At 41.5% G+C, this 110000-nt stretch overlaps 6 protein-coding genes across 8 annotated transcripts; 2 read left to right on the forward strand and 4 right to left on the reverse strand.

The window, feature by feature from the left end:
* Window positions 1-13445: 13445 nt before the first annotated feature.
* Window positions 13446-22884, reverse strand: LOC128517078 (NEDD4 family-interacting protein 1-like). Its single transcript, XM_053490848.1, has 8 exons — window positions 22709-22884; window positions 20410-20497; window positions 19651-19781; window positions 16176-16263; window positions 15094-15218; window positions 14931-14997; window positions 14371-14496; window positions 13446-14279 (listed from the first exon to the last, which is right to left on the reverse strand). Exons 1-7 carry the CDS (start codon window positions 22736-22738, stop codon window positions 14393-14395), a joined length of 633 nt encoding a protein of 210 aa, XP_053346823.1. The 5' UTR covers window positions 22739-22884; the 3' UTR covers window positions 13446-14279; window positions 14371-14392.
* A 4293-nt stretch (window positions 22885-27177) lies between these two features.
* endou2 (endonuclease, polyU-specific 2) lies at window positions 27178-31728 on the reverse strand. Its single transcript, XM_053490846.1, has 6 exons — window positions 31552-31728; window positions 29402-29507; window positions 29174-29295; window positions 28647-28759; window positions 28116-28269; window positions 27178-27432 (listed from the first exon to the last, which is right to left on the reverse strand). The coding sequence occupies exons 1-6, from the start codon at window positions 31651-31653 to the stop codon at window positions 27178-27180; spliced, it is 852 nt and encodes a 283-aa protein (XP_053346821.1). The 5' UTR covers window positions 31654-31728.
* A 1408-nt stretch (window positions 31729-33136) lies between these two features.
* Window positions 33137-46214, reverse strand: rnf14 (ring finger protein 14). The gene is made up of 8 exons (XM_053490852.1): window positions 46128-46214; window positions 43783-43943; window positions 43567-43697; window positions 42913-43428; window positions 42471-42699; window positions 41096-41268; window positions 40554-40684; window positions 33137-33735 (listed from the first exon to the last, which is right to left on the reverse strand). The coding sequence occupies exons 2-8, from the start codon at window positions 43931-43933 to the stop codon at window positions 33684-33686; spliced, it is 1383 nt and encodes a 460-aa protein (XP_053346827.1). The 5' UTR covers window positions 43934-43943; window positions 46128-46214; the 3' UTR covers window positions 33137-33683.
* A 4938-nt stretch (window positions 46215-51152) lies between these two features.
* Window positions 51153-64413, reverse strand: hspa4a (heat shock protein 4a). Its single transcript, XM_053490811.1, has 19 exons — window positions 64107-64413; window positions 61046-61103; window positions 60767-60907; window positions 60549-60671; window positions 59409-59508; window positions 58788-58921; window positions 58031-58275; window positions 57774-57850; window positions 57535-57686; window positions 56328-56434; window positions 56048-56181; window positions 55631-55812; window positions 55305-55394; window positions 54049-54198; window positions 53683-53808; window positions 53486-53593; window positions 53258-53377; window positions 52973-53134; window positions 51153-52222 (listed from the first exon to the last, which is right to left on the reverse strand). The coding sequence occupies exons 1-19, from the start codon at window positions 64211-64213 to the stop codon at window positions 52025-52027; spliced, it is 2514 nt and encodes an 837-aa protein (XP_053346786.1). The 5' UTR covers window positions 64214-64413; the 3' UTR covers window positions 51153-52024.
* A 1710-nt stretch (window positions 64414-66123) lies between these two features.
* zcchc10 (zinc finger, CCHC domain containing 10) lies at window positions 66124-68917 on the forward strand. 2 transcript variants are annotated; one of them, XM_053490812.1, is made up of 4 exons: window positions 66124-66182; window positions 66567-66728; window positions 67838-67882; window positions 68090-68916. In XM_053490812.1, exons 1-4 carry the CDS (start codon window positions 66142-66144, stop codon window positions 68355-68357), a joined length of 516 nt encoding a protein of 171 aa, XP_053346787.1. In that variant the 5' UTR covers window positions 66124-66141; the 3' UTR covers window positions 68358-68916. The 2 variants fall into 2 exon arrangements, with proteins under 2 accessions (XP_053346787.1, XP_053346788.1); XM_053490813.1 differs by having other exon boundaries at window positions 66163-66278; window positions 68090-68917.
* An 11405-nt stretch (window positions 68918-80322) lies between these two features.
* On the forward strand, window positions 80323-109805 carry aff4 (AF4/FMR2 family, member 4). 2 transcript variants are annotated; one of them, XM_053490820.1, is made up of 20 exons: window positions 80323-80605; window positions 90803-90929; window positions 94363-95133; window positions 95744-95788; window positions 95887-95973; window positions 96427-96457; window positions 96639-96702; window positions 96797-96880; window positions 97443-97584; window positions 97925-98719; window positions 98934-99007; window positions 99403-99622; window positions 101236-101324; window positions 101803-101866; window positions 102554-102690; window positions 102898-102969; window positions 104120-104213; window positions 104333-104376; window positions 105965-106185; window positions 106499-109805. In XM_053490820.1, exons 2-20 carry the CDS (start codon window positions 90807-90809, stop codon window positions 106624-106626), a joined length of 3285 nt encoding a protein of 1094 aa, XP_053346795.1. In that variant the 5' UTR covers window positions 80323-80605; window positions 90803-90806; the 3' UTR covers window positions 106627-109805. The 2 variants fall into 2 exon arrangements, with proteins under 2 accessions (XP_053346795.1, XP_053346794.1); XM_053490819.1 differs by lacking the exon at window positions 80323-80605 and adding an exon at window positions 86914-87050.
* The last annotated feature ends 195 nt before the right edge of the window (window positions 109806-110000 follow it).

A 110000-nucleotide genomic window follows, 5' to 3' on the forward strand; every position in this document is an offset into this window, starting at 1 on the left:
GCCACACAACTATAAAATGTGAGTGCAAAAGTATTGGAACAGATAGACAGGTCTTGGGTGTGTGACGGCTCGAGTGCACACTCTAACTTGAGGACACACTTAGATACTTAGAAATTCAGTAATTCATGTAAATATTCCTAAGATTCTCCTTTTCACTCAACATGTTGCTGTGATGAGAGTGTTTGTAATGAAAACCTTGTGTTAGAGGAATGCCAAAGAGAACATTTCCCCTCCTGCTCTCAGACTTATGGAGCCCACTGTATGAGTTAAGTACATTACTGGAGTTCAAGCATGAGCTAGTTAGTTAAATTCAGCATGTTGTTGCCCCTTTTCTCTAAATTCCACACGCAGGCCCTCCTGCCTCCAGGGTTTCTCTCCTTAAAGGACACGCTTACATGGACTATATCCATACAGTCATTCTCGGGCCTCTAATCACTTAAACTTTGATGGAATGCAGAATTAAGTGCAGGATTATTGTGGTAAATAGCCGTGCGTCGGTCCGGCGCTCTCCCAGTCAGTGATGTTAATTAGCTTCTGCCTCTGAAATAAACGCAGGGGGAAATGAACCACGCTACTTTGGAGATATTCCAATTTCATAATTATAGGTTCCATATTTTACCATTTAGGTTAACACAGATCTCCGAAAGTGTGTGTGTGTGTGTGTGTGTGTGTGTGTTAATACTCCAGCTGAAATACACCCCAGAAATCGCCCTTTTCATCCCTCGATCTCTCTTTCTTCCTCTAAATGGTCCATTTCATTGCAGTGTCTATGCAAATGAGCTACTGGCCGAGCAACAAGCTGGGGGAGGGGCTTTTCTTATATGAGGTCACTTTAGGAGGAAAATGTAATTGGCTTGTTTAAGTCTCAGCAATGCAAAACTCAAAAAAAGGACAAAAAAAGTTTTTTCTTTTTTTTGTACTCCATCTAAAAATCTAAACAAGACTTAGAATGTGAAGTTTCGTAGTAGGTCTCCTTTAGGAATAAGAAAATATAAATTCAAATGAAATTAGTTAGTTAGCAGAGTTGCTATCTTAGAGATGGGCTGCGACTTTCTTGGACACTAAGCCAGTCAATTTATGGAATCAAATCCCATCTAAGGAGCATTTCAGGCTTTGACGTCTTTCTTACTTTATATATTCCTCCTGTCTCTGCTGTTTGGTCTGCAGCACAGATGGTAACATCTTCACCAAGTATTTATTCCATCTGCGTAGCATGGACGCATGCCGGTCTTTGCTGAAACATCCTCTCTGAGATTTATTGACCCGGAGTCCCTGTGTGGAGCTCCACAGAAGGTGGAAGGATTCTGAACCATGAAAAGGTTATGAAGACGCAGAATACACAGATGCCACTGTACTAAAAGCAGAGCACATGATATATAGACGGCACCCTATAAGTCAGCGCTCTGTGCGTGCAACCTGTAAGTGTGCTGTATTACTGCACTGATGATGGAACATCGATCTGATTTATACCTAGTGAGTGATTGGGATGATGACAAAAGCATCGGCCACTGACTTTTGGTGTAACGTCCATATTTAGGGTCATGGATCAGAAGGCCTGTAGAAAGAGGACTGTCACTCTGACTTTGACCTCCAAAATTGAAGAATTAAAGTTTATTAGAGGACAGACGCAGAAATACGACAGGAGTGTGACCCACTGGAATGATGTCAGTGTTAGCAATCAGTCACCAGCTCGCGCTCCAGCCGTGTCAGTTTAGGGAAAATAGAGAGAGGAAGTTTACGCAGCCAACTTTGAAGCACTGCTGCAGGAGCATGACTATTTATAAAACTAGCAATCCCTGGCTAAAATTAATAAATATGCACAATTGAAGGCATCCTGTTATTTTGTGGCCAGGACTGAGGAAGTTATTTTGTGGTACACTGATCATTTTGGTTAGAACACCAAGCTATAAATACTGTCAGCACTGCTCCCTCCCAAGTACCAAATGAAAATCCGGTGTTTGGCAAAACAACAGCGGGGTGGGGGGGTTGGGGGGGGGGATGGGTGGAGGGCGAGGGGCAGGGGGGGTTACAGCCGGAATTTTTTCACTTCAGCAAGATTGTGCGCTGTTCAGTCAGAGCCATTGTCACAAACTGTGAGTAGAGCCACGAGTAAAGAAAAAAACACTGTGGTCACTCAGCGAATACTGCCAGGAAATAGTTTCAAAAGAGCATTAATATTCCAGATGCTTCCACATATAAACAACTCGGGAACAGCTCTGTGGAAATTCGATTTGCTGTGTGGCGCAACAACCTAGTGCATCTATTGCTTAAACATATCTGTGCCTGAACTCCGAACTGCAGTGTCCTGGAGGAGCGAGGCCGGGGAGAGCTAGGGGTAGTTAGTGCTAGTCACGCCAACGTGCTACGTGAATTTCATCACCTGCTGTTGTCTGTCTGGTGGTTGTAATGACGTGCACATTACACACACACACACACACACACACACACACACACACACACACAGATCTTTAATCAGAGTCAGGAGCAGCAGCCCGAAACCTAATGTATTCTTCAAATAAACTTGAAAGCTCTCGATCATTTGACTTCCTATTTTTATACTGGTTATTATTATTACTATTATTATTGCATTTACATTTTGCCCCTACACAAACAGCTGGATGGATCTTCTGCACGTGATAAACGAGGAATCTAATGTTTCTCAGCGCTGCTCTTCACTGCAGGTCACAGAGCAGCTCACACCACATGGTTCATCTCAGCGATTGCTCTCAGACTGAAAAGATGGTGTTCACACTGGATAAGGTTAAAGTGGGAGAAACTCCAGATCAAACTATAATCGTCTGCCCCCCCCCTCCCGCCTTTCCAGCCTTCCTCCACCGGCCGTCTGTCTCCACGCAGCCAAGAAAGCACGTTGCTGCCCTTCTCAGAGTTCACGTGTTCCCGAGGGAGACTCAAGTGGCATTTCCTACTGAGGGCAGAACCATGACACTCAGGCAAAGGCTAGAAAGCAAGAAATGGCTTTTATGGCTTAATGGAAATTGTTTTACAATCACCTCCGCCAAAGCCTGTAAGTCTCGTGATGAGATCCTCATCGTAACAGTAGCACATCTGTGCACATCGTTATTGTTATTACCATCTGTATTGTTGTTTCAATAAAATGCATAAAATGTTTCACATTCACACTACTCACAGATGAAAAGGAAGAAAGAATAACAACATCGCAGTCGTTTCCTCACATGACACTTTGCACACGATTTCTCATTCTAAAATTAATCAATTAAATGAAATCAAAAAGCAAACCACAACACCCTGAACCCGTTTGCATCCGAGTTCTTGCGGCGAATCCTTGGCATTCCATTTCATGGCTAAACATAAACAGTCCCTCTAATTCATTCCGGTGGGTTCTTCCATGTCGTCACCGTGTCCAGGCCTCCAGCGGAGCTAGCCGGCAGCAGAGGCCACCGTGACCCTGGTCTGTTGCCGTGGGATATGAGCTGGAGCCAGCTTGGCTTGTTTAAGTCTTGTTTATGGCCTCTGAAATGCAGGAAGTGCCGCTAGGGATTCCTGTTGGACCTGTCTTGTAGTTAATTTTACAGCCACATTTTATTTACTGATGGTTATGTCGGGGCTCTTGTCATTCACAAGCAAACAAGCGGGGTCTGACCTCGTTATAGCCCCCCCTGCATTCCTTCAGAGCCCTTGTCCTCTAGTTTTCTGTCGACAACAAGAGCCGAGACCCCCGTTCCTATACGATGTTATCACTGCACTCAGGCCGAAGGAGCATTTTGTTTATTCCTGCCATATGTGCTTCTGCCGGGGTCTGGATTTGATTGCAGTTTGGAAAAGAGAGGATGTAAGCTGCGCTGAAATCCTTAGCAAGTTGTGTGGTACGTGCTCGTTCCATAATCAGTGATATATTTATTTCATTAGCCTGTGAGGGTGTAGCAGACTGTTAGATAGACATCAGGCAGAATGGATCAGAACATGATAAAAAAAATTAAAGTCCTGGATTCACATTCAACAAATATAAACTTTAACTTTACATGACATATTATGGAGTTGTTTTTTCAGTTGGGGGACAATACAGCTCCATTCATGTGGCAGCTGGCTCTATCCCAGGGCGATGTTTATGTGGCTGCGCAGCCCTCATGTGACAGATAAAGGCAGGCAGAGCAAACAGGAGCTGAGATAGCACACTGATAGAGTGTTCCTGGGCTTCCGGTACTGCATATTTGCCATCTGAACAAGTGGGTTATAAGTGGTGTGGGTAGCTGACGGGGGGGGGGGGGGGGGGGGGGGGGGGGGCTGCGGGGTGTGTGTGTGTGTGCACAAGTCCCAAGAAACTTTACAGACTGAGGCTGGGGCCTGCCCTAACCTGAAGGAAAAATATTGTTGAATACACATCAAAGAGTCAAACTGTGACATTCGTGCCCTCCCTTTTTCTACTTTTTCTACTTAAAACTTTACCTGAAAAGGAGACGTTCCACATCTAGTGTGACCATCAATCAGCATCGTGACCACCGATCCTGGATCTGCTGCCCCAAACATCACACTGGAAAAGTTAATTAAGTGTCTTGGCTTGAAATGTGGCCGAAAATGCTGGGCCTCCATTGAATAAGCATTAGGGGACACATCCCTAGAGGTAGACTTATAGTCGAGAGAGAGAGAGACAGAGAGAGAGAGACAGGGAGAAAGAGAGAGAAAGAGAGAGAGAGAGATTGGGAGAGTGAGAGAGACAGGGAGAGGGAGAGAGATGGACAGACACAGACAGAGGCCTCATTCAGGGATTGAGTTACTTCACTCAAGGGAGGAAGTCGTCCTCTATCTATCCAAAATTCCACATTACAGTCAGTCGCTTTACACCTTGTGGATTGTGGAAAAAGATGAGAATGACAGCCGTGTCTTCATTCCGTCCTGTCCCTTCCTTTAACATCTCCTCTAGACCTTTAGATTTTCCCCTGAATCCTCAGCAGAGCCAAAAGCTTGTCGGTCATCATTAATAAGAATTTCCATCTTCACAAAATAATCAAACTCTCAGTAACTAACGAGACTGAGACAACAGTAGACAGGAATATCTTTTTACACGCTGCTCTAAATGAAAAGAGACAGAGGGCTGTTCTTTACAAAGACCCACCAGCACCTCCATCACCATGGCCTTCCATTCTTCCACATTCCATCCGTCCTCACCGGAGCATGACAACCAAGGCATGAAGAAGCACAAAACATCAACAACACGGCTGGTTTCACAGCAGAGAGGAGCAGAGAGCAAGCCTTTGTCTCCCGCCGCACTCGCCGAAACCAATGGCAATGAGACTGCACTGTTCACCTCAACCCTTAGAGAATTCGATGAAACTTTGATGGACCAGGAAGATTTTGGACAGACTTTAGTAGCTTATTAGCAATCAAGAAAGGTTAAACTTGTTGGATAAGTTTATTGTGTCCAGCTGTTCAGCTTCAAGGAAATCTTCTTAATGTCTTATTCTAGAACTGATTTCTTTCTCTTCCTTAAAAGGCTTGGCAGACACATATCAATTTATTTCTATTTCCACCACACGTGTGTTTTTTAGTCTAAACACTAATACAGTGTGTCTGTGAAAGAGCCGTGAGATCTCGTCCGGAGCTGATACGAGTCCAACGGAAAGGTCTCATTTGAGTGTGGGAAATTGGGAATGTTCTGCATGCCAGATTAGAGGAGATCTCCTGCCCCTCCAATGAACTGTGTCATTTTTCCCAAGAACGAGCAAGCTGCAGAGAATTCCGAATAAAGTTTACACCAATATAAAACTCATCTGCCCTTTACATAGAAGGTCCTGCAGCCTGTGAGGAGGCTCGTTTTCATTTATCATCACCTCCTGTTGTTGCCTAATTGTATAACTGAATGCTAATCGGCCCTTGGTGATGTTTTGTTGAAATGCACTACGGGAATGATGTATTAATAATCCTCATCCTTTTTTCTTCAGTACAGTGACCTGAATGTCACAGAGTCAGCAGGGACGACTGACAACACTGCCCAGGCTGAAAGGGTTAAATCCATTATTTATTCTTTCATTCAAGAAGAAAGGCAGGGGAGACGGAAGAAGGGGGAGACAAAGAAGTAGGCACAGCTCAGCCACCTGCCACATTCTCCGACAAGGATCGAGTCAGCGGAAGAAGCCATTTCTGCAGGAAGCCACGCCGGCTCAGGAGACTCGCTTAGTCCTTGTTGTTTCTGCTCCTCTGTCTCGTAAACCCATTACAGGCGTGAGAGCCGGCACGCTTGACTAGAGCGTTTCAAAGCAGGAAGGAGATTCAGGCTTGCCCATTCAGGAGAGAGAGAGAGAGAGAGAGAGATGAATGGATTAAATAACAGGCAATACCACCAGCAGTATGTTTCCTTACACCTGACAGTCAGAGCTTAGAATATTAGAATATTAAAACAAGTGCAGGAACCGAGAATGGCTATCGTAATGGAAACGACTCCAGCGTTCTGTATTAAACACATTCTGCACCGTTTCAGGTGTGCGCTGTGCATGTGGAGGAATTACATACATTAAGCCACACTGAAAGGGAGCAACTACTTAAAGCTGTGTATCCAGCTGAGGCCCACACACTCAGACTTGTCAAGGACGTCAATCTCCAGGACACATCTCAGGGCCCCACTCACCGTGCGGCCCAAAACTCAACACGTGCACAGGGGAAGTGGCTGACCTGTCCAAAAGTGCTATAAAAACACACACACAGCTCTGCTGAGGTCAACACTCTCTCTCCCTCCTCGTCAGTTCTCTCATTACCCGTCATTACAGCTGAGTGTACACTACACCACCTCAGAGTCACAGGCGTACTCGCACTGCAGCGCATCTGAAACGAACTCATATCGCTCACAGATTAACTTCACACACATGACACTAACTGTCAGCTGGAGAGAAGCGTGCCCCATCCCCAAATCTCATGAAAATAAACCCAAAAGCTGTGTTTCATATCATTTTCTGTTTGTGGCGATGTGTACGACGAGGTCCGTCTGTTCTGCAAAGAGAACTGGAGGTACTGGAGGGGAGTGAAGACGAACATCACTGCCATTATATTTCTTTCTCACCCACCAAAAACTGGATTCGGGGATCTGCTGCACGTGACACAACATGAATTCAATTTCCTCTCGCTCTCCTCACGGCTGTTTCTCAGCAACGATCCTAGTGACAGAGGAGTTCACACTCCATGATTTATCACTGAGAAAAGCAAACATGCTTAAAAATATGGGCACCTCTGTGACCTTAAAAATCAGGTTCCTGCAGGAGCACACGCTGTGGGAGCGCACGGTCGGCTGGTGACTGAGGAATCAGAACTAAAATCATGGAGGGTGAAATCGGCTCAAAGGTCACTTCAAAAACTTTCCTTTACATTCCTACATTTGTTGTCCATCAGGAGGGGACGTGCTGTCCTCCCCCCCTCCCTCCCTCCCTCCTAACAATTCTTTTCCACAGCACAAGGGAACAACATTAATCCCTTTGCCTCATACTGAGGGCATTGCCAATTAAAGCCCAGCCTTTAGTCGGTGTGCAACCACAATTCGCTTAAAGCTCGAAGAATGTCAAAGGAAACAAAAGCCCTCCTCCTGCTCAAACTCTGACCCAGGTGTTTCTGCACCCGTTCAGACAGAGCTGAAAACCTCGAACTCGTTTCTCTTCTCCTCTACTTCATTCTCCGCCTCCAGCACCTGCATCCCTCCGGAGGGGGACGTTCCGGAGAGGAAGCCCTGCAGGCATCTCACAGATGGTTCGCAAATTGCACCTTCACTGCAATTGCAGCTTCCTCCACAGGATGCCACACCTTATGCTGATGGAAGGAACCGGCGCTGCCTCGCTTTACGCACTAGTCCACACTGACAGTCCTGAACGCAGCGCTGAAACAGTTGGTCCTGGTGTGTGTGTGTGTGTGTGTGTGTCAACCAATCACTTCTGGATCCTGGTGTGAAGAAAAGGACTGAGAAATTATAAAGTGTAAATAATGTGTCCATGTTACTCGGTTAAACCTGAATGTATTTTTTGTGTTTAAACTTTAATCATACTAAAGTACAGTTTGGGGTCGAACAGTATTTAAATTACTTGTTAAACTGTTGAAGATGATTTTCATGTTAATATATTGTACATTAATACACACACATATAAATAAATAAATAAATAAATATATATATAGACTTTGACCAGGCTACTGGTATTGATGCTATGCTAACCTGGCATTAGCAAAGAAATTATGCTTACTTAGTTAAATATTGCAAGCTAACATAGCATTAGTAGCTAGCATTAGCAAAACTAAAAATATCTTGCTTTGACATACTTTCTCATGCCTTCTATGGCGATAAGTAAAAGTTTTCAGGAAATTGTTTCAGTTCTACTACTAAAAATAAAACACCCCCCAAAAATGATAAAAGTAAAGTACAATAACAAATAGTTGTTACTCCAGTCTTAGCCACTCCAGTGTACTCATACTTGTGTGCGATTAAGATTAAAGAGGTCATAAGGTGGTCGTATTTCACAGAGTTTCGCCCTCCATATCCACCAGCCCAAAAGCACAAAACTGTAGCGCAGTCACTGAAAATCTGCGTCAAAGTGATTATGATTATTCATGCCAACGGACATAACTCATTAGCCAGCAGCTGACATCCTTGTGTAATTGTTCATATAATAGGGTTGTGCCTTTCAATGAGAATATTTTGCCCTTTGCCATGAGCTGTCACTGCGTATTAAACCAACTAGCAACTCTTTTTTAGAGCCGCTTTACAGAGAATCTGCTAGCGAGTGCTGGAAGAGGACAGAGTACAGGACGGGTCCTCGGGTCGAGACAGCGCGGGCCTGAAACATGCAAAGCAGGATGTCATTGATACACAGGATTCACACACACACACCCTTCTGGTATCAGGGCGTACTGTACTGCAGTAGCTAGCAATTTTGCACTTAGTGCTAGTTATAGCTAACACACAGTAGCAGTTAGCTCACCGCGTAAAGGTTTATCAGACTCAGATGAAGTCACTGAGATTAGACTTCTGCTCAACCATAACCCTAAAGTTTACAGCTAAACGTACCATGCAGAAACCTTCTCCTGGCCTGTTTAAGAGCCACAACCTTCTGCTTCTGCTGGAACGTCACATCCTGAACATGTCCTGCTTGATACACCGTGTATCTGAACGTATGGAATGTTTAACGCGAGCCATCGTCCCGTCCCTACAGTACAGACGCACGATGCACGGTGGGAAGAGGAGACGAGAGCGCATGACTGGAATTTCAAGAGCGATCCTGCAGCTGGTACAGACAGTCTGTAGAGGGAGGGGGGAGGGGGGATGAGTCACCAGCCGTTCCGGAGACGTCAGTGGCTCTGTACAACACCTGAGCCTGAAAACACACACACACACACACATCCCCGGAAATGTTGAGCTCGCATGTGATCCCAGCTGTAAGGCTGAATCTTATCTACACGCAGCAGATTTACAGATAACGCAGACAATCTGGGGTTCATTCACACAAAAACACTGAGACACAACGTTCTGTGAAGGTTCTCGTCCAGCACCAGGCCGCAGGTTCCACAGGAGAGACCCTCAGACGTGCACATCTACCGTGCATTAACAGCGCAGACAGCTAATTATAGGTCACACTATTGATGTGGCAGGATGTAGTGTGTGTGTGTGTGTGTATGAGAGAGAGAGAGAGAGAGATCATGCTTGTGAGAACATTTCGCAGGGCCAGGGAGAGAACCTTGGCTCCTCCCACCGAGTACTGCAGCACTGAGTCACTCAGGATCAAGGCAGAGCTCGCCAGGGTTTGCACACGCAAACACATTCCTCCAGCATAGCGCACACACACACACACACACACACACACACACTGTACATACAGACATGTAATACACACAAACACAAATCATTTAGGATGAAAAGTCTCACCTAGATGGATGTGCAAACAGAAAGCCGCACACACACACACACACACACACACACACACACACACTGTATGTTCACTGATTTCATTACTAAATTTAATATTCCACATGAGTTCATGTTTGTCTTCTGACACACACACACATGATGGTGGTATTAATCATTTTGACTCAGAATGCTGCGCTCTTCTCTGCCTTTCTCACAGCACTGCACTGACACACACATACACACACACACACACACACACACACAGCGTCTTATTCAGTTCCACTTGCTCATTCATGACTAAACCGGTTCACACACATTGTTATCCTTTGCAGCCCTTCTTCTCTAAAAGAAAGGAGTGACCAACCACACACACACACACACACACACACACACCTAAGTGATAAACAAACACTGCCTACATGTGTGACTTAGAGTGAGATCAGCTGCCAAGGGAGCAGAAGATGTAGCTCTCGCTTTTCCTCAATGAAGGAGTGACGTAGCTCTGACCCACACCAAGGAGAGACTCCTTCACTCCTTCACTCTCTCTCTCTCTCTCTCTCCTTCTCACCACTCCACCCCCCACCCCCACCCCTCCTTCTTTTCTATAGGGAACAGTGCAATCCATTCATAGGTTTATTCAGCCAATCAGATGGCAGTGGGAGCTCGGGGTGGGCTGTGACGAATAAGTTACCTGTATTACATCACTGAATTGGGGATTGGGGGGGGGTATGTAAGACCAGGGCCTCTTCTCTCCCCACTTCCCATCTCTCCTTCTCTCTCCTCCTCTCTCTCTCTCTCTCTTTGTCTAGTATGAGTCAGAGGCAGGCCGGTTCCCTTGATGCACTGCGGAAACGTAGCATGACGTCTCTCTGCTCTAGTCTGCGTGTGTGTGTGTGTGTGTGTGTGTGTGAGAGAGAGAGAGAGAGAGAGAGAGAGAGAGAGCCAATCCTGAACCAGACTAACCACCATTCATGATGCTCATCACCCATTCATGAAAAGATGAATGAGAACTGAGATGAGAATCTATTATTATTATTATTATTATTATTATTATAAATATACATTTTATTTCCTCTTTCTCCACTCTCATGGACGACACCAGCAGATCTGACTCACTCGATCTCGATCACACAGCCCCCTTAAAATGTCATGCAGCAGACAGATTAAACAGAACGAGGGCCAAAATAAAACAGAAGATGAAAGAAGAGTGCAAAAGCACTGGTTTCTGAGCATCCTCCGTCCTCCATCATCACCATCAGCCGCAGCATTCTGAGGATGAGTCACCGGCCGCTCGTCACTGGGTACGGCCCGCCCTCACCACGGTAACCATCCAGCCAGAATCCTCCCACCGTTCATCTGACCTTATCAGAGAAGAGTCAGCGTCAAACCCCCCTGAGAAGAGACACACGGAAACGTTCAAGGACAGGGGAAGGAAAAAGAGGAGCTGGATGAGTCATACAAGGGGAAGTGTCACCCAAACTCCCCCCTTCCTTCAGTCTGTCACTCTCTCTCACACACACACACACTTCTCACCTTAGCCATCCTCACTTCCTTCATCACACCCATTTTAATGCCAGAGGTTTCTTAATAGTGGCTCTCAGGAGTCTGGAGAATCCTTTGAGTTGGTGTGTGTGTGTGTGTGTGTGTGATTATTAAATGATAAATAAAGCATTTAGAAACAGAAAGGGACTCTGATAGCTTAAGGAGTCCAAGCGGGAACATTTATGACACTCTCCATAGTTCAGGCAGCTCCTCTGCCCAAAGCTCGGAGGTTCAGGCGGTGTTCCTGATTCCGATTCCGTTCCTTTAAGAACGGCTACTCCGAACCCTGCTGAGGAATCAGGTCAAACTTGTCCTTTTGCTTAAATGACACATAGAGTGACATGCTGAAAACAAGAGCTTGTTTTTCTCAGCTTTCGTTTTGCCACACTAGATCTCAAACAGCAGAATAAAGTGAAAGAGACACACAGTCCTGAATATGATCATAAATATGCTTTTAATTTTCGCTGTGTCTCCAGAGTCTCTGCACTTTAGACCAAAAGGCCAAGGAAAATCTAACTGGCACTAAATACAAATAGAGGGGTGACCTGACCTCAGCCCAATAGAACACCTTTGGGATGAATTAGGGGCGGAGACTGCGAGCCACGCCTTGTCGTCCAACATCACTCAACTCACAAATGCTCTTCTGGAAGAACGGTCAAAAAATTCCAATAAACACACTCCTAAACCTTGTGGAAAGCCTTCAAAGAAGACCTGAAGCTTTTATAGGAACCAACATATTAAAAATTGGAAGTTTTACAGTTGTATGTGAAGCGGCAGGCGAGTAACTAATTTTGCCAATCTAGTGTGTATCTACACACATCTTTGAGAGGTTAATCAGTTTTTTGGTTAATCAGTATTATTGCTGCAAACCAAGTAAAACTATACAGAATAATCATTAAATAAGAAAAATAAATACTATAGGGGAGGCCTTAACTAACCACTAATACTACTGTAATTCTAATTCTACATTGGGCCTCTTCTAAATGTCTCTAATAAAATAGTATTCCTTTAATGTAATTCAGTAATGTAATAATTGTTGATGCCTTGGTTAGATTATGAAGTATGTAAGTGTGTATTAATCCTCATTAAGCATTTTATTCTCTCATCTACAGTCAGGTCTAAATCCTGCTCAGAGTGAAAGTTTTTCTGGGATTGCAAAGAAGGGATACACCCTGGATAGGAAGGTGCTCACACACAGACACACATTTAGGGCAATTAAGAGCTGTCAGTCCATGGACCTGCAGGATTTTGGACAGTGTGAGTGAAGCAGAACCCTGAGACAGAACCCACAGGGGTAGCAGTAACAGGACCTGGGATTTGAGCTCAGGACACAGGAGGTTTTTAACCAGGGAAAAAAATTATATATATATATATATATATATATATTCCCCCCCCCCCCTACTTTATATAATGGCAGCTTGTTGCTGTTCACAGTGTGACTCTAATGCTAACATGGAAGACGTGTAGGTAAGAACCCCCAGGTGTTCTCCAGGTATTTTCCAGTAGCCCCGATGGCTCCATCCCAAATGCAGCTGTAAAACTGCACACACACACATACACACACTTTGTCTAGTGGCTTTAATAGCGATGTCTTATTTACAGGCGTATACACGTGCACATCCATCTGCATTCCAAGGCTGTCCGCAAAACTGGTTAGGAAAACAAAGAGTACAAAAGAGAGCCACTTCCTGCTCCATGGATGATACCCTCGGCAACAAGAGCAGACAAGTCACAGCAAAACAAAAAAAGGGAAGAGGGGGAAAAAAACATGCACAATTAAACCACAGGAGATGAAACAGACCCCTAGCATGGCTGCATCCTGAATGGGGGTGTATTCACCTAATCAAAGGAGGGCTCAATTACCCAGGAAAGAATAATCGCACGGAACCAGACGGCTCGGGCTGCTCCGATGGCGAAGTTGGGACGCTCGGGGTTTGCTTCAGTGCAGACGAAAAGGAACCAGCACCCAGTGACTTTAACACGCATTCCTTTATCATATAAGAAAAGAGCAGAAAACCAAAGGGGGGCCGTAAAACAGGGTCATTACTGAGTGTGAGCTTTTAAGAGAGAACTTTATTTATATAACGGGTGACAATATGGGCAAAATATAAAGGGATAAATATATATTATGAGTATTTTAATTCCACATAGCGTGATGTACAACACATGTACAAAACACTCCATTACTGCACTCCGACTTTTATTTTATGGGACTTCCCATGTTTAAAATAAATACACAGACAGTAAAAGCATGCTGCCTGACCACATCACATGTTAAGACTGTAATAAAAAAAAAAAAGAGAGAGAGACAAGTTTTAATTTCATGTCATATGGTCACATGTAGAGAAAGAGTGTGTTTGTGTGTGTGCAAGTGTGTAAGAGAGAGAGAGAGGTGCTGCTTTAAATTTAATTCATCCACCAGGGCCATTCACAGAAAGGAGAAGAGATTTGTGAATGGTGACCTGCAGTGACTGGCTGCTTTTACCTTCAACGTCATTACAAAGGAGATAAAAAAGGAAAACCTTGACTGCCCCCTATGGGCTACGAGGGCACACTGCATGCCGTTACTACATAGCAGATTATAACATGGCGTTCATTCACAAATCTAAGAATACAAAAAAAAAAAGAGCTTAATCGTAACTCACTGATGATTTCTGCACAAATACAGAGACGTCAGCATTCACAAGTTAGAAATACACCTAGAAATACAGAAAGTGTATGGCCCATCCGTCGAGTGGCGTTAAATTAAGCAGGAAGGGGGAAAATAAATCACATCCTTCTTTCGGTATTTTCTATGCATGGAGGGCGTTCAGTTTTCTTTAAATACATGGTGGTCCCTCAGCTCTGTGGACGCCGTACTGGTGTTGTACTGGTTTCCAACAAGCTGCTGCAGGAAGAGAAACGTCAGACATCATCAGAATTATAAATAAACATGCACTATTTACTGTTTAGAATAATTTAATCATGATTACACTTACAGAAGCTCAGGAACATGACGGGTTAATAGATGAAGAGGACCCTGGTTCTCGGGAGAGGTGAGAAAGAGTCGGCCATTTTGCGGATCTTGGCGTAGTTGATGAAGCCTCGGAGGAAAAGCAGAAATCCTGGAAGAGGTGAAAACTCATTATAGCATCTCATCACCTGAACCACGGCTACCCGACACTGATTATTTCACCGTTATAGCGTCCAACTGTTCTTATTTATTAAAGGTACAGCTTCAGATCAAGAAAACGCCACCCTTTTAATGTTTTCACTTGTTTTCAATGCATTTATTTGGCCATTTGATAGAGCTGTTACTATGGAAACGAGAGTGCACTAATGATTACGCTTACAGCAGGCACTACTGCCAAACAGAAACAGCAACACTTTCTGACCAATTAGATTTAAGCATTCATCAGCACTGTGGGATAAAAATGGCCCAAGGGCAGTATATAAATAAAGAATGTAAATGTGAAGGACACTTCTGATGTACTGTACAAGTACTTTCTAAAGTTTACTCTCTAGCTCAGCTGGAACAATAAACAATAAACGAACTCACCGAGCACCAAGAACACCCACCACAACCAGTACTGTCCGTCAAAGTAGCCGGGGAAATACGTTGAAAACTGAAAAAAACACGAAGCACAAAAGCACAAAGATCAGAGAGAATGCTTAAATCGCGGACACAATGATGTAGTGATACCCGAAACGGTGAAACGTACTCTGACGATCAGGATCCACTTAATGAGGGACAAGCCGAAGCCGGAGATGGCGCCGTAACGACCCGCTGCCGAGGTGGTCAGGCAGAATGACAGGAAGAACCCGATCCAGTTGAAGAGGAACGCCACTGAGGGGAGGAAAGAAAGTCAAAGCTAAAGAGACCGTACATCTTACAAGACATTCCAAAATAATAATAATTTTTTTTAAATACTAAAAAGTGAAATTAGTACACTTTATTTGGGTTTAAAATCATATTTACTAGAGAGCCGTGAGACATAAAAACTCCACAGCCTCGACCCGGGACGTTTTCCCGACAGATACCAAGTACCACAAAATACAGCTGAGTCGAGATCAGGTTTACATTCATTATCTAAAATGCCATTAGAACCACAGCTGCATTCCTACTTTATTTAATTTTTTTTGTTTAAAGACAACTAATTCACATCAGAGTCAAACTACACTTTACACAACTGTGATAACTTCACACAGCTCTTCTGTTCAGCTAGATTTTAATTAAATTATATCGATTCACCAGCAGGTCATACAGGAAGAAATGAGATGTGCCTTCAATGGAAAACAAAAACTTGGGATGGATTCTGAAGATAATTTTAATGTAAAATGTGAAAAAATTGCTATAGTTTTGGGGTATTTTTACAGTAGGTTATTAAACATTAGCTTTTCAGCTGGCCAGACTGTGGACTGCTGAGATAAATGCTTTATTCCTCTTATATTACATTATAGATGCTCTATTTATGGACAAACAGTACAGCACTGGTGGCTCAGTGCTAAGTTTATTGCCTGCCATGCAGAAGGACCGGGTTCGACTCCCACCCAGTGTTTAAACCCCAGCCACTGGATGCAGTGCCAGTACCAAGCCCCGATAAAATGAAAGGAAAAGCATCCAGGGCGAACAGTGCGTCAAGCACGTCTAAACAGTTTCTCTGTCTTTCATTCCTTTTCTATCCTGATCAGAGTCACACTAGATCCGCGATGTAATCCCAGGAGCACTGGGCGTGGCCTGATTCGATTCACCTGGACAGGACGTCGATGGGAAGAAGATCGTTGATGCTCATAGAACACTTACTGAAGAAAGTCAACATGAAAATGCCATCGTTGCCGATTCGCAGCTGATCTGCATCCTCAAAGTCATCTCTGGCCACGAAGTCGTCATCCTGTAACAAACAGCAGAAATTAGAGAGGAGAAAAATAAAAAGAAGAAGAAAAAAGAAATTTAACATGGTAGTAAAGCAGGTGCGTGTTAATGGCTTGTACACAGCGCAACACAAACACTGTGGGACCCACTGTATATACAGGCGCATCTCAATAAATTAGAATATCATTGGGTGTCAATCAGTCAATCTGGACAACTGTCAAGGCAGCAGTCTTCCACATGATTGTGTATCTACTGAACCAAACTGAGACCATTTAAAGCCTCAGGAAACCTCTACAGGTGTGAGTTAATTAACTGATCAGAATGCGACGCCATGGGTCTCCAATATTAAATTTTTCACAATATTCTAATCTTCTGAGATACTGAATACTGATGCTGAGCTGTAAGCCATAATCATAAAAATGAAAAGAAATAAACACTTGAAATATATCAGTCTTTGTGTAATGAATCTATACGAGTTTCACTTTTTGAATTGAATTACTGAAATAAATCAACTTTTTGATGATAATTTAATTGAGATCCACCAGTGTGTATAAATAACAAAAGAAAAACATCTGTATGATGCACATCATTTAAACCTAAGAGGACTTGCCTTAGATTAACTTCTAAATAAGTGCTTAAAAGATACTTAATGATCACATCGAACGTCAGACTGAGGAGAAGTCTCAGAGAGACTAAGAGAGTCACATGGCTGTTGGGTCGAGGATTTTAGAAACTGTAGATTTCAGAAACATTCACATGGACATTGCGTGACTGTGACCATACCCAACTATTATCTCTTCTGCTCTCTCTCTCTCTTTCCCTCCCCCTGTCTCTCTGTCGAGCTACATGTCTCTTCTGAGCTGCCAGTGATCCAGACCCCATCTGTCCTCTGGACCTGTCTGATTAGTCCTGGTGTCCCTCTTCTGGTTGGAGATCTGGTCACATGGATGTCCCGTGTGGTCTGTCTGGGATGCGTGTGGTGACTGGGGACGGTTCCACTTTACCATGAAGACGGTCCTGTCCTCGGCTGATGCAGACAGCTGTTCTCTGAGGACTCGTGACTTCAGTCGCTCAATAGTCCAGGACTGGAGTTTCCTACAGTCTACCTGAGCCTCCAATAATGAACTGGACTTCATATGAACTTCTCCACATCTCCTGTTATACTGAACTTCCAGCCTCCTAACACACAATATAAGTGCAGATCAATCCCTGCTATCCGTTATCACCCAGATGAGGATGGGTTCCCTGTTGAGTCTGGTTCCTCTCAAGGTTTCCTCCTATTACCATCTCAGGGAGTTTTTTCTTGTCACTGTCGCCCTCGGCTCGTTCATCAGGGACTATCTGATCTCATCTCATCTCATCTCGCACAACATGCTGCAGCTTAACACATATGGACCAGAACAGCAGAAGATCACGTCAGGTTCCTCTCCCGTCAGCCAGGAACAGGAACCTGACTTTACAGTAATGACAGATACATGTCACCTGGACAGACGAAGATTTGATAAAGACCAGGTGATAGGTATTTCGTCTGGTTTTGTTGAGATATATATAAGTTGTCTAGATTAACCGAGTGTGTCCAGGACATAAAAGATTGGATGACCAATAACTTTCTTTTACTAAACTCAGACAAGACAGAGATATTACTCATCGGCCCAAAAACCAGCACACAACAGCTTTCACAATTCAGCCTGCGTTTAGAAGGATGTACTGTTACTACCAGCTCAACAGTAAAAGACCTGGGCGTAATATTAGACAGTAACTTGTCCTTTGAAAATCATATTTCCAATATCACAAAAACAGCCTTTTTCCATCTTAGAAATATCGCCAAACTTAGGAGTATCCTATCCGTATCTGATGCAGAAAAGCTAGTTCATGCATTCATGACCTCCAGACTGGACTATTGTAATGCATTACTAGGTGGTTGTCCTGCATCCTCAATAAACAAGCTACAGTTAGTCCAAAATGCAGCCGCCAGGATTCTCACTAGATCCAGAAAATATAATCATATAACACCTATATTATCATCCCTGCACTGGCTACCTGTTCAGTTTAGAACTAATTACAAAATAGTATTACTTACATACAAGGCTTTAAATGGTTTAGCTCCCACATACCTAACCAGTCTTCTGATACGCTATAATCCACCACGCTCCTTAAGATCACAAAACTCCGGACTTCTTGTAATTCCCAGAATATCAAAATCTACAATAGGGGGCAGGGCCTTTTCATATTTAGCTCCAAAGCTTTGGAATAGCCTTCCAGTCAGTGTTCGGGGCTCAGACACAGTTTCCCAGTTTAAAAGTAGACTCAAGACGCATCTCTTCAATCTGGCATACGCGTAACTCATCCCATAACCTCATACTCCAGTACACCTATCCTGAATAGCAACTACGCTAATTCTCTCCATCTGTTCTGTATTTTAGTTCCTCTCAAGGTTTCTTCCTATTGCCATCTCAGGGAGTTTTTCCTTGCCACAGTCACCGTCACCCTTGGCTTGCTCATCAGAGACATTTCATTTATCATTTTTGTGAAGCTGCTCTGAGACAATGACCATTGTTAAAAGCGCTATATAAATAAAATTGAATTGAATTGAATTTATAATCTCCAGGACCGGAGTGGTGCTCAGACCCTGCAGGAGATCTGTGGATTTCTGAAACACTCAAACCAGCATCCATGTCACACTATAGTGAGCTCCACTGGGCGCAGAAGGACTACAGGTGTATTATTAAGTCCTAACATCTGGTTTAAAATCCCTTCTCTAAGGACCATTAAAGCTCTCGAGGATGGGCACCACCGGTACAGCTCGACATGCTAACACTGCTACTGTACCTCCAGTGCTCGAGTTACATCATCAAAAGTGTCCAGGCGTTCCCTGTGCTGTGGGCAAGCAGTGTGTGGCAAAAAAACAAAGAACTGTGAGCAATCGTGGGGAGAAGAAATAAAAAATAAAAAATAAAAAAAAGACAGTGAGACTGGTAAAGTTAGGCGTGGGCGATATGACAAAAATATCATCATCATCACGATAAGAAGAATATCACAATAATTGTGCTGAGAAATTTCAAACAAAACAGCCACGTCTGCCTCCAATCAGTTCCTTCATTTTCATTTATTACATTAGACAAACCTGATCCACAAAGTATACTTTAAACAGGAAAGAAGCTGAGAAAGGAATACTATTCCAGACATCTGACCTTGACCAGATCTTGATCTAAATCTACACATTTAGCTGCTTTCTCTTCAGATATCACACTAACGAGATGCTCAGACGAACACATAACACCCCCACCACCTGGCGCTGTGACAGAACGTATCGTGGTTTTGATGGGACCCTGTCATATCGCCCAGCCGTCGCCAGGGTTACAAGGAATTACGATGTGTCTTTAGAGGACAGATGTGCGATACTCACCCGTCCTGACACCAGAGGAACAAAGGTTTCCGCCTTGCTTCTCTCTGCCTCGTCATAGGACGGCAGCGACGTGGCGACGTTGTAAGATGGAGGTTTGGGGAAAGCAGCGTCTTCTTTATAATCAAAATACGCTTAAAGTAAAATAAGAAGAAAAAACAATATTAACACACTATAATTACTAACTGTGCTCTTAACTTCACCACTTTTAATCAGTAAGTGTTAAATTGCTAAGAAAAATATTGTTTAATATGTTTCTGTCATTAAACAGACCAGTGTTAAAACCATCTGATCATCAGGCAACAGTTACACCTGGTAGACAGATCTCTGACATCACACAGAAGGCCTGGGGTTTTGTTTTAATTAAAAAAATGGAAATAAAAATATTTTTTAAAAATTACAAATTTAAAACATTCAGTGTAGCAAAAGGGCAAAATACTTCTCCTTATTTGAGGATATGAGCATAATTTTCACTTAAGTTGTCATTACTGACACATGGGGGGTGTTCAAGTCAAACCGGGACTTCAAGAAGTCTTTTCAAACCTTTAAAAACTCCTTTTATTTCACTATATAATCCCCTGCTACAATAATGACTTGACCTGAACACCAATTGTATACATAATAGCATTATATAATAATTTTAACGAAAGAGAAATAAAAAAATAAATGCAAAAGAAAAAAATATTAAATATTAAACTGAAACGAATTACCTAATTAAGGTTTTAAACTATAACATTAAGAGAACTCCATGTGGTGTCGTACCTGCGCTGTCTGCTGCGATGCTGCTGTAAGGGGGCGGAGCATCAGGACTCACCTGAGGCCCCTCCTCTGCCTCTTCCTCACTGGGTAACTAACGAGAAAAAAAAAGGCTCATGTTGGTCCAGGTTTTATAAAATGAAATCTTTTGGATGAAGAGGAATTTATAAAATCTCTACCTTTGATTAGATCAGTACAATTAATCAAATAAAAATCTAAATCGTGATACGGACCTGTGCAATTATCCAACCACAAAAGCCTGCAGTTTAATACAGTAATATACACACAGTCAAGAGTTTATAATTTAGGCATTTGTACAAGTATTCTTTAAATAATTTTAAAGGTGAAAATTGAATATGACTAAATACAGATATAATCTGATCATTTGTGTCATTAGACAAGATAAACACATTTGAATATTGGGTGGTACATTTAATAATTACATCTCACACTTTAAATCACAATCCGTGTCTTAATAATCAGTGTAACATTTTTATCAAGTTGTACAGCCCTATTTTTATTTAATTTAGAGAAAAATTATTTGCTACAAAAAATTACTAGAACAGGAAGGTTGAGTGCTTAAAGTTTAAACACCCATGATGAAGAAGACAAATAACATTTATAATAAAACATTTACTGTTTTGGAGTTATAAGTGTTAATAGTTATTAGGGTATATAGTATTAATAACAAGTTAAAACTGTGTTTAAAATCAGATTTAAAAGATTAAGAGCCTCATGTTATTACTGACCGTCATAATTTATTCATGATTGTTGCTGCAAACTAATTTCCAATTTTGTTAACTGTGTGATTATTACACTTACAAACTGAAATAAAATAAATGGAAATTAAATAATAGAATATTACATGTTCATGCATTCTTTATTAATTGCTAAATATAAATATTTCTGTTTTCATTTTTACTGTAAACTTCCTTTACACAGAGTCTGAACCCAGTCAGCCATAACGTCTGGACTGAATATTACTAAGATTAACTTCGACACAAACCCGGGAAGAGAGAGTGTCTAGAAAAAACAGAGTTATTAAACCCGAATAAACGCTGAGATACAAAAGTGATGGAACAAACACCAGTCTAGTGTGACAGCTCTTCAGCACAGTGTCACAATCATGTGACTTCCTGCTGTTCCATCACACACACACACACACACACACACACACACACACACACACGATAACAATGTAAGTCAGAAGGGTTTTCCCAAACATGTAAATGTGAGGAATCAGCACAAAACAAACCACAATCCTAAAGTCTGCAAAAAATCTAAATTATTAAGGTTTAAAAAGTTTAAAAGAAAAACATTTAAGTTAATTCTTTAGGGGTAAAAGAACATGTATCTAAAAAATTTATTACTTTATTCATACATGAAAATTCTTAATAATCAAGCCTTTATTTTATTATTTTGTAAATTATATGTGTTGATTTAGCAATTATTTGTTCAATTTTTCACAATAATATTGTAATAATCATAATAATAATATTAATAATAATAATAAATGTTCAGCTTTGCTGATGAGGTTTGTTGCTCTTTATCGCCCCCTAATGGAATAACAGCATGTTTTCAGATCAGTTACGGTCAACAAGCTCATTTTAAATCAAAACCCGGATCTTAATTTCAAGACACTGGACCGGATCAGAACCTTCACCGAACCGGATTCTGCCCACAGAATTTGAGCTAAAGGAAGATAAATTAATGGGAATATTACAAATAATCAGCCCTGATTTCGGAGTGTGTTTGTGTAAACGATAAATAAAAGTTGATTGCGCCATCTGTAGGCAAGAGAAGAGAACTACAGGCGCGTTTAAGGTGGAGCAGAAAATCTGGGTAAGAAGAGGCCAACTTCAGCCGGATATGATTAATGTTATTGTTGTACTGCACACAGAATGTCTAGGAAGCAGGTTGACTTCATATATATCGTGATGTTTTTTTTTATGAGAGAAGCTAAATTCTGAGGTAAAGTGTGTTTTATGTCGGTTAGCATTAGCGCTGTGAGGATGTAAATATTGCCTCGGCACTATGAGGACCGCTGGGGTTTAAGGTGGAACGGAGCCTCAGCGGCGTCTCCTGTGAGGAACCAGCCTCAGTACCTCAGGGGAACCGACTTCACTGAACACACGTACAGAGCCGCACGCTGGAGTACTGAATTACCACGGAGTACTGAATACCACACAAATCACGACTGTCCCGTGGTGCTAAGACATTTCCACTGGACCCGTCAGGACACGGGTCAGCTCTTTCCGACAGTTAGCTTGCTAATCTATGAGGAGAGACAGTGAGGATTACTGACCTGCTGATATCTCCCACTCTGTTCCACCATCCTCAGAAACCTCGAGAAGATCCAGAGGAATGCTGTACACTAAACACTTTATCCCACCAGGCGCCCTGTGGAATTCTCCAAGTTTATGCCTTCTTGCCCACGGCTGCCTCTCGGCCTGTTTTCATTTCCGGTGATGTCAGAGGAACACTGTCGCCCCCCAGAGGCCATGAGAGTGCATTACAGGGTTTACAATATATATACTGTATGTATTATAAATTCAAATTCAAATTGTATTTGTCACACACACAGTCATACACAGTACAATATGCAGTGAAATGCTTTAGACCATGCCCGAGACCTTAAAATAAAAGACTATGAAATAGAAAAATAAATATGAAAAGGAAAACATAAAGTAAATTTAACTATGACAAAAATCTAACTAAAACAAAATATAGAATTAAAATAAAATAACATAACTGTACAGTACAAAATATGCAATAAAAGAGACATATATGAAAAATCTAGAAAAATAAGAGACAGTTGTACTGTACAGGACCAAATATATATATGTTAGTATTTTAAATAGCATGGAAGGAGAGCATCCTGAACTATAGATAACTATAACTATATATAAAAGCTCTTAGTGTAGCTAGATCAACATATCTCTTCACACTTTATAGAAAATAACAAAAATAATCCTAGATTTTTATTTAATGCTGTAGCCAAATTAACCAGAAATAAGACCACTGCAGAAATCTCCACAACAACATCATGGACATCATAGGACTTCATGAACTTTTTTAATAATAAAATTGTAAATATTAGGCATAAAATTGAGGTTTTGAAACCGAACAATGTAATTGATGCAGATGTTAATCTAGCCATGTCAGATCAGAACCTAGAATACTTTACTCCCCTTGAAGAGAATGAACTAATTTCACTCATCTCTTCTTCAAATTCATCAACCTGTATATTAGATCCTGTACCGACACATTTTCTTAAACAGATAGTACCAGCAATAATAGAACCCCTGTTGAGAATAATTAATTCTTCACTCAGCATTGGATATGTTCCAAAATCTTTTAAATTAGCAGTTATCAAACCAATAATTAAGAAACCTGACCTCGACCCCTGTCAGCTGTCCAGTTACAGACCAATATCAAACCTCCCCTTTATCTCTAAGATCCTGGAAAAGATAGTAGCGGAGCAGCTATGCTCATATCTACATAGAAATGGCATACATGAACTGTATCAGTCAGGATTTAGGCCTCATCACAGTACAGAGACAGCGCTCATTAAAGTAGTAAATGACCTCCTATTGGCCTCTGATCAGGGTTGTGTAACTATGCTTGTATTACTTGACCTCAGTGCAGCTTTTGACATCGTTGATCACGCTATTCTTCTTCACAGATTAGAAAATGTAGTAGGAATTAAGGGTACAGCCCTCTCCTGGCTCAGATCCTATCAGAACCATCGTTAACAGTATGTAGCCTTAAATGGTGATTATTCTGCATGTTCTCTAGTGGAGTTTGGCGTTCCGCAGGGTTCAGTTTTAGGTCCACTGCTTTTTTCCCTTTACATGATTCCTCTGGGCAACATAATCCGTAAGCATGGTATTAGTTTTAATTATTATGCTGACGATACACAGTTATATGTCTCAGCAAAACCTGATGAGAAAAAACAGCTTACTAAAGTTGAGCAATGTGTGCAGGACATAAGAAATTGGATGCTAATTAACTTCCTTCTGCTAAATCCGGATAAGACAGAAGTTCTAGTCATAGGACCGCATACAGCTAGGAGTAAAATTTCAGATCACACCGTAACTTTAGATGGCCTTTCTGTTCCATCAAATGCAACAGTGAAAGACCTTGGTGTGATTATAGACTCCAGCCTTTCATTTGAAGCTCATGTAGATAATATTACCAGGATAGCATTCTTTCACCTCAGAAATATTGCCAGGACAAGAAATTTATTGTCGCTAAACGATGCAGAAAAACTAGTTCATGCTTTTATCACCTCTAGGTTGGACTATTGTAATGCCTTACTGTCTGGTTGTTCAGCTAGGTACATAAACAAGCTTCAGCTAGTCCAGAATGCAGCAGCGAGAGTCCTCACTAGAACCAGAAGATATGAGCACATCACCCCTATCTTATCTTCACTCCATTGGCTCCCTGTGAAATTTCGCATTGATTTTAAAATACTACTCTTGACATATAAAGCATTAAATGGTCTCGCGCCGCAGTACCTGAGCGAACTGCTAGTGTCTTACGATCCGCCACGCCTACTTCGATCAAAGGATGCAGGCTGCTTATCAGTACCGCGTATTATAAAAACTACAGCTGGGGGCGGAGCTTTTTCTTACAAAGCCCCAAAGTTATGGAATAGTCTTCCAAATAGTGTTCGGGACTCAGACACAGTCTCAGTGTTTAAGTCCAGGCTAAAAACCTATTTATTTAGCCAAGCATTTTTATAAATAGATTAGCCTTAGGTAAAGGAGCAGATCTGGGGGACTCATGGACGTAGAGTATTATGGTGAACTGGTATGTTTGGATGCTGTCCTCCTCACTCTCATTGATCACTCAGGTTTGCTGACGGTGAGGTGATTGTTTGCTTTACATCTCAGTTTCCTCTCATGTTTGTGTTTCCTTCTGGCTCTCCCTTTTAGTTATGCTGTCATAGTTAGTCCTGACGGAGTCTCTGCTTGCACTCTACAGTTAATATACATTCACATTATACATTGTGTGACTGTGACCATACCTAACTGCCATCTCTCCTCTTCTTCTCTTTCCCCCCCTCTTTCTTTTTCCTCTCTCCTCCTGTCCCCCCCTTTCACTCTTTCTCTCTCTCTCTGTCGAGCTACACATGTCGTTCCTGAGCTGCCAGTGATCCAGACTCCCTCTGCCCTCCGGACCTGTCTGACCCATCCTGGTGCCCCGCTTCTGGCTGAAGATCTCGTCACATGGATGCCCCGTGTGTCTCTCTGGGATGCGTCTGGTGTCTGGGGATGATTCTCTCTACATAGAAGACGGTTCTTGCCTTGACTGGTGTTGGCAACTGTTTTTTCCCTGGGGACTTGACAGTTCGATAGTTCAGGACTGGAACTTCTTACAAGTCTACCTGGGTCTTCAATAACTACCTGGACTCCATATTAACATCAATTAACATCAGCTATTATAGCTGAACTGCCTCCCACCCTACACACTGTATAAATGCAGATCATTTACTGCTTTCTGTTATCACCCAAATGAGGATGGGTTCCCTGTTGAGTCTGGTTCCTCTCAAGGTTTCTTCCTATTACCATCTCAGGGAGTTTTTCCTTGCCACTGTCGCCCTCGGCTTGCTCACCAGGGACAAACTGACCATTTTGATTCATACAAATTCACATTTTATACAAACTTAAATAATTCTTTTGATTGTGTAAAGCTGCTTTGCGACAATGAAAACTGCTAAAAGCGCTATACAAATAAAATTGAATTGAATTGAATTGAATATATTGTTTAATAAAAATGTATTATACACAGTGTGAGCCAAAAAAATATATACACACTTCAGGAAAAAACTACTTGTATAAAGATTTCAATACTAAATGTATTGCTATATGTTATATATTGGTATATATGATATTATTAATATTATATCAATATAATATACATCATATTATTTTGGTGAAGTGTGTATAAATTATTTTGTCTGACTCTGTATACTGCATACTGCGAGTTAGGATATTAAAGCTAAAAATAATCTGATTAGCTTTAATGTAATCAGTGATGTTATTATTTCAGGTTAAAGCCCACGTACAAAGATGAACCCAATGATCTTTTTAAACTGTAATTTCATGAAATATTTGTTTGGGGTCACATTATATTGGTTTCCATTGGATTGGTGGATAAATATTAGGAAAGTGTACAAAATGTACCTCATTCACTGCAAGATTTTGAATCTACTGTCATTTCATTTTATTCCAATCTTATTGGGAAAGAGAGGATATAGAAAAGTTTGTGTTTTCGCCTTGTTTACACTAAGTTGTCCTTCTTTGGTGCTCAGACAAATACACTCCTTGTTCGGTAATCGGAGAGTGAATCACAGATGAGAAATGGAAAAAGTAGATGTTCAGCGCTGTTATTTCAGCCGAAGTGAAAATATGAACTAATCCCTGTCTGCCATCGTTCATATTCTACTAGTTCTAGTTACAGCAGACATTTATGGGTGTTTAATTCTGCAGTAGTATTTCAGCTCAGTCTAATTGTCCATGATTAATAGAAAATATGTGTGAGTACAGATCACTGTGATGTATAACCTACTGAAAAATCATTGTGTAATCTAATAAAGTGATTCTTGAACACTACAGCGCACACACTTTTGTCGCTGTTATCAATACCAAAAAAATCTGATAAAAACAGAAGAGAGTAAATAGAAATGATTCTGAAGTGTTTTATTTTCATTAGAGAGTAAAATATAAAGGCAGTAGTCATAACCCACAGCTGTAACCCCAGAGGAGCTCACTGCACATCCTGGTATCTGACGAGGACGGGGTAGGTAGTTGCGATGTGCTTCTGGTTGTAGTGATGGCACACGACCTCCACGTCATAAAGACTGAAAGACAGTCTGACACGCTCGTTAGGAGACGTGATGAAACACAGGGTGTACAGGGCGAACTCGAACTCCGGGCTCACACCAAGGAAGATGCTGCCTTTGGGCTTGATCCCGTTCTTCCAGCTGAACTGAAGAGCTAAGATGTGTTTGTTCTCGTCAGGCTGTAAACCACATTCGGTATAAAACATGAGCTCGTGTTAATTAACATTATAATTAAAAAACAATTAGCATAGTTTTTATTTATCAAACAAATATAACACATACAGTAAGACGTATGTGATTATAAGAAAATAATCCACAACACCTAACGCTAAGCCTGACCCAGAACCACTTATTCCACCACATTGCTCAATGTTCTACAACAATACTGGAGATTTCTGTATTATGAAATAACACATATGGAATTAGGAAATTATGTAATAACAACAGTTAAAACAGTCAGTTGTTATTTTAAGACATGAAGGTCGGCTGTTCTGGAACAGTTCCTATAAGAACAGTATTGTGTCGAGTGTGTTTGTAAAACCCATCAAGCTCCATGATGAAACTGTCTCTCATGAAGACCTTCCCAGGAGAACAAGACCAAAACTGAGCTCTGCTGCAGAGGAGAAGTTCATTTAGAGTCACCAGCCTCAGAAATCACCAATTAACAACCAGCACCTCAGATTAGAGCCGTTATGAAGCTTTACAGAGCAGAAGTAGCCAGGGGTAGCTCAGTGGTTAAGGCATTGGACTACGGTTCGGAAGATCCCAGGTTCAAACCCCATACAACCACATTGTTGTATGTTTTAACTCTTTCTAATGATTACAGTTTAAACACTCCCATGTTACAGTAACAGAAACATACTTTTGTGGCGTTCCCTTTCACGCTGTAGCCTCTGTAGTCGATGTGGCCGAGTTTCTCTTGTAAATACAACTGAATCCAGTTATGGAAACCAATAACAGTATGTCCTCCTCTAGTTTCACCTACAAAGACATGCTCGAACCCTGAAGAGTCTGGTCTTTTGGAGAGAGAGAGAGAGAGAGAGAGGGAGATTCCATATGAGAAATCATGCAAAATGAGATTTCATATGTTTATTGTCAGTAAAAGCAAAAAGTATTTAAAACCTGATAGAGAAAAACATTTTAGTTACATAATCATACATAATAAAACTTTAAAAGCAAAAGCTTCAGTTTAAGTCGTTGATGTCAGCTCCTCATTACAGAAGTCCATGACTGCTGGGGAAACTGAACCTGCTCTAACAAACTGTAATTTGCGTTGTGTATTGTGTTTTGCAGTCAAACCCCTTTCACTTTGAATACACTTCTGTGACTGGAGATCATAGTGCTGAAGTTCTCGACTGCAGAAGAACAGATCTACACAGTAGAGTATCTGTACCTGCTGGACCCTCTCCTGGCGTACAGTTTGAACCAGATGCAGTACAGCTGCTCGACAAACGCTGATGTGTCGAGCGGGGAGAGATTCTTCTCTACAAGATATTTATGGACAATCTGAGGAAAAATGACAAAACAAGAGAAAAAAAATACAATTTGTGGTTTTAAAGGTTTAAATCCAACGGCCCGGTGTGCTTTAATGTGGAGTTACACGGCTATGAAACTCAACAATGTGACAAAAATATTTATTTATGCTTCTTCTCTGCACTTTAAATTAGCAAATTTACAAAAATGTTTTTGTTGATCAGGAACAAAAATGGATCAAAAATCTAAATTTGAAAAAAAAAATCACAACTCAGGTTCTAACAGAAGGCTGAATCCCAAATCCCCCTCTACTCACTGAGTGTGACATTGCGTAAATGTTTGAACACAAAGGTGTTTCACAGCTTTAATTATTTCCTGTCTTCACACATTTCCTTCCCTGTAGTGCTTGACTTGTGCTTTTTCTTTAGTTTTCAGCTCAGGTGTTACCTTCATTACAGGAGTCTTTATTATGGAGTCCAAAAACCTGTGATTCTCTGCCTCCTCCTCCGGGGTCACGACCTCTGGTACACCAGTATCACTCTCATAATTGTCCAGAAGTGAAATGAAGGCTGAAAAACAGGAACAATATCTACATATTAATATGAGTAAAACTGTTACTATTATTAAACATTCCCTTTAGTCTTGGTGTAAATATTTACTTTTCCCGTTTCTTACCTGAAAACGTTTCCTTTTTAAAAATGTTCTCATCCACGAAGGTGAACAGAGGAGATCCAGCCGCATCGTCCTCATCACTGAGGTTTGAGAGAGTCGTTGCTTTACTCTGCAAAAGACAAAGTCATGAGGATGGAGTTTATATCTGTCCATATACAAAGTAGGAAGACACTTAGAGACAACACACCCCAGTCACGTTAATAAGCCACTCGACTTCTTTGAAGGAAAGCTCTAGATAAGTGACGAAGTAAGCCTGTTATAACAATTACACGTGTATTTGATCTGTTTTGAACTCGGTGTTATTTGATCTTATTGGTTTAGAAATTGATATTTTAATGAAAAGTAAACTTGGCTGATTTCGTTATCATTTTGTTGACAAGTGGGGCTTGAAAATTCGCCCACCGCCTTAAGTGGGGAACGACAGAAAATGTTTGAGAACCACTGGCTTAAACACATCTCCTGTTCTACTAAACTTCCAGCCTTCTAACACACAGTATGAGTGCAGATCAATCCCTGCTATCTGTTATCACCCAGATAAGGATGGGTTCCCTGTTGAGTCTGGTTCCTCTCAAGGGTTCTTCCTATTACCATCTCAGGGAGTTTTTCCCTCAGCACCGTCACCCTTGGCTCGTTCATCAGGGACGATCTGATCATTCTGATTCACACACATGTTTATGCATATTATTTTAATTCTGTAAAGCTGTTTTGTGACAATGACCATTGTTTAAATCCCTATACAAATAAAACTGTATTGAGTAGAATTTATTCTGTATTTATTTTAGCCATAATAAGATCAACAGGAGACGAGATGCTGAAGTTTCCGGCACACATCCTCCTCACAGCGTAGAACTTGGTTCCTTCCACAGATGTTCTCCTGTGTGATAAGGTTTATGTGTTTAATGGCTTCTGGTTGGATTAAATGTTCATAATGCTTTGATGAACTGGTCCACTTCTCTGGGTACTGATGCCGAAATGGTTCCCACAGCTTCCAGTAGATCACATCAGTCAGATTTCAGCAATGTGAAATTCTGTAAATTATGATATTAATACTGCAACAATGATAATTATTTATTGAAAAACATTTTTTAAAGTCATGCACATGCAATTAACCTGTTTATGTCATAGTGTACAGTATACTGTCATGTAAGAAAACACACTCTAGAGTATATAAATGGTGTGATGCGACACGCAGCTGACTTCCTGTTATCTCTCCAAAGCGCCTTATCTGTGTATAACAGCGCCATCTGCAGGGTTTTATTCCACTTATACACTTATATGAGGTGCACACACTTAATTTAGCACACTTAATTATTTATTTAACATTTAACACACTTTATAGTTTACAGCAGTGGGTCATCTAAAAGACAAATTAATGTCTGTTTTCATTTTATACATTATAACAGCTTTATACAGTCTCTCTCTCTCTCAATATATTTATTATATATTATATAATATATATCTATATTATATATTATATTATATAAATATGAATATATATATATATAATATATATATATATATATATATATATATATATATATATATATATACAGTGAAACCTTGGATTACGAGTAACGCGGTTTGTGAGTGTTCCACATGACGAGCAAAGATTTTTAATAAATTTTGATTTGGAAAACGAGCAAGTCTTGGCATGATCACAACTGAACCAACGTTTTTTCTCTCGCGCAGAGAGTGTGTGTGTTTGTGTGTGTGTAAAGCAGAGAGGGGGTGCTTCACACACACATACAAACACACACATACTCTGCTCTTCACAAAAACACTGCTCTGTCGCGATTCTTTTCAAAGGTAAAGTGCCTGTTTGTTTGCTTGGAATACAAGCCTGCTTCCTGAACGAATTATGCTCGTAATCCAAGGTTTTACTGTACATATAATTCTTATATAAATCCATATATACATATTCCGGTAGCTGTAAAATTTACCCTCTAACTGACGTACATAAAAACCAAAACAGGCGTTAACACACCCCCTCAAGGCTTTCATATAAGCAGATATATTTGTTTTATTGTCATTGTCCTAGGCTGTGTTTAGTGCCATATTCAGCTTTAAGGATTATTACAAATCTAAGGACTACTCAATGTTTCACCGCTCTTAACTAATGTGTTTGTTTCTTTTATTATTATTATTATTATTACTTGCAGAGATATGCGGTAGTCTGTCCCGGGTCTCAGGCGGTTGACGTCGTTGTCCCACACGTCCTGCACTACAGCTGTCAGTTCTGGGTCTTGTTCAGTCATGGTGACTCCAAACAGGGAGACGTTCACAGATGCTCAGGGTTACTGAAGCAAAATCAAGCCAATCTTCATAAAAACTTTTGCGTTGAAATTCATATCAGCGGTTGAGAAAAACAAAACCCACCTGCGTACACAGTGCAGAGCGGCTGTAGAGTCCCACAGTGACCCCGGGGTATTCAGTACAGTTCTGAGTGTGTAGTGTGGCCTATGACAGCAAGAGGCACAGAGAGAGAGAGATACAGAGAGAGAGACAGAGAGAGAGAGAGAGAGAGAGAGCTCATTGGAGAGAGGCAGCACATGTCAGCAACTCTAGCCAAAAGGATTAGAGGCGGCTTGCGGTGCTTTTGAATGTTCCACTACAGTGAGGATTCGGGGTCTTTGTACACATTTTCATTTCAGTGTGTATTATGTATTAAACTTTAGTAAATTCTATCTTTACCAACACTTTAAGTTCAGCCTCTTAAACTTGCTGAGGCTTGAGAAAGGATGAAGGTGATGAGCTAATTATTGAAATAATTAACAAAAAAACAGATGTTATATATAATTTGGAAACTTTCTAAGTAATAATTCATGGCCTTACTGTTTACTATAATCTAAGTATTTTCACACACTTCTCCCAAACCTGTCACACGCAGGAAAACCTAAAAAAAAATTTTATTTAACACATTTGTCATATATGTAAATAAAAGCAGTTTTTAATGAATATTAATCATTTTAAAATGACCTCTACATTTATTTCATTTCTTATTCATGTTTCATTTAGACATGTTAAAACATAATTGTAAAACCACAAGATGTGTGTAAGTGTTTTCTGGGTTCAGAGTTCAGACAATCAAACAAAGAGTTAAGATCACTTTTAAATGGATTAAAAAGACATAATAAAACAGTGGCCGCGCTCGCAGTGGTCTCACATCTCCAGGGTCAAGGGTTCGACTCCCGCCGCAGGTCTGAGTTTGCGTGTTCTCTCTGTGATTGATTGGTTTCCTCTGGGTGCTCTGGTTTTCTCCCACTGTCCAAATACATGCAGATTAAGATAATTAGTGTTCCTAAATTGCCCATAGTGTGTGCACGTGTGTGCTCTAAAATTGATTGGCATGTCATCCAGGGTGTCCCCTGTCCTGTGTCCCAAGAGTGACCCTGTCCAGTACAAGAACTATAGTGAACAAGTGTGTGTGTGTGTGTGTGTGTGTGTGATTAATAGAAGAGTTTACTAACGCTGGTCTCATTAATGATGCATGCGTTCAGACCGCCTTTCAGGGAAAATACATCTTTAATAGTCTTTAATGTGGTGCCATTACTTTATGACACTGATGTAATGACTTTAAGTCATTGAAAATGAATCTGTAAATATTTTGCTGATAAGAAAGTCGCCGTATTTTGAGAAGAACCGAGCAGCTGAGGCAGTGCGGACGGAGATAAGATCGCTCATCAGTTATTCATACAGGAAGTCTCGAATGTGTTAAACGTAAACAACAGTCAGACATCATCGCTGCCTACATGTCACTTTATTGAGGCAAGCATGGGTACATGAATAAAGTTATACAAATATACTCATGTTTTGATTAAAGAATTGTCAAAGAAAAAAAAAATATATATATATAATCCCAATAGAGAAATAAGATATTTTTAATAGCAGCTTTATTCTGATCTCAACATGATTCTTCTTAAACTTTTTTAATTTACTGATTCATTCATTTTCAGATCAAACAGAAATGATTTCCAAACTCAGTCCTCACCCGTTCCTCTCACAAAAGTCTCTCGTACCTCATACACAAGGACATAAACATGAGAACCTTGTTTATGAAGACACGTCTGAAGAACAGTTTGAGTTTCACGTTCTCATCGAGGCTTCTGTGTCCAACAAATTTCAAGCTGTTTTGTTCCTGAATCTCCTTCACCGAGATGATCATTAATTAGTTTGGAACTGTTACAAATGAGACAAAAATCTATGTAAAGCGAGGGGTTCTACACAGCAGGTAGCAGGTGGAAGTGCACCAGCGAAAAGCCTCCAGATGGGGTCACTGAACTCCTGTTTACTCATCTTCATCACTCGAACCCTCGTCTTCTTGTATGCCGTGGAACAGTCTGGGGAGAGAATAAAAAAGTTTTGGGAGAGATGAGAACACATCTTATATCTCAAATGTACTCTTCAAAATAACTTTTTATTCTTCCAGTAAAGCCAGGAGAAGTGTAGAGGTGTGTGTAGAGGTGTGTGTAGGGGTTGGGTGTGTGTAGAGATGGAGGTGTGTGTGGAGGTGTGTGTAGGAGTGGAGGTTTCACCCCTAAGGGGTAGTTCTAATTTCACTCATCTCTTCTGCAAATTCATCAACCTGTATATTAGATCCTGTACCGACACATTTTCTTAAACAGATAGTACCAGCAATAACAGAACCCCTGTTGAGAATAATTAATTCCTCACTCAGCATTGGGTATGTTCCAAAATCTTTTAAATTAGCAGTTATTAAATTTAAATTTTATTTGTCACATACACAGTCACATACACTGTGCATCCGGGTAACAGAACATCCAGGAGGTGTGCAATTATGCTTGAAGGTGACATATTTAAAGTGTCTTGTGATAGAGTAATTGGATAATTAACTAATGTCCACGAATGTGTAGTTGTGCAATGGACACTAGTGTAAGTGAATGTCCAGAATGTCCACAGTAAGTGCAAAAACCATGTGTGTGGATGTGCAAAATGGATCAGTACTGTGTGGTGTACTGATTTAGAGACCGTATTGCCTGCGGGAAGAAGCTCCTCCTCAGTCTCTCTGTGTTGGTCTTTAGGGATCGGAATCGCTTTCCTGACCTCAACAGAGTGAACCGTCCATTGTTGGGATGGCTGAGGTCTTTCACCATCTTCTTCGCCTTGGTCCAGCACCGCTTGCTGTAGATTGAGTGCAGGTCAGGGAGCTCGGTGCAGATGATGCGCTCAGCTGATCACACCACCCTCTGTAGAGCTCGTCTGTCCTGTATGGTGCTGTTCCTGAACCAGGTTGAGATGTTTCCCGTCAGGATGCTCTCTATGGTGCAGGAGTAAAAGTTCGTCTGTGGTGGTAGAGACGCTGCCAGGCCTTTTTCACCACGGAGTTGATGTGACAGGACCATCACAGGTGTGAACAACGAGGTATTTGAAGCTCTCCCACTCTCTCCACTGGGCTTCCGTTGATGATGGGGTCTGGTAGTTCCTCTACTGCTTAGTGCTGAAGTCCACTATCAACAGCTTGTCTTACTGATGTTTAGAAGGAGGTTGTTCCTCTGGCACCAGTTCTCCAGATTCCCAATCTCCTTTAGGTAGGCCGTCCTGTCGTTGTCAGAGATTAGGCCCACCACGACGGTGCCATCAGCGAACTTAATGATGGTGGTGGAGCTTGTAGTGGCCACACAGTCATACGTGTACAAAGAGTACAGCAGGGGGCTCAGAACACAACCCTGGGGGGCTCCAGTGCTGAGAGTAAGGGAGGCTGAGACATGTCCACCCATCCTTACTGCCTGTGGTCTGCCAGTTAGAAAAGAGAGATCCACTGGCACAAAGAGGGGTTGAGTCCGAGGTGCTCCAGCTTGGTGGTGAGTGTAAAGGGAATTATGGTATTGAATGCTGAGCTGTAGTCGCTGAAGAGAATTTTAACATAATTCTCCCTTCTAGTGTCCAAGTGAGTGAGAGATGTGCGGAGGAGGTTTGAGATGTCATCATCAGTAGAATGATTTGGACGGGTTTGTAGCGGGTCAAGTGTGTCTGATAGAGACGAAATGATGAAGTCCTTGACCAGCCGCTCAAAGCAGGAGAAGCAGGATGAGGTTTCTTCGGGACAGGACCAATGGAGGACTCTTTGAAGCATGTGAGGATCACCGACTGAGATAAAGAGATGTTAAATATCTCAGTGAACATAGATCTGCTAGCTAACTGGTCTGCGCAGGTTCTGAGATTACGACCTGAGATGCCGTCTGGTCCTGCTGCTTTCCTGGTGTTCACTCTCTTGAAAGCTCTTCTCTCGTCATCCTCGCTGAAGATAAACACGTTACCAGTGCTGGCGGTGTCTTCCTATCTGCAGCCGTTAGCGCCGCTAGCATTAGCATCGCCAGCGTCTTTAGCTGCAGCCTCGAAGCTAGCATAGAAAGTGTTCAGCTCGTCTGCCAGAGTCACGTCCGCCTTCGTCATACCGGTTGTTGTGTTTTATAGTCCGTTATTGTCCTTAGTCCCTGCCACAGGCTTCTAGAGTCACTCTGTTGAAGCTGTGACTCTAGTTTCCTCCAGTAGCGCTGCTTCGCCTCTTTCATTGTTTTCCGGACGTTATTTGACGCAGCTTTGTACAGGTCCATGACCCCCGACGCAAGTCCCATGTTGTAGGCAGTGGTGCGAGATCTCAGAGCGTCGCGGATGGTTTTATCCACTCACGGCTTCTGGTTGGGAAACGTTCTAATAGTCTTTTTCTTCACAGTAGCATCCGCTAGGTTACCAATGAATCCCACAACGGCTTCCGTAAACACGCTGACGTCATCATCTGAGCTGTTTCTGAACATGTCCCAGTCTGCGTCATCGAGTGCGTCCTGTAAGGCGGCCACCGATAGGTCCGTCCAGCCCGCGACCTCCCTCTGAACCGGAACTTCCTGTTTCAGCCTTTGTTTATATTTTGGCATGAGGAAGATGGCGGCATGATCGGATTTACCAAACGGAGGGCGAGATTGTGCCTTGTAGCCGTCTGTGACTTGTAGCGGACTGTCGTGTAACGATGGTCCAGTATCGTTTGGCCCCTGGTGTGGCAGGTGATGTGTTGATGAAAGTTCTGCTTTGCGCGTTTGAGGTTGGCACTGTTAAAGTCCCCCACCACAATAAGTGCAGCGTCCCAGTGTTGTGTTTGATGCTGTGTGAGTGCCTCATGCAGCTCGCATAAGGCAGTGTCCGTGTCCGCTTGTGGTGGAATATAAACGGCGCTGATTATGATCGATGTAAACTCCCGAGGTAGATAAAAAGGACGACATATGATCGACAGTAGCTCCAGGTTTGGTGTGCAGGAGCGTGTAAGAGAAACAACGCTCGCGCTGTGGCACCAGCTGCTGTTCACCATTAAACACTAGGGTTGGGTACCGAAAACCGATGCCAATACAGCACCGATACCTATATACCCGGTGGTTACACGTGCAGTGAATGTTTTACAGCAGTTGCGTGTAAAGGGGAAAACAGGTGAAATCTAATGAAAAATTTGAGGGCACACAGAATAAAGTTAAAAGCAGAGGGAGGCACCGTGTTTGATAGCCTGCGGACAACAGCTGGCACTATCGGTGTGGGTGAACCCCAGCACCCAGTCATACCAACCGTAGCAAAAAGGACTCCACCGATTATGATGACGACAGCAGCCTTTCCGCAGGTTAGTCGTAGGCTAATGTAATGGTAATTGCAAAATGCAAATCTTGCATTCATGCTAACACATGGTCAAACAATTTGTAAAATACTAATGTAACATGGATTCTTTTTATAATTATGGCTTTCCAGATAGTACTAGTAGTACTACAACAGTACTTATATATTCATATATACTTTAAACTTTTAATATATTGTTCAATTTTAAGCATTCAATGTTTTGTTTAATAAAAATGTATTCTTAAGTCATCCACCATCATTTTGTGGCTTTGGTAAAGTATCGGTTCAGGCACCGTTTTGGCACCGGTACCGTTTAAAAGTATCGATTTGGCACCGGTATAAAAAATAACCCCTAACACTAGGGGTGGGTATCGTTTGGGTTTTTTTCGATACCAGTGCCAAATCCGATACTTTTAAAACATTAGCCTACTACTAACCTGCGGAAAGGCTGCTGTCGACATCATAATCTGTGGACTCGTTTTTGCTACGGTTGGTATGACTGGGGCTGGGGTCATCCACAGCGATAGTGCCAGCTGTTGTCCACAAGCTGTCAAAGGTGCCTCCCTCTGCTTTTAACTTTACTCCGTGTGCCCTCAAATGTTTCATTAGATTTGACGTGTTTCCCCCTTTATACGCAACTGCTGTAAAACATTTACAGAATCCTTTCTTGTGAAATATAGCCACACTTTCGACGTCTAGTTTTAGGCATTCTAACGAAAGTTGTTTAATTTAGCAAGCTAAGATAGCGGTAGACCACCCGCTGCCGTCAGAGCGAGTGTAACGTTAGTTGCTGCATTCATGCGGATCGCGGATGGTCTCTCATTTCCTGATGATTTGTGCTTTAAATTTTTTTATCTAATCTAATAAACTTTGATCTACAAAAATAAAATAGACATCACTGCAATAATTTTTTGGATTTGTATTATCACAGCTTTCCGAAGTGTTTAAGATTTTTTCAATTAAGGAAATAATTTATTTTTTCGATCCTTTCTTACACCCCCATAAATGCAGTATTAAAATTTTACTAGCGATCATGTGTGTTAATGAATCTGATGCTTATTACAACTGTGTCATTCAATCGACAGTTCAGGCATTTAAGTGACAACGAAATAAGGCACTCTGATTCGGTCCGGTACATACCGGTTATATAGGTACCGGTGCCGTATTGGCACCGTATTAAACACACGCCGCCTCCCCTTGACTTCCCCGAGTCCCGTGTCCTGTCCATGCGGTGAACCGAGAAGAACTTGGTCGGCTGGATGGTGTGATCCAGCACCGCTGGGTTCAGCCATGTCTCGATGAAGCAGAGGAGATTGCAGTCCCGATTGTCTCTCTGGTACTTTACTTTGGCCCTGAGGTCATCGAGCTTGTTCTCCAGTGACTGGACGTTAGCGAGCAAAATGCTAGGCAGAGGTGTGTGGTGTGCACGGGCGCTCTGCCTGTTCCTGACGCCGGCTGGTTTCCCTCAGGGCTGCCGCTTTGCATCACGTCCTTTGTTCTCCCTTAGGATCTCACTCGGCCAGCTCGGATACGGAGTTAAAACGTTGAATTTTAGGTACATTGTATACCAATAGAAACAAGAGTGTCTCTATCATACATAATGTACTCAAACCGATTATTAAGAAACCTGACATTACAGGCCGATATCAAACCTCCCCTTTATCTCTAAGATTCTGGAAAAGATAGTAGCGGAGCAGCTATGCTCATATCTACATAGAAATGGCATACATGAACTGTATCAGTCAGGATTTAGGCCTCATCACAGTACAGAGACAGCACTCGTTAAAGTAGTAAATGACATCCTATTGGCCTCTGATCAGGGTTCTGTAACTATGCTTGTATTACTCGACCTCAGTGCAGCGTTCACAGATAAGAAAATGTAGTAGGAATTAAGGGTACAGCCCTCTCCTGGCTCAGATCCTATCTGACCCATCGTTACCAGTATGTTGTCTTAAATGGTGATTATTCTGCATGTTCTCTAGTGGAGTTTGGTGTTCTGCAGGGTTCAGTTTTAAGGCTTTGAAGCTCATGTAGATAATATTACCAGGATAGCTTTCTTCACCTCAGAAATATTGCCAAGATAAGAAATATATTGTCGCTAAACGACGCAGAAAAACTAGTTCATGCTTTTATCACCTCTAGGTTGGACTATTGTAATGCTTTACTGTCTGGTTGTTCAACTAGGTGCTTAAATAAGCTTCAGCTAGTCCAGAATGCAGCAGCGAGAGTTCTCACTAGAACCAGAAGATACGAGCACATCACCCCTATCTTATCTTCACTCCATTGGCTCCCTGTGAAATTTCGCATTGATTTTAAAATACTACTCTTGACATATAAAGCATTAAATGGTCTCGCGCCGCAGTACCTGAGTGAACTGCTAGTGTCTTACGATCCGCCACGCCTACTTTGATCAAGGGATGCAGGCTGCTTGTCAGTACCGCGTATTATGAAAACTACAGCTGGGGGCGGAGCTTTTTCTTACAAAGCCCCAAAGTTATGGAATAGTCTTCCAAATAGTGTTCGGGACTCAGACACAGTCTCAGTGTTTAAGTCCAGGCTAAAAACCTATTTATTTAGCCAAGCATTTTTATAAATAGATTTGCCATAGGTAAAGGAGCAGATCTGGGGGACTCATGGACGTAGAGTATTATGGTGAACTGGTATGTTTGGATGCTGTCTTCCTCACTCTCATTGATCACTCAGGTTTGTTGACGGTGAGGTGATTGGTTGCTTTACATCTCAGTTCCCCTTCATGTTTGTGTTTCCTTCTGGCTCTCCATTTAGTTATGATGTCATAGTTAGTCCTGCTGGAGTCTCTGCTTGCACTCTACAGTTAATATACATTCACATTATACATTGTTCGACTGTGACCGGACCTAACTGTTATCTCTCCTCCTCTGCTCTCCCCTCTCCTGTTCTCTCTTCCCTCTCTCTCTTCCCTCTCTCTGTTGAGCTAAACATGTTGTACCTGAGCTGCCAGTGATCCAGACTCCCTCTGCCCTCCGGACCTGTCTGACCCATCCTGGTGCCCCGCTTCTGGTTGGAGATCTCGTCACATGGATGCCCTGTGAGTCTCTTTGGCATGAGTCTGGTTTTTGGGGACTGTTTTACTTTACCATGAAGACGATTCTGGCCTCGACTGGTGTTGACAGCTGTTTCCCTGAGGACTTGACTTGCTGCAGTTGCTCGATAGTTCAGGACTGGAATTTCCTAAAAGTCTACCAGTGACAACCTGGACTCCATGTTAACATCAGCTATTATAGCTGAACTTGCTGCCACCCTACACACAGTATGAATGCAGATCAATCCCTGCTCTCCGTTATCATCCAGATGAGGATGGGTTCCCTGTTAAGTTTGGTTCCTCTCAAGGTTTCTTCCTATTACCATCTCAGGGAGTTTTTCCTTGCCACTGTCGTCCTCGGCTTGTTCATCAGGGACAAACTGACCATTTTGATTGTTAAAAGCGCTATACAAATAAAATTGAACTGAATTGGAGGTGTGTGTAGAGGTGTGTGTAGGGGTGTGCGTGTAGGCGGAGTCATACTTGTCGTAGCAGGGCAGTTTGGGGTTTCTGTAGTGGCCGTAAGGGTTGGTTAGGGACAGAGGAGTCATGCAGATCCAGCAAAAGTACCGCCCACAGGTGGAGCAGGTCATTTTGTTGCAGCCTTCTATCTTCTGCAGAGTGAAGAGGAAAGACGTGTGTTAAAACATCTCTCAGCGTTCATTCAGTTTAGAACAGAGACACAAAGCTCTACAGCGTAAGGAAACACACAGAGCACGCTCAGAACTCATTCGTTATTAAGTGTCTATGAAGATCTGCACTCAAACAAACATTACACAAAACCATCCAATGCATTAAACAAATAGAAATTTACTCTGATTGTCCTCAGTCCCCCTTCTCGTCATCTAACTGAGCTGTTTATAGAACCATTTAAGCTCTAACTTCGGTTTCGCTGAGATCTAACCAGGGTTTCTCCAAACATAAAATTCCACAAAGATTAGATTTTTAGTTAGTTTTTCTCAGGTTGCGGCGTTTCGGTCAGGTCGCGTAGTTTTAGGGTTTTAAGACGCAGCAGTGAAGCTGACCTGAATGTGACATCCACAGCGAGGACAGGATTTAGAGTTCTCTTCCAGCCACTTCTTACTGCAGTTCTCCTCAACAACACGCTGGATTACCTGCTTACCAAAACGCTGCTCCATGAATTTTTTCTCATCCTTTGAGGCAGCCATGTACTTCTCATGCAGGTCATGGAGCTCCTCTAGGAAAAAAAGAAAGGAATCTTTAAACAATCTTTTTTTCCCATTTCAATAAAGAATGAAAATGTCAATTTAATAAAATAGGCTTGTAGGTCTGAGAAGCTTCTTAAAAAATTCTGCTCAATGCATCTCAAATGACATGACAAAATCTCATGACAAAGTTAACTCTCATATATTCCAGATTAATTACATGTAAAGTGAATTATTTCAAGTCTTTTTTGTTGTAATTTTAATGATTACGGTTTACAGCTCAGGAATATCAAAAATCCAGTATCTCAAATATTAAAATATTTTCTAAAATCAACCAAAAAAGAATTAACAAAGTTCTGAAAAATACATCTGTGCCAGACTCTAGGAGCGTAGTTTCCAAATCAAGATCTAAAATAGGACTTTGGACCACTGAGCAACAGGTAAGATGCCTCTGACGTTGTCTCTGGCTCATGAGTGGCTTCTCACAAGAAGTGCAGCAGTTGAAGCTCGTGCCCAGAAGACGTCTGTGTGTGGTGGCTCTTGATGCACTGACTCCAGCCTCACACCACTCCTTGTGGATTCTCCCAAGTTCCTAAATCAGATTTCCTTCTGAATCAGGCTGCAGTCGTCCATGTTGCTCGGGCATATTTTCCTGTCACACCTTTTCCTTCCAGTCAGGTTTCCTTAAATACACTACCGCACCTTCTGTCATCTTCTAGACACCTATCGAGTCAGCAGTCTTCCCCATGTGTGTGCTGAACTAGACCCAGAGATACACTGTATTTATACTGTATAAATAGTAATTTACACAAACTTCAAATGAAATATTCTAATATTTTGCGATACTGGGCTTTTAATTTTAATCAGCTGTAATCGTGATCATCGAACTTAAAACAAACAAGGCATAAAATATTTCACTTTTCATGTAATCTAGAATGAGTTTCACTTTCACGTTAAACTGCAAAAGATCTTAACTTTGTCACAATATTCAAACTCTTTTGTGATGCACTGTATATTTGCATAACCTCTTCAAAAGTAATTAAGGGTGTGGCTAAAAAAATGAATAATTCTCAACAAAACTGGTAAAAGTTAAAATACAAGTCCTCATCCCCTCCCTTTATTTGGAGTCACACATGTGCCCACAGTTGGACGTTAGCCTTTAGGGTTCTCCTGTCAGTTACATTTAATTAGCTGTGGCCTGAATATAGAACTCATCATTAGTAAAAGTGCTCACGGGAGGAGGGCAGGCAGCGGAGGAGGCCGTGGTAGGCGTGCTTGCAGAGCGTACAGAAGGCGTAGCGGCAGCCCGGACACAGGCCCATGGTGGAGTCGGGCTCCAGCATCACGGCCGAGCCACAGGACGAGCGGGGACAGTAAACAACGTCCGACATAAGGTCCAGGGAGTTCTGCAGCAACAAGCGATCGTAGCGCGCAAACTCGTCCTCCCCGACCAGCAGCTTCACCTGTTAGAGACACACAGTGTGTGACGCGGCTGCTAACGTTTTATTCTCTTTTATGTTCGTATGACATTACAGGCCTTTTAATATTTCACGTAACTCACCTGATGTTTCAAGCTAACTTATTGACTTCAAGACAATCTCAAGTTAATATCACATTTATGTGAGATAGATTAGCTTTAAATGATGCTGCAGACACACACAGGTGTAAGAAAGTACCTGGGAAGGGGTCGCTACAGAGGCGCACTTGGGCTCGGGGCAGGTAAGGCACTGAACTTGGCCGTCTCGGATCTGGATCTGGAAGAACTCCTTGATGCAGGCTTTGCAGTAAACGTGCTGACACCCTTTAAAGAGCGTGCAGCTGGAGCCCGGCTTCTCAGAGAAGCAAATCCCGCAGCAGAAGACCTTATTGTCAAAGAACTTCTGCATCTGAGCTTCGTCAAAGTCCAGGAGGTGGCACAGCAGGTCCACATGCGACTCCAGAACCGCACGGGGGTCCAGCTCCACCGGCTTCTTCTTCTCCATGCCTGCGCTTTCAGCACGGTCGGTGGCTCCATCGGTTCTGCAGCTCTCTAGCTGAGAACGTTTGCTGCTGTTGCTGGCGATCTCCAGAGGAGACTGCAGGCCCAGGAAGTCCAAAGCCTCCTCCTTGAGGAACTGGATCCAGGTGAAGAGCACCACACTGCCCTTATTCTCCTGCCACAGGTCATCCAGACGCTTACACAGAGACGTCAGCTAAAGAACAGATAAGGTGAAGAGAGACAGACAGGTGGAGAGCGAAACATCATCAGCGATAAACATTTTTTTCTTTAATTCAAGCGTGAGTAAGGATCAAAACAGAACAGACAAACTCAAAACCAAGGATTTCCTCACCTGGAGTCTAGACAGCCACTTGGAGCTCAGCGTAAACACCGGCGCTGATGAGGAAGGATAATCGACAGGAAGCTCGAAACTCAAGACCAGAGGAGGCAGGAAGGACACGCTGTACTCCACACATTTATCCCCTGTGCAGGGACGTTCACACAAGCTCAGGTGAGTGGGGTGAGTCAGATTTAAACGCTAGACTGAATGAATCCAACATCGTCTCACCTTTGACCAGCAGCTTGAAGTCCCGAGGAAGCTCCAGACACAGGTGGATTTCACCTTCACCGCCGGATTCGGCTCGGCGAAACTCCTCCTCATCATAAATACTCGCTAGAGCCAGCAGTTCATCAGTCTGTGCTTCCTGATCCTCAGACATTTGAACATTCCTGTAGGAAGATGTTTGAATACCCACACACGGAATAACAGAAGTAGCTGTTAGTTGTTGTGTAAGAATTATGACTAAACCGTTCTGACGTTGAGATTAAACATCGTAAGACATGTGATGGCATTTTTTTTTACTTAACATTTATAAACGTTGATTATAAAAAATGATTTGTAGGTAAAACTAAACCGTATTTAAATTGTAATCCAAAAAAAGTAATTAAGCAAGTATTAGAATTTTTTTATCCTTTTCACTGTTTTTGTAGCTAATGCACATCATGTATTATAGAAATCCTAAGTGTTGTATTGTGATGTGATGTTTTAGTCGTATCGTCCTGGAACAGTGAACTGGAATAGTTAAGCACATTATTAGAGCATTGATTATTGTTTAAGTTGTAACACACTCTTCTGCGTGGTTATACGACTGACAGCTAGGGACACTCTCCGTAACGATTTCTGTTAAGCTTAATGCCTTCTGTTCATCTGCCTTTTTTTTGGAGGGGGGGGGGGGAAGGGGGTTCAGTTTGGACTTGTTTAAGTGGTATTGTTGATATTCTTTCGGCTGCTCCTGACAAGGGGTCACCCAGTTCACACATACAAGCTTGGCATGTATGGTTTTACACCGGATGCCCATCCTGACAGAACCCTCCCATTTTATCCGGGCTTGGGACCGGCACTGCATCCAGCGGCTGGGGTTTGGGCACCAGCTGGCGATTTAATCCGGGCCTTCAGCATGACAGAAACACCTACCACTGAGCCACCAATTATTGTAAAAATAAATAATTATATCACAGCTTATAGCTATGTATAATTATTTTTAAAAATAATAAACTAAAATAAAACAATTGTAAGAAATACATTTTATTGAATTATATAATATTTGGTTATTAACAGATTAATTTTAAGTACTCAGGCTGTGCGAGTGTCACAGGCGTCACATAATGTCACATGACCTGAGTGCCTGCTAATTAATCCAATTAATTTATTACAAATCTGCGGGATGCAAAGAAAGTGTTTAATATAGGTAGAACACTTTAAATTATATATACAGGTATATAACATTTACAACCCCTCTGTAAGAGCAGGTCAACCTGTTACTGAGCACACTCTGAGTTAGTTATATTAATATGTTATAGTTTTTAGTTTAACACAGAATGTACACAATTAATGTTTTAAAAGAGTCCATGGAAAAACGTAAACTTTACAGTATAATAAAAACTACTGACTTTATTAGTGCACAGTGTGTAATCAGGTGTGTGTGTATATATATATATATATATATATATGTATGTATATATATATATATATATATGACTAATCCCCCGCACCAGTCTTTGTGTTTGTGTGTGTGTGTGTGATACAATACAGAGTGATCACACACACTTCTCTGATTCGCTTCAAGGCCTTAATGAGACTGTTGTCCTTGTTGTCTCCTGCTATTGTTTGTATATTGATAAGCCATGCAGTAGTCGGACTGTGTACCCGGGTCAGTGACAAAATATTTGCCCCCCCTCCACCCCTTTGTGTGATTGTCACACTCTGATTATGTGTGTATCGTATTCATTTTATGTTTTTAAAATCACAAACAGCATTTGCTGTACACAAAGGTCCATGATGTATGATGAAATGAACTGCAATGATGGGTGCGGACATGTGCGCATGCGCAGAATCCCAACGCTTCCAGTTGGACCTGCTGGGAGTGTCCGTTTACTTTTGATCTAAAGGAGAACAGTGTGTGTAACATGCAGCAGATACATCTGAATAATAATAATAATAATAACAATAATAACACCAAGCCACACACATCTCAGTGACACACACACACACACCACACACACACACACCTCACACACACACACACACACACACAGGTGTGATCCAGGAAGAGTCCCAGCTCATCGTTCTATTCTACAGGCATTACATTTAAACTAAACCCTGATCAACCCAACCCCGACACCCCCCCCCCCCCACACACACACACACACATCTCTAACCCTCACCCGCTTATTAACACTTATTACACAAGTTATAACTTATTATCAGAGCTAACAGCTAGCTAAACCTCAGCGGACATGACAGGTTTCTAGCTAATAAAACTGGCTGTACCCAGACCTTAAAAACAACACTCTCGTTCCGGACTAAGTTGTGTAATAAACCATCCTAACTCAGTAGATTAATGACTAACTTACCCACAGAGTATTGAGAGAAATAAACACCAGCAGAAGCAGCGCGCGCTACTTCACACTGCCCTCAGTCACTGACTCCGCTTAGTCCCGCCCCTGCCGCGCGCCGATTGGCTGGCTGTTCACCGTCGGCGCTGTTTGTCCAATCACATTCCCGATGAGCTTGGTTGTGTCAATGAAGTCAACCCTAATACCGGAAGTAACGCCAGGCTAAAGTTTTCTTCCCCCCAGCTGAAATAAGTGTTGTGTCACCGCAATGCAAATTCTAGAGGATTTACTTTTATTTTTTTAACCATGAACGTTATGTAACATAATATACAACATTTAATTCTCTTCGGGAGGATTATTTACTTCTTGTAGTTTTGTCAGGTGGTGGCTGAAGCCGGTGCAGATCATCTGCGCATGCGTCAAGAACGTCACACGTACCAATTAATCAGGATTACTAAAAATAATTGATGTCTCGCAGTACCTTAGTATGGAGCATTAATTACAGTTTTGTACCCCCTTTTGTACAGTTTTTCAATAATAAGTTATGTTCTATGAGTTGTATAGAATATGTTATATGCATAATAAGTTCTATATTATTAGTTTCTCAGCCATTTAAGGCAAAATGCAACATAGACACTACATGGGCGAAAGTCTGTAAAGACCTCTAACACAAGGGGATGATGAGAGACTTTTGTCCAAACTGGGTCCACAGCACCGCTGGACACCATCGGGGGAGTTACAGTAATGTGGAGGTGGTGAGGACATATAATCACCTTAGGGCTTCTGCTGGATGACAGACTGGATTGATCAGAGAACAGTGAACTTCTGTATATTCAATTAAATTTTATTTATATAGCGCTTTTAACAATGGTCATTGTCTCAAAGCAGCTTCACAAAGATAAAAGAATTTTTTTAGAAAATAAAATATTTGGAAGTGTGTATGTGTGAGAAATATGTGTCTAGATAATAATGAGATGAATTAATGAAATGTCTCTGATGAAGAAGCCAAGGGTGAAGGCGACAGTGGCAAGGAAAAACTCCCTGAGATGGTAATAGAAAGAAACCTTGAGAGGAACCAGACTCAACAGGGAACCCATCCTCATCTGGGTGATAATGGATAGAGATGATATAATATCATGTGTGTTGTGCAGGTGAAAGTACAATATAACAGAAATTCTTTAAATTAACATGAAGTCCAGTTCAGCACAGGGAGTCAGTAGGTGCAGAGGGCAGATGGGGTCTGGATCACTGGGAGCACAGGAGCAGGATGTGTAGCTCCAACCATAATAAGGCAGAATTCAGCTGGAGCTGGTCCTTCTCTGGATGCCTCAGGATCCTCACAGGGTTGGCCTTTGTCTACTGAAGCTGGTACAATCTCCAGATGCCTCGGGATGGGTAGAAAAGTACAGAACAGATGGAGAGAATTAGCGTAGTTGCCATTCAGGATAGATGTACTGGAGTATGAGGTTATGGGATGAGTTACGCGTGTGCCAGATTAAAGAGATGCGTCTTGAGTCTACTTTTAAACTGGCAAACTGAATTACCAGAAGTCCAGAGTTTTGTGATCTTAAGGGACGTGGTGGATTATAGCGTATCAGAAGACTGGTTAGGTATGTGGGAGCTAAACCATTTAAAGCCTACTACTGTATGTAAGTAGTACTATTTTGTAATTAATTCTAAACTGAACAGGTAGCCAGTGCAGGGATGATAATATAGGTGTTATATGATCACACTTTGACTTTGACTTTTGACACTTTGACTTTGATACTTTGACTATCTTTAAACAACGACTCAAGACTCATCTGTTTCTCCAGTACTTGGACTAACCTCCCCCCCCCCCCCCCCCCCCCCAACTCTTCTTAGTTGTGTTGGACTAATGGCACTTAGTTATTAACCTAGTTAACCCAGTGTAAGTATGTATCCAATTATGTAAACATTAAAGCACTTTTTGTAAGTCGCTCTGGATAAGAGCGTCTGCCAAATGCCTAAATGTAAATGTAAATGTAGATCATATTTTCTGGATCTAGTAAGAACCCTGGCGGCTGCATTTTGGAGTAACTGTAGCTTGTTTATTGAAGATGCAGGACAACCACCTAGTAATGCATTACAATAGTCCAGTCTGGAGGTCATGAATGCATGAACTAGATCTAGATCTGACTGCATCAGATACGGAAAAGATGCTCCTAAGTTTGGCAATATTTCTAAGATGGAAAAAGGCTGTTTTTGTAATAAAAAAAAGACAGTCAGATGTTTTTATGGTTCTAGCCATCAGTGATGATCAGTATTCTCCTCTATACTGTAGAGATGCCACTTGAATGAACAAGGTGATCAGGAAAGCTGGGTCTGTGGTGGGCTTTAAGCTGGACTCGCTGGAGCTGGAAAGGAGGACAAAGTGCTGTCCATCATGTCCAACACCAGTCACCCTCTGTGTGGAGGAGAAGAGAATGTTCAGTGACTTCTATCACAGAGCTGCTCTATGGACAGACTCATGAAATCCTTGGTCTCCAGGGCCATACGCTGCTTTAACACCGCTTATGGTGCCAGGGGACGTGATTGGGATTACTGGTCATGATGGTCCCTCAGCCAGTACGCCTTCTTGGTAATACGTGAAGCTCTTTTCCGTAACATTCTCATTGCTCACAGTCATATTCATATGCTCATCATGTACCTTAGTCTCCATTGACTCTCATTAAACCTGTTTTGCATCACCCACTTTTGCACTGCTGTCACTTTTAATTGCTATAACTCAGATAAACATCTCGATTTGCACTAGTGTGGTCACTAATTATGTACAGTTCATCCGGAAAGTATTCACAGCGCATCACTTTTTCACCATTAGGTTATGTCACAGCCTTATTCTAAAATAGATTAAATTAATTTTTTCCCTCAGAATTCTACACACAACATTCCATAGTGACAACATGAAAAAAGTTTACTTGAAATTTTTGCAAATTTATAAAATAAAAAAAATAAAAAATTTAGAAAGCACATGTACATAAGTTCACAGCGTTTGCAAAATTGAGCTCAGGCGAATCCTGTTTCCCCTGATCATCCTTGAGATGTTTCTTCTCCTATGGCCTGTATGGTAGAGCGGCCAGACGGAAGTTTGCAAAAGGCACCTGAAGGACTCTCAGACCATAAATTCTCAGGTCTGATGAGACTCTCTGGCCGCTCTACCATATAGACCTGATTGATGAATGCTGCAGAGATGGTTGTCCTTCTGGAAGGTTCTCCTCTCTCCACAGAGGACCCCTGGAGCTCTGACCGAGTGACCATCGGGTTCTTGGTCACCTCCATGACTAAGGCCCTTCTCCCCCGATCCCTCAGGCTGGCCAGCTCTAGGAAGAGTCCTGGTGGTTTCGAACTTCTTCCACTTACGGATGATGGAGGCCACTGTGCTCATTGGGACCTTCAAAGCGACAGAAATTTTTCTGTTACCTTCCCCAGATTTGTGCCTCGAGAGACAATCCTGGCTCGGAGGTCTACAGACAATTCCTTTGACTTCATGCTTGGTTTGTGCTCTGACATGAACTGTCACCTGTGGGACCTTATATAGACAGGTGTGTGCCGTTCCAAATCATGTCCAATCAACTGAATTTACCACAAGTGGACTCCAATTAAGCTGCAAAAACATCTCAAAGATGATCAGGGGAAACAGGATGCAATTTTGCAAATGCTGTGAACTTATGTACATGTGCTTTCTCAAAAAAAAATTTAAATAAATTAGCAAAAATCTTAAGTAAACTTTTTTCATGTTGTCATTATGGGGTGTTGTGTGTAGAATTCTAAAAAAAAAAAGTAATCCATTTTAAAATAAGGCTGTGACATAAAATGTGGAAAAAGTGATGCGCTGTGAATACTTATCGGATGGACTGTATATTTACACATATTCATCCCATTCTTATATACACTACCGTTCAAAAGTTTTAGAACACTTTCTAACTCCATGATGGTTCCTGATTTTTATTTCTTTTCTACATTGTAAAGGAATGCTGAAGGCGTCCAAAAAATGCATTAATCTCCTTTGAACAGTTAATGGTGAGATGTTTCTGCTACTTCTGCTCTGTAAAGACTTTATAACGCCTCTAATCTGAGGTGCTGTTAATTGGTCATTTTTCAGGCTGATAACTCTAAATGAACTTCTGGTCTGTGGCAGAGGTAGGTTTTGGTCTCGCCCTCCTGGGACGGCCTTCATGAGAGCCAGTTTCATTATGGTGCTTGACAGATTTTGCAAATGCACTTGACAATACTGTTCTTGCAAGAACTATTACAGAAAGGCCGACCTCTGTGTCTTAAAATAACTGTTGTTTTTTCTTGTTGTTACATAATTACCTAATCCCATGTGTGTTATTTTATGGTTTTGAAATCCCCAGTATTGTTGTAGAATGTAGAAAATAAATCACTAAAGAAAAACTAAGAAATTTGCAAGTGACCCCAAACTTTTAAACAGTGTATAATCTAGTGGAAATCCTTTAATATGCCATTTTCTCATAAAGTTTCTGATCTGGAGTATGCAGAGAATATTTATGGCTTTAATAGGCAAATATTTTATACAGTCATATATAAATTTTCTTCAGATACAACCTTTTTTGATCAGACTTTACTAATAAGTGCTTTTAGGAGGATGAAAAAGAAAAGCATAAAAAACTTAAGATTTACATTAGATTCTTTACATTAAAACAGTAAAGCTACTTAGATTTCAGATTAATTGTCAATCATATTCTTTTTTTTTACTTTTGTGTTTACTGACACTTAAGGGAAAAAGTATGTGCTTAGTTTCATACTCAAGCTTTGAAAAGTTTTCTTGCCTCTAAACCAGGGTCATGTTAGAAGGATTCAGGTTAGTGTTTACCATTCTGTGCTCATGCCCCTACCCCTTACAGAATGCTTGTATTGTGTGATGTGATTTAGTCTTCTAGTGAATTTGTCTTGTCACCTTCGTTTACATTTCTACCATCTTTATACCCATCATCTTACACAGAATCATTGCATTGTTTTAACGGTTTTATCAGAATTACTGAATCTCACATGGAAAAAAACAAATCCTTACAAGTCCTTTATTTCACCTCAGCAAAACGGAAAGCATAAATATTCTGCAAAACCAAAACATTATATACAACCTTTTTGCTTTTCCTCTGAAAGAACATGAAGGGATGAGATCGTAGCACCCCATACAGGGTTCTGCAGGAGAACTTTACCTCCAAATGAATTGCGTTTCAAACAGCGTCTGGATCAGTGTACCAAAAATGAGTAATTTTATTACTGTGACTGAAAAATACCACGTAGTTGGTCTCTACTATTCGTCCTGGCAGCAAGGCATAAACATTGCACCTCATGAGAACTCGGAAAAAGCTACGACACGCATAAACCCCATCCATGTGTGGCACTACAGGAATAGATCTGTTTCTACATTCAGACCTGTTTAACATCTGGTCTTATTTTACATTTCATTCCTTTCCAGTGCTTTTCATACTTCATTTTAATTTGTAGTAATGAAGATAATCATTAAACATTACAAAAAACAACGCAAAACTAAAAGCAAATGTTTCTCCAATAAAAATAGAAAAATACCCATCAAAATGAAACTTGTGCAGTTTCTCAAACATATATTGTCGTCAGCTGTTTAACTCCAAGCTAACTTTCCGACCATGTACATGAATATTTCAAAGTGAAACAGAACAAAAATCCCCCCATCTTCAAGTTCAGCTTTCTTTAATGTGAAAAAAAAAACAACAACAAAAGTGCAACCTTAGTTTATACAGGAAAAAAAAGAAGAAGAAGAAAAAAAAGGAGCGCATACACGACAAGTTCAGGAAGGATTTGTGGAGCTTTCTGAAAACGAAACTAACGAGTAGCTTGTTTCAGTCAATGACCAGGAGACTAGCTGAGAGAACGCTGAAGCTGATAAAAGAAAGTTAGTCGATGTCCATTTCTGGTGGTTTGGCCTCTGTGGATTCAGGAGTCGGTTGGTCTTTGTTAGGGCTGCTGTTCTGAGCCTCTGAGCCTTCCTGTCCGTTCACTGGGCCGTTCTGTTCGGGCGTCTTATCTTCCTTCGGGAGCTCAACTTTGGGTTTGGGTTTTAACATGATGGGGTTGCAAGTGGAGGACAGCTCCTGATGGGATAATTTAATGTTTAGAAAACATTGGAAACCTTAAAACCTTTTAAACCATTAAAAAAAAAAACATTTAACAAAGTCTGCATAACGACTCATGGATTCCAATGTCATTTCTCTTTCTTTTTGAAACCTGAAATAAGAGTAAAATCATGTACGCCAAGACTTTAAGATGAGCCCCACCCCTATACAAATGTGACTGCATGCTAAAGACAAAGAACAGTGATTTGTTTTGTTTGGATTTGGATTTATTGCCATATCAGCTTCGCAGGCTAGATTCATATCAAATATTAAGCTGATTTATTATGTTATAAAAATGTGTGAATCTCTTAAGAGTAGTGAGAAAGTTAAAAGGATATAATAATTATAAATAACATAATAGCATGGTCTTGGTCAGAAGAACATTTTTTACATTTGGTTCTTTATGTGTACTTTAGACAAATTGTAAGAGTTTTCTGGTTTTGTCCTGCAGAATATGTTTTTTAAATCTTGTTCCGGTAGAAATTGTTTTCTTATGGTGTTAAAACTTGGGCAGTCCAAATGCGAAGAACAGTGAAAAGATAACAGAAAGCCTTTTACTGAGTGTTATTGATGATATATAAACACAGAAGACAGATAACTCCTCCCTCTTCTCCAAACTCCTCCTTTCTTTTTTTTGTTTTTTTTAACTCAAACCAACCAATGGTTGCAAAGGGGAATAATGTGCAGGACAAAAAAGTTTGTTAAATTAAATTTAAACAAGATCATTACCTTGGTTTTGGCTTGTATCTCACAGGCTTTAATAACAGGCTGTAGTGTCAGACTCTGCTTGCTCTGTTCATTCATTTTGTTGTTCATCCAGTTCATGGCCTCGTTCACCTGCTTTTCCACCTTCATCACCTCCAGCTCATCCAGGTGATCATACTGTTCGTCCTGACATAAAAAAAAGGGGGACCACTTGTCAGTTAAAATGCACAAGTAACACTTCCTGTAATATTAATGTCATTTAAATAACTGGAAGTCCAGAATATTGGTAATGTAAACTCCAATGTGTACCTTTGCTTTGTAAGCTTCCAAAATCTTCAAGTACTTTTGAATTTGCTTCCCGAGCTCCTCGAAGGCTTTCGGTCTCTCTTCTGCCTCTCTCGCTCGCTCCTGGATGGGCTGTCCAAATTTCTAAGTGTGAGGGGAAAAACAGACTAATAATTTATTTCCGCTATCTAGAGAATCAATTTTTTCGATCTAGAGTTTCTATTTTGAACTTGTCAAAACATAAATCTTTACCTTTAACTCTGTCAGTTTATCGATGTACACCTGCTTCTGTTGGTCCTCTCCGTCTTCATACAGCCAGTTTTCGGTGTCTTCAAGTTTTAAGCTAAAAGTATCTCGATCCTGAAAGATTACACCATCACAGCTAAAATGTAGTAAGCTATATGACAGCATTATAAATTAATTATAAATGATTTGCTTTACAGATGTACCTCCTCGCTGACAAACTTCTCCAGTACCCCATGCAGTTTGTCTCTCATCTCATACACGTACTCCTCAACCCCGTTCTTAGCATCGTTCCTCTCCTTTTCCAGTTTGTCCTGCATGATCATTTTCCCCTTAGGAAACAAATACCAAACGTAAGAATAAAATTTGTTTTAATTAAAACAGGCTTTGAATGATGGTCAGTCATTGCAGTGTGATGTCCAGTCTAAAGAAGATTAACTCCATTTTGAGGGCAGATCTACGCAGACCTACTCTTGAAAGTTACTTCAAATATGCAAATTTTGACAATGAAATAATTGGTGATCCAGACATGACATTAGATCCTAATGTGCTTTTGGATTAAGCTGCATTACCTCATTCTCAACAAACAGATTGAGCATATCATTAGCAAGCTGCCAGTGTAGGCTGTTCTCAATGGGCAATTCCACAGTCTTGGTCTTTACTTTGGCTTTCTTGGCTTGTGGAGGCTGGTCGTTCTTCTTTTCCTGTTTGTTTTCTTCGGTCTAAAAAAACAGAAATACATCTTAATGTAAAACAAACACTGTATTTTACTACTGTATGGTAGACAAATTATATGGTGTGCTCATGAAGCTACTCACTGAGGTTTTAGTGTGTGTGTGTGTGTGTGTGTGTGTGTGTTTTGTTTTTTTAAGCCAGATTAAATAGCTAAGATGTTTTTAGTTTTGTTTTACAGAGCTCACAGAAATTAGTAGCTTCAAAAAGCTATTTGGGGGCCAAGCTGGTTAATTTGGTTAAGCTCAGTGGTTAAGGCATTGGACTACGGTTCGTAAGATCCCGGGTTCAAACCCACAACAACAAAGTTGCCACTGTTGGGCCCTTGAGCGCGGCCCTTAACCCTCAACTGCTCAGATGTATAATGAGATAAAAATGTAAGTCGCTCTGGATAAGAGCATCTGCCAAATGCCTAAATGTAAAAAAAAAAAAAGGGGGATAAAGACAAAATCTGTAAATTTACTTAACAGTGAATATACTAAGTATAACGTCAAGGATCTGCATATGGAATTTGCCAGAGTAGTGAGTGCTGCATGGACTTTTGGAAAGGCTGAAAAGGTGCTGCTGTTGGTTTTGATTCCTGGTCCTGTCTTCACCTGTCGCTAGTTAAACTGTCACATACTTGGTGGACATATTGACAAGTCAATTTTCATCAAAAAATCCAAATCAGAAAAAGGAAGTACATTTAACTAAAAAACAGGTCATAGCCTCTAATCTCTGACCTACCTTCAAGGTCAGTGAGCTCTAGCAGAAGACACAGCAGCACTTCTTAACTTTAAATGTATTATACTGTATATACACATGATTATACATGCATTAATGCGAGATCAATCAACAGGCAAGTTCACTTGCTGAAGCTTAAACACAGACTCAATATTTTTGTTCTGAAGTGATTATGTCACTCAGCAAAGTCAACTGAGTAGCAAAAAAACATCAGGGACCATCCTGTGAGGGCACAGAGTAGACACAGAACCAGGAAGTAAAAATAACAGCATGTGTCAAAGTCCACGGAGCAATTAGTGTGCTTGGGAGTGCTGCACAGTGAGTTATGGAAGATGTGTCTCAATATATATAGATGTTAGACCCTTTCAGTAACCTCCATATCCTCAGCGTCAGATTTCTTATCTGCATTCTCTTTCGGCCCATCACTTTGGCTTTTCTCCTCCTGGTCCACTTGCATCTTGTTCTTTAAAAATATAAACGTGAACAACATGTTACAGGAACAATAAGGTTACGCGCTTAGAACAAGAATTTATCAGAAACACTGTGCAGACACAGCAGCAGACAGGACTTTCAGTCATGCTCTGATGTGTATAGACAAGTTAAGATTCTTCTTGTTTAGCTAAGCGCATATTTTTGCAGTGAGTCGGCCAGGATCCAGTGAAGTGTATTGTAATTCTTCATTTAATCAGAAGGCATTACCTCTTCCTCTTTGGCAGCGGAGTCCGTCTCCATGGGTTCTTCACCTTCTCCAGCCTTTAGTACTTCTACTAGGGAGGCACTGGAAACGCTAAACACCCCGTGTACATTCACACGCACCTTCACCTTCACCTTCGAACACTCGCCTGATGCCTGAGGCAACACCTTCTGGATAGTGAACTGACCTGAAGAGAACGAAGGGATTTAGTGCTATGACAACCAACAAGTACAACAAAAGGATTGTGTTTTGAAAAACACTATGATGTAGCATCACATCCCTTAAACTAATCCTTGACAGCACATGTTACAACAGATAAGCCATGCTCTTTTCTTTCTTTTGACCTCATGTCCCACATAAGTGATATTTCATGATGTGTGGATGCACACTGTTTTGGCTGAATCATATTCATATGTGTGTACCGATGGTAGGATCGGGATACGGCAGCTCCTTCGGGTTTTTGTAGTAGGCCTCCAGGGAGAAGGGTTCCTTGCGATAAAAGGTTAACACTTTAGAGAAAGGTGCAGGATGGTTTTTAGGGAATACTTCACAATCACTGTAAGGAGAGATCAGAAAAATAGAAGAAAAAAAATATCATAAAAATCCGTCTACACATATAATTATCTCCCCCGCCCCCCCATAAGCCAAGTCTATCAATAAAAATGTACAGTAAAATTAACAAATAAAATAAAATTTAACAACCTTAAGCCTTCCTCTGCTGCTGAATTCCATCTTAGAGAGATGGGATACGCAACCACATCTGTGATGGAAAATTCACGTACTTTGAAAGCAGGAGACAGGATTGCACACTGTGCGGGGAAAAAAGAAATATAAGAACATGCTTACTTCATCACCAAGAAAACAAGGGAGGTTGCTAATACTGAGCTGCATGACAAGAATCAGTCCACATCCAACGGGTGTGAATTAAACAACCCAAAGAACAGAAACAACAACAATTAGATTCAATCTGAATTCACTTGGCATGCATAAAGAAATTAATTTAAATATACAAAAATAGCACACATGCAGAAAGTGAGTCAGTTTCATATGTAGTGATATCGTTATTTCAATCAGTTTTTTACTAGATTTTTATAAACCAGATGTTCCAAAATTGGCTTTGCATCTTATGTGATGATCTCAGATCTCACAATCTTTCTTTCTTATAACTTAAACTCTTAAGAAGCTGGTTTGCAAAGTGGAAATTAAAAATCAATTTTAAAACTTGACCTGCACAAAATCATTGAACTGATCTCACAAGTGTCACAAAATGCCTGTATCACTTCGTGCTTTTTTTAAATAGGGCACATCATTTGTGGTTATAGTGGCATATGACTTAACAGTAGGAATTCTACTATAAATTTCTGAAATGGATGGTTCGGACTGCTTCAGTATCGTGTTTGTGTGAATTAGCAGAAGACATCACACACATCGTTTGTTAGTAGAACAGAGTGTCACTAAACCCAAAATAAACTGTCTAGATACTTCACTTACAGTAAGCCTGGATTTTCCTGAGTACACACTATGTAATAGCCCCCTGCATATTTAATTCATTTAACCAGATGTCCATTTTTTTTGCTCTTGGGGGTGAAAAGAAATCTGCTAGAGCTGCACGCACAATAGTGACTCATGATTTAATAATTTAAATGTGTTTAAAGGAATATAAAATTATAGAATAATATAAAATTTTAAATCACATTTCTCTCTATCGAGATGACAGGATATTGATTATTTAAATTTAACTAAATGTGCGATCACATTAAATTTTTTATTATCATTTTAATATTTTATAGCTGATTAATTGTAAAAATACTGAGGGTCATTACAGTTATTGTGCCTCTCAGGAAATAAAGGGGTAAAGAATTATGATCCAGTGTATCTTAAAAGGGGACTGATGATTTGAGTCACAAACCTGCAGTGCACAGCCTCTGGCCACTGCCTCATCCGCATTTAGCGTTGTGCTCAGCTCCTTCCCAAAGAATTTGCTGATTCGCTCTTTGATGGCAGGGATCCGAGAGGCACCACCTACAATCTCCACTGCGTAAATGTCCTCTTTCTTTAGCTCTAGAGAATAGTGAGAGACAAACATCAGGTGTCAGGTTCAGGATATAAAATAAAGGATGAGCGCAGAGGAAGCAGGGCTTTACTTACTGGCCTGTTCGAGCACGCTGCGCAGGGGTCCCTCAACCTTAGCCAGTAGCGCTGCACACATTTCCTCAAAATCGCCTCTGGAACAACAGAGTCATAGGGATATATTTAGCTGCAGCTTTCAAACCAAAGCAGTCGCTTATACCATGCTACACATGCAAGGATGAATACAAACATGACCCCCGCCTCTCCCGTGGATCGAGTCAGAGCCTGATTTAGCCAACATATTTTGCTAAATTAAGGGTTGCTGGGAGACTGACCTGTTGAGTTTGCTACTAACGTCGATGTCATTCATGAAGCATTCGATGTTGAGCGGCAGGTCGGAGGAGTTGGCGCTCATGAGCTTTTTCAGCTTCTCACACTCCTGATAGAGGCGCACCAGAGCGCGAGGCTTTGAGCGCACGTCTAGTTTGTACTTCTTGGCAAACTCATCGCAGAAATGCTGAACAAGTATCTCATCAAAGTCTTTACCACCTAGCTGGCTGTCAAACGCAGATGCCAGGACCTGGCAAAACACATCAAGGCAAACCATTTTAAAACCAGGATGTGGCATAAAAACTAGAAGATAAAGAAAAACAAAATAAACCATAAGGACAACAGTTCTCGCTAAACAAATCCAAAACAGAAATTACGGACTCTGATCTAACGCCTAAGCAACTTTAGTTTCTTTTTTTTAAAATAGTTTACAATCATACTTGTATATCCACTTACAACAAACTTTTCAGCATGTTTTCCTTTTTGTTTTCTTGACTTTTTTGTTCCACCCAGTCACTCGATTTTGATGAGGACCGAGCTAAGGTGGACGGACCGGGAGATTTGTCAATTTTTATTGCTAAACTTCTACTCTGATGCAGAGTGTCAAACAGTTTTCTATACTCCCTTGAGGCTTTTTTGAATGTGACTCAGATTAACAGTAGCATGAAAAATTCTGCTTCATAGTTAATTTTAATTAACGAAAGGTAATGAATAAAATGTAAAGATGTGACCGATATATATAAAAGTTTAACATCTCCTTACCTTTAACTTCCCCTTATTAAAGGCACAGGCAGAAACCTGATATCCTGCATGACCAACATCCACAAACACGACAGTCCTGGGTTTCTCCTCAGGGGCAGGAAGATCCTGCTTGTAAATGCCATATGCCAGGGCAACTGGAATAAACATAATTGAGCACCATAAATACATCAGCTTTGGATCAGTCTCTCTTAGTTTACACTTTATGATGGCCTTCCCTTATAGTCAGTTTCATTAGTTGTATACTAAAATTACTGCACATGTCTGCAGATGTCATCTGTACTGTTCTTTTTGTTATTTACACTTTCTGTGCCTTTAATGAAGAAAGACAAGCTTAAATAATAGCTTGCAATTAAAAAGTCACCAGCCAAGTGGAGAAAAGCTTATTCAATTCACAGTATGTTCGAACCAAATCAGCCTTACAGAACTTTTCAACCTGTGGTTGTTAACATGCTTATTCCCTTTTATTATTATTTAATTAACCTAACATAGCTGGACTCTTAACAATCTCCTTTAACAGTCTAATTCATACTTATAGTACAGTAAAAGTAATGTATGCAAATTTAACAAAGGGTGGCAAGTTACACCAAAGATCCACCCACTGTACGTTTCAGGATCATTTACCTGCAGTGGTCTCATTCATCAGTCGTAGGCAGTTAAGGCCAGCAATCTGAGCAGCATCCATAACAGATCTTCTCTCTGCATCCGTGAAGAAGCAGGGAACCTGGGGAGGGGGAAATAATCCCAAGCAGATAAAAACATTGATAGGCTTGATTGTTATCGATATTGATCATTACCTGATAAAAAAGCAGGATTTTTTTTTTTTTCTAATATTGACTGGACATGAGGGTGCAGCTGTGCTGATATTCAGTTTAACAGCACGACCTCTAGTGTGATATTGCTTTTATACAACAGTTCCACTAACACCATTTATCATCGACAGATTCAGATTTTTTTTTTTCTTTAACCAGTTATTCTGCTCCACCCTCCATATCCTTCCGCACATGGCGGAACTAACTAACCACGACTGGCGGAGCGGGCGACCAACATTTAGTTTAATTAACAAGGGTGAAAGTTGTTTTTAATTGTTACCAGTACTATGTAGCCAAAAGGTGAGGAAAATTAACCATGGAGGTGGCGGGCGTTAAAAGAAACGCTAGTGAACTCTGTAGGGTGTCCAATCCCAGGGTTTAAACCAAGTAGTGCCCTTGATCAGGGGTTAGAGAGGGATTTGGGATTTAACCTTGTGTTAGAAGCTAGTTAGCTTTGTTGTTTATCTTAGGCACAAATAAAACATGGTAAAGAAAGGGAGGTCATTCTAACTTTAAGCAGTTATTAAGCAGACAGCGTGTTGCCTAAGATGACAACGTTATCAGATATGTGTTTTTGCAGAAAGTGCTTCTGTGACTGGTTGTAAATGTGGGTTTTGTCAGGCAGCCGCTTTCTCCTCAGTACTGCGGACCGTACAGACATACTTTCACCCACGCTGTGACCGATAGTTAGTGTAATAAATGGCTGTTAAACACCTGGGATGCCAAGTGAGGCATATAGTCAAACATCCCCAGTGCTTGTCACCATCCATTGTCACCACTCATGGAACAGATTACTTTGTCAGAACTCAGTCAGAATTACTTTACAATACTGGATATCACATAGGAACAATTAAATCATTTAATTGCACAAAATTAATGATTAAGATGGAACAGAGTAAGATGGAATAAAGTGTCACAGTGACAGTAAATATGTACAAAAATGCTTATTTACAGAAATGACGCAGTCTGCCACTTGCTTTTTGAGCGCAGCCTCAGCGGTCTCCTTCAGTTTGGTCAGAAGCATAGCAGAGACCTGCTCAATACTGAACACTTTCTCTTCCTCCAAGTACATGACCTAAACACAAGGAAATGGTTAAGAGGTTAATAATCCTTTTAAGATATAAAAACATTACCACAAATTGACCAAACCCCTACAAGGTGTTTATTTACCTTGATGCCCGTGGTCCCAGTGGGCATCTGAGCGAGGTCATAGACCAGGCTGGACTTTGTTGACTGGATGTATGGGTCAGTGAATGCCCTTCCATGAAATCGCTTAAAGCCTTGGACGGTATTCTTGCAGTTTGTGACCACCTTGATGCAAAAGAATGTGGGTGATAAATTAAATAAGAACAGCATAGGCATCTATTACAGTAAATGAGAAAGGCCTGCTCAATGATCAAATTATTCAAGTAGTTAAAAAGGATGAAAAGAAGTAAATCATTGCCTTACCTGGCTCTTTGCGGCTGCTCCTATTGCCCGATTTCGAGGACCAAAAGACACAAAGGCCCTGAGAAAGTTTAAATTTCACACGTTAAGCAGAATGATTGGTTAATAAATGCAGGTGAGCTTGCATCAGCATTAACATGATCTGTGTGACCTATTTTCTCAACACGTACTAGTCGTATTGCAGTTACTGACATTTATGTAAAGTATTACTTGAATATTAGACTTCTGTTACCAGAAATCAAGGTAAACTTCTACTTATATTAGGACAAATTAATATTTAACCAGGGGACTGGACCATGGAATAATCCATTATATATATAACTGGCTGGATTTATCACTTTACCACATCATACATCATTTACAGACAATTTATAAGCCTGGGTCCAAATTTCTATTATAAGTGAAATAAGGGAAAACTATAGAAAATTAATGTCTGTCTGCTGCTTTATCATCATTTGCTAGAGTGAGCACCAGGTAAGAGTAAACATCTCAGCCAGTGATGCTATTGGAATTTAAATATTTCCCTGAATAAGAAAACTGCGAACTGTCCTCTGAGTGGGGCAGTGCTCACCCTATTACTCGGAGATTACGAGTTTAACTCATACCTTTATTGAGCTAACCATCAGGGAAACTAGGAGTAGACATTCCAGCAAACTGGCAAAAAGACAGCCAAGAGGACTATAACATTTACACAGATATCCTAGTTTTGGTTTTAGTTTCACGCTCACACAGAAAGTGGCAAGAATAAATATTCATTTATTACACTGATGACAGAACACCACAATGTGTCAAGCAAGTTTTTATCCATCAACACAATTTAATTGTCACTGGTATGTAAAGTATGTCTTATAACTGTATATTTTTATACAAATTGAAGTGTTATACCTGTTAAATGTATATAAAATTATTAAATATTTAAAGAGAAAACTGCGTGGATAAGCATTCTCGCAGTGTAATTTATGGGCCAAGTTTACATGGGGGACAGGCAAAGAAATAATAAAATTTAAAAAACTAAAATAAAAACTTTATAGAATATCACCTGTAAGCTGAGGGTTTATATGCTACACTGTTGATGTTCTCATTAAATATCACCTAATCAAATGATTTAATATTAACTATTAAATTATGTAAATTCTAGCTTGTGAAAACACACACAAATACAAAGTAGTTGATTAAGTACAGGGTGGTAATGCATGTTTATCAATCTAACAATTAGAACAAATTGCACATTTATGTTAACAAAACAGTAAATGAAAACAGAAATTAATTAACTGCTTGCACTAAAAATGAGAACACAAAGTGCTACAATAAGATTAAAAAAAAAATAAGATTAATCCTTAATCCCTGACTGAAGAGACGTTGTTTTCGGTTAGCTGTCTATTAAAACTTGTACTAAGCATTATTAATTTGGAAGCAGGGAATAAAGAATATCTATTCAAACAGTGATTTGGACAGCACACCACTCATCAAAACACCTTAAATGAGTAGTAAGCCCTAGGGTTTGACTCCTAACGTGTCCTGAGAGATTTTTCTGCTCACCAAGGTTCTATAAAATGGTTATATTTTTGCCCTCCTGTCAGCTCTGTCTCATCAACAATCTGGCCTGTCACAGTGATTAGGTAGGTGGTAGTGTCAGCAGCATCCACATGAATGACAGGACCCAAGGTTTCTCAACATAACATCACCCAGAGCATCTCAGCACCTATACCAGCTCGCCTTCTTGGCATAGTGCATCCTGGTGCCATTATGCTCACACACACAGACACACACACACCTGGCCAGCCCCATGATGTAAATAAAAATGTGATTCACCAGACCAGGCCTGAACAGTTCCATTGCTCCTTGGTCCAGTTCTGATGCTCTTGTGCCCATTGTAGAACCTTTAGTTGTTTGCTCTGCATGGGTACCCTGACCAGACCGCAGCTATTTGTCCTCCATACACAGCAAGCTGTAACGTGTGATCTGACGCATTTCTATCAGAACTATTATTCACTTTATCTGCACTTTGTGCTAGACATTCTAGCTTTCATTCAACACTTTCATCAGCAAGCCATGGATGCCTTGGATGCCCGTGGCCCTGTCACCAGTTTACTGACTGTCCTTTCTTGGAAGGTAGATATTAACCACTGAAGACGGGGAACATTCAGTATTTTGGAGACACTATGACCCAGTCGTCTGTCTACATCATGAAAAGTGACAGTCACTTAGATCATTACTCGTTCCCATTTTTCCTGTTTCCAACACATCAAATTCGCTCAATTATGGTGTTTAATGCAAATGTTAACCGATGCTTTTGAACTGTATTTTGGCTGCATAAATAGACAATCACATGAATGAATTTTCCGAATAAACTGGCCGTTGACAAGTACGCGCCTTGACGCAATTAATATCTGTCTAAATTTCTTAACACAAATATCAGTTAGGAGTATTAACCTGATTGGTGTTTTGTCATAAGACTTGAATGTTCAGTTAAAACTCGATGATATGGGTACATCCTGAGATAAATATAAATTAAAAAAAAATAACAATAAAAAAAACATAAACACTAAAGCACAAACCGAGCGGAATTAAATTACTAGCCTTAACCAATATTTAGTAAGATGTCATTTCCGACTCGAGGCTTATTTATTTATTTTCTAATGCTAGAATTTTCTCCCCAGTGTCGTCACAGGGCTCGCGTTAGCTTAGCCTCGGCTAGTCCAGGGTCGCCATAGTAATGCTGAGGGAGCGCGATCACAGCGCAGCACGCGCACAGCACGAGCACAAGCCACGCTTATCATTTAGCATCGAGCTAACCGTTTAAAGTATTTAGAACTGTTGGAATGAACACTTACACTGATAGCTGTTGGTTTATTTTTATGTATTTAATTTTTTTATGAATGTTAAAAACTAAAATGACAACAATCTAAATTCACACTCTAGGCCGCGTTCTAACTTAAAATGTACTTCACTTACTCATATATGTTTTTATGTTAGACACGTAAACAACGGCATGACAGGATCTCGCTTAGACAATGAGCGACAATACAGTGTAGTGCGATATAAAAGTATAAGTTGTACTCACGGTGTGGCTCTGTCGCTGTACTCGTTAGCGATGGTCTCTATCCCACCGGCTCTGGCTACAGCTACATAACAGCTCTGAAACCCCACATCGAACCCCACTACTGACATGTTTCAAGCACTCCACAGCACCTCAGGTACTCTGCTTTATTAAAAAGAAAAAACAACAAGCGTGCTAACCACTGCTACAGGCGGATAACTGGACTCGATGATAATGCTGCTGTTAATGATTATATTAATAATCTCCACAGCACCCAGGTGACTGAGTGTAACAGGAGAAGCGAACCGGCGACTACTCCTTCACGAATACGCAGCCGTTCAGTAATCACGCAGGACTTATCGCGAGACTTAGACGGTTCTAGATCGCTCTCGTGCGTTCCTAGGGGCAGGGACCAATCAGAGCGCTGTGCGCGTGCGCTCTGTACACTTCGGGAAACTTCGAGAACTTTCTAAATATTTCTCACAGTTCTCTCTCTCTCTCTCTCTCTCTCTCTTGCTCGCTTTCTCTCACACACAGTACAGTCACTTATATATTCAATTCAATTCAATTTTATTTTATTTATATTGCGCTGTTAACAATGGTCATTGTCTCAAAGCAGCTTCACAAAAAATTTAAGATTTTTTTTTTTAGAAAAGACTTTTTTATATAACTCGCATTAACTGAAATTTTATTTGTATAGCGCTTGCAACAGTTGTCATTGTCGCAAAGCAGCTTTACACACAAAAAAAATATGTACGTTTGTTTAAAATGTGAACGTCTATGAACCAAAATAGAGTTAATCTATTTAAAGATAATCCATGATGAACAAGCCAAGGGCGACAGTGCTGAGGGAAAAACCTCCTGAGATGGCAATAGGAAGAAACCAGACTCAACAGGTAACCCATCCTCATCTGGGTAAAAATGATAGCAGGGATTGATCTGCAATCATACTGTGTGTTAGGAGGCTGGAAGTTTAGTATAACAGGAGATGTGGAGAAGAACATATGGAGTCCAGTTCGTTATTGGAGGCTCAGGTAGACTAGAGGAAACTCCAGTTCTGAACTATTGAGTGACTGCAGTCACGAGTCCTCAGAGAACAGCTGTCTGCATCAGCCGAGAACAGGACCGTCTTCATGGTAAAGTGGAACCATCGCCGGGCAACACACGCATTCTAGACAGACCACATGGGGCATCCAACCAGGTTAGACAGGTCCAGAGGGCAGAGGGGGTCTGGATCACTGGTGGCTCAGGAGCGTCATGTGTAGCCCACCTGAAAGACAGTGAGAGGGAAAGAGAAATAGAAGAGAGAGCAGAAGAGTAGGAAAAATAACAGTTGGGTATGGTCACAGTTACACAATGTATAATGTGAATGTATATTTAGTGCAGGGTGCAAGCAGGGACTCCGGCAGGAATAACTATGACATCATAACTAAAAGAGAAAGCCAGAAGGAAACAGACACATGAGGGGGAACCCCCCCCCCCCCCCCCGAGACAATAAGAAAAGCCAGAAACCAGACTTAAACCCTTTCCCTGTCTGCGTGACTCCAGTCAGTGATTATAGAACACCACTCTTCTATACCAGTATGCTGCAGAGTTATGCAGCGTTATCCACTGTGCTCTCATCAGATCACTTTTAATGTAAATGTAAATCATTGCTGATTTGTCTGTTGACATTAAAAGTCTATTAATGTTTTAACATGTGGAAGGCCAGGGTTCAATTCCCAACCAATGCCTGAACTCCAGCCACTGGATGCGGTGCCGGTCCCAAGGCCAAAATAAAATGGAAGGATTGTATCTGTAAGGTCATCCGGTGTAAAACCTATGCGATGGGAGCACCCGAAAGAAATTACGACTTTATAATCATTAGTGCTGAGTTGATGCTGCCACAAAAAAAAAAAAAAAAAAAAACTGTGATTCAGGACACAAACACAACACGACTGGCAATCCAAAGTGGCGCACTTCACTTCCTGTCCAGCAGGGGGCATCAACACTCATACACACAGCAAACTTCTGGAAGTTAAAGAAGAAGAACTGACGCCGCCGTCCTGACGCAATAAAGATGGCGACGCCTATGCATCGATTAATTGCTCGCAGACAAGCGTGAGTGTTTATTACTGTTCTCCTCCTCATGTGGGAGTAAAGTGTGTTGACTTGATTAACGGTCATCATTTATATGGAGTCTGGAATATTCGTGAGGTTTGTAGAAATCAGAATCGTTTGTGTGAGTTGTGTGTGTGAGGTGAGTTAGCAGGCTAGCTGGCGGATCTGTTACACACACACACACACACACACAAGCGCGCGCCTAGTGCACTACAGATGGATGTTACTTTGTAGTGCACTTAGACGCGGAACTGTGTGATGTTTACCATCAATATATTCAGGAAGTGTTTGTTTTCATCCCCACGACCTCATGGCTCTTTAATGTGGAGTTATAAAATCACAATCCTCTATTGTGTGTGTGTGTGTGTGTGTGTCCGTCCTCAGGGAGGCCAACAAGCAGCATGTTCGCTGCCAGAAGTGTCTGGAACACGGCCACTGGTCCTACGAGTGCACTGGCAAGAGAAAGTACCTGTACAGACCTTCCAGAAGCACCGAGCTGAAGAAGAAGCTGAAGGAGGGCTCTGAGACCGCAGCCGGCGGTGCAGGGTACGAGACCCCTCTGTCAGAGGATTTAACACAGGGCCAAAACCAAGATAAAATTCATCCTGCTGCATCATTTGTCACATGATGTTTACATCACCATAATAATCATTAGTGACGTCTTGGTTTAAATTTAGATGATTATGAAAAAAAATCTGCTATCTTATTCTTTTAATTTTAATAAGAGCAATCAACCATGGATTTTACAATACAGAACTGTTTGACTTTTAAAAATGCTGCTTAAGCCCAAATAATAATAATAATAAAAAAGTATAACAGGAGATGTGGAGAAGTTCATATGGAGTCCAGTTCATTATTAGAGGCTCAGGTAGACTAGAGGAAACTCCGGTCCTGAACTATCGAGTGACTGCAGTCACGAGTCCTCAGAGAACAGCTGTCCGCATCAGCCGAGGACAGGACCGTCTTCATGGTAAAGTGGAACCAACCCCAGTCACCACACGCATTCCAGACAGACCACACGGGGACATCCATGTGAACAGATCTCCAACCAGAAGAGGGACACCAGGACGAGTCAGACAGAAATAACGTGTAGTGAGAGAGAGAGAGAGAGAGAGAGAGAGAGGGAGAGCAGAAGAGGAGAAGGAGAGATAACAGATAGGTATGGTCACAGTCACACAATGTATAATGTGAATGTGTGTATATATATATATATATATATTCAGTGCAGGGTGCAAGCAGGGACTCCGGCAGGACTAATTATGATATCATAACTAAAAGGGAGGAGCCAGAAGAAAACACAAACATGAGGAGGAACTGGAATTTAAAGCGAACAATCACCTCACCGTCAGCAAACCTAAACACATCTAAACATACCAGTTCACCATAATACTCTACGTCCATGAGTCCCCCAGATCTGCTTCTTTACCTAAGGCTAATCTATTTATAGAAATGCATGACTAAATAAATAGGTTTTAAGCCTGGGCCTAAACACTGAGACTGTCTCTAAGTTCTAAACATTAATTGAAAGCCTATTTCATAACTTTGGAGTTTGTAAGGAAAAGCTCTGCCCCCTGCTGCAGTTTTTTATTTATTATTATGTGTAACATCAGACGTTTGAATAGGATGAAATGACTCCTGATCTCTGTCTTTAATAGAAACGGACCTGCGGCCCTGAGTGAGAAGAAAACAAAGAAAAAAAGGTGCAGCTGCTTTTATGTATCATAATTATTGATCATTGATTTTTTTTTTATTAACGTATATAATACATTTTTTTAAAAATCAGCTTGTGATTGTTTTCTCTTTTTTAACTTGACTATTTTTGGGGTGGTCTGTGACCCGACCTCTGTATCTTTCACACTGCATGTGTGTGTGATTACACAAACCTTGCCCTTTGCGCTGTCGTTCAGGTCGAAGTCCTCCAGCGGTTCGAGCAGTAGCGGCAGCAGCAGCGACTCAGACAGCTCCTCCAGCGACTCGTCGTCAGACAGCGGGGACTCATCCAGCTCGTTGTCTTCCTCTGAGAACGAGGAGAGCAGCAGCAGTGACAGTGAGGACTCCTCCAGCTCTTCCTCCTCCTCTTCCTCGTCCTCCTCTTCCTCCAGCTCGGACTCGGACACATCGACCGGCAGCAGCTCGGACCAGGGCCCTCCGAAGAAAAGGAAAAAGAAGAAATAAAGAGCTGAGTTTGCTGTGTGAAACTGTTTCATGGTCCTGAGGGAGACGAGTCGCTGTTACACCCCTCACCTTTCCTTTAGTTCAGACGCAGTGGCTGTGAGAAAGACGGAGAGCGGGCGTGTTCTCCTGAGAGAAACAGAACCGACCGCTCAGAGCTCTCAACGTGTGTTCTGTTATTACTTACTGCTGGAGGAACAAAATATTTCTTTTTCTTTAAATTCATCTTAACTCATCTTTTCTCTTTCTTTCTGTTTTGGTTGAGTTTCTTTTGTCGTAATAATTCTAGACTTTTTATGTTATTTAGGAAACAAAGGTACAGGTTCTCTCAATTTTCTCTCTCTCTCACATGGATGGAAAAACCCTGTAAGCTGGTGTGTGTGTGTGAGAAAGAGAGTAAATGAAAGACCTGAACTAAACATCTGAAATAAACTTTTTTTTTTGTACAATCATTTTAATAGAAGCTCCTTAATGTTTATGACTCATTAGTAAAACTGTCATACCTTTTTTTTTTTTCATTTTAAATTGAGTCAATTAAGAATAAATTAAAGTTAGTACCTGTCACCGTCCTCTGCGCTGCTCCTCACCAACACACACCCACACACAGTAGATAAATTATTATAAACTACATGGGGCCTCAAAAACGTCTGGTTACTGAAGATAATTTTGGGATAAATTGTTAAAATGTGTTTTACAAAGCATATCGCCCTTCTCCTACACTCACTCACTAGCCAATTTATTAGGTACCCCTCTTTATTCATGCAAGTATCCGGTCAGCTTACTAAGTGTTTGGAGTCTTTATTTATTGGTGTTTATATTTAGGAGGATTTTAAATTTTATTTGTCTCATACACAGTCATACATAGTACGATACGCAGTGAAATGATTATACGACCGCCAGTGACCTTAAAAAGAAAATTAAAGCTTATAAATAAGAAATAAATTTGAATAAAAGAAATATGATAGAAAATAAATTTAACTAGGATAAAAATAGAAATATACTGTACAAATAAGAACATTCACAATATGGCAAAATATAGAATTATAGAGAAAAAATATAAATTTGTAAAACTTTATGAGGATGTGCATATATGCATAAAAAGTGTCTTATTAAAGTGTCTTGTGCAATGGTCCAAAAATGTAAGTGTAGGTGTCCATGAATGTCCAGTCAATTTTGGATGTTAAGATTTAATATTATCATTAGGTATTAGTTCTGCATGGTGTTGTGGTTGAGAGACCTTATGGCCTGCGGGAAGAAGCTCCTCCTCAGTCTCTCCGTGTTGGCCTTCAGGGAGCGGAATCGCTTCCCAGACCGCAACAGAGAGAACAGTCCATTGTTGGGATGGCTGAGGTCCTTCACCATCTTCCTGGCCTTGGTTCAGCACCGCCTGCTGTAGATTGAGAGCAGGTCAGGGAGCTCGGTGTGGATGGTGCTGATCTCAACAGCCTCTGTAGAGCTCGTCTGTCCTGCATGGTGCTGTTTCCAGAACCAGGTTGTAATTTTTATGTAATACTCACATCGAACATCAGCTGTGTTTGCACAGACCCTAATATTCCACTAATAGTGAGAATAACAGCCTGAGATCAAAATAAAAGACCTTTATGTTATATTTGCAGGAGATTAGACCCCTCACAGCGATCAGAACCACTTTGTGCCAAATTCTTTTCTGATTAAAAGCTTTGAGCATATAAACACACAGATCATTATATTATTAGATCAGATTCCAGGTTCAGAGTTGAGTTGAGATCTTTATCTATATAACATTTTGGATAATATATAATGTATAGTCTCAGTAGCTCGTGTCTGTTGCTCGTGTGTTCCTGGTTTGAGTACGGAGCTGTTCTCCTGAGTTTTTCAGACAGAAGGGTTAAATAATAAATGTGAAAGACTATAAGTATTTGCCTCTTTAGTGTGAGTAGTTATACTCGTTAAATTTTATTGTGAAATTTATACACACCTGCAGAAAGTAAGTACACCCCACTGATTTAATGGTAAAATGTTTGCACAAAATATGTTATAAAGTCTTTTATTTTCCTTCTTCTCAGACTGAGTAAAGCTGCATTTAGGCCTAGAAGTGACAATTTCAAAGAAATTAGATTTTCTTTTTTAAGTGATCAGATTGTTGATCGGTCTGAGAGCGGACTGTCCCACAGACACACCGCGAGACATCGAGAGAGAGAGAGAACCTCTTCCCACTTTAAACAGCGATCTAGTCCGGTTTAAAATAAAGAGTAAATGAGCGGTGTAGATCTTATTTGTAATTTGAGGATTAACGAACAGCCTATGTGAAGACTAAATACAACTTTTTTTATCAGATCCTGAGTTTTGTACGTTCATATCATCGACTATAGATAATTTCTTTCTACACAATAGATCAGAAACTATTTCTGCGTCTACAATATGGGAGACACTTAAAGTAGTTATTAGGAGTGAAATGATTTCATATACAACAACTTTTAATAAAAAAAAAAAAAAAAGGATAATCTAATTTACTCTAGATTATTAGATTACCTATATTCCAAATCCCCCACATTCCATATACACACTACTGTTCAAAAGTTTGGGGTCACTTGCAAATTTCTTTTTCTTTAGTGATTTATTTTCTACATTCTACAACAATACTGGGGATTTCAAAACTATAAAATAACACATATGGAATTAGGTAATTACGTAACAACAAAAAAAACATCAGTTAGTTGTTATTTTAAGACACAGAGGTCAGCCTTTCTGTAATAGTTCTTGCAAGAACAGTATTGTGTCAAGTGCATTTGCAAAATCTGTCAAGCACCATAATGAAACTGGCTCTCATGAAGGCCGTCCCAGGAGGGCGAGACCAAAACCTACCTCTGCCGCAGACGAGAAGTTCATTTAGAGTTATCAGCCTGAAAAATGACCAATTAACAGCCCCTCAGATTAGAGGCGTTATAAAGTCTTTACAGAGCAGAAGTAGCAGAAACATCTCACCATTAACTGTTCAAAGGAGATTAATGCATTTTTTGGACGCCTTCAGCATTCCTTTACAATGTAGAAAGAAATAAAAATCAGGAACCATCATGGAGTTAGAAAGTCACCCCAAATTTATACACTATATATATATAAATTAAGGAGAGGTTAAACCTTCAAGCTCAGTATAACCTGTAATCTACAAAATAAATGGTATTTATCATGATCTAAAGGTTATATATATGAGCATGGAGACGGCAGGACGGGTCATAGCCCACCAGTTAAAATTTAAGGCCACCTCACAACGTATACATCAAATTTATAATAGTAACAACGATTTAATAGGTAACCCTACTCAAATTAACAATATTTTTAAGAACTATTTCTCAAATTTTTATTCTTCTGAAATCCCTGAATCTGGAAATGTTCGAATTTTTAGACAGGTTCGAACCCCGGGTGATGCTGTAACCTCTCGCAGCCGGAGGTCTAGAGAGAGCTGATTGGCCGAGCTCTCTCAGAGGAGAGGGATGAGAGGTATTCGCGCTCCCACATTAATCACGGCTCTACAGCCAATCAGGGGCGTCTGTGAGCTCACAAAAGGAGCAGCTAGGGCTTTCCTCCGAGTGTGTTACTTCAGCGAGCAGTTCGAAAAGATGCGGTCGGCTGACGTCGACGCGGTTCGGAGGAAACACGGGATAGTCTTCGCCCTACCGGCTGAATGGTGGTAGTAGCCTTAATGTGGAAGCCCCCGAGAATTATTTAAGTCTGTATGGAATGTGAGTGTGCATGAATCAAGATGATCAGATCGTCCCTGATGAACAACCCGCGGGCGACAGTGGCAAGGAAAAACTCCCTGAGATGGTAATAGGAAGAAACCTTGAGAGGAACCAAACTTAACAGGGAACCCATCCTCATCTGGGTGATAACGGAGAGCAGGGATTGATCTGCACTCATACTGTGTGTTAGGAGGCTGGAAGTTTAGTATAACAGGAGATGTTAATTGATGTAAATATGGAGTCCAGGTAGTTATTGGAGAAAATTGCAATCTTAAACTATCGAGCAACCGCAGCCCAGTCAAGTCCTCAGAGAAACAGCTGTCAACACCAGTCGAGGCCAGAACCGTCTTTATGGTAAAGTGAAACCATCCCCAGACACCAGACGCATCCCAAAAAGACACACGGGGCATCCATGCGACGAGATCTCCAACCAGAAGCGGGGCACCAGGATGGGTCAGACAGGTCCGGAGGGCAGAGGGAGTCTGGATCACTGGCAGCTCAGGTACAACATGTTTAGCTCAACAGAGAGAGGGAAGAGAGAGAGGGAAGAGAGAACAGGAGAGGGGAGAGCAGAGGAGGAGAGATAACAGTTAGGTCCGGTCACAGTCACATAATGTATATTGTGTTGGACTAATGGCACTTAGTTATTAACCTAGTTAACCCAGTGTAAGTATGTATCCAATGATGTAAACTTTAAAGCACTTTTTGTAAGTCGCTCTGAATAAGAGCGTCTGCCAAATGCCTAAATGTAAATGTAAATGTATAATGTGAATGTATATTAACTGTAGAGTGCAAGCAGGGACTCTGGCAGGACTAACTATGACATCATAACTAAATGGGAGAGCCAGAAGGAAACATAGACATGAGGGGGAACTGGTATGTAAAGCAACCAGTCACTTCACTGTCAACAAACCTGAGTGATCAATGAGAGTGAGGAAGACAGCATCCAAACATACCAGTTCACCATAATACTCTACGTCCATGAGTCCCCCAGATCTGCTCCTTTACCTAAGGCTAATCTATTTATAAAAATGCTTGATTAAATAAATAGGTTTTTAGCCTGGACTTAAACACTGAGACTGTGTCTGAGTCCCGAACACTATTTGGAAGACTATTCCATAACTTTGGGGCTTTGTAAGAAAAAGCTCCGCCCCCAGCTGTAGTTTTAATAATACGCGGTACTGACAAGCAGCCTGCATCCTTTGATCGAAGTAGGCGTGGTGGATCGTAAGACACTAGCAGTTCACTCAGATACTGCGGCGCGAGACCATTTAATGCTTTATATGTCAAGAGTAGTATTTTAAAATCAATGCGAAATTTCACAGGGAGCCAATGCAGTGAAGATAAGATAGGGGTGATGTGCTCATATCTTCTGGTTCTAGTGAGGACTCTCGCTGCTGCATTCTGGACTAGCTGAAGCTTGTTTATGTACCTAGTTGAACAACCAGACAGTAAGGCATTACAATAGTCCAACCTAGAGGTGATAAAAGCATGAACTAGTTTTTCTGCATCGTTTAGCGACAATATATTTCTTATCTTGGCAATATTTCTGAGGTGAAAGAAATCTATCCTGGTAATATTATCTACATGAGCTTCAAATGAAAGGCTGGAGTCTATAATCACACCAAGGTCTTTCACTGTTGCACTTGATGGAACAGAAAGGCCATCTAAAGTTACGGTGTGATCTAGAATCTTATCAGGATTACGCAGAAGGAAGTTAATTAGCATCTAATCTCTTATGTCCTGCACACATTGCTCAATTTTAGTAAGCTGGTTTTTCTCATCAGGTTTTGCTGAGACATATAACTGTGTGTCTTCAGCATAACAATGAAAACTATTACCATGCTTACGGATTATGTTGCCCAGAGGAAGCATGTAAAGGGAAAAAAGCAGTGGGCCTAAAACTGAACCTTGTGGAACACCAAACTCCACTAGAGAACATGCAAAATAATCACCATTTAAGTCAACATACTGGTAACGATGGGTCAGATAGGATCTGAGCCAGGAGAGGGCTGTACCCTTAATTCCTAGTAAATTTTCTAATCTGTGAAGAAGAATAGCGTGATCAATGGTTTCAAAAGCTGCACTGAGGTCAAGTAATACAAGCATAGTTACACAACCCTGATCAGAGGCCAATAGAATGTCATTTACTACTTTAACGAGTGCTGTCTCTGTACTGTGATGAGGCCTAAATCCTGACTGATACAGTTCATGTATGCCATTTCTATGTAGATATAAGCATAGCTGCTCCGCTACTATCTTTTCCAGGATCTTAGAGATAAAGGGGAGGTTTGATATTGGTCTGTAACTGGACAGCTGACAGGGGTCGAGGTCAGGTTTCTTAATTATTGGTTTGATAACTGCTAATTTAAAAGATTTTGGAACATATCCAATGCTGAGTGAAGAATTAATTATTCTCAACAGGGGTTCTATTATTGCTGGTACTATCTGTTTAAGAAAATGTGTCGGTACAGGATCTAATATACAGGTTGATGAATTTGAAGAAGAGATGAGTGAAATTAGTTCATTCTCTTCAAGGGGAGTAAAGTATTCTAGGTTCTGGTCTGACATGGCTAGATTAACATCTGCATCAATTACATTGTTCGGTTTCAAAACCTCAATTTTATGTCTAATATTTACAATTTTATTATTAAAAAAGTTCATGAAGTCCTCACTATTGCATGATGTTGTTGTGGAGATTTCTACAGTGGTCTTATTTCTGGTTAATTTGGCTACAGCATTAAATAGGAATCTAGGATTATTTTTGTTATTTTCTATAAGAGTGGAGAGATATGTTGATCTAGCTACACTAAGAGCTTTTCTATAGTTCAGGATGCTCTCCTTCCATGCTATTTGAAATACTAGTAATTTAGTTTGACGCCATTTACGTTCTAATTTCCGAGCGGTCTGTTTTAAAGTGCGCGTGTGATCGTTATACCAGGGAGCAAGTTTCTTATCTCTAATCATTTTTCTTTTAACTGGAGCTACATTATCTAAGGTATAGCGAAATGTCGACTCTAAATATTCAGTCGCCTGATCGAGTTCTGTGGAGTCAGACGGTGATCTAATCGAAGTTGGGAACTCTGGGAGATTACTGATAAAACTCTGTGTTGATGTGAATGTACGTTTAGTACGGTGCTGTGCGTACGTTATTACTGTGACACACTTGAATTGAGACAAGATAGTGATCTGAGATAACTTCAGACAGTGGAGTTGTAAATAAATTTCTTATACTATAATTTCTTATCCAGCAATTAACGCCTTGTCTACAGAAACGACTAGGTTTGAGAGGAAATCTGCAAATTCACTAAGAAATCCAGAGTCTTTCCCGTCCTGTTTAATCCAGGTTTCTGTTAAACAGAGTATATTAAACTCCTGATCTGTGATAATTTCATTAACTATAACTGCTTTAGATGCGAGAGATCTAATATTTAACAGTCCTAGCTTCAGATCAGAGGTGCCGGCTGCGCATTCAGTCTGATCTGAGTTTGTGGTCTTTATGGTAATTAAATTACTAAAACAGACTTTCTGAGTCTTTCTAAATTTGATTTTAGCTCGGGGAACAGACACAGTCTCAATAGAGTAAACCCTGAGTGACGACTCTATGCAGCTAGCAGACGGTTGGTTTAGCCTGTCTGTCTGCTCCCTGGCCTGGGCTCTGGATTGTCACCGATTAACTAGGCCTCTTCTGAGACTATGAGCTATTCTACAGGAAATGAGAGCAGCACCTTCCCGAGTGGGATGGACACCGTCCCGTCCTAACAGGCCAGTTTGGCCTTAAAGGTCTTCCAATTGTCTATGAAGCCCATATTGTTTTCGGGGCACCACCTGGACATCCAGCGGTTCAGTGACCATAACCTGCTGTAAGTTATGTCTCCACGTCTCATTGGGATGGGACCAGAGCTTACTTCATCAGACATCACCTTCGCTTATTTAAACACCCCTTTAAAGTTATTCTTACTAACCTCTGACTGACGAAGGCGTATATCGTTAGCTCCAGCATGTACCACTATCTTGGAGAACCTGTGCTGTCCTAGAGCCCTAAGATTACCTGCTATGTCCGGTGCTCTGGCTCCCGGGATACACCTAACCACTGCCGCTGGCGCCCCTAAAGGTCTAGCTAATGTCACATATCTCAGTATAGAGTCTCCTATAACCAGAGCTCTTTCAGGTTTCTCAGTGGGTGCATCACTGAGGAGAGCAAACCTGTTGGACACGTGAAGCACTATCAGGCTTTAAATATCTAGGGATAAATATCACACAGGGTTTCCATAACCTGAACAATGAAAACTTTGCTCCTTTAATTGATCAATAAAATTATACCTTAAAAAGTGGACTTTGCTAACTCTTTCTCTTGTAGGTAGAATTAACTGTGTTAAAATGAAAATTTTACCAAGATTGTTGTACTTGTTTCAATCTATCTTAATTTTTCTAACAAAATCCTTTTTTTCAGAACTTGGACTGATTTCATCATTTATATGGGGCGGGAAAACACCCAGGATCTGTAAGGAATTACTCCAGAGACCGAAAAATAAAGGAGGATTAGCAGTTCCTAATTTAAGGTATTACTATTGGGTTTTGGCTTCAAAGCTCTAAAGAGGTCTGGTGTATATCAGAGGCAAATTCTTGTACTAATTCAGCTCTTCCTGCTTTAGCTTTATCTAAATGCGCCCTTTAAATTTCACTGTATACTCAATGCTGAGTCGTAACAAAAACCCTCAAGATTTGGTTTCAGTTTAGACAATGCTTTGGTTTTAAAGACCTCTCCACAGCCAGTCCTATATGTGAGAACCACCTTTTCTCGGCCTTTGCTCATTGGCAACAATTGGGTCTGGTTAAGTTTGGTCATCTTTTTTGTTGATGGCCTTTTTGCCCCGTTCTCTATCCTAAAAACACAGTCCCTCTAGGTCACACTTGTTTAAATACTTCCAAATTCGTCATTTAATTTAAAGTCATTGTCCCACATATCCCTTCATTCCTCCCAGAACAGGTTTGGATGAAATTGTAAATAATCTCAAAAGTTTATAACATATTAATGTCAATAAATAATATTAATTTAGACACAATTCGTGCAGAATGGTCAAGGGATTTGGCAACAGAAATATCAGAGGAAACCTGGAATGAAGCTTTGCTTAGAGTGAATGATACGACTTCATGTACTCGAGAGGGTTTGATTCAGTTCTCCACAGGCTCCTTTTTAACAAGCCTAGGGTACCTAAGATACACGCAAATGTAGATGATACATGTGAGCGATGTGACTTTGCTAAAGCAGACTTGGCTCATGTGTTCTGGTCTTGCCCCAGACTGCTAGATTTCTGGACAACTATATTCAAGATCTTGTCTGAGGCGTATGTCGAGGTTATCAGGCCTCATTTTGAGATGGCTGTCCTTGGTGTACAGGAGCAGGGTGTCAACTTGTCCAAAAACTGTCAAGACGCTTGTGCTCTCGCATGTCTCTTGGCTTGGAGGAGAAATCATATAAACCACCTTTAATTTCTCTCTGGCTTAGGGATGTGATGCTGTTTAAGAAGAAAAATTAAATATTCACTTAGAGGATCAACTGAATGTTTTGATTCATTGTGGACTTCACTGATCTCATACTTTGAAAAGGGCAGAACTCTTCCTACTAACAAAATGTAGGGATAAAACTAAGAATCCAGGAATGGGTGTGTGTGGGTATGTACAGTATGTGTATGTATATCTCAATGTATATATGTATATGTATATATGTACAGTACATATATATATATTTTTTTTCTTTCTTATGCAGATAACATAATCTGACGTAATGGGCTAGTGTTAATGTTAATCTTTTCCTCCCTGTTAGGAATGTTGGTAATGTTTCTTCACTGGCTCATTTGTATTTTTTTATTCATTTTTTTTTTTTGTGTGTGTGTTTGTGGTCTGGGGGTAAAGGGGGGGGGGGGGGTGAGGGGGGTGTTAAAGGGGAAAAAATTTTAAATCAAGAAAAACATTTTAAAAAAATGTAACATGAGCGGAGTCACGAGCTGCTCGACCCCTGGGCCTTTCTAAAACACGTCTTCATGCTGTTCTGAGAAGAGAAGCGCTCTCGTTCTGTAGGGGGAACACTGGGGAACAGTTCTGGACATCACTTGCTCTCTGTCACTTTTTACTGTCATTCTAATGCCACATACAACATCATCACCATGGCTTCAGAAAGCTTAAGTTGTCTTTTATACTATTTTTTTTTTATTTAATGGAAAAATACCAAATACATGGATGAAACTATATTTTTAGAGGATACAGGTGAAGTGGGACTTGCATTCTCTCAGTTTTTTTGTTTTGTCAGTGTTTTCTCTAAAACTCTAAAACTAGCAATTTTTTGTTATATCTGAAAATGCAGATATAACAAAAATATAAAGGAGTGTTCAAGTCAAAACAGGACTTTTGATTATACAGAATAACAGAACTCAGTCCTGAGAGTGAAAACTCGCTTTATGTCTCTATATAATCTCCTGATACACTAATGCACTTATCCCAGTGTCTCACTAGAGCTTTGACATCATCAAGGTAGAAAGTTTTCTCAGTACACTGGAGCCGTGATCAGACTGTCTGTCTGATTCACGTCTGAAACACCGGCCTCCCAGGAACTCCTTTAACATATTTTGCAAACAAATGTCGTTTATTGCGGTCAGGTCTTAAACACCCTTTGTATATAAGTGCCTAATGTGCTGTACTTCCCCCTGAATATGATCTGTCTGACTGTACTGCATCCAAAATCAAGGAGCCTAGGTATTTGGGATAAGACTGGCTTGAAAGCTTGGACAGCATGCTATCTGGATATGTTGTCACAACTTTCTGTGGACACTCACGTTCGGTGACATGACATTGAGTGACATCACATTGAGAGACATCTTAATGTGATGCTTTTTTTTCCATTTTTCCAGCATCTCAGGCTTCTTGGAGTACAATATGCAGTGAAATGCTTAAACGACTGCTCATGACCTTAAAATAAAAGACTAATAATGGGAAATAAATATGAAAAATAAAATAGAAGGAAATTTAACTCAGAAAGAATAAAATAATAAAATAAAATAACTGTACAGTACCAAATATACAATATAAGAAAAATATATTAAAAAATATAGAATAATAAGTAAAGAAAAACAGCTGTACAATATAGAAATATAGATATTATGGAATTTTTGTGTGGGAATGAAGTTGAATATAAATAGAAATGTCCAGGGGGTGTGCAAATATACCTGAAAGTATCATGATTCACATATTTAAAGTGACTTGTGTTAGAGTAGGTAACTAATGTCCGCAAATGTGCAGGTGTGCAGTGGCCACTACTGTCGATGAACGTCTGGAGTGAGTGGAAGAAAGAAATGTGTGGATGTGCAAAATGGATCAGTACTGTGTGGTTTATTGATTGAGAGACTGTATCGCCCGCGGGAAGATTATTATTACTTCCCCCTTTCTAAAATTATGTCATAATGGTATTGGTATGTCCTCTTTAAATGCATGTGCCCACTGTGTCCGGGTGGCGATGGTGCAGGGTGCTTGGGCCCACTTATTGCTGCTTGCAACTATATTTTCAGTTTTGTTTTTAAGTTATTTTTATTTACTTTCAATGTGTTTATTTTTCCTATAAATCTTATTATATAATTTTAATCTAATAATCGTATAATATTTATTTTATCATAGATACAATTGTGCACCATGGTTACTCTGCATTCACTTATTAGTCTACTAATCCTAATACAGTGTATCTACAGTATCTATGTCTATTATAAACATCTGGAAGTTGAGTCGGGTCAAGTCAACTGGATTTCTTTCTTGTTCAGTAGATACGTTTTACTAATCATCCATGTAGTTTCTTCAGAATGAGTACCGAAACTGAACAAGACAGATGTCCAGTCGACATGACATGACTCAACTTCCAGATAATCTCACCTGGGTGACGGGAATCTTCACACATCTATTATATACATACAGTACTCTACATGCATCGCGGCGCCCTCTAGTGGACTAACTGAGCATTTCCACCCCGAAAACCTTACAATTGTTTTGTTTCTTCTAGAATCGAGTTCAGACCCAGAACTGTACTGCGGGTGGAACCGAACCGAACCGAACCCAACTCATGATATAATATAATATAATATAATATAATATAATATAATATAATATGATATGATATATGATATCCTCCCCCTCTCGCTCTGTGTGTGTGTGTGTGTGTGTGTGTGTGAGAGAGAGAGAGAGTCACGTGACTCAGGACTCGGAACTGCTCCAGTTCTAATCAGTTGAAAATGCGCTGCAGATTACTGAGCTCTTCATCTCTCACAATAATGCGGATAAAACACACTCCTGGCTCACCTAGCCCGAGCGGCTACACACACGGATAGGTGGTCTTAAAAAGGAACTTTGGATTGATTTTATTGATTTTTAGCCCAGTTCTCCGCGATGACACATTTATTGGAGTCCTAGTGGAGGAAAGACAAAGGAGAGAGAGAGAGAGAGGAGGGCTCTGAGAAGCTACCATGGTGTGGGCCTGAAACAAGACAAGAGGTAAAACTGGCGGTTATCACCTCACTGGACTTTATAGAATGTGTGTGTGTGTGTGTGAGAGAGAGGGATGGAGTGTGTGTAAGTGAGTGTTGGTATGTGTGTGTTTGTATGTGTGTGAGTGTGTGTGTGTGAGTGTGTGAGAGAGCAGCAGGACGGGGTGCTGTGGGTCCGAGCGGTTGTGCTCCGGGTTTTATTCGGTAGAGAGCCGGGAGCGGGCTGTTAGCAGCGTTAGCTCTGTCTGTTAGCAGCGTTAGCTCTGTCTGTTAGCAGCGTTAGCTCTGTCTGTTAGCATTGTTAGCATCGCTAGCTGCAGCAGTGTTGTTATTATTCTAGCCGCAGGTTAGCATTAGCCGGTTAAACACTTCTCAAACAACTTGGTTTAAAGGTATTTAAGCTGGAAACGCGATTAAATGAAGTTTATTCAGTAACTCTGTGGTAACTTTATGATTAATTTAAACGGAAGGTTATTTATGACGAGCCTAGCAACTGTTAGCTTTCCTGTTTAACAGAGGTCCTAGTTCAGGAGTCTTCATGATCTCTCTCTCTCTTACTCACACACACACACACACACACACGGTTTATATCTCTATCAAAGGTCATTTTAGTCTTTAGGTTTACTTTATTGTGAATTTTGAGCAGAATTTAAACCTTATGTTGATCAGAAATAAGAAAAGAATCTCTTCTCCTTTCTCTCTCTCTCTCTCTCATTTCTCTCTGTATTCACACACAGACCAGTTTATTAGTTTATTACATTTACATTTAGGCATTTGGCAGATGCTCTTATCCAGATTTTTATCTCATTACACATCTGAGTAGTTGAGGGTTAAGGGCCGCGCTCAAGGGCCCAACAGTGGCAACTTGGTGGTTGTGGGGTTTGAACCTGGGATCTTCCCAACCGTTATCCAATGCCTTAACCACTGAGCTACACCTGGCCCGTTTATTATTATTATTATTATTATTACAGTTTATTAATTGTGGTGGACGGGTAGGACACACCTTGCTGGTGGTAATCACTCTGTACAACTGCTCTGAGCAGAAAAGCATCTCAGCAGGTAGAGCGTCCAGGCTGATGATCAGGAGCCACAGAAAAACCCATCAGGGTCCGGTTGTGTTAGACAAGAGCAGGAACCTGTGTCTACCTTGAAGATCGGATAAGTGTGGAGTGGTCCATGTCTAATCTTCGCCTGCTCAGTATCGGATCGAGGCCTGTTCGGCGATGTAGGTGCTAGGCAGAACGAGGGGCCGGGGTTCATTACCTTTTCTTAGACCAGAAAGGTTCAGGATACAGGAACACCACTGAGACAGAACCGCGTTTACACACGAAACCAGAAGATTTGTTCTGAGAATGTTCAAATGATTGCCAGCTGTAATGTTATCCACCCCCTAAGACACTATAGCCCTATTCAGACGGGATTTAATGTAAACAGGGATGTTTTTGTTTTATACTTTACAGAATCCAGATCAGCCATGTCCATGATTTTCTTCCATTATTTTTTTTTTATTTGCCATCACTTTTCTCATTTTGTCCGAACGTCATATTGGATATGAAACACTTCCTGACTCAGTAAAGTTAAAGTGATGCTTTAGACGTGGCGCGCAGACGTATACTTGGGCTGTGTGATCAAATCTCCACTACACACTTTCTGGAAAAGTGTTTATAGCAGCCGGAAAATACACACCTTGAGAAAAGCAAGGTCCTGTACGCTGATTAAATGACAACTACTACGGGAACAAAGCATTGCTTTATATTCACACACACACACCAAAATCACCACTTTTTTTTCTTTCTGGGAGCTCCTTAAATAGCTAATAACAGACAGGTGATGTCATCGTCCTGCTTTTTACAAAACACAACTGGGTACAGACTTGCTTTTCCTCAGAGGGAAATTATAATACAGACATCCTTCTGAGAAACAAATCCAATCTGAACATGGTTTTAAACACCTCCATGTCTGAGTATAAACGCATGCACACACACACGCTCACAGCTCTGTTTAACACTGCTAAGATTTCAGTTTATGCAAATACACCTTCTGGCAAAAAAAGGGTGACTGTTTGAGAAGAGTCAAATAAGTATATTGCATTAAGCAAAGACAACCAACTAGGTGAGATTGAACCTAAAATGACCGGAACTGGGTTAAGACCTGTTTGAGAGATTAGTAAATCCTGGAAGGTCAGAGCTGAACCCTGAACTTTACAGCAGAAATGTGATCAGAAAAACATCCTGAATGAGTGTGATGGGAGATCATTTAAATACGGTAATTAAATTTAGTAAGGTGAAGTCACATAGTAAAAAAGTAAAATACAAGTCGGAGCTGTGTTTTATATTAGTGTTAATTTTATCAACAAAAATGATGAAGGAAATAAATGTATCGACATTTTATCCTGTGACTTAAGATGAGACGATGACGAGGCAACAAAATCAGCATGCAATATTGTGGACGATAAAAGACGAGACTAGAATGGGTTTAAAAAAATAAAAACTAATTAAACACCTGTCTTTATTTTCGTCAACATCTAATTTCTGTCCCAATCCGCTGTGATACTGTGCTCATTCTTTACGGCATGAGCGGCGGTGTTTGACGGGATTTTACAATCTTAGTCATCTTTAACTTTTCGTCATCGCAGCAGTCTTACTCGGGCCCAAGAGAAGAGACGATATTTCGGCCCATTTTCTTTATATTAAACCAAAGAGAAAAGGTCAATGTGCCGTAATATTGGAGGGGAAACAGGGAGGGAACACAATCGTTGAGAAAAATACCACAAACCTGAAAAGACTCAAGGCACCCTATAATAATCTTAGAGTAGTTTTACAGTCTTTTTGTGGTGATCATATTTTGTTAGATGTGATGTATTTAATTTAATTTCTAGCTAAACCGTTGGCAAAAACATTAAGCTAATAGGTTAGCAAATGATTGTGACCCATAGGAGTTACTCTTACAACAGTCCATATTTTTTTTAAATAAGGATCTAATTTAAGAAAAGTTTCAAAACACTGTATTGTCCATACTGCAAAACTCACAGGGGCGTTTATCACGGCACTAAAGACAAAAATTTAAATTAACACCATAATAGTGAAAGTAAGAGTATTTTCCACACACACACACACACAACGTAATGAGAATTCACAGGATCGGGACTAAACAGCTGTGTGTCCATAAGAAAACTACTTGTTAGTGAAACTCATCAGAAAAAAGGCTTAAGTTTGTTAGGGATCATAAAGACTGGACTTTGGAGTGATGGTGACTTTGGAGTCCAGACTGAGTCTATTTCTGGCGTGCCAGGGTATTAAATATATTAAAATGTTCATATTTTTAGGGGGGAATGGAGAAATTGTGTAAATTCTAAGAATTCTCTTGTATCAGTGACTTTCGTTTTGTTTTTGAAGCACAGTTCACGCTCACGCAGACATCTGAGATCAACTCACCATCTAATCTCACAATCTAGAGGTACTCCATCACATAAACTCTTGCAGAAGTTAAATAACTGTTAGTTTGACTTTAATATCCCCTCAGCGTTGTCCCGGTCGCAGTGGAGCCGGAGTCTGTCCCGGGAACATTGAGTTAGCGCCGGAATAAATGAAGAAGAAGAAGCAAGAGTGGAGTAACAGAGTAGAGTTAATTAACCTGAATAATTATTCATGCTTGGCGAGTTTTACAGGGCCACACACACACACACACACACACTTCCAGGAGACGACACTTTTGCTCTTTGTGTGTGTGTGTGTGTGTGTGTGAGAGAGAGAGAGAGATGTGTTGCGTAAGGCCCTGACGGATGTAGGACTGCGAGGCGTCCGCTCCCGAGAGCAGGACCATCACTACAAACACTGTTTAAAGTCATCCTGGCTCTACTTCCTGTTTAACATGCTCTACTTCCTGTTTAACCGTTTCCTCTACAGCTCTTTGCGGCGATGAAGAAATTACTCAGACGGACGTGCTCATGTAAGCGTTTCAACCCGGACGCTAATCTTGCGTTATTTATCTCGCAGCTCTCAGCATTTTTCTGAGCAGTGAGTGTTTTCTCTCACACATGGGCGTGTCCTGCTGCTCTGATGGAGATGTGCAGCGGTGTAGAATGCACTGTTTTGTTTTCTGATCCATAACTCGAACTTTGCTTTTTCTGATATGTAGAAATCTTGTAATAAATAAAATGTTTAATTATAATCGTCCAGAACAAAAAAAAAAAAAATATATATATATATATATATATATAATGCATTTAAAACCTTTAAAGCCATGTGGTGGCGCTGTTGAGTCTTTGGCGAGGACCCGTGATCCAGACGTCTGTTCCTATGGGAGAAAGTGGGGTGATCGGGCTGAGGCGACTCGCCCGGATTGGATTTGCATGTGTCTGATGTAAGAAGCGAGAGGAACCGCAGGCCGGGTCGTTTGCAAAACAAAACCTTCTCCAACGGAGCTCCGCCCACCTTCTACCACTAAATCAGTAGCACTCACCCGAAACCGAACCTGGAACGCCCTCATTTACTTATCAAAGGGAGAACACGGGAACATGCGCACTCAAGAGTTTTGTGAAAACAGAAAACACAACACACACACGCACACTCGTGTCAAAAAACGCAGATTTCGGTCACTGAAAATGAGAAATGTTAAAATTTTAGAAATCCGTTGCTGTGCCTTAAGACCAACCCCACAACCCCCTAATCATCCACCCACCCCCCGAGTGGGGCAGCGGTAGTGATCTCGCCCTGTCACTCGGGTGTTGTTGCATCCTCCCACCGGAAGCCTATAGAGAGAGCTGATTGGACGAGCTTCCTCGGGGGGAGGTGGGAAGAATGGCACGCAAGCTCTTTCACATCAGTCGTGTCTGTAGCCAATGAGGGTGTCTGTGAGCGGATTACGCTATCCTCTGAGTGTGTTACGCTGCTCCTGATGGTATTTAAGCACTTTGAAAAGATATTCCTGTCAGGCATCGCATGCTTCAGAGGAAACGCATGATAATATTTGCCCTCCCTGGACGGTGGTTGTAACCTTAACGGAGAGAGCCACCTAATAATGGGTAGGAATGGCTAGGACTAAATTAGGGGAGGGCAGCACGGCGGCTTAGTGTTTAGCACGGTCACCTCGCCACCTCCAGGGTCCGGGTTCGATTACCGTCTCTGTGTGCATAGAGTTTGCATGTTCTCCCTGTGCTTGGTGGGTTTCGTCCAGGTACTCCGGTTTCCTCCCACAGTCTAAAGACCTGCAAATTAGGATAACTGCTGTTCTCCAATAGTGAGATTGAGCGAGAGAGTGAGTAAATTAGGGAAGAAAAAAGTGGGAGGGGAAAAAAAAGTCACTGTTTTCATAATGTATGATTTGGAAAAAAAAAAAAAAACACACCCTATTATGCACATGCACCCTGCACATGGCAGCTAGTGTGTGCTTGGTGTGTGTGAGGATTCTGCTTATCACAGCTGCTGATCGTTACTAAGATCCAAACATAACAAAACATAAATTCATTAAAAAAAATTTAAATCTGGTGTAACATCTGGTCTAACATTTCTAACCTTTTCTCTCTGTCTCACACACACACACACACACTCGCACACTCACTCACACACTCACTCAGAGACCTCTCCTGTGAGTCAGTGCTGTGTTTTAAGCGTTACACCTCATTGCCTCATCACCTCGCTCAGCCTGACGCAAGCTCCGGTTAGAGTTTAGGTGAGAGTTGAGGGATTTTCCACACACTGCCCCTTTAAGAAATACACTCTGGGGCGGGACGCGCGGGAGCAAATTGCCGTCTCATTGGCCGAGCTTCTCTCTGAATCTTTGTCAGAAGGCGGAGCTTATGGTCTGGCATAAAATAACATGACCTTATTTAGAGCGAGGCGGACTGAACCATTTTCTCCAGAGGAGGAACCCGAACTGAAGTCCAACCTGCTTACAGAGGTTTAGGAACAGACTGGTGTGTGGGAGAGGAACAGTTTAAGCCTGTCAAGGGGAGTGTGTGCGTGTGCGAGTGTGTGAGAGAATAAGCAGCTTTATGAACTGAGTCACGATGATTGATCTCTCTTGCACAAGCATGTCTCTCTCTCTCTCTCTCTTACTTTCAGATTCAAAGATTTAAGGAGGTGCTTCATTGGCATAACAAACATTTACATTTGTATAGCCAAAGCTGCTCTCTCTCTCTCTCTCTCTCTCTCTCCCCCTCTTCAGCACTGTTGATATGTCCCATCCCCACCCCCTCTCTTACACACACACAAACACACACATACACACCCATGAGGTGTAAGAATGGTCTCTCCCGCTGACGGCTCATCCCCTCCTCGAGTCTGATTTATCTGAACTGCTAGGAAATATCTCACGCTGATGTGTAAAGTGTGTAAGCTTCTGCTCGATAACTGATTGGACTCCAGCAGGGCCGTAACTCCAGCTTGTTCCTGCTGTTTCTTCTCCTTCCGTTTCCAATGTTTCTGTGGTTAGACCATGGCCTCTCAGTCAGGGTAAGCAGGAGCTCAGTGGACTTTTTACTTTCAGACATGTTTGGGCTCAGTGAGTTCCGTCAGTGTGTTCAGGGACGTCTTGGTCCACCACATCCTCCTGAGCTTCTCTCAGGGTTTGGAGGCTGGAGGTGTTTGGTGTTCTCTAGAATAATCTGGAGTGATGAGTGATGTGTTTCAGTCACGTACTGGATTGGGTGTCGGGTTCCAGTACACAGGTCGAGCACTGGAAAAAGAAGCGCATTGTCCTGTAAATTATGTGGTGTCAGTTAGTAGCAGTATTACTACTAATACTCTCCTGCCTACTGCTACTGCTACTCTTTCTCCTCCTCCTACTAATAACACTAATACTACTACTACTACCAATAGTCATTAGTGTTTGAGTAACTTATCTTTCTACTTATTCACACTCGGGGGAGTTTGTCCTCAGTCCTATTCGGATCTGATTAATTTATCACCACTACGCCTGTAACATGTTTATTTTTTTGCGTGATAAAGCTCTCAGTTCCCGACAGCAATAAACCGTTTTGCAGGAGGAGGTATTTCCAGTGAATCTGGTTGTTTGTGTCAGTGTTTTTTTTATTTTTTTATAGCACGGCCTCTGAGGTGTTGAAGAAGCTACGGAATAAAGGGAAGACGAGGGTTTAGCGACCAGACCAAGTGTCCATCTGAGCACCTCGTCTAAATAGCAAACAGGAGTAAAAAAAACACAGACCGGGCCGATCCCTAAAGAATGAAAATCGCAGGAGCTTGTGGACATCACCTGTCCTGACCCTGTGTACAAAGGGTGCCAAAAGTATTGAGACAAAAGTGCAAATTTTAATGACCCTTTTTTTTATGTTTGGTATAAGAGTGACTTGTTATTTTATGCAGTGACGGTGTTCTACAGCAATCAGTATTTAGTATGAAGTCGTTTATTCTTCAGAACCGGCTGCATCCGGCTAGACAGACAGACAGACAGACAGACAGACAGACAGACGTCTGCGGTACTCTGGTGTCACTCGCTCAGTCCATGCTTCGCTTCCTGAAGATAATGTACACAAGACGGTTCTTCACTGTTGTCCTACAGTGTTCTCTTTACACTTTAGGTCTGGAGATGACCCGAGTCACGGCTCCAGAAGATCAACACCGCTGCACCACACCGCGCCGGTGTTTCAGAGCTCGAGCTCAGCAGTGACATCACCTGATTAAGGGAGAAATATAATATAACACATGGCAAATTTTGTCCTAATACTTATGACCTTGCTCTGATATTATGTGAACTCTCCCAAACCTCTGTGTCCATAACACACCCCCTCAGTGCACTTCTTGATTCCTTATATGGTAACACTTCCTGTAGCCCATGGACACAGACCTGGACACACTCAACAGCTTGTGTCCACCAGAGCTCATTTGTCTGACTAGAAAATGCTATCGTCCGTCTGTCCGCCTGTCTCCGGGTCCCTCTGTGACTTTCACTTTTATGTCTTTTGCTCTTTTGATGTACAGGATGTGCGTGACTCAGGGCACCTGGACAAAAGCCTAAATACGCTCTCTCTGCTGATAATAAACAGAGAGCCTCAAACACATTGTGTGTCTGTGTGTGTGTCCGTGTGTGTGTGCGCGCGTCTGTTCCCCCTCTTTCAAATTTTCCTTAAAATTCAAATGATATATACACGATATATATAAAACATTTTTATATTTTTTTAAAGGGCTCAGTCTGACGTACGTGTGTGTGTGTGTGTGTAGTAATACTTAAGATAAGCAGTAAACAGCTAGTGGTGTTTTTCTCACACACACACATTGAGCTAGCTGCTTCATTCAGGTCTGTGTTTCTAATAAACATGGATACACTCGATAATGAGCGCAGGGGCAATCAGGGCAGAGTCCAGTGAGAAGCATCTCGTTATAGTGCTGTAATGTTTACACACACACACACACACACGGTTATTGCAGTTTTGTGTACTCGGGGTGTGTAGTCACAGTTGGTGATTAGTAACAGGAATAAGTAACAGTAATCATCATCATCTGGACACGGCTCGCTCAGTCGCTCGCTCTCGGTTCAGCAGCTGATTTCGATCCTGAGCTGAAACGTTAGACGTCCTGCTGGGACTCAGACGTGACTGAGAGCCTGTCAGGTCTGATTCTCTGAGTCGTTTGTGTGTCTGATGTGGGTCATAAATCAGACGTGTGTCTACAGTAAGCAGGTGAAGCAGAGCTGTAAGTCTTAAAGGGATGATGTTGCAGCGATAATCTTAATCTCCTCTCACACAATGACCTGTGACCTGTGACCTTTACCCTGATTTAGATTATATTATATTAGATAAGACCTGTTGATGTGAGTACACTAGGCCTGAGCTCTGACCCTAAACTGCTCAAAAACAGCGAGAGAGATGATTTAACCCACTGAGTGACAGCTGGGTTTGGGCTGAACACTGATAGCCCCGCCCCCTTACCTGCACACCTGCCATTCGGCTTCTGTGTGGAAACAATTTCATGTTGAGTGTGTGTGTGTTCTCAGTTGTGCTGATTCACTCCTCCTCTCCTCACACCTCACCTCTGAGGGGCGTGTGTGTTTACGTTCTTGTGTGTAAAAATTGTCGCGTAGTGGGTAGGTGTGTGTGTTTGGGTTAGCATGTACTGCGTATGAGGTCACATGACTCTGCCCCGCCCAGTCTGCGGCATCAGAGTAACATGGAGGAGAGCACCCGGATCAGAGAAACCAGCTCGAATAGTGAGGCAGAGTTGCAGTACAAACACCAAATAATTTTCCATTAATCAGAATCGGGGTAAAATTAATCACGACCAGCATTAGTACGTGTCAGTGACGGTTAAAGGGTAGAAACAGTTAAAAGGTTAAAGCTAAAAATAATCTGCTGATCTTTAATGTAATTGGTGATGTTATTATTATTTGAGGTTGAAGCCCACGTCCATGTCTGTGTGTCTCTCTGTACAGCAGAACTCTCTGTCTAACTTATTAATACAAAGAAATCCCATTCTGTAAGGTTGAGTATCTAACGCCTTGTTTACACTAAGTTGTCCTTCTTTGGTGCTCAGACAAATACACTCCCTGTTCGGTAATCGGAGAGTGAATCACAGATGAGAAATGGAAAAAGTAGATAAAAGGATAAAGATGAAGTTTTGTCTTAAATCGATTCCAGCGTGTTAAAATGCACAGGACTATGGCGGCTTGTACGGGCGTTACGGTTGTTTTTGTGTCTTCCGCATACTGCGTGTATTTGTTAAACCACAACATTGATTGGCTCTGGTGAGTGACTCATATAGCCACGCCCTGCTTGAGAGAAAATGCACTATATTTGTATAAAGTGCTGAATGCTGTGACGTAGCCTAGCAGAAAAACTGCTCATAACTTTCTTTAAACTCAACATTAAGATTTTATTTAGAGCACAAGTTTAACTTCAGGCAAATGCCTAACTACTGTTAAAGTTTCATTAAATTCTGGACAGACAGACAGACAGAGATTCGGGTCCTCCGTTGTATAAAACAAAAAATATCAGTGAAAAAGCGAGTTCTGATCAATGTAGAGAAGATACTGATTACAGGAGACGGTGTACAAGAGAAATATTATTAAGCGTAGTGAGATGTTTCTACAGCAGCAAGTTCGTGTGTCTCTCCCTGCTCTTACACGCCTGTTTAAACCTGAGCTGAGGTTTTTTTTTTTTTTTTTTGGTAAAGCTGCTTTTCCCCCTCTTCTTCACGCTGAGTGACGCTCTCTCTCTCTTCCTCTCTCTCTTTCTCTCTCTCTCTGTTGTTAGCAACATGAGCCGTGAAGACCGGAATGTGCTCCGTATGAAAGAAAGAGAAAGGAGAAATCAAGAAGTCCAGCAGGGAGGAGAGGCCTTCCCGGCCAGCTCGCCCCTCTTTCCCGAACCTTATAAAGTGGTGAGTGTGTTTCCCTTCTTCTTCTCTTCACCTCTTTACGTTTTTACTCTCATAGCGAGACCACTCCAGTCCATGATGTCCGTATTATTAGGAGTGTTTGATCTCAGCCCGAGAACGCTGGTGTTTCTGACCTACATATCAGCTGAGAAGCCCCGAGCGCTGGAGCTCTGCACTCAGATCACCTTTCAGCACTTCTCCAACAGATGAAGACCTCCTTTTCATTTTCCTGTTAAGACTCAAGCATGCTTAACTCTGAAATCATCACTTCAAACTCAACACTTTTTTTTTCCAGACCGAAGATCTTTTAGTGTCTCAGGTGTGAGAAGAGAAGAAGAGGTGGAGGAACAATGCGAGTTCTTTTATAGATCTGATGTCCACATGGAAAACACGTTGAGTTTATTCACCGTTAATCTGTTGTTTGGCGCAGGAGAGGAGAAAAATATGCAGTATCAGCATAAAACGTGTTGCAGTTCTTGTATCGACTCCATACGCAATCCATTTTAACGAATCATTAGGAATACAGACCTGTAGTCCCTGACTTACAAACATTTGTGTTACAAATTTTCACAGTTACGAACAGACCGCAGTTTTATGAACATTTATAGATGCAAACAAATCGCAAAAGTAGCTCACGTGTGTTGTACAAAAAATACACTGCAGTGCACCAGATACTGATATTTATAATTATATACAATATTTACAGTGTGTAAGTGAATGTATAAAGTGTCTAAAGTCTGGTATATTGTGTGTGTGTGTGTGTGTGTGCGTGCGCGTGTGCGGGGGAAATGATCCCAGAAGCACAATGATAGAAAATGTCTGTCCTGTAAGGCTGTCCTGATTGTTGTTGTTGTCCTGATGGTGAAAACATGACAAAACGGACTTCACAGTCCAATACAGTGGAAAACAGCTCTGAGACAACGTGGTCTGAATATTACTCTTTTTCTCTCTCTCTCTCTCTCTCTCTCTCTCTCTCTCTCTCTCTGTCTGTCTGTCTGTCTGCGTCTTGGTGACCTCGCTAATATGTACAGTAAAGCGATAACACCCCCCCCCCCACCATGAAGTGTGTTATTCTGGTATAATGGCACAGTCTGCAGTGTTTTATTCTACACACACTGCAGTGATTACTGACTGTTAGACTGTTCATTAGCCAACGACACGCTACACAGTGTAACAGCTTATAGTGTCAATCAGCGCCGCACTAATCACATTAAAGTCCCAGACGCAGTGCGCGCCTGACTGATCTGTGATTCTTTTGATCAGACCGTGTGGGTCTGGTTTTGTCTGATTAGTTCCTGTTCTCACTAGTGAGTGTAAGCATCAGCAGGTCTAAACTCCACAAAGCCATAAAAACGTTAATTAAACACCTGCTTCACTCAAACACAGTTTGTTAAATTTTTTTTTTGGTAGTCGTGTTAGAGTTTTTCCCCATCCACAGATTTATAATCAGATCTTCTGCGAATGAGTGAACCTCCACAGAAAGAGTGAGATTAGCCTTGAAGTGTTTGATCTTCATCACCTGACCAGTGGAACCGAATAAGGGCGTAATGCAGGAGATGACGTGTAACGCGTTCTCTCATCAATGACAGTAACGCTGGTGCTTTCCACACACTCCTCACACTGAGGAATAGAATCCCCCTTCATTACTTACTGGCTTATCAGGTATTTATCAGTGTTTAGGTGCCAGAAGAAGAGCTGTGACCCTCTCCTGAACTGGAGCTCTGTTTTAATCATAAGACACCGTCTGATCTTTAGATGAGTCAGAATCACAGACTGATAAGCGAAACCTGCTGAACGTAATGAGCGTCTCGACTCGGTGCTCGCTGTTCAGCTGCCCTTTCTTCGCTCTGGAGGAATAAACTTTCCTGGATAAAACCCTGATCTAACCCACTTCCATACTGTGCACAGAGATGTTCAAAAAGCTGAATATAACGGGTTCATGTTTACACGGGCGCTTGGTGAGATGTGTTAGATCATGGCTAGGTTCAATCCCTAAGGGTTAAAGAAAGAGGCAGATTGCTCCATCTCTGAATATCAGATTTAACATCAGCAATAAGAGAGGAAAAGTTGGCATGAGAAAGGTCAGATAGAGAACGAGTCACTGTAATACCAAGATATTTAAAGCCTGAACAATTTAATTTGAAAGGCAGGTTTAGATGCTGAAGTTGTAAAGCACTATTGTTAACCGGGTAGTGTTCACTCTTACGCAAATTTAGTTTATACCCAGAGAAAGTAAAAAATTATCCAAAATGGTTAAAATAACAGGAATAGAGGCTGCAGGATCAGTCACATATAACAACAAGTCATCGGCATATAGGTATAATTTATGTTCCAACCCATTACGAATAATACCTTTAAAAGCAAGAGAAGAAATCCCTAAGGTTTAACCCAAAATGTTTACTCTCTGGTTTAAACTGAGGCAGTAAAATAAATCATTAATTAAAAAAAGAACAAATTGTTCTTCTTTAATTTTGAAGGACAACACGTGGAGACAAAAAGCCTGAAACTGAAGCAGGTATATGCACAGAATAAGTCAAATTATTGACATAAACTAGAGCGACAGGGTGGAGCGTTAAAATCAGGCCAGCATGCTGCAGCAGTGATCAGGTCAAAAACGAACCCAGAGGCACAAGATCTACAGAATCTCTAGAAAAACAGCCAGGAGTGGTTTTAACAGAAAGGTCACAGAGGAAACCACGGCTCTCCAAAAATAAAGCTGCACGTCTGAAGTTGATAAAAGACCACCGACATTTTGTTTTCTGTTAAAAGGAGACTTTTCGAAAAACTTCAACATTGTTAGACTTGACAGGAAAAAGAAAAAAAAACAGCTCTCACACCACACACACACACACACACACACACACACACGCGCAAAGGCCTGAACCCCAGGGGTAAAGTCGGCTCAGTGAGAAGAACCAGCGGTGTGTTAAAGCATCAGCGAGTTTTTTTTTTTGTGTGTGTGTGTGTAAGTTTTAGGTCTGGACCTCTCAGCTCAGGTGATGCGCTTATACACGCACACATGCGCGCGCCATGAAGACGGCAGTAGTTCTTTAACTCTGTGTACAGGTCCGGCCTTCCTCCTCAGTTTTAGTGACCAACACTATTAGTCTCAGACTAAACCGTACTGCGTGCTGTTCTGTACATTCTGTCAGTACGGTACTACAGGAACCAGGGCTGCTTTCCCTGTAACAGCATGCTTAATTCTCTCACTCTTTAATAAACTGTATAATATAACTTGCTGTTGGTCCAATCAGCTGCACTGGATCTATAGCCATGCGGTGTCACAGTGTGTGTTAGCAGCGTACTGATTGCTGATAAACAGAATTTCTAATCTTTAAGCATCTGTAGGCCGCAACTGTTTTTTTTTTCCTTTTCACATTATGTAAACCATATTCCCCAAAAACATCTTAAGTTTCTTTCTCTTCTCTTTCCTCAGTCTAGCAAGGAAGATAAACTCTCAAGTCGCATCCAGAGCATGCTAGGAAACTACGACGAAATGAAGGAAACAATCGGTGAGCAACCAATGTCAAAACTCCTGGCCAAAGGGTCGAGCGCTTCCTCCTCAGAGGAAAAGTCCGTGTACGCCGAGCAGCGGGGCGGGGCCAGCCAGAATCAGAGCAACAAATGGACTCCTGTCGGTTCGACCTCCGGGACCTCTTCCTCATCTTTATCCAAGTCCCAGAACCGCTCCGGTTCGTCCAATCAGAGCAGCCACGGCACTAGCCAGCGCAGCGGCGCTAACAGCCAGCGGCACGACCGCGAATTCAGTAGCAAGAAATCGAGCAAGCATGAGCACAAGGGCTCCACGAACTCGAGCGGACACTCGCGCTCACAAGCGGCCGAGCAGCACGGCAAGGAGCGCTACCACTCCAAATCGCCCAGAGACCGCGAGGCCAACTGGGACTCGCCGTCCAGAGTGCACTCCTCATCCTCCTCTTCGTCATCAACCGCCTTCCCCAGTGGACAGCACTCAGGCCAGGCTTTTCCTCCGTCTCTCATGTCTAAACCGGGCTCCATGCTGCAGAAGCCCACTGCCTACGTCAGGCCCATGGACGGCCAGGAGACGGCCGAGCCCAAGACCTCCTCGTCCTCCTCGTCTTCCTCCACTGAGTCGTATGGAGGCCAGTCACACGGCAGCGGCGTCGCAGAGATGAAGGCCAATGGCAAAGCGTCGCTCGCCAAGCTGAAGATCCCGGCCCCGGTCGAGGTGAGATCACAACATTTATCCCCTGTAGGGACGTTCATATAAATCGCAGCACGTGACAAACGTAACGACTGTATCACGATCACGTGATTGTGACGAACACGTCATGTGACGATTATCCACACAGTATGTGACAATTATTAAAAATTATTCATAGTAAGTGCTACAAAGTTTAGCGGCAGCTTCTCTCTCTCTGTGTGAGGAATCCTGTCCTGAGTTCAGGGGACGAGTTCTGTTCTGGTCTTAGTTTTAAAGTAAGGACATCAAATTAAGTATAATTCATCCTGCCTATGGATCAGCCTTTAGGGCCGAGCTGTCTAGATCCTGTGCTGTAACACCTTGTCTATATTGTGATTAAATTATATCATCAAATCGCCCAGCTCAGACGGTACAGAACATATAGTGTCATGAACAGCGCACGGTTTCATCACCACTGGTGAAATCTGTCGAGGTTAGAACATGAGACTTAAAAATCTAAATAGAGAAAATAATTTTTTGGAAAGTGCAGTTTAATCCTGATGCCATTCCTGAGTCTTTATTGCTATGGATGTCTTTGATGTTTGTTTTGTTCTGTGAGCTCTGTGATGCCAATCAGCTTTATTTACTCTGGCAGGGAGCTCTGACAGGAGATGTGAGCTGCGTGGATGAGATTTTAAAGGTGTAGTATAAGTGATCTATATACCACATAATGTGTATTATTTCTCTTTACATTAGATCATTTTGTATAAATCATTCTCTGTCACCCCCCCAAAACAGGAAATGACCCAGTCGTGGCCTCCTCCGCTCACAGCCATCCACACTCCCTGCAAGACTGAGCCTTCAAAGTTTCCTTTCCCGACCAAGGTCAGACATTAACGCTTAAACTCCTAAACTATACCTGGACTTTAACTGGGGTTTTACTTACTCACAATCACCACATCTCCCATATCACTCCCATATCACTCCCATATCACCTTTATACTGCCCACCTCTATTTTACCTCTTTACCCTCCCTACATCACCTCTATACCTCTACACTTTCTTTATAGCTCATCTGTTCCTCGTCTGTTCTCCGTCTGTGCCAATCCCCAGTGTAGCAGGTTATTTTAAAAGCTTGGCGTTACAGTTCTGAGGAAGTGAGTCACTGTGCAGTCGACTTGTGTGATCAGACAGACAGCGTGTAATGGATGTTAACTCATGTCTCTGATGACGTGGAAGAGCTGGCAGGAGTTGTTTATAATTTAATAATGTGTTTATCGAACACGTCTGTTATCGCTGCATTTCCTGAGTCTCGACAGCTTTGTGTTTGTGTTGCAGGATGCCCAGCACCCAGGCTTTGGAGGAATCAGTAAGTGTTTTAGATACAGATATGCTGATGTGGTGCTGTCACTGTGTAATTATTTAAATTAAGCCTTTTGTACAGAGTGTTTATGTTCATTCCTGTAGTGTCACATCTAAAATACTTATCTAATTAAACATTTATTATCGTTGCACCATCAGTGTCAGTAACGTCTCCTCGTTCCTCACAGAAAAAAGCATCTCAGGAAAAGGCTCGTCCGCCACGCAGCAGGCCAAGGCATGCGATGAGTCCAAGTGAGTCCCGGCTTCAGTTTAAACAGTTTTACTGCATTTTAAAAAGAAACGGTTTGAATGTAAAACGTCTCCCGTGACTGTGATTGTGTTCCAGCATGCTTCATGACGATCTCAAGCTCAGTAGCAGTGAAGACAGCGATGCAGAGCAGGAGTCTGCTAAAAGAAACACCTCAACAAGGTACGAATCAAGACGAACCCGAAAACACCCCAAAGTCGAGGTTTTGCTGAAAGTGGCTGAGAATGCTGGTGTTTATAGTCCCAGGGCGGTCCAGAGGTCGCGCTGTCTGTGACGTGTTGAACCAGAATTTAACCCTTATGGTCTGCTCGCGGTTTGGGTCGTTGTCACTACGTAATGAAATAACGACAAGTTATAGGGACGGATCTAATCAAAACTCTGGACGGTGTGGTTGCAGTGAGAGTGTGATTCAGCTCTGAGTCACTGCATGCTGTGTGATTTCAGTGATGCTCAGACCCAGAGCACAGAAACATGAAACTTCTAAACTTAGATTTATGTAAATTATATTTATTACAAAAGCAAACATAAAAACACTTCTTACAAAAGCTTTTAAATACATTTTTTAAATGAATCAAAACCCTCAACTCCAACAATCAGAACTTGACAGACGAACTCAAAGGGAAAAAGAGAACGGTTTGTGTGTGTGTGTGTGTGTGTGTGTGTATACGATGTATATGTATGTACAATATGCTAACACCTTTGTGTTTGTGTTTATTAATATCAGTAATAATATCAGTGAAGTGGCTGAGAGAGAGGACTCCAGTAGCCACAGTGGTTCTGAGAGCAGCTCCGGTTCTGAAAGTGAAAGTGAGAGCAGCTCGACAGACAGTGAGGCCAACGAGCCGCCCCGCGCCGCCTCACCTGAGGTACCCACACACCTTTACACACACACACACACACACACACACACACACACACACACCAGCTGCGTGATCCACCCAGACGAGATGGTTTAGACCCGCAGTAGAGAGTATTTTTTGGCTCCTGAACAGCACATGAGGAAATCAATATGCTGCTATTATTATTATTATTATTATTATTAGATGTATGAATAGTAAATGTAAAAGTATAATTGTAGATAGAATACAGGGGTGTGTGTAAGTGTTTAGGACTATAATACTGACCTCTTCTTCTAGTGAAACTAGTGTTTGAGTGTTTCAAAACTGTGACGGTCTGTTTGATCTGATCTGTTGGTGTGTGTTCCAGCGCGAGCAGCCCCCGGATAACAAGTGGCAGCTGGACAACTGGCTGTCCAAGATGGAGGACCGAGAGAGCACTGCTCCTCGCGGGTACAGCGGCAGCCAGGGGCCCAAAGACTCCGCCCCCGCACCGGGACGGGACCAGCGCGCCACGCAGAAGGGCTCGGAGAGGAGTGCGGGGCGACAGAAGTCTCCGGCGCAGAGCAGTGAGGGGGGGACCGGCGCCAGCCAGAGGCGCACCATGGGCAAAAAGCAGCCCAAAAAGTCGGAGAAGACGCCTGTGGCAGAGGAGCCCAAGGGCAGCCTGAAGGTGGAGAGCGAGCCTCGGGCCGAGACGCCTCAGCCCCGCGTGAGGGCGCCTAACAAGGGTCCACGCAAACCCGCCGCCAAGAAGGAGCCCAAGAAAGAAGTGCGGCCGCCTCCAGAAAAACGCAAATCCAAGCCTCAGGGCAAGCAGAAGTCGCGGGAGTTTGTGGAAACTGAGCCATCGTCGTCCTCTGACTCGGACGAGGAGGAAGAGGAGAGTGCGCCATCTTCTTCACACACCCCAAAATACGCCGCCCATGTTTTCTCCCCCATGGAAGAGAAAGACCTCCTTTCACCGCTGAGCGAACCGGACGAGAAACCGCCCGTACTCAGGCAGCTGCTCGTCTCCATAGACCTCACCCTGCTGAGCCGAGTGCCGGGCCGCGGGTACAAAGACGTGGAGGTGAAGGTGGAGCGCGAGTCGGCTAGCGACGCCAAGGAGTTCCAGAAACAGCCGGGGGAAAGTAAACCCAATAAAGGCAAGAGGAAACACAAGGTGAGTGCGTTTAGTGTCCCGACCTGGAAGCGTCTCGAACGGCCTCGGTGCCTTGTCCTCGCTGTGTGTGTGTGTTTCGTGAATAAACATCTAACAAACATAAAGGATGTAACAATGAATAGATGGCAGAGTCTGTTAGACCTACAATATCATCAGAAGACTGAGATATTTGAGCTGAGGTGATGAGATTAACCCTGAGTTCTTCTGTCTGTAGAACGATGAGAGCCTCAAACCAGACAACAAGAAGTCCAGGACGGAGGAGAAGCCATCACATAAACCCAATAAAGAGTAAGTGTTAACACTCACCACACTTCTGTCACCATAAAAAAAAGGATTAAAATCTTAATAAACCTTGATTGTTCTTAATTATAAGTACACGTATGAACTGTACACAAGCTGTAAACTAACGGCATGTGGATTAGCGCTCATGTAGCCTTCAGCAGTCTGTTCTTTTGTATATGATGTCATAGGTTTAGATTTAAGACACAGTGCTCCACGGCTGATGGGAAAGAGAGAGCAGGACATGTAAAGTACATAGGTGTGTGTGTGTGTGTGTGTTTGACTGAGAGGAGTTTGTGCAGCACAGGGGACAGGCATCAGGGTGTTGAGGGATTGTTTTCGGTCTGTAGACTCACATTCCCGTGTGCTGGATGATAACGTCTCAATCCCGGTACCTGTTGCAGGTCGTCGAAGCGCGTGGTGGATAAGGAGAAAGAGCCGGTCCCGTCTCCGTCCCTGAGCCTCCAGCGCACGCCCAAGTCGGAACAGCCGGGGCGCAAACGCACGGTCAGTCAGTCGTCCAGCTCTGTGCCTGTCAGCGGCAAGGACACGCCCAAGAGCAGCTCCAACTCCAAACACCGCAAGGGCGAGGAAAAGCTGGGCCGCGGCAACAGGGACGCCAAGGTGTGTGTGAGTGTGTGTGCGTGCGCGTTTGTTTAGTTTGATCCTTCTCCTAGATAAAGTTCATTAAGATAAAAAGATGAGTTTTTTTTTAGTTTGTCTTTTAAACACTTTGCTTTTGTTCTGTTCTGTAAGTCCGAGTCTGCAGACGTCTGATTCTCACGATAATGTAACAGAAAAACTGCAGAAAAACAACACATGGCTTGTAATTTTTGTTAATGTATTTATTAGGTTTTATTTATAGATGTCTAACCAGAGACCGCTGTGGTGTGGGGAATTAAAATACAGTTCGAATTTTATAACAAAATAATAAAATAATTCAGAATTATTTAGCAAATGTATAAACTGAAACACACAGTGACACTTTATTTGCGTTTCCTCAGAAGTTTTGTTTAAGTTTGTAAATTAAAAGGGAAATTCGAGTACAGCCACTTTAATAAACACACCAGTACAGACATACAGTACGTTCTCAGGGTGTGAAAACAAACAGGTTTTTAATTTATTTATTAAGGTGTAGTTTTACAGGCTCCACCCCCTCAGCCTAAAAATAAATGTTCATGCTATGAGGAGGAAGTGACTTGTGTAACTGCCTTCAGGATGTCGTGCAGCATCTGAGTTCTCCCTTCTGTCCTCCTGGGGTATTTATAGAAAGTGTACTCAGCTGTGTGTGTGTGTGTGTGTGTGTGTCATAGTGCACTGAACACAAACATCTTGTACAAAAGTTCCAGTACAGAATATTGGACCATGGCACACATTTTTTTTTTTTTTTTTTTTTTAATAAGGAGATTCGATTAATTATCACAGCGCTCCCCGGAGTAGATCGGTTTAAGGCCCTTGATCAGGGGATCAACGGTGGCAGCTTGACCGAGCTGGAGCTTTAACCATATGAGCCACCACTTCTCTCTTATGAGACTCAGAATAAACCTACTGCCACTTTTAAACTTGGTTTGTGTGACATAAGTTTATTTATTTATTTATTTTTTAATTGGTAAAAGGTATGAATTTTTAAATTATTCATTATGAATTTTTTTTTTGTCATGGTGTAATATAGTGTGTGTATGGAGTGCTTTGTACTTGGGAGGGGGATCAGACACGCCTAGTAGGATTTTCCAAGTGAAATTTGCCTAACCTGAGGTCTCTGATGTAAACAGTCCTGACCTCGCAACATCATGGTGGCGCTCGCATACGCACGCACAAACAACAGGGAACAGCTTCTCGTGGCATTATTTTCTACAAATGCAGTGTTATGAATCTACAGGTTTGTCATGTAGCTCAGTATATCGGAGACCAGGCACTAATTTAAATAAAAACATCCTCTTTGTGTGTGTGTGTGTGTGTGTGTGTGTGTTACTCCCAGCCCATGCATTGGAAAACTTTTAGATCAGAACTCCTCAGTATTAGACTGCACAGAAAGCAGGGTGCGGTGTAGACCGATTAATTGTAAAATGAATCAGCCAATCAGATTTCAGCACTAAAAATTCATCATTTAAATTATTTTTTTCCCTGATTAATTCTCCCACTTTGCAGTGCCATGATGTTGAAAACATTCTTAAAAAATGGATGACGATGATGGTAATTTGATTTGCTCAGTCTCTCTCCCTCTCTCCTCCCTCCAGGATAAAAGCTGTAAATCTGAGAACCAGCTGGCTGTGCCTCCTCTCCCCTCGGACAGTTCCAAGCGGTCCAAGCTGCACTTTGAGGAGCGGTAAGTCTGATCTCTCCACTGTGCGCTGTGTCTAATGTGACCACTGAATTTAATCAGATTACATCTGGACGTTACACCTCACTGTCTTCATTGCTGCAGAGTCTCCTTAACAAAATCAGGGTTCTTACAAAAGTACAAGGCGTGTTCAAGTCAAACCGGTACTTTTGATAACAGTACAGAATAACAGAACACAGTCCTGAGAGTAAACACTTTAACACTTTGTCTCTATATAATCCCCTGATACACTAATGCACTTATGAAGTCCACTCGTGGGTTATAAGTTAAAGTCAGAACGTGCTGATCTGTAAATCGGGGACCTGCCGGGTCATCCCTCAGGATGCGCATGTTAGTTGATGTAGATTAAACAGGGTTAATAAGATGAATGATGGCTGATCTCACTACTCTGGCTGGAGATAAAGAAGACAAACCCTGCCGATGGACAGGTGCTGATCACTTCATGTTCTTTGTCTTTTTTCAGGGTTCATTCAGCTGATCATTACCTCCAAGAGGCCAAGAAGCTAAAACACAACGCAGACGCTCTGGTAAGCTGGGTCGTGTTTTACTTCCTGTATAGTCTCGCCATCTTTCGAGTTCAGGAATAAAACGCATGAGGAAAATAAGAAAGTGTACAGAGTGGTGTAAAGTGTTTTATTCCTCCTACACCACAGCTATTTCAGTTTATTAAAGTCATAGTTTTATCTGTTTCTCGTTACGTTTTCTCACAGACATTATAGCAGCTATAAACAGTCACTCCTTCTCTCTGTTTCTTTTCTCTCTTGATGTTAATAAGAGAAGCGTGCAGCTCCTCGTGTTACTAAGAAACCACTAAGAAGCGTACACTCCTCTGTCCTGAGGATGTGGTGAAGTTACAGCTTCACCAAAGAGCTGACACAGGAGCAAAAACAACCATGACTAAACCTCACATTTTTAATCTTCTCATAAACCTTCAAGTCAATAATCACCCACATTCTGTAAACGAGTTAATGAGTGTGTGCCTTGTGTGAGTAGTTACTTTTAGAAACAAAAAACAGTTGTGGGAGTGACTGTTACAGGAAATTAATCAGCCAATCAGAATTGAGAACTGTGCTGAGGTCAGATGTGTATTGATATTAATCAAGACAGGGTTAATGATTTTCTCAGCATGTTTTATATTTAAGGTGTAACGTCGCCGATTCTGCTGTGCCGTGAGAATCTTTTTAATCCCTCCTGCGCTTTCCCCCTTATTAAAGATGGACCGGTTTGAGAAAGCGGTGTATTACCTGGATGCGGTCGTCTCCTTCATCGAGTGTGGAAACGCGTTGGAGAAAAGTGCACAGGAAGCCAAGTCCCCTTTCCCCATGTATGCTGAAACTGTGGAACTCATTAAGTACGTCCTCCTGAATTCTGACTCGCTCCTTTTGTCCCTATCATGAATTGCAGTTTCATCTTCAGTCACTAGGGGTCATTATTTCACCATGTCACTTCTCTGATCTGTTTAAGTGGATTTTATTCAAACAACCGTAACATCATAGTGAAGTTATTCAGGTTGTGTTGTGTTTGCGTCTCGTCTGATTGTTCTGGGTTTTATTTCTAGGTACACTATGAAGTTAAAGAGCTATATGGCACCAGACGCTACCTCAGCAGACAAAAGGCTGGCAGTCTTGTGGTACGTGACACCTGATTTACACGTAAAGTGACGTGTTTATCTTGCAGGTTTTGACTTTACAGATATTACGGAGTCTTAAACCTTAAATAATGATGAAGAGCCGGATCACTCGTGTTTATCATAATCCACATCAGATTATCATCTGTTAACAGAAGTATTAAAGTGGATTCTTTCAATGAAATAAACATTTAAATATTAAATTACAAGGGCATAAAGTAAACACACACACAAGCTCTACTGAGTCCACATATTAAGCAAACTTAGAAAGTGGCTGCATCTAAACATCTAAACATTTTCTTGTTGTTGAGCTTGAGGTTTTTTATTTGGGAGGGGGGGGGGATGATATTAGAACAGTACAACAAGGAGCGTTCAAGTGAAACCGGGAATTGTGATTAAACTTCTGATGAATGAAGCGATTGATATTTACAGCAGTAGAATATCTGAAAGGGGCAAACGTGAATAACGATCCCGGCCGAAGTGTGTCGGAGCTCACTGCAGTTGTTGTGTGATCATTCAGGGAGTGGAACGCCCGATCACTGAAAATCAATGGATAACTTTCTGGCTAGAGACACATCTGTGTGTGTGTGTGTGTGTGTGTGTGTGTGTGAACTGTACACACACTCATTCACCAACACCACTAATACTTTACAGGAACTCGACTGGGAGTTATTAACACTCACTCCTATCCCCCCCAACCCTAATCCCAGGAGTTCCTTAACCTGTCCCACTTTGACTTGAACGTCTCTCATGATTTTTGCTATGCAAGTGATTTATTCTTCTAAATCATTTAAAAACTAAATAACGCTATAGGTTTCACGGTGGCGTGTTTTAGCTGTGTGTGTCTCCCTAAAGTGAAGCCTTTCAATGTAAAAAAAAAAAAAAAAAGAAATATTTCTTTTTTTCATCTAATATTTTTCCCATAAGGTGTGTTTTCAGTGACGTACAGTACAACTCGGTCTCATCTGGATGAAAGACCAAAACACGTTGGGGGGGGACTTGTTTTTAAAACATACCTGTGTAGGTGTGGACCAGGCTGTTAATTCCTCCTGAAATGAACAACACACCTTCACTGCGCCAGGTTTCTTTATTTATATTGTCTTAAAGTTTATGTCCAAACCTGTGACCTGTCTGTCTCTCGTTTTCTGTGTAGTTTGAGATGTCAGTCTCTGCTCTACCTGAGGCTCTTTAAACTGAGAAAGGAGAGTGCACTGAAGTACTCAAAGACACTCACTGAGCATTTAAAGGTAAACTTATTAGTGGTTGTTCTGAACCCAAGTGTATCTCATGTATCACAGTCATGTACACGTCTCGTATACACTCTTACCCTTTGATTGAGTCTGTGTTTTTTTTTTTTTTCTCCCAGAATTCATTGAGTAATACTCAGGCACCGTCTCCTGGGATGGGAAAGTAAGACCTTATTTAATTCACTTTCATTCCATTCTTTAGTCTGTACAGAGTTCTGTATGACTCTCTCTTTCCCCCTTCTCTCTCTCTCTCTCTCTCTCTCTCCCCGACCTTCTTGTCACTGATTTTATTCTCTCTGCTGGTCATGTGTTGTTTCTTCCTGGTCCTGATGATGCAGTGGATCTCGCAGTACTGGAGTGATTTACAGGTTTATGTCGTGGTTCTGTGTTAGAGACGACGTTAGTAATGGGACGTGTGTTAATCGTTACAGCTTTAACTCCTTATGGTTAAAGTTCCTCTGAAATAAAAATCAGTATATTGGAGCGTTTTTGTCTTTCAATTCAATCCCCTTTTTTTGCATAGTGCTCTTAACAAAGGTCATTGTCACAAAGCAGCTTTATCTGGAAGTTTAGTATAACAGGAGATGTGGAGAAGTTCATATGGAGTCCAGTTCATTATTAGAGGCTCAGGTAGACTAGAGAAAACTCCAGTCCTGAACTATCGAGTGACTGCAGTCACGAGTCCTCAGAGAACGTCTTCATGGTAAAGTGGAACCGTCCCCAGTCACCACAAGCATCCCAGACAGACCACACGGGGCGTCCATGAGACGAGATCTCCAACCAGAACAGGGACACCAGGACTAATCAGACAGGAATGACATGTGTAGTGAGAGAGAGAGAAAGAGAGGGAGAGGAGAAAGCAGAAGCGGAAGGAAAGATAACAGTTAGGTATGGTCACAGTCACACAATGTATAATGTAAATGTAATAATTAGTCCTGCAGGAGTCCCTGCTTGCACCCTGCACTAAATATACATCATAGCTAAAAGGGAGGAGCCAGAAGGAAACATGAGGGGGAACTGAGATGTAAAGCGACCAAACACCTCACCGTCAACAAACCTGAGTGATCAATGAGAGTGAGGAGGACAACATCTAAACATACCAGTTCACCATAATACTCTACGTCCATGAGTCCCCCAGATCTGCTCCTTTACCTAAGGCTAATCTATTTAAAACAATGCTTGGGATGATGTGCTCGTATCATCTGGTTCTAGTGAGGACTCTCGCTGCTGCATTCTGGACTAGCTGAAGCTTGTTTATACACCTAGTTGAACAACCAGACAGTAAGGCATTACAATAGTCCAACCTTCAGCTTTACACATACTAATACGGTACTGTTATACTCAAAATTACAATAAATAGATTTTAGAGAAATTTCGAGGAAAGTGAGGGGTGTGTATGAGGTGGTGGTTGTGTGACTGGTTTTTGGAGGTGTTTTACCGGCTTGAAGTTCTTCAGTGTTGGAAAACCTTGCGTCAGGGATTCTCCATGAGTGAGAGTCAGTAAAACTCTCACTAATCTCTTCACTGTCCGCAGAATTTGGCTATCTCACTGTCAGGGCTGTGTACAAACACCCGGGGGTGTGGCTTTTTTCTTAAACCCTAATAGCTGTCGTGTACATCCGTCAAGCACTTGCAACACGATGTCGCTTCCTGTTTCATAAATAAATGTATTAAAATATGGAATTCAATGACAGATAAGACTTCATGAGACTGTCTCACCTCTCTGACCACTTCCTCTTCCTGTCCTGCAGTAAAGCGGTCGGGATGCCCTCCCCGGTGTCGCCCAAAGTGTCTCCAGGCAGCGCGGGCAGCTACTCCTCCAGCAGCTCCTCGAGCCAGAGCGGCAGCTCCTCCGTCACCATCCCACAGCGCATACACCAGATGGCCGCCAGCTACGTGCAGGTCACCTCCAACTTCCTGTACGCCACCGAGGTGTGGGAGCAGGCCGAGCAGCTCGCCCGGGAGCAGAGAGGTACGAATAGGGGTCACGGTCAGTTTCCAAAACACTGAGTCAGATCCTGTTTTGAATGAAGAAATGTTTTCAGGCTGTGGTCAAATGTAGAACACGTTAAAACATGTGATGTTTATCTGAACAATCGGTTCTGAATCAGTAATGAACCGAATCATTTCTTTCCTGGATCAGTCGTGAATCAACGCGTATAGATTCCATACTTATTGCTTTTAGTGTACTGTGTGTTTCACCAACACTTCTAGATATTATACATCTAATGTTCATGACTCATGGTGCTCTCTCTCTCTCTCTCTCTCTCTCTCTCTCTCCTCAGAGTTCTTCACCGAGCTGGATAAAGCGATGGGCCCGCTGATCTTCAACACCAGCAGCATGACTGAACTGGTCCACTACACACGCCAAGGTCTCCACTGGCTCCGGCTCGACGCCAAGCTCGTCTCATAACACTCTCCCCGTCCTCTCCCGTCATCTCTCTCTCCCTCCCTCTCTCCTCCCTTTCTTGCCTTATTTGCATTTATTTAATCTGCCTCAGACATATCTGTCACACTGTGTTTATCATCAACACCAGCTTGCCAAAAAACAATAAGACTGAGCAAGGCAACACCGAGCGCTCCCTGGATAGCCCCGCCCCCTCTCCGCTGCTCGTTCATGGTGAGGCGACCGAACACTTCATCAGCGGCGTGTCGTCAGGCCGCAGCGTCTCGTTACGCTGGAACTTGAATCAAATCAAGCAAAGCCATCTTTTTTTTTTTTTTTTTTTCTAAGATCTTGACGGCTGTGAGCAACACTTTTACTGGGATCTCTCTCTCTCTCTCTCTCTCTCTGTGTTTTTCCCCCTTTTCTTTTGTCCTCCGCTTTCTTTTAAACCAGCGTACCTCCCTTTAACCAAAGGTGCTTTAAATACTAAGGGTTTGTCCTTCTTTCTCTCTCTCTCTCTCTCTCTCTCTCTCTCTCTCTCTCTTTTGTGCCTTGTATGTGATCTACAGAAGGTTCGCTGTTGTGTACGCGAGCCGGTCATGAAACCGGGTCGAATTGTTAGACAGGAAGTGCAGGACTCGGGGAACGGCCACGGAATGTTAACGACTTAATCCGTGAAGCGCGCATTCCATTCGGTGCACAGGAACGGGCGTGGCCGAGCCGCAACGCAGAGAGAAATATCATAGCATGCGGAAAATGTGATCCGTCTCCTGTGCAGACGAGCGTGACGAACCCGAGCACGTCAGCGACGACCAAAAGGACCTGAAGCATCACCAGTTTAATCCCAGAACCAGTTTAATCTCAGTCCACTCCTCCGTCACTTTCCCAGTCTCTTCCTTTTTCACTTCTACACAGACGGTTATTTTTATTTAATTTTTTTCCAGACGTGATTTCTACTCGCTTTTAGATTTCTAGAGTCCACAGTTTATACAGAGCGCTCTTCTTCTTCTTCTTCTTCTTCTTAAGCACATGAATATTTTATTACTGCCGCTTCAGTACGCCACCTAGCAGGAGTATAAATATAAATATATATTTTATTTAGATATAGAAAGTCGTCATTTTCACTCACAGAGTAAGGCTCTTCTTCTTCTTCTTCACCTTAAGTACAGGGTTGTATTATGGGATGTATATGAAATGGCCATATTTAAGTATTTAATATCAGTCTTGGGATTTTCTTTATAGCATCGTTGTTTATTATAACAGATCATTTAACAGGCAGGTGGCGAGTGAGGAATATATTTATTACACACGTACTTTATATTTATAGTTTCTACACACACACACACACACACACACACAAATATGTCACGTAGTCACTCGGTCTGGCCAGGAGGTGGATAGAAAATATATAGGTATATATAAGCGGTTTTACTCATTAAGGGAAAAAAGGAAAAGCTAAAGTCAGAGTATTAATACGTGAGGTTTTTGTTAAAGCTAAACGTGTACAAACTGAACTGGTACGAGAGAGGAGGAGGAGGGAGAGGATGAAGGCTCGTATCTCGTCAGTCTGCAGCGTATTAAATGCTGGAACTCGACCATCCTTTGCACTAGATTTTTTTGTTTTGTTTTCTCCGTCGGCTCCCTGTTTTCTCTGTAGGGACAAACTGTTGTTTCTTCTTGCACTTGTTCAGAGTTGAGGAAGAAATCTGTCTATGCAGAAACTTTTTTGAACAGTCCTCTCAGCTAACTCCGTGTTTTCAGAAAGTATTAAACAATCACGTGACTTTAGCTACTTCCTGATGAATACTGTACAATATCTCTGGTTCTTATAAGCGACGACGCACCCAAAGATATTCTGCGTTTGCCTTCGTTCAGTTCTGTGGGAGTTTCTCAGCTTTCTCACACAGAGAAATCCCGCGTTCCCGTGTTCCTCGTAGTTAAATTGCCAAAACGATGTTGGACAGCGGTGTTCGTGTGTTTGACTCAATAACCAACAAAGTGTGCTTTCTTCTGGCTTGGAAAGAAATGTAGCATTTTTATTATTTTTAATTTTATTGTATTTGTAACGTTTCTGAATTTTCAGCGAGGACGTGGTGACGCAGACACGTGACCAAGAGATTTGGGTGGAATTTATAAAACTCTATTTTATTTAGTTTTTTTTTTTTTTACTGCAGTTGGAGTGAACGCTCCGACCCTCACGCCGAGCCGAAAGATGACGAGCGGGACAGGGTTTAGTCGTTTGCGTATTTAACTTCTGCACTACATTCACTATAAGTTCCAAAACTAGAACTGATTCACTGCTGTGGCTAAGGATTATTTTATGTTAATTTTTTTATCTTTCCTTTAAGTCAACACCTATCTTTTATTATTATTTTTTTTTTATTTCTTTCTTTGAATTGTTAGTTTTAAAATAATTAAATTGTTGTATAAACTATAAACCAGGGTAAACTCTTTTCAGACATCTACACAATGAGAACACTTGCATGTTTGTATTTAAATGCTAAAACTGTACAGATGTACATATATAACGTCTCTTTTAGGGTAAATTTTTATGGCATTTTAACATTTGTATGAAGTTGTAAATAGAATGTTAATATTAGTCTCGTCTTTCTCGCCCTTTTCTCCATCATGAGTTTCCTCGATCACATCAATACTGTGTAGTTTTTAATTCAACTCTTTATCCGTAGTGCTGTTTTATCACTGAAGCCTGTGTGTGTGTGTGTGTGTGTGTGTGTGTGTGTGTGTGTGTTCTCTGTGGTGATGCTGATCGTGGTCAGTGAGCTGATGTGCGGAGTTTTTAATAATCGTGTTGGAAGTGAAGCCTGTAGGACGGCTGTAGCTCGTGTGTCTTTCAGATGTTTGAGGCGTCCGTCTGCGTTCAGCTCGTCTCTGTGTTCACGTTGTACTCGTTTTAGAATTTTACAAAAATGCTGATTATTTCTGACGAGTTCCGCAGTTCATTATATCAAAATCAGTTTAAAGTATTGAAGAGATTGATCAGAGAAATTTACATATTATATAATGGATGCAATATGATTTACATTTTAAAGGTACTCTCATGAGCCTCGATTCGATTATTCTATAATTTAAAAAAACAAGTTTTTGTGAAGTGAGTATTACTGGATACTAATGGGTTTTCTGAGTCTTTGTATTTTGCTGTATTGAGAATAAAATCTATATGATTATTGAACTTCTTCATTTATTTATTTATTTTTTAAATAAAATAAAAGTCTTTTGTAATGTAATCTAGTTTTCTAGAAATGCTTCTAAAACGCTCTGCCTCCATCACACAAGAGACAAGTCTCAGGTCAGAACTCTTACTACAGCGGGTTTTTATTTTATTAATTACATAAAATGTGGACTTTGAAAGATACTGAATAATCCGAGGATGAAGGATGAAG

Source organism: Clarias gariepinus, unplaced genomic scaffold (genome assembly GCF_024256425.1).
Source record: "Clarias gariepinus isolate MV-2021 ecotype Netherlands unplaced genomic scaffold, CGAR_prim_01v2 scaffold_33, whole genome shotgun sequence".
Taxonomy (NCBI): Eukaryota; Metazoa; Chordata; class Actinopteri; order Siluriformes; family Clariidae; genus Clarias; species Clarias gariepinus.

Excerpts from the sequence above, each read along its gene's own strand:
- LOC128517078 (XM_053490848.1), bottom strand. The coding sequence starts at position 22,738 with ATGGTGGAACAGAGTGGGAGATATCAGCAG. Across the intron at positions 19,782-20,409 it reads CATCGCAGCAGACAGCGCAG|CGTATTTTGATTATAAAGAA; the intron begins GTACGACACCAC and ends TTTTACTTTAAG. Across the intron at positions 14,998-15,093 it reads AGTGGATCCTGATCGTCAGA|TTTTCAACGTATTTCCCCGG; the intron begins GTACGTTTCACC and ends TGTTTTTTTCAG.
- endou2 (XM_053490846.1), bottom strand. The coding sequence starts at position 31,653 with ATGACTGAACAAGACCCAGAACTGACAGCTGTAGTGCAGGACGTGTGG. Across the intron at positions 29,296-29,401 it reads TAAAAAGGAAACGTTTTCAG|CCTTCATTTCACTTCTGGAC; the intron begins GTAAGAAACGGG and ends CCTGTTTTTCAG. Across the intron at positions 27,433-28,115 it reads TGAAAGGGAACGCCACAAAA|CCTGACGAGAACAAACACAT; the intron begins GTATGTTTCTGT and ends TGTGGTTTACAG.
- rnf14 (XM_053490852.1), bottom strand. The coding sequence starts at position 43,933 with ATGTCTGAGGATCAGGAAGCACAGACTGATGAACTGCTGGCTCTAGCG. Across the intron at positions 43,698-43,782 it reads CTTCAAGCTGCTGGTCAAAG|GGGATAAATGTGTGGAGTAC; the intron begins GTGAGACGATGT and ends GTCCCTGCACAG. Across the intron at positions 42,700-42,912 it reads CTGTAGCGACCCCTTCCCAG|GTGAAGCTGCTGGTCGGGGA; the intron begins GTACTTTCTTAC and ends TGTCTCTAACAG.
- hspa4a (XM_053490811.1), bottom strand. The coding sequence starts at position 64,213 with ATGTCAGTAGTGGGGTTCGATGTGGGGTTTCAGAGCTGTTATGTAGCT. Across the intron at positions 57,687-57,773 it reads CAGCGTGCTCGAACAGGCCA|AGCTAAAGAAAGAGGACATT; the intron begins GTAAGTAAAGCC and ends ACTATTCTCTAG. Across the intron at positions 54,199-55,304 it reads CTGACGCTGAGGATATGGAG|ACCGAAGAAAACAAACAGGA; the intron begins GTTACTGAAAGG and ends CTGTTTTTTTAG.
- zcchc10 (XM_053490812.1), top strand. The coding sequence starts at position 66,142 with ATGGCGACGCCTATGCATCGATTAATTGCTCGCAGACAAGC. Across the intron at positions 66,183-66,566 it reads TTAATTGCTCGCAGACAAGC|GGAGGCCAACAAGCAGCATG; the intron begins GTGAGTGTTTAT and ends GTCCGTCCTCAG. Across the intron at positions 67,883-68,089 it reads AAGAAAACAAAGAAAAAAAG|GTCGAAGTCCTCCAGCGGTT; the intron begins GTGCAGCTGCTT and ends GCTGTCGTTCAG.
- aff4 (XM_053490819.1), top strand. Across the intron at positions 96,881-97,442 it reads AAAAGAAACACCTCAACAAG|TAATAATATCAGTGAAGTGG; the intron begins GTACGAATCAAG and ends TATTAATATCAG. Across the intron at positions 106,186-106,498 it reads GCTCGCCCGGGAGCAGAGAG|AGTTCTTCACCGAGCTGGAT; the intron begins GTACGAATAGGG and ends CTCTCTCCTCAG.